Source organism: Schistocerca americana, chromosome X, assembly GCF_021461395.2.
Source record: "Schistocerca americana isolate TAMUIC-IGC-003095 chromosome X, iqSchAmer2.1, whole genome shotgun sequence".
Lineage (NCBI taxonomy): Eukaryota > Metazoa > Arthropoda > Insecta > Orthoptera > Acrididae > Schistocerca > Schistocerca americana.
The window spans coordinates 8,942,481-9,076,493 of NC_060130.1; the positions used below are offsets into that span (position 1 = coordinate 8,942,481).

Here is a 134,013-nt window from a genome sequence, read left to right on the forward strand (position 1 = left end):
ACCAGTATTAGATTCCGATGCACCAGTGCAGGTTTACAGTATCCCTTCGACCTTCACATTGACCATGAATCACAGAAATTGCATCGAGATTGAATACAAACGGGACAATGCCGACTTAAGTACAAGACGAGTGAATTTTCTAAGAGTTTATGGGTTGAGCAGCTCCTGGGAGACCAGTATTAGAATCCGATGCACTAGTGCAGGTTTACTGAATCCCTTGGACCTTCATTTTGACCATGAAACACAGAAATTGCATCATGATTTAATACATAAGGGACAATACCGCCTGAAGTACAAGAAGAGTGAATCTTTCAGGATGTTTGAGCTTTTTGCGGCTCCTCAGAGACCAGTGTTCGATTCCGATGCACCAGTGCAGGTTTACTGTATCCCTTGGACCTTCACATTGACCATGAAACACAGAAATTGCATCGGGATTGAATACAAAAGGGACTGCCGACTTAAGTACAAGAAGAGTTAATCATCTAAGAGATTGTGTTTTGAGTGGCCCCTGGGAGACCAGTATTAGATTCTGATGCACCAATGCAGGTTTACTGTATCCCTTCGACAGCCACATTTACCATGAAATTCAAAAATCGAATCGGGATAGAACACAAAGGGAACAATGCCGTCTTAAGTACAAGAATAGTGAATCTTGTAGGAGTTTGTGCTTTGAGCGGCTCCTGGGTGACTAGTATTAAATTCCGATGCACCAGTGCAGGTTTACTGTATCCCTCGGACCTTCACATTGACCATGAAACAAAGAAATTGCATCGGGATTGAATACAAAAGGGACTGCCGACTTAAGTACAAGAAGAGTTAATCATCTAAGAGATTGTGTTTTGAGTGGCCCCTGGGAGACCAGTATTAGATTCCGATGCACCAGTGCAGGTTTTCTGCATCCCTTGGCCCTTCACATTGACCATGAAACGCAGAAATTGCATTGGGATTAAATACAAAATGCACAATGCCGATTTAAGTACCAGAAGAGCGAATCTTCTAAGAGTTTGTGCTTTAAGCGGCTCCAGGAAGACCAGTATTAGATTCCGATGCAGCAGTGCAGGTTTGCTGTATCCCTTCGACCTTCACATTGACCATGAGCCACAGAAATTGCATCGAGATTGAATACAAACGGGCAATGCCGACTTAAGTACAAGACGAGTGAATTTTCCAAGAGTTTATGGGTTGAGCAGCTCCTGGGAGACCAGTATTAGATTCCGCTGCAGTAGTGCAGGTTTACTGAATCCCTTGGACCTTCAATTTGACCATGAAACACAGTAATTGCATCGGAATTGAATACAAAATACACTATGCGAACTTAAGTACAAGAAGAGTGAATTTTCTAAAAGTTTGTGCTTTGAGCGGCTCCTCAGAGACCAGTGTTCGATTCCGATGCACCAGTGCAGGTTTACTGTATCCCTTGGGCCTTCACATTCACCATTAAACACAGAAATTGCATCATGTTTAGTACATAAGGGACAATACCGTCTGAAGTACAAGAAGAGTGAATCTTTCAGGATGTTTGAGCTTTGAGCGGCTCCTGGGTGTCCAGTATTAGATTCCGATGCACCTGTGCAGGAGTTACTGTATCCCTTGGACTTTCACGTTGACCAAGAAACACAGAAATTGCTCGCGATTGAATTCAAGAGGGACAATGCCGACGTAAGTACAAGAAGAGTGAATTTTCTTAGGGTTTGTGGGTTGAGCAGCTCCTGGGTGTCAGTATTAGATTCCGATGCACCTGTGCAGGTTTACTGTATCCCTTAGACCTTCACATTGACCATGAAACACAGAAATTGCATCGGGATTGAATACAAAATGGACAATGCCGACATAAGTACAAGATGAGAGAATTTTTTAAAAGTTTGTGGATTGAGCTGCTCCTGTGAGACCAGTATCAGATTCCGATGAACCAGTGCAGGTTTATTGTATCCCTTGGCCTTTCCCATTGACCATGAAACACAGAAATCGCATCGTGATTGAATACTAAAGGCACAATGCCGACTTGAGTACAAGAATAGTGAATCTTCTAAGGGTTTGTGTTTTGAGCGGCTCCAGGGGGACAAGTATTAGATTCCGATGCACCAGTGCAGGTTTACTGTATCCCTTTGACCTGCACATTGACCATAAAACACAGAAATTTCATCGGGATTGAATACAAAATGGAGAATGCTGACATTAGTACAAGATGAGGGATTTTTCGATGGGTTTGTGGTTTGAGCTGCTCCTAAGAGACCAGTATTACATCCTGATGAACCAGTGCAGGTTTATTGTATCACTTGGACCTTCACATTGACCATGAAACACAGATATCGCATCGGGATTGAATAAAAACGCACTATGCCGGCTTGAGTATAGAAAGAGAGAATGTTCTAAAAGTTTGTGCTTTGAGCGGCACCTGGGAGACCAGTATTAGATTCCGATGCACCAGTACAGGTTCACTGTACCCCTTAGATCTTCTTATTGACCATGAAACACAGAAATTGCATGGGGACCAATACAAAAGATACAATGCCGACTTAAGTACAAGAAGAGTGAATCTTATAAGAGTTTGTGCTTTGAGCGGCTCCTGGGAGACCAGTATTGGATTCCGATGCACCAGTGTAGGTTTACTGTATCCGTTCGACGTTCACATTGACCGTGAAACACAGAAATTGCATCGAGATTGAATACAAACGAGACAATGCCGACTTTATTACAAGAAAAGTGCATTTTCTGAGAAGTTGTTTGTTGAGGAGCTCCAGGGAGACCAGTATTAGATTCCTATGCACCAGTGCTAGTATACTATATCCCTTGGAGCTTCACATTGCCCATGAAACACAGAAATTGCATCGGGATTGAATACAAGAGGGACAATGCCGACTTAAGTACCAGAAGAGCGAATGTTCTAAGAGTTTGTGCTTTGAGCGGCTCTTCGGAGACCAGTGTTCGATTTCGATGCACCAGTGCGGGTTTACTGTATCCCTTGGACCTTCACATTGACCATGAAACACAGAAATTGCTCGGGATTGAATACAAGAGGGACAACGCCGACTTAAGAACAAGAAGAGTGAATCTTCGAATGGTTTGTGCTTTCAGCGGCTCCTGGGAGACCAGTATTGGATTCCGATGCACCAGTGCAGGTTTACTGTATCCCTTGGACCTTCACATTGACCATGGAACACAAAAATTGCATCGGTATTCAATACAAAAGGGACTGCCGTCTTAAGTACAAGAAGAGGTAATCATCTAAGAGATTGTGCTTTGAGCGCCTCCTCGCAGACCAGTATTAGATTCCGATGCACCAGTGCAGGTTTACTGTATCCCTTCGACCTTCACATTGACCATGAAACACATAATTTGCATCCGGATTGAATACAAAAGGGATAATGCCGACTTATGTACAAGAAGAGTGAATCTTCTAAGAGTTTGAGCTTTGAGCGGCTCCTGGGTGTCCAGTATTAGTTTCCGATGCACCTGTGCTGGTTTACTGTATCCCTTGGACCTTCACATTGACCATGAAACACAGAAATTGCATCGGGAGTGAATACAAAAGTGTCAATAACAACATACGTACAAGAAGAGTGAATTTTCTAGGGGTTTGTGCTTTGAGCGGCTCCTGGGAGACCAGTATTAGTTTCCGAAATACCAGTGCATGTTTACTGTATCCCCTGGACCTTCAATTTGACCGTGAAACACAGAAATTGCATCGGGATTGAATACAAAATATACAATGCAACTTAAGTACAGGAAGAGTGAATTTTCTAAGAGTTTGTGCTTTGAGCGGCTCCTCAGAGACCAGTGTTCGATTCCGATGCACCAGTGCGGGTTTACTGTATCCCCTGGACCTTCAATTTGACCATGAAACACAGAAATTGCATCGGAATTGAATACAAAATACACTATGCGAACTTAAGTACAAGAAGAGTGAATTTTCTAAAAGTTTGTGCTTTGAGCGGCTCCTCAGAGACCAGTGTTCGATTCCGATGCACCAGTGCAGGTTTACTGTATCCCTTGGACCTTCACATTCACCATGAAACACAGAAATTGCATCATGATTTAATACATAAGGAACAATACCGTCTGAAGTACAAGAAGAGTGAATCTTTCAGGATGTTTGAGCTTTGAGCGGCTCCTGGGTGTCCAGTATTAGATTCCGATGCACCTGTGCAGGAGTTACTGTATCCCTTGGACTTTCACGTTGACCAAGAAACACAGTAATTGCTCGCGATTGAATTCAAGAGGGACAATGCCGACGTAAGTACAAGAAGAGTGAATTTTCTTAGGGTTTGTGGGTTGAGCAGCTCCTGGGTGTCAGTATTAAATTCCGATGCACCTGTGCAGGTTTACTGTATCCCTTAGACCTTCACATTGACCATGAAACACAGAAATTGCTCGGGATTGAATACAAGACGGACAATGCTGACTTAAGTACAAGAAGAGTGAATCTTCGACGGGTTTGTGCTTTGAGCGGTTCCTGGTAGACCACTTTAAGATTCCGATGCACCAGTGCTGGTTTACTGTATCCCTTGGACCTTCCCATTGACCATGAAAATCAGAAATTGCATCGTGATTGAATACAAGAGGGACTGCCGACTTTAGTAAAAGAGGAGTGATTCTTCTAAGAGTTTGTGCTTTGAGCGGCTCCTGGGAGACCAGTGTTAGATTCCAATGCACCAGTACAGGTTTACTGTATCCCTTGGACCTTCTCATTGACAATGAATGACAGAAATTGCATGGGGACCAATACGAAAGATACAATGTCGACTTAAGTACAAGAAGAGTGAATCTTCCCTGAGTTAGTGTTTTGAGTGGCTCCTGGGAGACCAGTATTAAATTCTGATGCACCAGTGCAGGTTTACTGTAGCCATTGTATCTTCACATTGATCATGAAACACAGAAATTGCATTGGGACTGAATACGAAAGGGACAATGCCGATGTAGGTACAGGAAAAGTGAATCTTCTAAGAGTTTGTGCTTTTAGCGGCTCCTGGGAGACCAGTAATAGACTCCCATGCACCAGTGCAGGTTTACAGTACCCCTTGGACCTTCACATTGACCATGAAACACAGAAATTGCATCGGGATTCAATACAAAATGGACAATGCCGACATAAGTACAAGATGAGAGAATTTTTTAAAAGTTTGTGGATTGAGCTGCTACTGCGAGACCAGTATCAGATTCCGATGAACCAGTGCAGGTTTATTGTATCCCTTGGACTTTCCCATTGACCATGAAACACAGAAATCGCATCGTCATTGAATACTAAAGGCACAATGCCGACTTGAGTACAAGAGTAGTGAATCTTCTAAGGGTTTGTGTTTTGAGCGGCTCCTGGGGGACAAGTATTAGATTCCGTAACACCAGTGCAGGTTTACGGTATCCCTTGGATCAGCACATTGACCATGAAACACAGTAATTTCATCGGGATTGAATACAAAATGGAGAATGCCGACATAAGTACAAGATGAGAGAATTTTTTAAGGGTGTGTGGTTTGAGCTGCTCCTGGGAGACCAGTATTAGATTCCGATGAACCAGTGCAGGTTTATTGTATCTCTTGGACATTCACAATGACCATGAAACACAGAAATCGCATCGGGATTGAATACTAAAGGCACAATGCCGACTTGAGTGCAAGAAGAGTGAATCATCTACAAGTTTGTGTTTGAGTGGTTCCTGGGAAACCGGTATTAGATTCCGATGCACTAGTGCAGGTTTACTGTATCTTTTGGACCTTCACATTGACCATGAAACACAGAAATTGCTTCGGGATAGAATACAAGAGGGACAATGCCGATTTAAGTACCAGAAGAGTGAATCTTCTAAGAGTTTGTGCTTTGAGCGGCTCCAGGAAGACCAGTATTAGATTCCGATGCACCAGTGCAGGTTTACAGTATCCCTTCGACCTTCACATTGACCATGAATCACAGAAATTGCATCGAGATTGAATACAAACAGGACAATGCCGACTTAAGTACAAGACGAGTGAATTCTCTAAGAGTTTATGGGTTGAGCAGCTCCTGGGAGACCAGTATTAGAATCCGATGCACTAGTGCAGGTTTACTGAATCCCTTGGACCTTCAATTTGACCATGAAACACAGAAATTGCATCGGAATTAAATACAAAATACACTATGCCAACTTAAGTACAAGAAGAGTGAATTTTCTAAGAGTTTGTGCTTTGAGCGGCTCCTCAGAGACCTGTGTTCGATGCCGATGCACCAGTGCAGGTTCACTGTATCCCTTGGACCTTCACACTCACCATGAAACACAGAAATTGCATCATGATTTAATACATAAGGGACAATACCGTCTGAAGTACAAGAAGAGTGAATCTTTCAGGATCTTTGAGCTTTGAGCGGCTCCTGGGAGACCAGTATTAGATTCCGATGCCCCAGTGGAGGTTTACTGTATCCCTTGGACCTTCACATTGACCATGAAACACTGAAATTGTATCGGGATTGAATATAAAAGGCACAATGCCAAACTAAGTACAAGAAGAGTGAATCTTATAGAGTTTCTGGTTTGAGCGGCTCCTGGGAGACCAGTATTACATTCCGATGCACCAGTGCAAGTTAACTGTATCCCTTGGACATTCACATTGACCATGAAACACAGATATTGCATGGGGACCAATACAAAAGATACAATGTCGACTTAAGTACAAGAAGAGTGAATCTTCTAATAGTTTGTGATCTGAGCGGCTCCTCGGAGACCAGTATTAAATTCCAATGCACCAGTGCAGGTTTACTGTATCCCTTGGACCGCCACATTCATAATGAAATTCAGAAATCGAATCGGGATAGAACACAAAGGGAGCAATGCCGTCTTAAGTACAAGAATAGTGAATCTTCTAAGAGTTTGTGCTTTGAGCGGCTCCTGGGAGACCAGTATTAGATTCCAATGCTCCAGTGCAGGTTTACTGTATCCCTCGGACCTTCACATTGACCATGAAACAAAAAAATTGCATCGGGATTGAATACAAAAGGGACTGCCGACTTAAGTACAAGAAGAGTTAATCATCTAAGAGATTGTGTTTTGAGTGGCCCCTGGGAGACCAGTATTAGTTTCCGATGCACCAGTGAAGGTTTACTGCATCCCTTGGCCCTTCACATTGACCATGAAACGGAGAAATTGCATTGGGATTAAATACAAAATGCACAATGCCGATTTATGTACCAGAAGAGCGAATCTTCTAAGAGTTTGTGCTTTGAGCTGCTCCAGGAAGACCTGTATTAGATTCCGATGCAGCAGTGCAGGTTTACTGTATCCCTTCGACCTTCACATTGACCATGAATCACAGAAATTGCATCGAGATTGAATACAAACGGGCAATGCCGACTTAAGTACAAGACGAGTGAATTTTCTAAGAGTTTATGGGTTGAGCAGCTCCTGGGAGACCAGTATTAGATTCCGATGCACTAGTGCAGGTTTTCTGAATCCCTTGGACCTTCAATTTGACCATGAAACACAGAAATTGCATCGGAATTGAATACAAAATACACTATGCCAACTTAAGTACAAGAAGAGTGAATTTTCTAAACGTTTGTGCTTTGAGCGGCTCCTCAGAGACCTGTGTTCGATTCCGATGCATCAGTGCAGGTTTACTGTATCCCTTGGACCTTCACATTCACCACGAAACACAGAAATTGCATCATGATTTAATACATAAGGGACAATACCGTCTGAAGTACAAGAAGAGTGAATCTTTCAGGACGTTTGAGCTTTGAGCGGCTCCTGGTTGTCCAGTATTAGATTCCGATGCACCTGTGCAGGAGTTACTGTATCCCTTGGACTTTCACGTTGACCATGAAACACAGTAATTGCTCGCGATTGAATTCAAGAGGGACAATGCCGACGTAAGAACAAGAAGAGTGTATTTTCTAAGGGTTTGTGGGTTGAGCAGCTCCTGGGAGACCAGTATTAGATTCCGATGCACCAGTGCAGGTTTACTGAATCCCTTGGACCTTCAATTTGACCATGAGACACAGAAATTCCATCGGGATATAATACAAACTACACAATGCCCACTTAAGTACAAAAAAAGTGAATTTTCTAAGAATTTGTGCTTTGAGCGGCTCCACGTAGACCTGTGTTCGATTCTGATGCACCAGTGCAGGTTTACTGTATCCCTTGGACCTTCACATTGTCCAGGAAACACAGAAATTGCATCGGGATGAAATACATAAGGGACAATGCCGACTGAAGCACAAGAAGAGTGAATCTTTCAAGAGTTTGAGCATTGAGCGGCTCCTGGGAGTCCAGTATTAGATTCCGATGCACCTGTGCAGGTTCACTGTATCCCTTGGACCTTCACATTGACCATGAAACACAGAAATTGCTCAGGATTGAATACAAGACGGACAATGCTGACTTAAGTACAAGAAGAGTGAATCTTCGACGGGTTTGTGCTTTGAGCGGTTCCTGGGAGACCAGTTTAAGATTCCGATGCACCAGTGCAGGTTTACTGAATCCCTATGACCTTCTCATTGACCATGAGAATCAGAAATTGCATCGGGATTGAATACGAAAGGGACTGCCGACTTTAGAACAAGAGGAGTGAATCTTCTAAGAGTTTGTGCTCTGAGCGGCTCCTGGGAGACCAGTATTAGATTCCGATGCACCAGTACAGGTTTACTGTATCCCTTGGACCTTCACATTGACAATGAAACACAGAAATTGCATGGGGACCAATACGAAAGTTACAATGTCGACTTAAGTACAAGAATAGTGAATCTTCCCTGAGATAGTGTTTTGAGCTTCTCCTGGGAGACCAGTATTAAATTCTGATGCACCAGTGCAGGTTTACTGTAGCCATTGTATTTTCACATTGATCATGAAACACAGAAATTGCATTGGGATTGAATACGAAAGGGACAATGCCGACATAAGTACAAGAAAAGTGAATCTTCTGAGAGTTTGTGCTTTTAGCGGCTACTGGGAGACCAGTAATAGACTCCGATGCACCAGTGCGGGTTTACAGTATCTATTGGACCTTCACATTGACCATGAAACACAGAAATTGCATCGGGTTTGAATACAAAATGGACAATGCCGACACAAGTACAAGATGAGACAATTTTTTAAAAGTTTGTGGATTGAGCTGCTCCTGCGAGACCAGTATCAGATTCCGATGAACCAGTGCAGGTTTATTGTATCCCTTGGACTTTCTCATTGACCATGAAACACAGAAATCGCATCGTGATTGAATACTAAAGGCACAATGCCGACTTGAGTGCAAGAGTAGTGAATCTTCTAAGGGTTTGTGATTTGAGCGGCTCCTGGGGGACAAGTATTAGATTCCGATGCACCAGTGCAGGTTTACTGTATCCCTTGGACCTGCACATTGACCATGAAACACAGAAATTTCATCGGGATTGAATACAAATTGGAGAATGCTGACATTAGTACAAGATGAGGGAATTTTCGAAGGGTTTGTGGTTTGAGCTGCTCCTAAGAGACCAGTATTACATTCCGATGAACCAGTGCAGGTTTATTGTATCACTTGGACCTTCACATTGACCATGAAACACAGATATCGCATCGGGATTGAATAAAAACGCACAATGCCGGCTTGAGTATAAGAAGAGAGAATGTTCTAAAAGTTTGTGCTTTGAGTGGCACCTGGGAGACCAGTATTAGATTCCGATTCACCAGTACAGGTTCACTGTACCCCTTAGATCTTCTTATAGACCATGAAACACAGAAATTGCATGGGGACCAATACAAAAGATACAATGTCGACTTAAGTACAAGAAGAGTGAATCTTATAAGAGTTTGTGCTTTGAGCGGCTCCTGGGAGACCAGTATTAGATTCCGATGCACCAGTGCTAGTTTACTATATCCCTTGGAGCTTCACATTGATCATGAAACACAGAAATTGCATCGGGATTAAATACAAGAGGGACAATGCCGACTTAAAGACCAGAAGAGCGAATCTTCTAAGAGTTTGTGCTTTAAGCGGCTCTTCGGAGACCAGTGTTCGATTCCGATGCACCAGTGCGGGTTTACTGTATCCCTTGGACCTTCACATTGACCATGAAACACAGAAATTGCTCGGGATTGAATACAAGAGGGACAACGCCGACTTAAGAAGAAGAAGAGTGAATCTTCGAATGGCCTGTGCTTTCAGCAGCTCCTGGGAGACCAGTATTGGATTCCGATGCACCAGTGCAGGTTTACTGTATCCCTTGGACCTTCACATTGACCATGAAACACGGAAATTGCATCGGTATTCAATACAAAAGGGACTGCCGTCTTAAGTACAAGAAGAGGTAATCATCTAAGAGATTATGCTTTGAGCGCCTCCTCGCAGACCAGTATTAGATTCCGATGCACCAGTGCAGGTTTACTGTATCCCATCTACCTTCACATTGACCATGAAACACATAATTTGCATCCGGATTGAATACAAAAGGGATAATGCCGACCTATGTACAATAATAGTGAATCTTCTAAGAGTTTGAGCTTTGATCGGCTACTGGGTGTCCAGTATTAACTTCCGATGCACCTGTGCTGGTTTACTGTATCCCTTGGACCTTCACATTGACCATGAAACACAGAAATTGCATTGGGACTGAATACAAAAGTGTCAATAACGACATAGGTACAAGAAGAGTCAAATTTCTAAGGGTTTGTGCTTTGAGCGGCTCCTGGGAGACCAGTATTAGATTCCGATGTACCAGTGCAGGTTTACTGTATCCCCTGGACCTTCAATTTGACCATGAAACACAGAAATTGCATCGGGATTGAATACAAAATATACAATGCAACTTAAGTACAGGAAGAGTGAATTTTCTAAGAATTTGTGCTTTGAGCGGCTCCTCAGAGACCAGTGTTCGATTCCGATGCACCAGTGCGGGTTTACTGTATCCCCTCGACCTTCAATTTGACCATGAATCACAGTAATTGCATCGGAATTGAATACAAAATACACTATGCCAACTTAAGTACAAGATGAGTGAATTTTCTAAGAGTTTGTGCTTTGAGTGGCTCCTCAGAGACCTGTGTTCGTTTCCGATGCACCAGTGCAGGTTTACTGTATCCCTTGGACCTTCACATTCACCATGAAACACAGAAATTGCATCATGATTTAATACATAAGGGACAATCCCGTCTGAAATACAAGAAGAGTGAATCTTTCAGGATGTTTGAGCTTTGAGCGGCTCCTGGGTGTCCAGTATTAGATTCCGATGCACCTGTGCAGGAGTTACTATATCCCTTGGACTTTCACGTTGACCATGAAACACAGTAATTGCTCGCGATTGAATTCAAGAGGGACAATGCCGACGTAAGTACAAGAAGAGTGAATCTTCGACAGGGTTGTGCTTTGAGCGGCTCCTGGGAGACCAGTATTAGATTCCGATGCCCCAGTGCAGGTTTACTGTATCCCTTGGACCTTCACATTGACCATGAAACACAGAAATTGCATCAGGATGAATACAATAGTGACTGCCGACTTAAGTACAAGAAGAGTGAATTTTCTAAGGGTTTGTGAGTCGAGCAGCTCCTGGGAACCAGTATTAGATTCCGGTGCACCAGTGCAGGTTTACTGAATCCCTTGGCCTTCAATTTGACCATGAGACACAGAAATTCCATCGGGATATAATACAAATTACACAATGCCCACTTAAGTACAAAAAAAGTGAATTTTCTAAGAGTTTGTACTTTGAGCGGCTCCTCGTAGACCTGTGTTCGATTCCGATGCACCAGTGCAGGTTTACTGTATCCCTTGGACCTTCACATTGACCATGAAACACAGAAATTGCTCGGGATTGAATACAAGACGGACAATGCTGACTTAAGTACAAGAAGAGTGAATCTTCGACGGGTTTGTGCTTTGAGCGGTTCCTGGTAGACCACTTTCAGATTCCGATGCACCAGTGCAGGTTTACTGTATCCCTTGGACCTTCACATTGACAATGAAACACAGAAATTGCATGGGGACCAATACGAAAGATACAATGTCCACTTAAATACAAGAAGAGTGAATCTTCCCTGAGTTAGTGTTTTGTGCGGCTCCTGGGAGACCAGTATTAAATTCTGATGTACCAGTGCAGGTTTACTGTTCCCATTGTATCTTCACATTGATCATGAAACACAGAAATTGCATTGGGATTGAATACGAAAGGGACAATGCCGACGTAAGTACAAGAAAAGTGAATCTTATAAGATTTTGTGCTTTTAGCGGCTCCTGGGAGACCAGTAATAGACGCCGATGCACCAGTGCAGGTTTACAGTATCCCTTGGACCTTCAGATTGACCATGAAACACAGAAATTGCATCGGGATTCAATACAAAATGGACAATGCCGACATAAGTACAAGATGAGGGAATTTTTTTAAGTTTGTATATTGAGCTGCTCCTGCGAGACCAGTATCAGATTCCGATGAACCAGTGCAGGTTTATTGTATCCCTTGGACTTTCCCATTGACCATGAAACACAGAAATCGCATCGTGATTGAATACTAAAGGCACAATGCCGACTTGAGTACGAGAATAGTGAATCTTCTAAGGGATTGTGTTTTGAGCGGCTCCTGGGGGACAAGTATTAGATTCCGATGCACCAGTGCAGGTTTACTGTATCCCATGGACCTGCACATTGACCATGAAACACAGAAATTTCATCGGGATTGAATACAAAATGGAGAATGCTGACATTAGTACAAGATGAGGGAATTTTCGAAGGGTTTGTGGTTTGAGCTGCTCCTAAGAGACCAGTATTACATTCCGATGAACCAGTGCAGGTTTATTGTATCACTTGGACCTTCACATTGACCATGAAGCACAGATATCGCATTGGGATTGAATAAAAACGCACAATGAGGGCTTGAGTACAAGAAGAGAGAATGTGCTAAAAGTTTGTGCCTTGAGCGGCACCTGGGAGACCAGTATTAGATTCCGATGCACCAGTACAGGTTTACTGTACCCCTTAGATCTTCTTATTGACCATGAAACACAGAAATTGCATGGGGACCAATACAAAAGATACAATGTCGACTTAAGTACAAGAAGAGTGAATCTTAAAAGAGTTTGTGCTTTGAGCGGCTCCTGGGAGACCAGTATTAGATTCCGATGCACCAGCGTAGGTTTACTGTATCAGTTCGACGTTCACATTGACCGTGAAACACAGAAATTGCATCGAGATTGAACACAAACGGGACAATGCCGACTTCAGTACAAGAAGAGTGATTTTTCTGAGAAGTTGTTTGTTGAGGAACTCCAGGGAGACCAGTATTAGATTCCGATGCACCAGTGCTAGTTTACTATATCCCTTGGAGCTTCACATTGCCCATGAAACTCAGAAATTGCATCGGGATTGAATACAAGAGGGACAATGCCGACTTAAGTACCAGAAGAGCGAATCTTCTAAGAGTTTGTGCTTTGAGCGGCTCTTCGGAGACCAGTGTTCGATTCCGATGCACCAGTGCGGGTTTACTGTATCCCTTGGACCTTCACATTGACCATGAAACACAGAAATTGCTCGGGATTGAATACAAGAGGGACAACGCCGACTTAAGAACAAGAAGAGTGAATCTTCGAGTGGTTTGTGCTTTCAGCGGCTCCTGGGAGACCAGTATTGGATTCCGATGCACCAGTGCAGATTTACTGCATCCCTTGGACCTTCATATTGACCATGAAACACGGAAATTGCATCGGTATTCAATACAAAAGGGACTGCCGTCTTCAGTACAAGAAGAGGTAATCATCTAATAGATTGTGCTTAGAGCGCCTCCTCGCAGACCAGTATTAGATTCTGACGCACCAGTGCAGGTTTACTGTATTCCTTCGACCTTCACATTGACCATGAAACACATAATTTGCATCCGGATTGAATACAAAAGGAATAATGCCGACTTATGTACAAGAAGAGTGAATCTTCTAAGAGTTTGAGCTTTGAGCGGCTCCTGGGTGTCCAGTATTAGTTTCCGATGCACCTGTGCTGGTTTACTGTATCCCTTGGACCTTCACATTGACCATGAAACACAGAAATTTCATCGGGAGTGAATACAAAAGTGTCAATAACGACATACGTACAAGAAGAGTGAATTTTCTAAGGGTTTGTGCTTTGAGCGGCTCCTGGGAGACCAGTATTAGATTCCGATGCACCAGTGCAGGTTTACTGTATCCCCTGGACCTTCAATTTGACCATGAAACACAGAAATTGCATCGGGATTGAATACAAAATATACAATGCCAACTTAAGTACAGGAAGAGTGAATTTTCTAAGAGTTTGTGCTTTGAGCGGCTCCTCAGATACCAGTGTTCGATCCCGATGCACCAGTGCAGGTTTACTGCATCCCTTGGACCTTCACATTGACCATGAAACACAGAAATTGCATCGGGATGGAATACATAAGGGACAATGCCGACTGAAGTACAGAAAGAGTGTATCATTCAAGAGTTTGAGCTTTGAGCGGCTGCTGGGTGTCCAGTAACAGATTCCGATGCACCTGCGCAGGTTTACTGTATCCCTTGGACCTTACCATTGACCATGAAACACAGAAATTGCACGGGATTGAATACAAGAGGGACAATGACGACTTAAGTAGAAGAAGAGTGAATCTTCGACGGGTTTGTGTTTGAGCGGCTCCTGGGAGACCAGTATTAGATTTCGATGCACCAGTGCAGTTTTACTGTATCCCTTGGATCTTCACATTGACCATGAAACTCAGAAATTGCATTGGGATTGAAGACAAAAGGGACTGCCGACTTAAGTACAAGAAGAGTTAATCTTTCAAGAGTTTGTGCTTTGAGCAGCTCCTGGGAGATTAGTATTAGATTCCGATGAACCAGTACAGGTTTAATGTATCCCTTCGACCTTTACATTGACCATGAAACACAGATATTGCATCGGGATTGAATACAAAAGGGAAAATCCCGACTAAAGTACAAGAAGAGTTAATCTTCTAAGGGTTTGTGCTTTGAGCGGCTCCTTGGATACCAGTATTAGATTCTGATGCACCAGTGCAGGTTTACTGTAGCCATTGGACCTTCACGTTGATAATGAAACACAGAAATTGCATCGGGATTGAATACAAAAAGCACAATGCCGACGTAACTACAAGAAGAGTGAATCTTCTAAGAGTTTGTGCTTTTAGCGTCTCCTGGGAGACCAGTATTAGATTCCGATGCACCAGTGCAGGTTTACTGTATCCCTTGGACCATCACATTGACGATGAAACACAGAAAATTCGTCGGGATTAAATACAAAATGGAGAATGCCGACATAAGTACAAGATGAGTCTGTGCTTTGGGCTGCTCCTGGGAGACCAGTATTTGAGTCCGCTGAACCAGTGCAGGTTTATTGTATCTCTTGGACATTCACAATGACCATGAAACACAGAAATCGCATCGGGATTGAATACAAAAGGCACAATGCCGACTTGAATACAAGAAGACCGAATCTTCTAAGGGTTTGTGCTTTGAGCGGCTCCTGGGAGACCAGTATTAGATTCCGCTGCACCAGTACAGGTTTACTGTATCCCTTGGCCCTTCAATTTGACCATGATAAAAAGAAATTGCATCAGGATTGGATACAAAACTCACAATGCCAACATAAGTACAAGGTGAGTGAATCTTCGAATAGTTTGTGATTTGAGCGTCTCGTGGAAGACCTGTATTAGATTCCGATGTACCAGTGCACATTTACTGTATCTCTTTGACCTTCACATTGACAATGAAACACAGAAATTGCATCAGGATTGAATACCAAAGGGACAATGCCGACTTAAGTACAAGAAGTTGAATTTTCTAAGAGTTTGTGGTGGGTGGCTGCTGGGAGACCAGTATTAGATTCCGATGCACCAGTGCAGGTTTACTGTATCCCTTGGACCATCACATTGACCTTGAAACACAGATATCGCATCGGGATTGAATACAAGAGGCACAATACAATCTTAAGTACAAGAAGAGTGAATCTTCTAAGAGTTTGTGGTTTGAGCGGCTCATGGGAGGCCAGTATTCGATTCCGATGAACCAGTGCAGGTTTTCTGTATCCCTTGGACATTCTCATTGACCATGCAACATAGAATTTGCTTCGGGGTTGATTACAAAATGCACAATACCGAGTTAAGTACAAGAAGAGTGAATCTTTTAAGAGTTTGTGCTTTGAACTGCTCCTGGGAGACCAGTATTAGGTTCCGATGCTCCAGTACAGGTTTACTGTATCCCGTGGTCCTTCACATTGGCCATGAAACACAGATATTGCGTCGAGATTGAATACAAAAGGGACAATGCCAACTTAAGTACAAGAAGAGTGACTCTCTGCAGAGTTTGTGTTTTGAGCGGCTCCTGGGATATCAGTATCGGATTCCGATGCACCTGTGCAGGTTTACTGTATCCCTTGGACCTTCACAATGACCTTGAAACACATAAATTGCATCGGAATAAAATGCAAATGCACAATGCCGTCTTTAGTACAAGAAGAGTGAATCTTCTTAGATATTGTGCTTTGAGAGGCTCCTGGGAGACCTCTATTAGATTCCGATGCACCTGTGCTGGTTTACTGTATCCCTTGGACCTTCACATGGACCATCAAACACAGATATTGCATCGGGATTGAAAACATACTGCACAATGCCCACTTAAGTATAAGAAGAGTGATTCTTGTAAGAGTTTGTGCTTTGAGTGGGTCCTGAGAGACCAGTATTAGATTCCGAAGCACCAGTGCAGGTTTACTGTATCCCTTGGATCTTCACATTGACCATGAAACACATAAATTGCATCGGGATTGAATACTAATGGGGGTGCCGACTTAAGTACAAGAAGAGTTAATCTTCTAAGAGTTTGTGCTTTGTGTGGCTCCTGGGAAACCAGTATTAGATTCCGATGCTCCAGTGCAGGTGTACCGTATCCCTTGGACCCTCCCATTGACCATGAAACGCAGAATTTGCATCGCGATTGAATACAAAATGCACAATGCCGACGTACGTACAAGAAGAGTAAATCTGCTAAGAGTTTGTGCTTTGAGCGGCTCATGGGAGACCAGTATTACATTCCGATGCACCAGTGATGGTTTACTGTATCCCTTCAACCTTCACATTGATCATGAAACACAGAAATTGCATCGGGATTAAATACAAATGGGACAAAGCCGACTTAAGTACAAGAAGTGTGAATCTTACAAGAGTTTGAGCTTTAAGTGGCTCCTGGGTGTCCAGCATTAAATTTCGATGCACCTGTGCAGATTTACTGTATCCCTTGGACCTTCACATTGACCATGAAACACAGAAATTTCATCGGGATTGAATACAAAAGGGACAATGCCGACTTAAGTACAAGAAGGGTGAATCTTCTAACAGTTTGTGCTTTGAGCGGCTCCTGGAAGACCAGTATTACATTCCGATACACCAGTGCAGGTTTACTGTATCCCTTGGACTTTCACATTGACCATGATATACAGAAATTGCATCGGGATTGAATACAAGAGGGTCAATGCCGACCTAAGTACAGTGAAGAGTAATCATCTAAGAGTTTGTGCTTTGAGCGGCTCCTGGGAGACCTGTATTAGATTCCGATGCTCCAGTGCAATTTTACTGTATCCCTTGGCCCTTCACATTCACCATGAAACTACAGAAATTGCATCGGGATTGAATACAAATGGGATTGCCGAGTTAAGTACAAGAAGAGTTAATCATGTAAGAGTTCGTGTTTTGAGTGGCCCCTGAGAGACCAGTATTACATTCCGATGCTCCAGTGCGGGTTTACTGTATCCCTTGCACCTTCACATTGACCGCGAAACGCAGAAATTGCAACGGGATTGAATACAAAATGCACAATGCCGACCTACGTACAAGAAGAGTAAAACTTCTAAGAGTTTGAGCTTTGAGCGGCTCATGGGAGACCAGTATTAGATTCCGATGCACCAGTGCAGGTTTACTGTATCCCTTGGTCCTCCACATTGTCCATGAAACACAGATATTGCATCGGGATTAAATTCAAAAAGAACAATGCCGACTTAAGTACAAGAATAGTGAATCACTTCAGAGTTTGTGCTGTGAGGGGCTCCTGGGATACCAGTATTAGATTCCGATGCACCTGTGCAGGTTTACTGTATCCCTAGGACCTTCACAATGACCATGAATCACAGAAATTGCATCGGGATTGAATACAAAAGGCACAATGCCGTCTTAAGTACAAGAAGAGTGAATCTTCTTCGTGATTGTGCTTTGAGCGGTTACTGGGAGACCAGCATTAGATACCGATGCACCAGTGCAGGTTTACTCTATACCTTGGACCCTCAAATTGACCATGAAACACAGAAACCGCATTGGGATTGAATACAAAAGGACAATGCCGACTTAAGTAACAGAAGAGTGAATCTTCTAAGAGTTTGTGCTTTAAGCGTCTCCTGGGAGACCAGTATTAGATTCTGATGCACCAGTGCAGGTTTACTGTATCCCTTGGACCTTCTCATTGACCATGAAACACAGAAATTGCATCGGGATTGAATACAAAAGGGACTACCGACTTAAGTAGAAGAAGAGTTAATCATCTAAGAGTTTGTGCTTTGAGCGGCTCCTGAGAGACCAGTATTAGATTCCGATGCTCCAGTGCTATTTTACTGTATCCCTTGGGCCTTCACATTGACAATGAAACACAGAAATTGAATTGTGATTGAATACAAAAGGGACTGCTGACTTACGTACAAGTAAAGTAATTCTTCTAAGGGTTTGTGCTTTGAGCGGCTCATGGGAGACCAGTATTAGATCCCGACGCACCAGTGCACGTTTACTGTATCCCTTGGAACTTCACATTGACCATGTAACACAGATATTGCATTGGGATTGAATACAAAAGGGACAATGCCGACTTAAGTACAAGAAGTTGAATTTTCTAAGAGTTTGTGGTTTGCGCGGGTGCTGGGAGACCAGTATTAGATTCCGATGCACCAATGCAGGTTTACTATATCCCTTGGACCATCACATTGACCATGAAACACAGAAATCGCATCGGGATTCAATACAAGAGGCACAATGCCGACTTAAGTACAAGAAGAGTGAATCTTATAAGAGTTTGTGGTTTGAGCAGATCAAGACAGGCCAGTATTCGATTCCGATGAACCAGTGCAGGTTTTCTGTATCCCTTGGACATTCTCATTGACCATGCAACATAGAGTTTGCTTCGGGATTGATTACGAAACGCACAATACCGACTTAAGTTCAAGAAGAGTGAATCTTCTAAGAATTTGTGCTTTGAGCGGCTCCTGGGAGACCAGTATTAGATTCCGATGCACCAGTGCTGATTGACTGTATCATCTGGACCTTCACATTGACCACGAAACACAGAAACTGCATAGGGATTGAATACAAAAGGGACAATGCCGTCATAAGTACAAGAAGAGTTGATCTTCTAACAGTTTGTGCTTTGAGCGGCGCCTGGGAGACCAGTATTAGATTCCGATGCTCCAGTGCACGTTTACTGTATCCCTTGGACCTTCACATTGACAATGAAACACAGAAATTGCATCGGGATTGAATTCAAAAGGGACTGCTGACTTAAGTACAAGAAGAAATAATCATCTAAGCGGTTGTGTTTTGAGTGGCCCCTGGGAGACCAGTATTAGATTCCGATGCTCCAGTGCAGATTTACTGTATCCCTTGGGCCTTCACATTGACAATGATTCACAGAAATTGCATTGGGATTGAATACAAAAGGGACTGCTGACTTAAGTACAAGAAGAGTTAATAATCTAAGAGTTTGTGCTTTGAGTGGCCCCTGAGAGACCAGTATTATATTCCGATGCTTTAGTGGAGGCTTACTGTATCCCTTGGACCTTCACATTGACCATGAAACGCAGAAATTGCAACGGGATTGAATACAAAACGCACAATGCCGACTTACGTACAAGTAGAGTAATTCTTCTAAGAGTTTGTGCTTTGAGCGGCTCATGGGAGACCTGTATTAGATCCCGATGCACCAGTGCAGGTTAACTGTATCCCTTGGAACTTCACATTGACCATGTAACACAGATATTGCATTGGGATTGAATACAAAAGGCACAATGCCGACGTAAGTACAAGAACAGTGAATCTTCTAAGAGTTTGTGCTTTGAGCGTCTCCTGGGAGACCAGTATTAGATTCCGATGCACCACTGCATGTCTACTGTATCCCTTGGACCTTCACATTGACCATGAATCACAGAAATTTCATCGGGATTGAATACAAAATTGACAATGCCAACATAAGTACAAGTAGAGAGAGTTTTCTAAGAGTTTGTGGTTTGAGCTGCTCCTGGGACACCAGTATTAGATTCCGATGAACCAGTGCAGGTTTATTGTATCCCTTGGACCTTCGCATTGACCATGAAACACAGAAATCGCATCGGGATTGAATACAAAAGGCACAATGCCGACTTGAGTACAAGAAGACCGAATCTTCTAAGGGTTTGTGCTTTGAGCGGCTCCTGGGAGACCAGTTTTAGATTCCGATGCACCAGTACAGTTTTACTGTATCCCTTGGACATTCACATTGACCATGAAACACAGATATTGCATGGGGACCAATACAAAAGAAACATTGTCGACTTAAGTCTAGAAGAGTGAATCTTCCAATAGTTTGCGATTTGAGCGGCTCCTGGGAGACCAGTATTAAATTCCGATGCACCAGTGCAGGTTTACTGTATCCCTTGGACCTTCAATTTGCCTATGATAAACAGAAATTGCATCGGGATTGGATACAAAACACACAATGCCAACTTAAGTACAAGATGAGTGCATCTTCGAAGAGTTTGTGCTTTGAGCGTCTCTTGGGGGACCTGTATTAGATTCCGAAGCACCAGTGCACGATTACTATATCCCTTTGACCTTCACATTGACAATGAAACACAGAAATTGCATCAGGATTGAATACAAAAGGGACAATGCCGACTTAAGTACAAGTAGTTGAATTTTCTAAGAGTTTGTGGTTTGCGCGGCTGCTGGGAGACTAGTATTAGATTCCGAAGCACCAATGCAGGTTTTCTGTATCCCTTGGACCATCACATTGGCCATGAAACACAGAAATCGCATCGGGATTGAATACAAGAGGCACAATGCCGACTTAAGTACAAGAAGAGTGAATCTTATAAGAGTTTGTGGTTTGAGCAGCTCAAGACAGGCCAGTATTCGATTCCGATGAACCAGTGCAGGTTTTCTGTATCCCTTGGACATTCTCATTGACCATGCAAAATAGAGTTTGCTTCGGGATTGATTACAAAACGCACAATACCGACTTAAGTTCAAGAAGAGTGAATCTTCTAAGAATTTGTGCTTTGAGCGGCTCCTGGGAGACCAGTATTAGATTCCGATGCTCCAGTGCACGTTTACTGTATCCCTTGGACCTTCACATTGACCATGAAACACAGATATTGCATCGGGATTGAATACAAAAGGGACTGCCGACGTAAGTACGAGAACAGTTAATCATCTAAGAGTTTGTATTTTGAGTGGCCCCTGGGAGACCAGTATTGGATTCCGATGCACCAGTGCAGGTTTACTGCATACCTTGGCCGTTCACATTGACCATGAAACGCAGAAATTGCATCGGGATTGAATACAAAATGCACAATGCCGACTTACAAACAAGAAGAGTAAATCTTGTAAGAGTTTGTGCTTTGAGCGGCTCATGGGAGACCAGTATTTGATTCCGATGCACCAGAGCAGGTTTACTGCATCCCTTCAACCTTCACATTGACCATAAAACACAGAAATTGCATCGGGATTGATTCAAAAGGGACAATGCCAACTTAAGTACAACAAGAGTAAATCTTACAAGAGTTTGAGCTTTGAGCGGCTCCTGGGTGTCCAGTATTAGATTTCGATGCACCTGTGCAGGTTTAGTGTATCCCTTGGACCTTCACATTGACCATGAAACACAGAAATTGCATCGGGATTGAATACAAAAGGGACAATAACTACATAAGTACAAGAAGAGTGAATCTTCTAAGGGTTTGTGCATTGAGCGGCTCCTGGGAGACCAGTATTACTTTCCGATGTACCAGTGTATCGGTACTGTATCCCTTGGACCTTCACATTGACCATGAAACACTGAAATTGCATCAGGATTGAATACAAAATGCACAATGCCAACTTAAGTGCAAAAAGAGTGAATTTTCTAAAAGTTTGTGATTTGAGAGGCTCCTCGGAGACCAGTAATAGATTCCGATGCACCAGTGCAGGTTTACCGTATCCCTTGGACCTTCACAATGACCATGAAACACAGGAATTGTATCGGCATTGAATGCAAAAGGGACTACCGACTTAAGTACAAGAAGAGTTAATCATCTAAGAGTTTGTGCTCTGAGCGGCTCCTGAGAGACCAGTACTTGACTCCGAAGCAACAGTGCAGGTCTACTCTATCCCTTGGACCTTCACATTGACCATGAAACACAGAAACTGCGTTGGGGGATGAATACAAAAGGGACAATGCCGACCTAAGTACAATAAGAGTTTTTTTTCTAAGAGATTGTGGTTTGAGCGTCTCGTGGTGGGCCAGTGGTAGATTCCACGGCACCAGTGCAGGTTTACTGTATACCTTGGACCTTTACATTGACCATGAAACACAGAAATTGCATCGGGATTGAATACAAAAGGGACAATGCCGACTTAAGTACAAGATGGTTGATTCTTATAAGAGATTGTGCTTTGAGCGGCTCCTGGGAGACCAGTATAAAATTCCGATGCACAAGTACTAGTTAACTGTATTCCTTGGACCTCCACATTGACCATGAAACACAGAAATTGCATCAGGATTGAATACAAAAGAGACAATGCCGACTTAAGTACAAGAAGCCTGAATCTTCTAACAGTTTGTGCTTTGAGCGGCTCCTGTGAGACCAGTATTAGGTTCCGATGCACGAGTGAGGTTTTACCGTATCCCTTGGTCCTTCACATTGACGATGAAACACAGATATTGCATCGGGATTGAATACAAAAGGGACAATGCCGACTTAAGTTCAAGAAGGGTGAATCACTTCAGAGTTTGTGCTTTGAGCGGCCCCTGGGATACCAGTATTAGATTCCGATGCACCAGTGCAGGTTTACTGTATCCCTTGGAACTTCACATTGACCATGAAACACAGAAATTGCATCGGGATTTAATACAAAAGGGACTGCCGACTTAAGTACAAGAAGAGTTATTCATCTAAGAGTTTGTACTTTGAGCGGCTCTTGGGAGACCTGTATTAGATTCCGATGCACCAGTGCAGGTTTACTGCATCCCTTGGCCCTCAACATTGACCATGTAACACAGAAATTGCATCGGGATTGAATACAAAATGCACAATGTCGATAAGTACAAGAAGAGTGAATCTTCTAATAGTTTGTGATTTGGGCGGCTCCTGGGAGACTAGTATTAAATTCCAATCCACCAGTGAAGGTTTACTGTATCCCTTGGACCGCACATTCACCATGAAATTCAGAATTCGATTCAGGAATGAATACAAGGGGAACAATGCCGTTTTAAGTACTAGAAGAGTGAATCTTCTAAGAGTTTGTGATTTCAGCGGCGCCTGGGAGACCAGTATTAGATTCCGATGCTCCAGTGTAGGTTTACTGTATCCCTTAAGCCTTCACATAGACCATGAAACACAGAAATTGCATCGGGATTAAATACAATAGGCACAATGCCGTCTTTAGTTCAAGATAAGTGAATCTTCTAAGATATTGTGCTTTGAGCGGCTCCTAGGAGACCTGTATTAGATTCCGATGCACCTGTGCTGATTTGTTGTATCCCTTGGACCCTCACATGGACCATCAAACACAGATATTGCATCGGGATTGAAAACAAAATGCACAATGCCCACTTAAGTATAAGAAGAGTGAATCTTGTAAGAGTTTGTGCTTTGAGCGGGTCCTGGGATACCAGTATTAGACTCCGAAACACCAGTGCAGGTCTACTGTATCCCTTGAACCTTCACATTGACCATGAAACACAGAAATTGCATCGGGATTGAATACAAAAGGGACTGCCGACTTAAGTACAAGAAAAGTTAATCATCTAAGAGTTTTTGCTTTGAGCGGCTCCTGGGAGACCAGTATTAGATTCCGATGCTCCAGTGCAGGTGTACCGTATCCCTTGGACCTTCACATTGACCATGAAACGCAGAAATTGCATCGGGATTGAATACAAAATGCACAATGCCGACTTACGTACAAGAAGAGTAAATCATCTAAGAGTTTGTGCTTTGAGCGGCTCATGGGAGACCAGTATTAGATTCCGATGAACCAGTGCAGGTTTACTGTATCCCTTCGACATTCACATTGACCATGAAACACAGATATTGCAACGGGATTGAATTCAAATGGGACAATGCCGACTTAAGTACAAGTGGAGTGAATCTTACAAGAGTTTAAGATTTGAGTGGCTCCTGGGTGTCCAGTATTAGATTTCGATGCACCTGTGCAGATTTACTGTATCCCTTAGACCTTCACATTGACCATGAAACACAGCAATTGCATTGGGATTGAATACAAAGGGAACAATAACTACATAAGTACAAGAAGAGTGAATCTTGTAAGGGTTTGTGCTTTGAGCGGCTCCTGGGAGACCAGTATTACATTCCGATGTACCAGTGCAGGTTTACTGCATCCCTTGGACCTTCACATTGACCATGAAACACAGAAATTGCATCGGGATTGATTACAAAATGCACAATGCCGATTACGTACAAGAAGAGTAAATCTTCTAAGAGTTTGGGATTTGAGCGGCTCATGGGAGACCTGTATTAGATTCCGATGCACTAGTGCAGGTTTACCGTATCCTTTGGACCTTCACATTGACAATGAAACACCGAAATCGCTTCGGGAGGGAATCCATAAGGGACAATGCCAACTCAAGTAGAAGAAGAGAGAATTTTTAAGAGTTAGTGCTTTGAGCGGCTCCTGGGAGACCAGTATTAAATTTCGATGAATCAGTGCAGGTTTACTGTATCCCTTGGACCTTCACATTGACCAAGAAACACAGAAATCGCATCGGCATTCAATACAAAATGGACAATTCCGACTTAAGAACAAGAAGAGTGACACTTCTATGAGTTTGTGCTTTGAGCGTCTCATGGGAGACCAGTATTAGATCATGATGCACCAGTGCAGGTTTACTTTATCAATTGGCCCCCAACATTGACCATGAAACACAGAAATTGCATCGGGATTAATACAAAAGGCACAATGACGACTTAAGTACAAGAAGAGTGAATCTTCTAAGAGTTTCTGCTCTGAGCGGCTCCTGGGAGACCAGTATTAGATTCCGTTGCACCAGTGCAGGTTTGCTCTATCGCTTGGACCTTCACATTGACCATGAAACACAGAAATTGCATCGGGATTGAATACAAAAGGGACAATGCCGACTTAAGTACAAGAAGAGTTAATCATCTAATAGTTTGTGCTTTGAGCGGCTCCTGAGAGATCAGTATTAGATCCGATGCTCCAGTGCAGGTGTACTGTATCCCTTGGACCTTCACATTGACCATGAAATGCAGAAATCGCATCGGGATTAAATACAAAATGCACAATGCCAACTTACGTACAAGAAGAGAAAATCTTCTAAGAGTCTGTGCTTTGAGCGGCTCATGGGAGACCAGTATTAGATTCCTATGCACCAGTGCAAGTTTACTGTATCCCTTGGAATTTCACATTGATCATGAAACACAGAAATTGCATCGGGATTGAATACAAAAGGCACAATACCTACGTAAGTACAAGAAGAGTGAATCTTTTAAGAGTTTGTGATTTGAGCGGCTCCTGGGAGACCAGTAGTAGATTCCCATGCACCAGTGCAGGTTTTCTTTATCCCTTGGCCCCCAACATTGACCATGCAACACAGAAATTGCATCGGGATTAATACATAAGGCACAATGCCGACTTAAGTTCAAGAAGAGTGAATCTTCTAAGAGTTTCTGCTCTGAGCGGCTCCTGGGAGACCAGTATTAGATTCCGTTGCACCAGTGCAGGTTTGCTCTATCGCTTGGACCTTCACATTGACCATGAAACACAGAAATTGCACCGGGATTGAATACAAAAGGGACAATGCCGACTTAAGTACAATAAGAGTGAATTTTCTAAGAGTTTGTGGTTTGAGCGGCTCGTGGGAGACCAGTATTAGGTTCCGATGCACCAGTGCAGGTTTACTGTACCCCTTGGTCCTTCACATTGACCATAACACAGATATTGCATCGGGATTGAATACAAAAAGGACAATGCCGACTTAAGTACAAGAATAGTGAATCACTTCAGAGTTTGTGCATTGAGCGGCTCCTGGGATACCAGTATTAGATTCCTATGCACCAGTGCAGGTTTACTGTATCCCTTGGAATCTCACATTGATCATGATACACAGAAATTGCATCGGGATTGAATACAAAAGGCACAATGCCTACGTAAATACAAGAAGAGTGAATCTTTTAAGAGTTTGTGATTTGAGCGGCTCCTGGAAGACCAGTGTTAGATTCCGATGCACCAGCGCAGGTTTACTGTTTCCCTTGGACCTTCACATTGTCCATGAAACACAGAAATTTCATCGGGATTGAGTACAAAATGGACAATGCCGACATAAGTACAGGATGAGAGAATTTTCCAAGCGTTTGTGGTTTGAGCTGCTCCTGGGAGACCAGTAGTAGATTCCGTTGAACCAGTGCAGGTTTATTGTATCCCTTGACCTTCACATTGACCATGAAACACAGAAATCACATCGGGATTGAATAAAAAACGCACAATGCCGACTTGAGTACAAGAAGAGTGAATCTTCTAAGAGTTGTGCTTTCAGCGGCTCCTGGGAGACCAGTATTAGATTCGGATGCACCTGTACAGGTTTACTGTATCCCTTGGACCTTCACATTGACCATGAAACACACAAATTGCATTCGGACCAATACAAAAGATACAATGTCGACTTAAGTACAAGAAGAGTGAATCTTCTAGTAATTTGTGAATTGAGCGGCTCCTGGGAGACCAGAATTGAAGTCCGATGCACCAGTGCAGGTTTACTGTATCCCTTGGACATCCACATTGACCATGAAACACAGAAATCGAATCGGGATTGAATACAAAGGGAACAATGCTGACTTAAGTACAAGAAGACCGAATCTTCTAAGAATTTGTGCTTTGAGTGGCTCCTGGGAGACCAGTATTAGATTCCGATGCACCAGTGCTGGTTTACTGTATCCCTTGGACCTTTACATTGCCCATGAAACACAGAAATTTCATCGGGATTGAATACAAAAGGGACAATGTCGACTTAAGTACAAGAAGAGTGAATCTTCTAGTAATTTGTGAATTGAGTGGCTCCTGGGAGACCAGTATTGAGGTCTGATGCACCAGTGCAGGTTTACTGTATCCCTTGGACATCCACATTGACCATGAAACACAGAAATTGAATCGGGATTGAATACAAAGCGAACAATGCTGACTTAAGTACAAGAAGAGTGAATCTTCTAAGAGTTTGTGCCTTGAGCGTCTCCTGGGTGACCTGTATGAGATTCCGATGCACCAGCGCACGTTTACTGTATGCATTTGACCTTCACATTGACCATGAAACACAGCAATTGCATCGGGATTGAATACAAAATGGACAATGCCAAATTAAGTACAAGAAGAATGAATCTTCTAGGAATTTGTGCTTTCAGCGGCTCCCGGGAGAATAGTATTAGATTCCGATGCACCAGTGCAAGTTTACTGTATCCCTTGGATCTTAACATTGACCATGAAACACAGAAATTACATCGGGATTGTGTGCAAAAGGCACAATGCTAACTTAAGTACAAGGAGAGTGAATCTTCTAAGAGTTTGTGGTTTGAGCGGCTCCTGGGAGACCAGTATTAGATTCTGATGCACCAGTGCACGTTAAATGTATCCCTTTGACCATCACATTGACCATGAAACACAGAAATTGCATCGGGATTGAATACAAAAGGAACAACGCCGACTTAAGTACAAGAAGAGTGAATTTTCTAAGAGTTTGTGGTTTGAGCGGCTCCTGGGAGACCAGTATTAGTTTCCGATGCACCAATGCAGGTTTACTGTATCCCTTGGACCATCACATTGACCTTGATACACAGATATCGCATCGGGATTGAATACAAGAGGCACAATACAATCTTAAGTACAAGAAGAGTGAATCTTCTAAGAGTTTGTGGTTTGAGCGGCTCATGGGAGGCCAGTATTCGATTCCGATGAACCAGTGCAGATTTTCTGTATCCCTTGGACATTCTCATTGACCATGCAACATAGAATTTGCTTCGGGGTTGATTACAAAATGCACAATACCGAGTTAAGTACAAGAAGAGTGAATCTTTTAAGAGTTTGTGCTTTGAACTGCTCCTGGGAGACCAGTATTAGGTTCCGATGCACCAGTACAGGTTTACTGTATCCCGTGGTCCTTCACATTGGCCATGAAACACAGATATTGCGTCGAGATTGAATACAAAAGGGACAATGCCAACTTAAGTACAAGAAGAGTGACTCTCTGCAGAGTTTGTGTTTTGAGCGGCTCCTGGGATATCAGTATCGGATTCCGATGCACCTGTGCAGGTTTACTGTATCCCTTGGACCTTCACAATGACCTTGAAACACATAAATTGCATCGGAATAAAATGCAAATGCACAATGCCGTCTTTAGTACAAGAAGAGTGAATCTTCTTAGATATTGTGCTTTGAGAGGCTTCTGGGAGACCTCTATTAGATTCCGATGCACCTGTGCTGGTTTACTGTATCCCTTGGACCTTCACATGGACCATCAAACACAGATATTGCATCGGGATTGAAAACAAACTGCACAATGCCCACTTAAGTATAAGAAGAGTGATTCTTGTAAGAGTTTGTGCTTTGAGTGGGTCCTGGGAGACCAGTATTAGATTCCGAAGCACCAGTGCAGGTTTACTGTATCCCTTGGATCTTCACAATGACCATGAAACACAGAAATTGCATCGGGATTGAATACTAATGGGGGTGCCGACTTAAGTACAAGAAGAGTTAATCTTCTAAGAGTTTGTGCTTTGTGTGGCTCCTGGGAAACCAGTATTAGATTCCGATGCTCCAGTGCAGGTGTACCGTATCCCTTGGACCCTCCCATTGACCATGAAACGCAGAATTTGCATCGCGATTTAATACAAAATGCACAATGCCGACGTACGTACAAGAAGAGTAAATCTGCTAAGAGTTTGTGCTTTGAGCGGCTCATGGGAGACCAGTATTACATTCCGATGCACCAGTGATGGTTTACTGTATCCCTTCAACCTTCACATTGATCATGAAACACAGAAATTGCATCGGGATTAAATACAAATGGGACAAAGCCGACTTAAGTACAAGAAGTGTGAATCTTACAAGAGTTTGAGCTTTAAGTGGCTCCTGGGTGTCCAGCATTAAATTTCGATGCACCTGTGCAGATTTACTGTATCCCTTGGACCTTCACATTGACCATGAAACACAGAAATTTCATCGGGATTGAATACAAAAGGGACAATGCCGACTTAAGTACAAGAAGGGTGAATCTTCTAACAGTTTGTGCTTTGAGCGGCTCCTGGAAGACCAGTATTACATTCCGATACACCAGTGCAGGTTTACTGTATCCCTTGGACTTTCACATTGACCATGAAATACAGAAATTGCATCGGGATTGAATACAAGAGGGTCAATGCCGACCTAAGTACAGTGAAGAGTAATCATCTAAGAGTTTGTGCTTTGAGCGGCTCCTGGGAGACCTGTATTAGATTCCGATGCTCCAGTGCAATTTTACTGTATCCCTTGGCCCCTCACATTCACCATGAAACTACAGAAATTGCATCGGGATTGAATACAAATGGGATTGCCGAGTTAAGTACAAGAAGAGTTAATCATCTAAGAGTTCGTGTTTTGAGTGGCCCCTGAGAGACCAGTATTACATTCCGATGCTCCAGTGCGGGTTTACTGTATCCCTTGCACCTTCACATTGACCGCGAAACGCAGAAATTGCAACGGGATTGAATACAAAATGCACAATGCCGACCTACGTACAAGAAGAGTAAAACTTCTAAGAGTTTGAGCTTTGAGCGGCTCATGGGAGACCAGTATTAGATTCCGATGCACCAGTGCAGGTTTACTGTATCCCTTGGTCCTTCACATTGTCCATGAAACACAGATATTGCATCGGGATTAAATTCAAAAAGAACAATGCCGACTTAAGTACAAGAATAGTGAATCACTTCAGAGTTTGTGCTGTGAGGGGCTCCTGGGATACCAGTATTAGATTCCGATGCACCTGTGCAGGTTTACTGTATCCCTTGGACCTTCACAATGACCATGAATCACAGAAATTGCATCGGGATTGAATACAAAAGGCACAATGCCGTCTTAAGTACAAGAAGAGTGAATCTTCTTCGTGATTGTGCTTTGAGCGGTTACTGGGAGACCAGCATTAGATACCGATGCACCAGTGCAGGTTTACTCTATACCTTGGACCCTCAAATTGACCATGAAACACAGAAACCGCATCGGGATTGAATACAAAAGGACAATGCCGACTTAAGTAACAGAAGAGTGAATCTTCTAAGAGTTTGTGCTTTAAGCGTCTCCTGGGAGACCAGTATTAGATTCTGATGCACCAGTGCAGGTTTACTGTATCCCTTGGACCTTCTCATTGACCATGAAACACAGAAATTGCATCGGGATTGAATACAAAAGGGACTACCGACTTAAGTAGAAGAAGAGTTAATCATCTAAGAGTTTGTGCTTTGAGCGGCTCCTGAGAGACCAGTATTAGATTCCGATGCTCCAGTGCAATTTTACTGTATCCCTTGGGCCTTCACATTGACAATGAAACACAGAAATTGAATTGTGATTGAATACAAAAGGGACTGCTGACTTACGTACAAGTAAAGTAATTCTTCTAAGGGTTTGTGCTTTGAGCGGCTCATGGGAGACCAGTATTAGATCCCGACGCACCAGTGCAGGTTTACTGTATCCCTTGGAACTTCACATTGACCATGTAACACAGATATTGCATTGGGATTGAATACAAAAGGGACAATGCCGACTTAAGTACAAGAAGTTGAATTTTCTAAAAGTTTGTGGTTTGCGCGGGTGCTGGGAGACCAGTATTAGATTCCGATGCACCAATGCAGGTTTACTATATCCCTTGGACCATCACATTGACCATGAAACACAGAAATCGCATCGGGATTCAATACAAGAGGCACAATGCCGACTTAAGTACAAGAAGAGTGAATCTTATAAGAGTTTGGGGTTTGAGCAGATCAAGACAGGCCAGTATTCGATTCCGATGAACCAGTGCAGGTTTTCTGTATCCCTTGGACATTCTCATTGACCATGCAACATAGAGTTTGCTTCGGGATTGATTACGAAACGCACAATACCGACTTAAGTTCAAGAAGAGTGAATCTTCTAAGAATTTGTGCTTTGAGCGGCTCCTGGGAGACCAGTATTAGATTCCGATGCACCAGTGCTGATTGACTGTATCATCTGGACCTTCACATTGACCACGAAACACAGAAACTGCATAGGGATTGAATACAAAAGGGACAATGCCGTCATAAGTACAAGAAGAGTTGATCTTCTAACAGTTTGTGCTTTGAGCGGCGCCTGGGAGACCAGTATTAGATTCCGATGCTCCAGTGCACGTTTACTGTATCCCTTGGACCTTCACATTGACAATGAAACACAGAAATTGCATCGGGATTGAATTCAAAAGGGACTGCTGACTTAAGTACAAGAAGAAATAATCATCTAAGCGGTTGTGTTTTGAGTGGCCCCTGGGAGACCAGTAATAGATTCCGATGCTCCAGTGCAGATTTACTGTATCCCTTGGGCCTTCACATTGACAATGATTCACAGAAATTGCATTGGGATTGAATACAAAAGGGACTGCTGACTTAAGTACAAGAAGAGTTAATAATCTAAGAGTTTGTGCTTTGAGTGGCCCCTGAGAGACCAGTATTATATTCCGATGCTTTAGTGGAGGCTTACTGTATCCCTTGGACCTTCACATTGACCATGAAACGCAGAAATTGCAACGGGATTGAATACAAAACGCACAATGCCGACTTACGTACAAGTAGAGTAACTCTTCTAAGAGTTTGTGCTTTGAGCGGCTCATGGGAGACCTGTATTAGATCCCGATGCACCAGTGCTGGTTAACTGTATCCCTTGGAACTTCACATTGACCATGTAACACAGATATTGCATTGGGATTGAATACAAAAGGCTCAATGCCGACGTAAGTACAAGAACAGTGAATCTTCTAAGAGTTTGTGCTTTGAGCGTCTCCTGGGAGACCAGTATTAGATTCCGATGCACCACTGCATGTCTACTGTATCCCTTGGACCTTCACATTGACCATGAGTCACAGAAATTTCATCGGGATTGAATACAAAATTGACAATGCCAACATAAGTACAAGTAGAGAGAGTTTTCTAAGAGTTTGTGGTTTGAGCTGCTCCTGGGACACCAGTATTAGATTCCGATGAACCAGTGCAGGTTTATTGCATCCCTTGGACCTTCGCATTGACCATGAAACACAGAAATCGCATCGGGATTGAATACAAAAGGCACAATGCCGACTTGAGTACAAGAAGACCGAATCTTCTAAGGGTTTGTGCTTTGAGCGGCTCCTGGGAGACCAGTTTTAGATTCCGATGCACCAGTACAGTTTTACTGTATCCCTTGGACATTCACATTGACCATGAAACACAGATATTGCATGGGGACCAATACAAAAGAAACATTGTCGACTTAAGTCTAGAAGAGTGAATCTTCCAATAGTTTGAGATTTGAGCGGCTCCTGGGAGACCAGTATTAAATTCCGATGCACCAGTGCAGGTTTACTGTATCCCTTGGACCTTCAATTTGCCTATGATAAACAGAAATTGCATCGGGATTGGATACAAAACACACAATGCCAACTTAAGTACAAGATGAGTGCATCTTCGAAGAGTTTGTGCTTTGAGCGTCTCTTGGGAGACCTGTATTAGATTCCGAAGCACCAGTGCACGATTACTATATCCCTTTGACCTTCACATTGACAATGAAACACAGAAATTGCATCAGGATTGAATACAAAAGGGACAATGCCGACTTAAGTACAAGTAGTTGAATTTTCTAAGAGTTTGTGGTTTGCGCGGCTGCTGGGGGACTAGTATTAGATTCCGATGCACCAATGCAGGTTTTCTGTATCCCTTGGACCATCACATTGGCCATGAAACACAGAAATCGCATCGGGATTGAATACAAGAGGCACAATTCCGACTTAAGTACAAGAAGAGTGAATCTTATAAGAGTTTGTGGTTTGAGCAGCTCAAGACAGGCCAGTATTCGATTCCGATGAACCAGTTCAGGTTTTCTGTATCCCTTGGACATTCTCATTGACCATGCAAAATAGAGTTTGCTTCGGGATTGATTACAAAACGCACAATACCGACTTAAGTTCAAGAAGAGTGAATCTTCTAAGAATTTGTGCTTTGAGCGGCTCCTGGGAGACCAGTATTAGATTCCGATGCACCAGTGCTGGTTGACTGTATCATTTGGACCTTCACATTGACCACGAAACACAGAAATTTCATCGGGATTGAATACAAAAGGGACAATGCTGACTTAAGTACAAGAAAAATGATTCTTCTAGGAGTTTGTGCTTTCAGCGGCTCCTGGGAGACCAGTATTAGATTCCGATGCACCAGTGCAGGTTTACTGTATCCCTTGGACATTAACATTGACCATGAAACACAGATATTGCACTGGGACCAATACAAAAGATACAATGTCGACTTAAGTACAAGAAGAGTGAATCTTCTAATAGTTTGTGCTTTAAGCGTCTCCTGGGAGACCAGTATTAGATTCTGATGCACCAGTGCAGGTTTACTGTATCCCTTGGACCTTCTCATTGACCATGAAACACAGAAATTGCATCGGGATTGAATACAAAAGGGACTACCGACTTAAGTAGAAGAAGAGTTAATCATCTAAGAGTTTGTGCTTTGAGCGGCTCCTGAGAGACCAGTATTAGATTCCGATGCTCCAGTGCAATTTTACTGTATCCCTTGGGCCTTCACATTGACAATGAAACACAGAAATTGAATTGTGATTGAATACAAAAGGGACTGCTGACTTACGTACAAGTAAAGTAATTCTTCTAAGGGTTTGTGCTTTGAGCGGCTCATGGGAGACCAGTATTAGATCCCGACGCACCAGTGCAGGTTTACTGTATCCCTTGGAACTTCACATTGACCATGTAACACAGATATTGCATTGGGATTGAATACAAAAGGGACAATGCCGACTTAAGTACAAGAAGTTGAATTTTCTAAAAGTTTGTGGTTTGCGCGGGTGCTGGGAGACCAGTATTAGATTCCGATGCACCAATGCAGGTTTACTATATCCCTTGGACCATCACATTGACCATGAAACACAGAAATCGCATCGGGATTCAATACAAGAGGCACAATGCCGACTTAAGTACAAGAAGAGTGAATCTTATAAGAGTTTGGGGTTTGAGCAGATCAAGACAGGCCAGTATTCGATTCCGATGAACCAGTGCAGGTTTTCTGTATCCCTTGGACATTCTCATTGACCATGCAACATAGAGTTTGCTTCGGGATTGATTACGAAACGCACAACACCGACTTAAGTTCAAGAAGAGTGAATCTTCTAAGAATTTGTGCTTTGAGCGGCTCCTGGGAGACCAGTATTAGATTCCGATGCACCAGTGCTGATTGACTGTATCATCTGGACCTTCACATTGACCACGAAACACAGAAACTGCATAGGGATTGAATACAAAAGGGACAATGCCGTCATAAGTACAAGAAGAGTTGATCTTCTAACAGTTTGTGCTTTGAGCGGCGCCTGGGAGACCAGTATTAGATTCCGATGCTCCAATGCACGTTTACTGTATCCCTTGGACCTTCACATTGACAATGAAACACAGAAATTGCATCGGGATTGAATTCAAAAGGGACTGCTGACTTAAGTACAAGAAGAAATAATCATCTAAGCGGTTGTGTTTTGAGTGGCCCCTGGGAGACCAGTAATAGATTCCGATGCTCCAGTGCAGATTTACTGTATCCCTTGGGCCTTCACATTGACAATGATTCACAGAAATTGCATTGGGATTGAATACAAAAGGGACTGCTGACTTAAGTACAAGAAGAGTTAATAATCTAAGAGTTTGTGCTTTGAGTGGCCCCTGAGAGACCAGTATTATATTCCGATGCTTTAGTGGAGGCTTACTGTATCCCTTGGACCTTCACATTGACCATGAAACGCAGAAATTGCAACGGGATTGAATACAAAACGCACAATGCCGACTTACGTACAAGTAGAGTAACTCTTCTAAGAGTTTGTGCTTTGAGCGGCTCATGGGAGACCTGTATTAGATCCCGATGCACCAGTGCTGGTTAACTGTATCCCTTGGAACTTCACATTGACCATGTAACACAGATATTGCATTGGGATTGAATACAAAAGGCTCAATGCCGACGTAAGTACAAGAACAGTGAATCTTCTAAGAGTTTGTGCTTTGAGCGTCTCCTGGGAGACCAGTATTAGATTCCGATGCACCACTGCATGTCTACTGTATCCCTTGGACCTTCACATTGACCATGAGTCACAGAAATTTCATCGGGATTGAATACAAAATTGACAATGCCAACATAAGTACAAGTAGAGAGAGTTTTCTAAGAGTTTGTGGTTTGAGCTGCTCCTGGGACACCAGTATTAGATTCCGATGAACCAGTGCAGGTTTATTGCATCCCTTGGACCTTCGCATTGACCATGAAACACAGAAATCGCATCGGGATTGAATACAAAAGGCACAATGCCGACTTGAGTACAAGAAGACCGAATCTTCTAAGGGTTTGTGCTTTGAGCGGCTCCTGGGAGACCAGTTTTAGATTCCGATGCACCAGTACAGTTTTACTGTATCCCTTGGACATTCACATTGACCATGAAACACAGATATTGCATGGGGACCAATACAAAAGAAACATTGTCGACTTAAGTCTAGAAGAGTGAATCTTCCAATAGTTTGAGATTTGAGCGGCTCCTGGGAGACCAGTATTAAATTCCGATGCACCAGTGCAGGTTTACTGTATCCCTTGGACCTTCAATTTGCCTATGATAAACAGAAATTGCATCGGGATTGGATACAAAACACACAATGCCAACTTAAGTACAAGATGAGTGCATCTTCGAAGAGTTTGTGCTTTGAGCGTCTCTTGGGAGACCTGTATTAGATTCCGAAGCACCAGTGCACGATTACTATATCCCTTTGACCTTCACATTGACAATGAAACACAGAAATTGCATCAGGATTGAATACAAAAGGGACAATGCCGACTTAAGTACAAGTAGTTGAATTTTCTAAGAGTTTGTGGTTTGCGCGGCTGCTGGGGGACTAGTATTAGATTCCGATGCACCAATGCAGGTTTTCTGTATCCCTTGGACCATCACATTGGCCATGAAACACAGAAATCGCATCGGGATTGAATACAAGAGGCACAATTCCGACTTAAGTACAAGAAGAGTGAATCTTATAAGAGTTTGTGGTTTGAGCAGCTCAAGACAGGCCAGTATTCGATTCCGATGAACCAGTTCAGGTTTTCTGTATCCCTTGGACATTCTCATTGACCATGCAAAATAGAGTTTGCTTCGGGATTGATTACAAAACGCACAATACCGACTTAAGTTCAAGAAGAGTGAATCTTCTAAGAATTTGTGCTTTGAGCGGCTCCTGGGAGACCAGTATTAGATTCCGATGCACCAGTGCTGGTTGACTGTATCATTTGGACCTTCACATTGACCACGAAACACAGAAATTTCATCGGGATTGAATACAAAAGGGACAATGCTGACTTAAGTACAAGAAAAATGATTCTTCTAGGAGTTTGTGCTTTCAGCGGCTCCTGGGAGACCAGTATTAGATTCCGATGCACCAGTGCAGGTTTACTGTATCCCTTGGACATTAACATTGACCATGAAACACAGATATTGCACTGGGACCAATACAAAAGATACAATGTCGACTTAAGTACAAGAAGAGTGAATCTTCTAATAGTTTGTGATTTGAGCGGCTCCTGGGAGACCAGTATAGAATTCCAATGCACCATTGCAAGTTTACTGTATCCCATCGACCGCCACATTCACAATGAAATTCAGAAATCGAATCGGGATTGAATACAAAGGGAACAATGCCGTCTTAAGTACAAGAATAGTGAATCTTCTAAGACTTTGTGCTTTGAGCGGCTCCTGGAAGACCAGTATTAGATTCTGATGCACCAGTGCAGGTTTACTGTAACCCTCGGACCTTCACACTGACCATGAAACACAGATATTGCATCGGGATTGAATACAAAGTGCACAATGCCGTCATAAGTACAAGAAGAGTTAATCTTCTAACAATTTGTGATTTGAGCGGCGCCTGGGAGACCAGTATTAGATTCCGATGCTCCAGTGCACGTTTACTGTATCCCTTGGACCTTCACATTGACCATGAAACACAGATATTGCATCGGGATTGAATACAAAAGGGACTGCCAACGTAAGTACGAGAACAGTTAATCATCTAAGAGTTTGTATTTTGAGTGGCCCCTGGGAGACCAGTATTGGATTCCGATGCACCAGTGCAGGTTTACTGCATACCTTGGCCGTTCACATTGACCATGAAACGCAGAAATTGCATCGGGATTGATTCAAAAGGGACAATGCCAACTTAAGTACAACAAGAGTAAATCTTACAAGAGTTTGAGCTTTGAGCGGCTCCTGGGTGTCCAGTATTAGATTTCGATGCACCTGTGCAGGTTTAGTGTATCCCTTGGACCTTCACATTGACCATGAAACACAGAAATTGCATCGGGATTGAATACAAAAGGGACAATAACTACATAAGTACAAGAAGAGTGAATCTTCTAAGGGTTTGTGCATTGAGCGGCTCCTGGGAGACCAGTATTACTTTCCGATGTACCAGTGTATCGGTACTGTATCCCTTGGACCTTCACATTGACCATGAAACACTGAAATTGCATCGGGATTGAATACAAAATGCACAATGCCAACTTAAGTGCAAAAAGAGTGAATTTTCTAAAAGTTTGTGATTTGAGAGGCTCCTCGGAGACCAGTAATAGATTCCGATGCACCAGTGCAGGTTTACCGTATCCCTTGGACCTTCACAATGACCATGAAACACAGGAATTGCATCGGCATTGAATGCAAAAGGGACTACCGACTTAAGTACAAGAAGAGTTAATCATCTAAGAGTTTGTGCTCTGAGCGGCTCCTGAGAGACCAGTACTTGATTCCGAAGCAACAGTGCAGGTCTACTCTATCCCTTGGACCTTCACATTGACCATGAAACACAGAAACTGCGTTGGGGGATGAATACAAAAGGGACAATGCCGACCTAAGTACAATAAAGTAGATTCCACGGCACCAGTGCAGCTTTACTGTATACCTTGGACCTTTACATTGACCATGAAACACAGAAATTGCATCGGGATTGAATACAAAAGGGACAATGCCGACTTAAGTACAAGATGGGTGATTCTTATAAGAGATTGTGCTTTGAGCGGCTCCTGGGAGACCAGTATAAAATTCCGATGCACAAGTACTAGTTAACTGTATTCCTTGGACCTCCACATTGACCATGAAACACAGAAATTGCATCAGGATTGAATACAAAAGAGACAATGCCGACTTAAGTACAAGAAGCCTGAATCTTCTAACAGTTTGTGCTTTGAGCGGCTCCTGTGAGACCAGTATTAGGTTCCGATGCACCAGTGAGGTTTTACCGTATCCCTTGGTCCTTCACATTGACGATGAAACACAGATATTGCATCGGGATTGAATACAAAAGGGACAATGCCGACTTAAGTTCAAGAAGGGTGAATCACTTCAGAGTTTGTGCTTTGAGCGGCCCCTGGGATACCAGTATTAGATTCCGATGCACCAGTGCAGGTTTACTGTATCCCTTGGAACTTCACATTGACCATGAAACACAGAAATTGCATCGGGATTTAATTCAAAAGGGACTGCCGACTTAAGTACAAGAAGAGTTATTCATCTAAGAGTTTGTACTTTGAGCGGCTCTTGGGAGACCAGTATTAGATTCCGATGCACCAGTGCAGGTTTACTGCATCCCTTGGCCCTCAACATTGACCATGTAACACAGAAATTGCATCGGGATTGAATACAAAATGCACAATGTCGATAAGTACAAGAAGAGTGAATCTTCTAATAGTTTGTGATTTGGGCGGCTCCTGGGAGACTAGTATTAAATTCCAATCCACCAGTGAAGGTTTACTGTATCCCTTGGACCGCACATTCACCATGAAATTCAGAATTCGATTCAGGAATGAATACAAGGGGAACAATGCCGTTTTAAGTACTAGAAGAGTGAATCTTCTAAGAGTTTGTGATTTCAGCGGCGCCTGGGAGACCAGTATTAGATTCCGATGCTCCAGTGTAGGTTTACTGTATCCCTTAAGCCTTCACATAGACCATGAAACACAGAAATTGCATCGGGATTAAATACAATAGGCACAATGCCGTCTTTAGTTCAAGAAGAGTGAATCTTCTAAGATATTGTGCTTTGAGCGGCTCCTAGGAGACCTGTATTAGATTCCGATGCACCTGTGCTGATTTGTTGTATCCCTTGGACCCTCACATGGACCATCAAACACAGATATTGCATGGGGATTGAAAACAAAATGCACAATGCCCACTTAAGTATAAGAAGAGTGAATCTTGTAAGAGTTTGTGCTTTGAGCGGGTCCTGGGAGACCAGTATTAGACTCCGAAACACCAGTGCAGGTCTACTGTATCCCTTGAACCTTCACATTGACCATGAAACACAGAAATTGCATCGGGATTGAATACAAAAGGGACTGCCGACTTAAGTACAAGAAAAGTTAATCATCTAAGAGTTTTTGCTTTGAGCGGCTCCTGGGAGACCAGTATTAGATTCCGATGCTCCAGTGCAGGTGTACCGTATCCCTTGGACCTTCACATTGACCATGAAACGCAGAAATTGCATCGGGATTGAATACAAAATGCACAATGCCGACTTACGTACAAGAAGAGTAAATCATCTAAGAGTTTGTGCTTTGAGCGGCTCATGGGAGACCAGTATTAGATTCCGATGAACCAGTGCAGGTTTACTGTATCCCTTCGACATTCACATTGACCATGAAACACAGATATTGCAACGGGATTGAATTCAAATGGGACAATGCCGACTTAAGTACAAGTGGAGTGAATCTTACAAGAGTTTAAGATTTGAGTGGCTCCTGGGTGTCCAGTATTAGATTTCGATGCACCTGTGCAGATTTACTGTATCCCTTAGACCTTCACATTGACCATGAAACACAGCAATTGCATTGGGATTGAATACAAAGGGAACAATAACTACATAAGTACAAGAAGAGTGAATCTTGTAAGGGTTTGTGCTTTGAGCGGCTCCTGGGAGACCAGTATTACATTCCGATGTACCAGTGCAGGTTTACTGCATCCCTTGGACCTTCACATTGACCATGAAACACAGAAATTGCATCGGGATTGATTACAAAATGCACAATGCCGATTACGTACAAGAAGAGTAAATCTTCTAAGAGTTTGGGATTTGAGCGGCTCATGGGAGACCTGTATTAGATTCCGATGCACTAGTGCAGGTTTACCGTATCCTTTGGACCTTCACATTGACAATGAAACACCGAAATCGCTTCGGGAGGGAATCCATAAGGGACAATGCCAACTCAAGTAGAAGAAGAGTGAATTTTTAAGAGTTAGTGCTTTGAGCGGCTCCTGGGAGACCAGTATTAAATTTCGATGAATCAGTGCAGGTTTACTGTATCCCTTGGACCTTCACATTGACCAAGAAACACAGAAATCGCATCGGCATTCAATACAAAATGGACAATTCCGACTTAAGAACAAGAAGAGTGACACTTCTATGAGTTTGTGCTTTGAGCGTCTCATGGGAGACCAGTATTAGATCCTGATGCACCAGTGCAGGTTTACTTTATCAATTGGCCCCCAACATTGACCATTAAACACAGAAATTGCATCGGGATTAATACAAAAGGCACAATGACGACTTAAGTACAAGAAGAGTGAATCTTCTAAGAGTTTCTGCTCTGAGCGGCTCCTGGGAGACCAGTATTAGATTCCATTGCACCAGTGCAGGTTTGCTCTATCGCTTGGACCTTCACATTGACCATGAAACACAGAAATTGCATCGGGATTGAATACAAAAGGGACAATGCCGACTTAAGTACAAGAAGAGTTAATCATCTAATAGTTTGTGCTTTGAGCGGCTCCTGAGAGATCAGTATTAGATCCGATGCTCCAGTGCAGGTGTACTGTATCCCTTGGACCTTCACATTGACCATGAAATGCAGAAATTTCATCGGGATTGAGTACAAAATGGACAATGCCGACATAAGTACAGGATGAGAGAATTTTCCAAGCGTTTGTGGTTTGAGCTGCTCCTGGGAGACCAGTAGTAGATTCCGTTGAACCAGTGCAGGTTTATTGTATCCCTTGACCTTCATATTGACTATGAAACACAGAAATCGCATCGGGATTGAATAAAAAACGCACAATGCCGACTTGAGTACAAGAAGAGTGAATCTTCTAAGAGTTGTGCTTTCAGCGGCTCCTGGGAGACCAGTATTAGATTCGGATGCACCAGTACAGGTTTAATGTATCCCTTGGACCTTCACATTGACCATGAAACACACAAATTGCATTCGGACTAATACAAAAGATACAATGTCGACTTAAGTACAAGAAGAGTGAATCTTCTCGTAATTTGTGAATTGAGCGGCTCCTGGGAGACCAGTATTGAAGTCCGATGCACCAGTGCAGGTTTACTGTATCCCTTGGACATCCACATTGACCATGAAACACAGAAATCGAATCGGGATTGATTACAAAGGGAACAATGCTGACTTAAGTACAAGAAGAGTGAATATTCTAAGAAATTGTGGTTTTGAGTGGCTCCTGGGAGACCAGTATTAGATTCCGATGCACCAGTGCAGGTTTACTGTATCCCTTGGACCTTTATATTGCCCATGAAACACAGAAATTTCATCGGGATTGAATACAAAAGGGACAATGCCGACTTAAGTACAAGATGAGTGAATCTTCTAACAGTTTGTGCTTTGAGCGGCTCCTGGGAGCCCAGTATTAGATTCCGATACACCAGTGCAGGTTTACTGTATCCCTTGGACTTTCATATTGACCATGAAATACAGAAATTGCATCGGGATTGAATACAAGAGGGTCATTCCCGACTTAAGTACAAGAAGAGTGAAGCTTCTAAGAGTTAGTGCTTTGAGCGGCTCCTGGGAGACCAGTTTTAGATTCCAATGCAGCAGCGTGGGTTTAATCTATCCCTTGGACTTTCACATTGACCATGAAACACTGAAATTGTACCAGGATGAATGCAAAAGGGACTGCCGACTAAAGTACAAGAGGAGTTAATCATCTAAGAGTTTGTAATTTGAGTGGCTCCTGGGAGACCAGTATTAGATTCCAATGCAGCAGCGTAGGTTTACTGTATCCCTTGGACCTTCACATTGACCATGAAACACAGAAATTGCATCGGGATTGAATACTAAAGGGACTGCCGACTTAAGTGCAAGAAGAGTTAATCATCTAAGAGTTTGTGCTTTGAGCGGCTCCTGGGAGACCAGTATTCGATTCCGATGCTCCAGTGCAGAGTTTACTGTATCCCTTGGACCTTCACATTGACCATGAAACACAGAAATTGCATCGGGATTGAATACAAAAGGCACAATGCCTACGTAAGTACAAGGAGAGTGATTCTTCTAAGATTTTGTGCTTTGAGTGGCTCATGGGAGACCAGTATTAGATTCCGATGCACCAGTGCAGGTTTACTGTATCCCTTCGACATTCACATTGACCATGAAACACAGAAATTGCAACGGGATTGAATTCAAATGGGACAATGCCGACTTAAGTACAAGAAGAGTGAATCTTACAAGTATATAAGATTTGAGTGGCTCCTGGGTGTCCAGTATTAGATTTCGATGCACCTGTGCAGATTTACTGTATCCCTTAGACCTTCACATTGACCATGAAACCCAGAAATTGCATTGGGATTGAATACAAAGGGAACAATAACTACATAAGTACAAGAAGAGTGAATCTTGTAAGGGTTTGTGCTTCGAGCGGCTCCTGGGAGACCAGTATTACATTCCAATGTACCAGTGCAGGTTTACTGTATCCCTTGGACCTTCACATTGACCATGAAACACAGAAATTGCATCGGGATTGATTACAAAATGCACAATGCCGATTACGTACAAGAAGAGTGAATCTTCTAAGAGTTTGTGCTTTAGCGGCTCATGGGAGACCTGTATTAGATTCCGATGCACTAGTGCAGGTTTACTGTATCCTTTGGACCTTCACATTGACCATGAAACACCGAAATTGCTTCGGGAGGGAATACATAAGGGACAATGCCAACTCAAGTAGAAGAAAAGTGAATTTTTAAGAGTTTGTGCTTTGAGCGGCTCCTAGGAGACCAGTATTAAATTTCGATGTACCAGTGCACGTTTGCTGTATCCCTTGGACCTTCACATTGACCAAGAAACACAGAAATCGCATCGGCATTCAATACAAAATGGACAATGCCGACTTAAGAACAAGAAGAGTGACACCTCTATGAGTTTGTGCTTTGAGCGTCTCATGGGAGACCAGTATTAGATTCCCATGCACCAGTGCAGGTTTTCTTTATCCCTTGGCCCCCAACATTGACCATGCAACACAGAAATTGCATCGGGATTAATACATATGGCACAATGCCGACTTAAGTTCAAGAAGAGTGAATCTTCTAAGAGTTTCTGCTCTGAGCGGCTCCTGGGAGACCAGTATTAGATTCCATTGCACCAGTGCAGGTTTGCTCTATCGCTTGGACCTTCACATTGACCATGAAACACAGAAATTGCACCGGGATTGAATACAAAAGGGACAATGCCGACTTAAGTACAATAAGAGTGAATTTTCTAAGAGTTTGTGGTTTGAGCGGCTCGTGGAAGACCAGTATTAGGTTCCGATGCACCAGTGCAGGTTTACTGTACCCCTTGGTCCTTCACATTGACCATAACACAGATATTGCATCGGGATTGAATACAAAAAGGACAATGCCGACTTAAGTACAAGAATAGTGAATCACTTCAGAGTTTGTGCATTGAGCGGCTCCTGGGATACCAGTATTAGATTCCTATGCACCAGTGCAGGTTTACTGTATCCCTTGGAATCTCACATTGATCATGATACACAGAAATTGCATCGGGATTGAATACAAAAGGCACAATGCCTACGTAAATACAAGAAGAGTGAATCTTTTAAGAGTTTGTGATTTGAGCGGCTCCTGGAAGACCAGTGTTAGATTCCGATGCACCAGCGCAGGTTTACTGTTTCCCTTGGACCTTCACATTGTCCATGAAACACAGAAATTTCATCGGGATTGAGTACAAAATGGACAATGCCGACATAAGTACAGGATGAGAGAATTTTCCAAGCGTTTGTGGTTTGAGCTGCTCCTGGGAGACCAGTAGTAGATTCCGTTGAACCAGTGCAGGTTTATTGTATCCCTTGACCTTCACATTGACCATGAAACACAGAAATCACATCGGGATTGAATAAAAAACGCACAATGCCGACTTGAGTACAAGAAGAGTGAATCTTCTAAGAGTTGTGCTTTCAGCGGCTCCTGGGAGACCAGTATTAGATTCGGATGCACCTGTACAGGTTTACTGTATCCCTTGGACCTTCACATTGACCATGAAACACACAAATTGCATTCGGACCAATACAAAAGGTACAATGTCGACTTAAGTACAAGAAGAGTGAATCTTCTAGTAATTTGTGAATTGAGCGGCTCCTGGGAGACCAGAATTGAAGTCCGATGCACCAGTGCAGGTTTACTGTATCCCTTGGACATCCACATTGACCATGAAACACAGAAATCGAATCGGGATTGAATACAAAGGGAACAATGCTGACTTAAGTACAAGAAGACCGAATCTTCTAAGAATTTGTGCTTTGAGTGGCTCCTGGGAGACCAGTATTAGATTCCGATGCACCAGTGCTGGTTTACTGTATCCCTTGGACCTTTACATTGCCCATGAAACACAGAAATTTCATCGGGATTGAATACAAAAGGGACAATGTCGACTTAAGTACAAGAAGAGTGAATCTTCTAAGAGTTTGTGCCTTGAGCGTCTCCTGGGAGACCTGTATGAGATTCCGATGCACCAGTGCACGTTTACTGTATGCATTTGACCTTCACATTGACCATGAAACACAGCAATTGCATCGGGATTGAATACAAAATGGACAATGCCAATTTAAGTACAAGAAGAATGAATCTTCTAGGAATTTGTGCTTTCAGCGGCTCCCGGGAGAATAGTATTAGATTCCGATGCACCAGTGCAAGTTTACTGTATCCCTTGGATCTTCACATTGACCATGAAACACAGAAATTACATCGGGATTGTGTGCAAAAGGCACAATGCTAACTTAAGTACAAGGAGAGTGAATCTTCTAAGAGTTTGTGGTTTGAGCGGCTCCTGGGAGACCAGTATTAGATTCTGATGCACCAGTGCACGTTAAATGTATCCCTTTGACCATCACATTGACCATGAAACACAGAAATTGCATCGGGATTGAATACAAAAGGAACAACGCCGACTTAAGTACAAGAAGAGTGAATTTTCTAAGAGTTTGTGGTTTGAGCGGCTCCTGGGAGACCAGTATTAGTTTCCGATGCACCAGTGCAGGTTTACTGTATCCCTTGGTCCTTCACATTGACCATGAAACATAGAAATTGCATCGGGATTGAATACAAAAGGCACAATGCCAATTAAGTAAAAGAAGAGTGAATCTTCTAAGCGTTTGTGGTTTGAGCGGCTCCTGGGAGACCAGTATTAGATTCCGATGCACCAGTGAACGTTAAATGTATCCCTTTGACCTTCACATTGACCATGAAACACAGAAATCGCATCGGGATTGAATACTTAATGCACAATTCTGACTTACGTACAAGAAGATTGAATCTTCTAAGAGTTTGTGCTTTCAGCGGCTCCTGGGAGACCAGTATTAGATTCCAATGCACTAGTGCTGGTTTACTGTATTACTTGGACCTTCACATTGACCATGAAACACAGTAATTGCATCGGGATTGAATACTTAATGCACAATTCTCACTTACGTACAAGAAGATTGAATCTTCTAAGAGTTTGTGCTTTCAGCGGCTCCTGGGAGACCAGTATTAGATTCCAATGCACTAGTGCTGGTTTACTGTATTACTTGGACCTTCACATTGACCATGATACACAGTAATTGCATCGGGATTGAATACAAATGAGACAATGCCGCCTTAAGTACAAGAAGAGTGAATCTTCTTATAGTTTGTGCTTTCAGTGGCTCCTGGGAGACTAGTATTGGATTCTGATGCACCAGTGCAGGTTTTCTGTATCCCTTGGACCTTCACATTGACTATGAAACACAGAAATTGCATTGGGATTGAATACAAAAGTGACAATGCTGACTTAAGTACAAGAAGAGTGAATCTTCTAAGAGTTTGTGGTTTGAGAGGCTCCTGGGAGCTAACTCGTTACAATACATCCAGGAAGTGGAGAGGAACCCGCACTGGACACCTCAAAAGGCTGAACATTGGGAATAATTGTAGATGTAGCTAAATGGAATATCTGAAGGGAAGTAACAAAATAATGTGTACTAGGATATGACAAACCTGCCCAAGTCCTCTACAAAGGATACCAAGGGTCTAAATAATTTTTTGATAACATTGTGTATTTAAAAATATTTGTGTGTATAAATTGTTCATGTTGATGTAAATTTGATAATTTAAGAAATGGTCATGCTTAGGAACAATATAAGAAATAGGCGTTATGTAAAAGCCAGTGTGCTTTTGTTTGAAACGAAAATGGCTATGGAGAGTGGAAAAGGTTCGAAAGGCGAATTGGCGTGCTAACTTGAGCAAGTGCGGGAAGTAAGTCACACAGTCTGTAGGCAGCAGTGATTGAGGTAACTCCTTTGTGGAGCAGAAGCTTTGCCTGCAAATTTTCATAAAAATGCCTCGGTTGAAGACTGCAAACAGCTTGCAGCATAGCTGCGAGTTGTTGAGCTACTGTATGTAAAACTGAATGAAGCCAAGTAGAGAAATTGAGCCCATACAGCAAGAAACTTGCAGGCTGTAGTGTGGGTAGTTTAGCCGTCATAACTGTTCGCCACACCCAAGCCTACAGCCCACAGATAAGATTTTTTTCTATTTTTACCTTTGTAGGGCATGAACCATTAATTTAAACTGTGTTTTAATAATCATTCTAGAACTTTACGGAAACTGGTTCACCCTGTTATTTCATCCTAATCATACATCTGTATAGGGTTCCTTCCTGGTGTTTGATTAATCTGAGTGTCCTGTTTTACAGACTTATGAAGTTCCAAGTTAATATAAAGAGGCACCATTTAAATAGCTTTAGTGTAAATAATAAAAATGTTTTCTTAACTATTGCAAAGTGTTGTAGTCTGGTTACATAAAATTCAATCAGAGTGAAGCCAAGTTACTAAAACCTGTTAGATGGCTATACATAATTAGTTCAAAGAATAATAGCTTTTGAAAGTTAATTCCACCAAGAAAGAGGTTTTCTTTAAGTGAAATGTTCAGTTAAAAAGTGTGTGCTTTAGTGTCTAAGTATTTAAGTTTCTTGATTATGGAAAGTGCTTTTCTAAAGGTTTTCCCCCCCACCCCGGCTAATTTTTTTTACCTTCCTCGAAGTTATCTACTGGGCTTTTTCTTTTTTAAAAACATAATGCATAAAGATGTAGCCCAAAATTGTTTAAGTGGGGTAATTTATATGAAGAGCCAAACTAAACAGTAGCAAGAAAGTAGGCAAAATTCACATTTCTGCTTCTCCAATACTTCACTATTTCATTGCCAGGATAGGATGGTGACCATTAAGTACATGTTTCATACCACTAAATGAACTTGGAAATGAGTTGTCCTAGCTTCAGTATATTATTATTCATACTGTGTTTCTATCTAGCCACTGGGTAAGATCTTAGGAAAAGAAGTGAATAGTCAAATTTTCTTATCCATTAGATGCAACACACGGTAAATCCTGTAAGAAGGATAACTCTATTGATTATCTTTTCCTATAAACAGGACTATCCTTCCATAGTGTATTTTATTTGGAAACTAAATTAAATTTTAGTAAGAGGGTTATACGTGGCAACATAGAGACAGGGTTTCTATTATTTACGTAAAAGCATACTAATATCATAATGGTAGTGTTATAAGGTCCTATTAATGTGTGGTCATGACATTTGTTAAATGTCTCACCACATTCCTATTGAAACTATTTACTCTTCTTGTAAATAACACCTATGACAATTTTATACAAATGTCCACTAAGACTTTGCTCGTCAACTTTCATTTAGGTAACAGCGATCTTTAGAAGTATTTAAATCAGTACTGTTAAGAAATACTGACTAGCTTTATTTTCAAGAATCTCAAGTTTAAGTTATACATACTGTTATCCTCCAATAAGAATCATTGGCCCATTCTTCATCTTTGACAGGTTTAGCATGCCTGAAATGCAAAACATTATCTTTTGTATTAACAGATGAAATCCAACTTTTTAAATTTAATAAATGCTTATACAAACATAAAGTTTCTTCAAAAAATGTATTTCTGACAACTTCCTGTCACAGATAATTTTCACTGAATGTTGCAACCCAGTTATATTGCTGATGAGAAGCAAATGTTGATCTTTTCCCTCTCTTCCTTCACCATCTCCTGTTTTCAGAATGAGATTTTCACTCTGCAGCGGAAACGAGGTACTGGCAGAAGTAAAGCTGTGAGTACCGGACGTGAGTCGTGCTTTGGTAGAGCACTTGCCTGCGAAAGGCAAAGGTCCCGAGTTCGAGTCTCGGTCGGGCAAACAGTTTTAATCTTCCAGGAAGTTTCATCTCCTGTTTTGTTCACCTTGACATATTTCTACCAAAAAGACTACCCCAATGGATCCACTGCTTATATTTAACACACAGTAAATTCAGTTCAAATATTTCCTTAACAGAGGATGTGCATTGACGAGCTTGAATTAATCAGAAAAATATAAACAGCTACTAACCATTCCACAGCTCTTACAAAATACTTGCATTAAGTAATCATCAAAGCTACTTTTTGTACAGCAAGAGGACTAACAGTCAAAATGGTGCTATATGCTACAGGCAGTGCAATACAATTTATTTTACTCATTGCTACAGCAATAAATGTACTTATAAAAATATTCAGACTTAGACTATAATCAAATACAGAGAGAGAAAATATTCTAACTAAAGAGATATAGCAGCCATAGGCAGAAACAAATAAAAAAACTGATACTAATCTTAGCTTTGAGGACCAAAAGTTTCTTCATCTGGAAAATGTAAAAAGAGAAATGAGACTGTTCAAGAATTAAGGATGAAAATTCAGGATCTTGAGTCAAGGAAGATGGATGGTTAAATGAATGAAAAAACTAGACTGGACATGATGAAATTGAGTTCAAAAGAGCAGCAGATGATGTAATTTTAAATGCTGAGAAATAAGATCTCTTCAAGAGGAGCCACCAAAAGGTCAAATAAGTGAAAAACAAGCTGAAAATACCGGTAAATGGGCTAAAATGGCGGCAAATAGATAAACGAAACAGAAAGATAGTGCTGAAGAACAGGCAACCAAACAACCACAACAACAACAACAATAATAATAACAGCACATTGTAGCAATATATAATAGCAGTCCCACAACATCTGGAGGAAGATTTTCCACTAACAGAACAATAAATTCATGAAGCCATCAAATCATTCCAACACTTCAAAGCAACAAATGAAGACTCCACTACAGAAAAATTATTGAAATAGTCAGAACACACAAATGATCTACAACTGCTGTTTGAGAACATTTGGAAAGCTGAAGAGATTATGGAAAGCATTAATCCACAGCTATGAAAAAAAGGGGAAACACAAAATGTCAACAGTTGCAGAGATGCCTCACTTCTGCCAGTGGTATACAAAATATTATCAAAAATTCTCTGGACAGAGTTGTAGAAACTTTAGACAAATAACTGGGAGAATCTCAAGGAGCTCTAGAAAGGGAATACCCTGCACAGAACAGATGTTTATTAGAAAATCGATAATTCTCCACATACTGTTAATCACCAAACCTATAATAGTATCATGTATTGGTTTCAAGAAAACATTTGATTTGGTAGGCAGAGAAATTATAGGTAAAATCATCAAAGAATTTTGTGTTAAAGCAAACATAATCCTCAAAACACTAGCAAATAGGATGGCAGAAGCTAAATTTATGGGAGAAGTATCTCAACCATTTGAAATAAAAACTGATGTTAGACAAGGGGACAGTTTATCACCTTTACTGTACACTGCATTCTAGAAAAAATAGAAAGTATCTGGAATTTGGAGAAAAAAAATCACAAAATTGAACCAATAATTTTAGGATGAAAAACAAATGGAATTAAGGTAAACTGTCTGGCTTCTGCAGATGATTCTGATATACTTTCAAAAAATCTGGCAGACAGTTATTGAAAGATATCTTTTGGAAGAAATAGCAAAGGGAGCTGGTCCCAAAATTTCAGCCGAAAAAACAACATTGATGACAATTTCAAACAATGCATCAACACTCTTAGAAAAACAAAAATGTAAAATAGCATTAGGAAGTAAATTTAAATATATTGGACAAACTGTACAACAAAATGGACTAGAAGAATTAACAGTAGATGCAAGAGTCAGCAAACTGGAGAGAGCAAATCGTTTGACAAAGGATATTTACAACAAGAAATGTACAACTAAAAAAACAAAACTAAGACACTATCCCACAGTGGTATGACCAGGATGTTTATATGGTTGAGGATGCCTAATGATGAACTATAAGCTGGACAGAACAGAGGTTCCTCAAAGGAGCATTATTAGAAAATAATGGTTGCAATACAAGCTACAGATGGCTGGAAAATGAGAAGTAATGAGGAGATCTACAAAAATTTTGAGAAAATATCAGAAGTAATGGCTAAAAGAAGATTAATCTTTTTTAGAGACCTCTACTGAATGAGTAGTTCTGGAAGAAGGAATCAATGATAGCATGGATTACAGAAATAAGAAAGAAACAACATCAAACAATCAGAAATAATAGAAAGAAACCTTTTTACAGATAAAATACTGAATTTAAAAGGATCATCACCTCTCCAAGATCAAAATTAATTTCATCCCTCTCAATAAGACCGTGAAAACTGGAAATAAAATTCATAAATATGATATTGCGAAGCTCAAAATCAATCAAAACATATTGGAACAATGCCACCAGTAACTGACAGTTGAATCCCATAAATGGGCAGACATTGACTCCATGATCCAACAAGCAGCTAATACTAAAATCCTGACAGCTAAAAAGAGGAATCATACATGGTGGAATGAGGTTTGTGGTGAGGTGGTGGGCCAAACAGCAAGTGCATGGAAAAAGTGGAACTCTACCAGGAGACCTGATGATTTTGATGTATTCCATGAAGTTCGAAAATATGCAGCCAGAACTCTACAAAGGGCTAAGCAGTTGCATGAGAAACAGCAGTTATAACAGATCGATCAGCGTTTCCAGATAAACAATGTCAGAGACTTCTATCAGACGTTCAAATCGAATTTGAAAGGATACCAAGCCCCTAGTTTTTGTTTTAGAGACGAAAATGGAAAGCTCAGTGTTGTGTACATAGTTCCGCGTATTCAGCGCGTACACAAATTTCCCACTAGAGTGAGCCCCGCTAAGCACAACAGCGCAGGCGCAGCACTCGTCCATCTCCGCACTACGAGATGGCGCTGCCACAGAGACGGACCAAATTCTGCTTCCGCTGATTCGCGTATTAATATGTAACACAGCCAATGAGATTGCTGCTAAGATAGAACACTTTCTCCTCGCGCATCACACTTGCGCAGTGATACATGAACGTGCGAGGTATTATAACGAGTGTAAAGACCTTCGACCAGTCAGTCTGCATTTGTCTGCACCAGTCTGCATTAGTCTGTACCAGTCTGCATAGTCTGTACCAGTCTGTACGAGTTCTACAATTGTCTGTACCAGTCCATAGTCAAGATTCAGTCTGCGCCTAATAAGATTACCATATTCCTGTACATTGCCATGAAGATAAATGTATAGACACTTTCGTCAAGTACCCGAGATATATGTGAGAATAAGATTAATGTATCAATACCAAAGGAACTTCAGATTGTCAATTGTAAATAGCATCCAGAACCAAGTTAAGTAATTTTTATATTTGTTATTATTTCAATAAATGTATGTGAAAATTAATCAAGTTCTGTTTAAAGTTGGTCACCGTCAATATGCTACTCTCAGCGTGCAAGTGGCATTTCTATCGTCTGACCTAATGGCAGAAGATAAATACGCCATGATAAGACCACGAGACATATTGCTGACACTCGCTTACTTTGTTAGAGCAACAAGTCAAATAATCTGATGGTGTGTGCACTGAAGGTCTTACAGTATGCACACCACACTCGGCCTGACCAACAAAAAAACTGCAAGATAATGTCTCGTTACTTTGAAAACCTACTTAATTGTGATGAACTGAAAGAAAGATTCCCTGTATGTGCCCCAATCCACAAACTACCCCTCATCTCCATCTAGTAAAGAGGAGACCAAAGAGATCATCAACAACTTTAAGAATAATAAGGCAGCTGGAGAGGATTCAATAGTGGTGGAACTACTGAAGCTGGCAAATAATGAAACTCTAGATATACTAGTCCAACTTTTTGAGGAGATCTGGAGAGCTAGGATGATACCAACTGAATGGCAGTCAGCTTTAATCCATCGTCTACACAAAAAAGGTGATAAATAGAATGTCAATAACTATAGGGGTACCTCATTAGTATCTGTTCCATATAAGATTCTCTCGAAAGTGATACAGAATAGAATAGAAGATCATTGTAACCAACTGATTGGGGACTATCAAGCTGGTTTCCAAAAGGGTGATTCTTGCGCAGAACAGATCTTTAACCTGAAGAACATCATGAGGTACAAAAAAAAATTGGAAGAAATAACTATGTGGTCATGTTTGTTGATTTTCAGAAAGTATATGACTCCATCGACTGACATGCATTAATGAATATTTTGGAAAAGTTTGGGGTGGATAATACATCAAGAAAGCTGATCAAACAAACTCTTGCTAACACAGTGTCGAAAATTAAACTTATGGGTGAGGTATCTGAACCCTTTACAATCAGAACGGACATAAGACGAGGAGATGGACTATCCCTCTCCTTTTCAAATGTGTCTTGGAAAAGGTCATTCGAGAGTGGAGAAAGTTATTAGCCCAAGAAGAAACAAATGAAGAGTGGTTCAGACTTGGTCCTAAGAACAAAGGGGTGTGCATTGACTGCTTAGATTTTGCGGCTGACCTGGCCATTTTTGCTAACAACATAGAGTCAGCAATCAACAAGATAAATAGGCTGTCAGAAATTGATGAAAAAAGCTAGACTCCAGATCTCTATTCAAAAGACAAAATATATGACGAACATCTGTGATGGACCTGAATGGAAGATAACCAACCTGGGAAAAAATCGGATGAGTTAAGAATTTCAGGTATCTCGGTGAAGTCATCCACCTGGAGAATGGATTAAAAGAAGATGCAATTGTCGGGATGAGGAAGTTAGACCAAGCATACCAACTGACAAAGAATACTTATGACAAAAAGTCTATGAGTATATGGGCCAAGTTCCAACATTATAATACAGTTGTACAACCTGAGGGCTTATAAGCATCCAAAACTTTGACCACGAATAGACAAGGTCAAGCTGAGTGGCTGGAAAAGCGTGAGTGTAGGATATTAAGGAAAATCCTAAGGTAATAGATGGGTCGATGGACAATGACGAATGAGAGCAAATGAGGACACGTGCAGTGAGACAGAACCTATCACAGCATCCATTACAAAGAAATGATTGTTATTTTATGGTCATCTCATGAAAATGGACGGTGATTGACTAACAAAAAGAATACGGAGTTTCATCCTATCTAAGAAAACGAGGCCGAGATGGTTCAAAGAATGTGAAAAAGATCTTAAGCAGATTGGTATCTCAGAGAGAAATTCCTGAAAGGAACAAATTTAGAAGATTGGTGACCAACTACCAAGGTTTTAACATGGCATCAACATCTGAAAGACAGTGAGGACCATTATCTGAAGAGCATAAAAAGGCACTTCTTGGAGGGGCTCAGAAGATACTGGCAGGAAGTCAAAGCTGGAGCAAGAACAAGACCTGGACACTAGAGTGAAGTCGGTTGTTACCACGCAGTCCATAGAGACTCACCTCAATAAAAAAAATAAGTAAATAAAAATAAAAGGCTTTCAATGCAGAAGAAATAGGGGATTGAAAACAACACGAATAGAATAAAGGGGGAAAAACATGAGGAGGAGATGGGCGAGTACTGGAAAAACAGGAGACGACAAGGGAAGAAGAAGAAGTGAAGTTATTACATGACGAGAGATGGTGATTGGATTTGATTTGATTCAGTTTTTGTTACATACACCGAACAAATGAGATGATTCTCGAGGGTGTGGAACATGTCAGAATGTATAACACAAAACATTTTAATATAATGAATACTTCCCTGATCATTTGTCACGAGATTGTCAAAATAGGTGAATACAATACCATAAACTGGAAAAGCTAATATTTACAGAATTAATACGCTGTCAGAATGAAACATTGTTATGCACTATTAATAAATTTATCATACACAAAATACTTAATATTGACTGTTGCAACCAAGTGCTGTCAAAACTTAAATCTAACATATTTTTACTTAAGCTGGCCTTTCAGTCTCTGTTAGGATATTCATCTATAAAGTAGAAGGCATTGCCTATCAAAAAGTCATTCAAACTCTGTTTAAACTGTGCTTTATCTGAAACCAAGTTTTTAATGGGTGCTGGTAATTTATTGAAAATGTGTGTTCCTGAATATTGGACCCCCTTTTGGACCAACATAAGTGATTTTAGGTCTTTATGTAGATTGTTCTTATTCCTAGTATTGATAATATGTATTGAGCTATTTGTTGGAAATATAGATATGTAACTTGCAACAAATTTCATTAAGGAGTAAGTATACTGAGAAGCAATGGTTGGAATTCAAAGTTCCTCGAATAGGTTCTACACAATGTTCTTCAAAGACTGGTCCCAGATACTCCATTGCACCATTCACCGAACCTGATAACCCCGAGCCGTCAGTAACAAAAATTAAGTCTTGCTTAAGAGATTTACAACACTACATGCACTTGTTACCAAAGCCTCATTTACTTTTAGAGCTATCTGTTCCACTTCCTTTTCGGCCCCACTTCTCTCTGTCTTCACTATATCCCATACAGTTCTTATTTTGTTGATACAATTATCTTTTTCTCTTAATAAAGCTACTTCAATTTCTGGATTACTTGATTCAATATTTTGCAGTATTCTTTGTAATGCATTACAATGCTAATATCAGAAATGTTCCTAGATAGTAGATACAGTCTCCTTTTTCCCCACATGATATCTTTATTCCTTGTGTAATCCATGGTTTATCTTTTGACTTCTGTGTGATTTGAGTTACCTTTAGGGGAAAACAATTTTCAAAAGAGGAGGTAACTTTATTAATAAATGCTTTGTATTTTCCATTTGAGTCAGGTAAACATCTCTCCAGTTCATGTCTTTGAGCAATTTCCTGAATTCCTCAATTTCTGGCTTATTTATTATCCTCCTGTACTCAGATTTAATATTTTTTTTATCCTGACAAGTTTCAACATTTAACACAGGATGCTGCACGTTGTGATCAGATAGTCCATTTACTATTGGTTTTGTGATATGACTTTTTTCCCCTAGATTTGTTCATAAAGATATTATCAATAGCAGTCTCAGAGGATTTACATATCCTAGCTGCAAAGTTCACAATAGGAACTAAATTAAATGATAGTGTTAAAAACACCAGCAACCACTATTTCCTCTTCTTTTTTTTTACACAAGCTATTCCTTTCGCTTTGTGAAATGAAGCACTGCCTAGTTCCAAAACACAGGACTACTATGACAAGGTGAAATGTTCTCAGAGTGCTACATGTATGATAGTAAATGTAATCAGCACTATAGTTGTTTTCTGAGTAGTTATGCTGTGTGTGTTTCATTCAATCAGATGAAATGGAATAAAATCATCTATTTATTTATTTGGGCTCTTTATCACCAAGATACATTCAATGTTGGTTGAGGTTTATCTTTTGAATTCACTCCAGTGTAGATTGTCAAAATTTTATCAGTTGTCAAAGTACTTGTAACACAGTTTTCGAATTTACTGCCATCCAGGAAAGTCTCGCACTCAAATTATTCTCAGAGACTGAGAGCTGGCTGAAACCCAGAGTAGAAAGCTCTGACATATTTAGTGATTAATGGAATATATATCGGAAAGGCAGGTTAGACACTGTACGAGAGGGAGTGTCCATTGTCTCTATTGAGGTCAAAGCTGATTGTGACAGTGAAGTTATCTGGTTGCATATAACAAGTCTACGTGAAATCAAGTTAATTAATGAATGTTTTAATCAGCCACCCGGTTCTGCTATGACAGTTTTGGAGCCATTCACAGAAAGTCTACAGACAGTAGCACGTCAATACCTAGATCATGCAATACTAGTTGGAGGTTAATTTAGCCTACTGAGTATAGATGGTAGCCTATGGCTTCATTGCAGGGGGTGCAGTCAATCTTGTGAAGCACTTTTGAATGTGGTTTTCAAAAATTGTCTTGAGCACCTAGTTTGGCATGCCACATGCAATGGAAATATCTTAGACCTTGTAGTTACAAACAGGCCAGATATCATCAATGACTTCAGCATAGAGATGGGGATTAATAATCATGATAACATCATAATAACTAAGGTTACAAAAATTAATAAATCAGTCAAGAAGGCTAGGAAAACGTTCATGCCAGAAAGAGCAGATAAGCAGATGTTAGCATCTCACTTAGACAGAACTGACATCACTTAGTTCCATTAAGATGGACGTAGAGAGATTATGGTCAAAGCTTAAACAGATCGTGAATTGCACTCTCAACAAGTCTGTACCTAGCAAACGAATTAAGGATGCAAAAGAGCCACTGTGGTTTAACAATGAAATTTGGAAAATACTGAGGAAGGAAAAGCTACTGCACTCTTGGTTCAAAAGAGAATGCCAAATGGCAACAAGGAAAGGTTACTACCACTGTCATACCTCAGCAAAAGATCTGGCTGAGAAGCAGGGGAAATTATTGTCCTGTGTAAAATCACTAAGTGAGTCAAAGGTTTCCATCATGTCACTTGACCAGTCTGGTGTGGCAGTAGGAGATAAATGTTTTAAATTTTACATTTAAGAAATAATTCATGCAAGAGAATCATATAAACATACCGTCATTTGACAATAGCACAAAGACACCTAACAACAATCACCTGTAAACATGTGCCATGTCAGTGCTCTTGGAAGAGAGCTGTGGGAGTGACACGGCTCTGTTGTTGTTCCTGTGTAGTGATCTGCAAAGACGGGGGGGGGGGGGGGGGGGGGGGGGGGGGGGGGTAGAGATTCAAGCAGTGATGAAGTACTTCATAAAGATAGGTATGAAAGGACATTCATGCCGATTTCCAGAATACACCAGGGGCTCTGCTCCTTTGTCTTCAACTGTTGCCAAGTGGATAAATGAATTTAAATTTGGTCAGGAGAGCTTAGATGATGATCATCCATGAATAGGTCAGCCAAGATGTGTCACTACTCTAGAAATCATTGCAAAAGTGCGCATAATGATCAAGGAGGATCACCAATTTAGAGTGCATGAAATTGCTCACGCTTGCCAGATGTCATCTGAAAGGTATTCACAAGATGGGTGCCGCGACTCTTGATGCTGGGTCAAAAACACATGAGAATGGACATATCACAACAATGTTTGGCCTGTTTTAGGAGAAACAAACAAGAACTTTTGTGCTGGTTTGTGACCACGAGGAAACTTTGGTTTACTACTATACTCCAGAGACAAAGCAACAATCAAAGCATTGGAAACATGCTGAATCTCCGCCGCCAAACTCCTTCAGCGGGGAAGGACATGGCGTCAGTGTTCTGGGATGCGCCACCAAATTCCTTCAGCGGGGAAGATCATGGCATCAGTGTTCTGGGATGAGAAGGGGATTCTGTTTGTACTTTATCTCCCCACTGGGCAAACAATTACTGGAGAATACTATGCTAACCTTCTGGACAAATTGCAACAAAAGATATGAGAAAAAGGCCAGGTTTAATAAGGAAGAAAGTCATCTAGCATCAAGCCAATGCACGCTCGCACGCATGTGCCATCGCCATGGTAAAATTACACAAACTAAGGTATGAATTGTTGCCACACGTGCCTCTTCCCTAAACTGAAAATTTTTCTTTGTGGATGAAGATTCACTTAAATTAAGAATTGATAGCCTGAGTTGACAACTATTTTGTAGGCCTGGAGGAAAATCATTGTCGAGATGGGATCAAGGTATTGGAACACTGTTGGACCAAGTGAATTAATCTACAAGCAGGGTACATTGAAAAACAAAAAAGTTTCAGTGACATAAGTACTTTTTTTCTATTCTGTTTCAAGAACTTTTCAAACCACCCTCGTAAGCATCCCTGACACCTGAAATAACTAAAAACAAATAAGTCACCAGTTGCAGATGGAATCTCAATTTGGTTTTACAAAGAGTGCTATATGGCACTGGACCCTTACTTAGCTTGTATTTATTGTGAATCTCTCACCCAGCAGAAAGACCTAAGCAACTGGGGAAAAAATACAGAGGCGTCTCCTGTATATACGAAGGGCGAAAGAACAGACCCGCGAAATTACAGACCAATACCCGTAACATCACTTTGCTGCAGAATTCTTGAACATATTCTGGGTTTGAATCTAATCAGTTTCATAGAGACCAATAAGTTTATGTCCACAAATCAGTACAAAGCACCACTCATGGGCAACTCAGCATGCCCTTTTGTCATACAATGTCTGTTCAAAAAATTCCAGAACTTTGTCCACAAAATTTTCTATGCTTATCTTTTAGTTACTATGGATTGTCTCCTTCAAAATACTCTACTCCAAAATTGATACACTGCTCCCAATATCATTTCCACTTCCAGGAGCAGTCTTGACACACATCTTGCTGGGTCGCATAAAGTGCCATCTGCGAATTTTCTTCTATCTCATCTACCATTGCAAAACTTCATCCTTTTCACCTTTGGAAATAAAAAGAAGTCTGCAGAGGTCATACTATTCTCACAAGGAACATCTCAGTCTCATTTGTAAGATCCAAAAAGTTTTTTTGGTCTTGACTCATGAGCGTGGAATGAACTTGCAACACAATGCATTCCAAGATGCTGTGTCATTTCATAACATGATCCAATTGAAATGTTACATTCTTCTACAATCTCTCGGACAGTGAATCTTCAACTGGCACACACAATTTCGTTGACGTTCCTGACACAAGCATCATCAGTGGACATCTAAGAGCGTCCTGAACAAGGATCATGTTTGACTTTTGTAAAGCCATTTTTAAAACGTGTGAATAATATGTAACACCGAGTATGGCTTAAGTACTCATCGCTATAGGCTCCCAGCATCATTTGGTGTGTCTCTGTAAAGGTTTTCTTGAGTTTCACACAAAATTTTATGCAGATGCATTGCTCCTCTAACTTTGCCATCACAAAATTCACAAACCTAGATTCCATATTTCTTGATTTCCGAGAAGCATTTGACATAATGACTCAATGCAGACTTTTAACAAAGGTACAAGCACATGGAATACATTCCCAGACATGTGAGTGGCTCAAAGACTTCTGAAGTAATAGAACCCACTACATTATCCCGACGGTGAGTGTCCATCAGTGACTGGGGTATCATTAGGATCGTTCCAGGGATGTGTGATAGGAGCGCTATTACTCATATTTTCTATGTGCATAACTGATTTGATGGACAAAGTGGACAGTAATCTGTGGTTGTTTGCTGATGATGTTGTGGTGTATGGAAGGTGTCATCGTTGAGTGATTTAGGAGGATAAAAGATGACCTGGACAAAGTTCCCAGTTGGTGTGATAAATGACAGCTAACCCTAAATGTAGAAAAATATAAGTTACTGCAGATGAGTTGGAAAAACAAATCCATAATGCCAGAATCCAGCATTAGTAGTGTCATGAATGAAGAAGTCACATTGTTTCAATATCTGGACGTAACATTGCAATGTGATATGAAATGGAACAAACGGGTGAGGGTCATGGTAGGGAAGGCAAATAATCATCTTTTGTTTGTTGGGTGGATTTTACTACAGTGTGGCTCAGCTGTGATGGACATCACATATAGGATGCTAGTGTGATCTCTTCTTGAGTACAGTTTGAGTGTCTGGTATCCACAAGGGGTCGAATTAAAGCAGACATTGAGGTAATTCAGAGGCAGGATACTAGATTTGTTAACAGTAGGTTGAAACAACAACATACAAGTATTATGGAGATGTTTCTGGAACTCAAATGGGAATCCCTGGAGGGATTTTGAGGAACACTGTGCTGACTGCAGAACAATTCTGCTTGCACCAACATACATTATGCGTAAGGACCACAAAGATAAGAGACAACAAATTAGGACTCATAGAGAGGCATATAGACATTCACTTTTTCCTCACTCAATTGGCAGATGGAACGGGAAAGGAACTGACTACAGTTGAAATAAAATTACTTGATAGTTGGCACTTCAAACGCCAATAAGAGTAGTCAGCGTCACACTTGAACTGTCTGCTGTTGCCAAACTCCACCAAAATTGGCCAGTCACTTCCAATTCCTGGTTCAGCATTCTTTCTTGATGTATTTGTATCCCGAATTACGAGCCCGACACTTTTATTATGTATTTCATGACACGCGATAGCTACACCAAAAACAACACACATTAACAATGCTAATGAAAGACACACATTTCATTCATAGCACTAACCAAACACTACTGAATAACTCAGCACAAGGTGTGATTCAGTATCATACATATAGTTATCATATTCACAGAGATCATCTTACATTAGATAAGCTTTTCACTACACTGCATGAAACTGAAATTTTTAAGGTTGCAATTCATAGTTGGAACTGGGTCACTACATTCACATATATAAATACTTCATGCAGTGCTGTGGCATAGCACAATGGTTGGCAGATTAATCTAATATGTAGCATGTTGTAGATTTGAATCTCATCAATGTAGCAAAATTTTTATTTTTAAATCTAACCAAAAGAGTGTGATTATTATTTTCATTCAATTAATTGGTTTAAATATATTTTTATTTTATTTTTAATAATTTGCTGCATCATTTTTCATCATTGTTTTGACTGTTCTATTTGGTCTTATTTTTCTTCCTGTCATTATTTCTTCATTTGGAATCTGCCTCAGTCATCTATAATCCACGACCAAGTGCCCACATGGACTGTTCACTGGTTTCTAACATGGCAGCATGTGCAGCTAGTGTAAGGATAGTTACAGGTAACAAATGACATGGAGAAATTTCAATTTGCTTTCAGCCCTGAAATTGAGTTTTTGTTGTCGTGAGTTTACCCTTAAGGGTTAGCTTTAATTGCCATGAACAAAGCGATCATGATATTAGTACTGCTGCAGACTGTTGATCACAATTTTCTCAGCTGGGTTAGGACACAAGTTTACAGTCAGGGATACAAAATGGGTCGTCTGCCCCAGTTCAGTCACTGGTCACTTTAAATCAATAGTCGACAGAGTATCCAACATTTCTGACATACCTTGCACCAGCCACTAGAAAAATTGCTCTGTGTTAAACATTTAACATAATTTGTGAAGTGAACTGCTTGTTTGTTGTCACCTGTAACCAAACGGTAGCTGGTAGCCAATGTGGCAACATTATTGCAGCAAGTGATTGATGTCAACTATCAAGTAATTTTATTCAGACTATTGTAGTGAGACAGGGTACCTTCTGCCATGCACCATATGGTGGCTAGTGGAGTATGTATGTAGATGTGGAATCACATCCCATCTGGAAAGTCAGCCCTTGATCTGCAGTTCTGGGTAACTTTCTCAAAATCTACCCTTTTTCCTAGACCTATCCTTCACCCCTCTTCCTTCCACTTCAACCCTTCTGCCTGAAGAATGAGCTACTGGCTCTGAAGCTCGCCTAATTATAATCTTCTTTTATGTGTGTGTTCTGCTGCCACTTAGCAAGTAGGTTGTTTATCTATCCAATTCAATTATCATGTAATCAAAAGCTGCATTTAACACACCAAGTCTCTTTTACCAATCACTTTTAATATGTCCTACAGAATGTACTGTCTATCCTGTCCTTTTTTGAGATTACTGTTTTGTTGTACTTTTCTACAGGCATCATCTTACTTATTAGGAGTCAGTTCCTTCATGTTGTTGTTGTTGTTGTGGTCTTCAGTCCTGAGACTGGTTTAATGCAGCTCTCCATGCTACTCTATCCTGTGCAAGCTTCTTCATCTCCCAGTACCTACTGCAACCTACATCCTTCTGAATCTGCTTAGTGTATTCATCTCTTGGTCTCCCTCTACGATTTTTACCCTCCACGCTGCCCTCCAATGCTAAATTTGTGATCCCTTGATGCCTCAAAACATGTCCTACCAACCGATCTCTTCTTCTAGTCAAGTTGAAGAGCTGCATGTCCTCGGGAAAAATTATGGCTGTAGTTTCCCCTTGCTTTCAGCCGTTCGCAGTACCAGCACAGCAAGGCCATTTTGGTTAATCTTACAAAGCCAGATCAGTCAATCATCCAGACTGTTGCCCCTGCAACTACTGAAAAGGCTGCTGCCCCTCTTCAGGAACCACATGTTTATCTGGCCTCTCAACAGAAACCCCTCCGTTGTGGTTGCACCTACGGTACGGCCATCTGTATCGCTGAGGCACGCAAGCCTCCCCACCAACGGTAAGGTCCATGGTTCATGGGGGGAGTTCCTTCATAGTCAACAGTTAAGGAATGGGTGGCTGAATTCATATGTGGCATATGTCTCTGTAAGATGACTCATGAACTACTTCCTAGAATTACAATCAAATATGAAAATGCTGAGAAAGAACACAGTGTGATATTGCAAGATCAGTAATTAAAAAGATGTGCAAAACAGTTGATGCCGTGGCCATACCAGAAAGTGAGTGGCATGTCTGTTGAAGCCTGACTACAACCTAATGTGAAAAACAATTTGGGACAATCTGACACACAACTGATTCTATGCACCAATCTGTTCCCGTGGATGAAATGAAACAGCAGTTGCACAAAAATAGCCAAGGTGACTTAATCGGAGAGAAAGAGTGGTCATTGTTTTCTAGGATGCAAAAGGGATTGTATTTTAGATTAGCTTGCAAGACTGAAACAATACCTCACAAATACTATGCAAGTATTCTGACTCAACCGGATGAAAAAATATGGAGCCAAGACCCAGGGGGAAAAAAAAGTTTATCATCAGTGAAATGCATATGGTCACAAAGGCACTTTCACAATAGGAAAACTGGGAGTTTCAAGTGTGAAGTCTTCAAATATCTATTCCATTCTCCAATTTTTTCACATTCTGACTTTAGCTTCCTCTTCTTTTCTTTTTGTATGAATGATTCACTTAAGACTACATGCGTCACAGCTCAAAACCGTTTTGTGAGTCAACAACTGGATATGTTTTCACTTCTCTGTCTCTTGTAACTCCGTTGGACATGGAGGTAGCAAATGAGGATGTAGGATGCCCATGACATACTGCTGTGCTGTCAGAGTGACCTGAAGTCATATCCGATGCTGCCCCAAACGCCCTCTCCCTATGTCGTTGTCATACTCACTGACAACTGTCATCGCGGGTCTTGTAGAATGTGACTCACTGCTGATCACATGACAGGTGCAGGTGTGAAAGGGTTACAATGTGCTCGGCGTACTTGCAGCAATTCTCCCATGGGCTCGTCAGACACGGTCAACCGGAAGCTTGCTGACAAGCAAGCCGCCCTTACGTACCCAAGCAGTCCAACATGGGGACACTACCACATCTGAATGTCTCACAAATCTGCATACTGCATAATTCAATCAGCCTGGCAAATGGAGACACACAATTAGGCCCCTTCAAATTTTGTTACGTGCTGATAATGCTGACTCACAGAAGTACAGGGCATCTGTGTCCTTCACAGGGATCACTCAACATCTTACGCTCTTCACATCTCTTATAGCTCCTACCATTCACGGTAACAATCCGAGACACAAACAAAGCTAATGCAATCTGGTGACCTTTTTATCCATTTCAGAGAGTTGCGACTCTCATAATTTACCACTGGTATGCACACTCGTGAAACTACGTTGCTTCAGGGAGCTTCCCTTTTTTTTCTTCAAGCAGTTTAGTTCTTTGAATCCATTTTTCTTGTAGCTCAGAATAATTATTTTATTGTGTAGCAAACTTACAGGCTAGCATTTTGGCCTGAGCTGTCTGAGTTGGTGGTCATGTGTGTGTGTGGTGTGCTTGCTTGTGTGAATGAATGGTGTGTATTTCTATTTCTTTTTCTGATGAAGGTTGTGGCCAAAAGCTTATGTGTAAGTGTCTTAACTGTGCCTGTCTGCATTTTAACGTGCCATCTTTATGGTAATTAGCACTCTATCTTTTCCTACACTGCTGATATTCCAACCTGTAGTTTCCATTGTTTGAACTTACGGTCTACTGTTTTATGTTGCAGTGCACTTCTACAAGTGTAATACACAAATGTTGCCTTAGGAAAGTGTCACAATAACATCCATGTCTACCGTTTGCTATTTTTTATGAAATAGCACATCACACTCGAAATTTAACTTAGCCAATGAAATAAGTTTGAAGATTTATTGTGTGTAAGAGACACGAGGGCCCACTGTGTGGGAAATGTGGGAAGTTCTGTGCAGAGACGGAGTTATCCACAGACGCAGTAAGTCTTGGGAGCTATACGGGTGTTTAAACATCGCCACCTGCTGGGATGAGGGGCCACTTACTCTGAGGTGGCGCTGTGCCAGCAACGAGCTCGACCCATTGATTAGCACCACAGATGACAATGAGCAACCAGCTGCTTCTCTGTGCAGAGATATAAAATTTATCGATTTTGGACATCGGGTGACAATCTGTCACATGGAGAACAATGATTACTCTGGCAATTTTAACACTAATCTAGTGTTCTGCAACATATTAATGTGAAATGTTGTCTATGATGTTGAAGAGTTTAAGTTAAACTGATATCTGAGAATTTGTTGTTTTTGTGGCACTATCCGGAAAATGGCCTCTCTTGCAGCTCCAAGCATAAATGTACAGTGAAGAAGAATAATTAGCACAGCACACTGGAACTGAGTAGGGATCCGGTTTACTGCTCGGCCACTAAATTAGCATATTGTGAGTACACCAGAAGAGACGCTGTACACACTTGCATATACTACATACACAAGTACAAGCATCGATCAAGCTACTGTGAAACTGCACTCTGTGTGACTCATCACTACATCAGAATACTGTAAATGTGGTGATTCCAATTTCGTAAGGTCTCTTCCTGTTTGTTTTCATCAGTTGGATCTTATTTTTCAAGTATGTGGGAATCCAATGAGCTGCCTGTTTGGATACATTCTTTCTGTATGTCCCACAAGTTGGATTCTTTGGAGACACATTGTAACAAGAGTTTTTAGGAATTTGCCTGGAGATTTCACACTGGGTTCTGTGTGATGTATTCCATCTTTTATTCTTGGACCTAAGATTTTTACTACAATTTTACATTCTTCTAATTCAGTTTGCTGTTTTCATGTCTTGTGTTGGACAAAGAGTCTCTCTCATGCATAAAGAAATTCTAATTTGATCACTGTTGTGCAATGTTAGATTTTAGAGTTCCAGGAAAAATACTTTTTGTTAACTGAGAGACAGTTTGTATTTTCTGAAGTCTGGATTCTATGCCTTCTTTTCATTATGATGTTCAGTGGTCTTTTTCACCTAATTATTTAAACTCTTTATCACCGAATACTATGTTGTTGCCTATATAAGTTCACCCAGTGCCATTTTGGCATCGTCCATTAATTTTTTATCCAGGTGAAATTATTAGTCCAATTTTCCTAGATTGCTCCCTTAATATTTCAAATTGCTTTAGCACATCAGTGATGTTTTTGTCAATTAGTATTACATCATCGGTATAGGTTACACAATATAATTCTATCTTTAAGTTTACATTCTAGTCAGTGTAATAGTGCACCTGCTCTTCTCCATTATCTTACAATTTTCTTAGGGGCATAGTTGAATAGCAATGTGTTATGCCATCCCATTTTCATATACTTATGTCTGTCTTAAATTACACTGCTTGAAAAAAAGTGAGACACTCAGAAGGTGGGGAGAAAACAAATTGAAACACAGCTAATTTAGAGGGTATGCGATGTTATTTCAGTGATAACAAAACAGAGTCAAATTTACACAGAACTTATCAGTTTGAGCCCACTTATCAACACAGCAATGCACCCTGTCTGGCCTGGACAGTGTGGGAGGATGTCGTAAAGCTGCTGCATACCCTCCTGAGAAAGGTGATCCACAACTGTTGTAACTGGACATTGCAATCATGGATACAGGCAGTGGGATGGAGTTGACGTCCATGTTGGTCCCATAATGTTCTATCGGGGACAGATATGGGGATTTTGCTGGCCACAGGAGTATATCAACATCACGCAGACAACTTAAAGAGACACACACTACATGTGGACAAGCACTGGCCTGTTGAAAAATAGCACCACAATACTATTACACACTGCTGTACCATCAGAGTTCCCTCGGCCATTACAAGCCGTGACCTGAAGTCATACCCAATGGCTCCCCACACCATGGGACTGCTTTGTGACCCCCCCCCCCCCAAAATGTGGAAGAATGGGACCTCTCCCCATCTCCCCGGGTCACTGTCGAACTTCTCCACGATAGTCATTTGGAGCAGTGCAGGACTGGGACTCATTAGTGAACATAATGTGACACCATTCATTAGCAGTCCGTACTTCTCGATCATGGCACCACTTCACATGCAGTCATTTGCTTGGGTGTTAATGGCAGCCTATGTGCAGGACGGCAATTCCATAGTCTGGCTGCTCCTAGCTGTATGACACAGCATGTTGCAAGGAGTCTATTACAGTGAACTCCTGTTTATCCTAAATGATCGGGACGGTGGCCGGTTCCGATAACAAAAATTTCAGATAAATCAAAGTCCCCCTGTTTTCACATGTGAACACTCCAAATTGCATCAATATTGCGAAATACGATCGTATAACGTGCGTAGGGTATGTAAAACGTTACTGATATGGTTGCAAATAACCCTGCACTTTTTTACTGAAAAAATTGTGTTGACATGTTAAAAAGGCACCAAACTATGATTGAAAACTCAAAGTTTTTAAGTGCTGTATAACAAAGCTCGTTTATTTTGCATTCTTACAGAAAAAATCTCTCTTATTTGGCAGCAGGAAATAACAGGAGTTTTAATTTTATTACCTACTCTTTTGAGTAAAAAATAAACTACTGAACAAAATTATGAAACAAATCTAGAGATTACTCAAAGGAACAAAAAGTCTGTCTAGAGGAACTTTCAAGAAAATTAAAAAAAAAAAACTTTTTAAGTTATGGACATAGAAGTTCTAGGATGCTTCATTAGAGTTTATTTTTTGGTAACGAAGTCACAAACGTCTTTTTTTTTTTTTGTTTTTTTGCTTGAGAAACTATTGCTGCAACAATACATCTCCAACGTTGAAATCAAACTATTTCAAGATAAATCGTCTCCGCCTGTTGGCTGATGTACTCCAGGGCAGTTTGGATCACTTCGTAACAGAATGTGTGAGGAATATTTTTCTCCGATTCATCATCAGAAACATAGTCTTCTGACACTTTATGATCGGTCACAATTTGGACGATTTCATCCTCAGTCACATGAAAAAATGCCATTTTCTATCCACTCTTCAATGTCTTCGAAGTGTGTGTCTTTACAACCAGCTTCTCCAGTAAATTCACCAAAATTATGTCAGCTTGAGTTTCGGTGTTGCCTCCTCCTTCCCACCACTTAGGTTGCCTTACGATCTAAGAGTTTTTTCCAAGACCTAACAAGAGGAACTGGAGGAATTAGATTCCAAGCTTCAGCAATCAATGAATGACACTTAAAACATCGATTTTCTTAAGAGCTTCCACAAAATCATCTGCAGCATCAATCACACCTATTAATTATTCCAGCATCTTGCGTCTGTAATGTTTTTCCATCGCCTCAAGAATACCTTGGTCCATCGGTTTACATAGAGATGTGACATTTTGTGGGAGAAATACAACTTTGATATCCCCATCTTGCAGATCACCTGGGTGAGAAGGAGCATTGTCCACAAGAAGTAGCACTTTTCAAGGAAGTCCTTTTCCTTCCATGTAATTTACTACAGCTGGAACAAACTCTGCCTGGAACCACTCTCTGAAGATGGCACTGTTCATACATGCCTTAAGACTGACTCGTGTACCTCAGTGGCAAACTGGTTGGTTGGTGTCTAAATGCTCTTGGTGTTTTGGATTTGCCAATTAAAGTAAGACACAGTTTATGATTGCCAGTGGCATTACTGCAAGCAAGGACAGTAAATCTTTCTTGGATTTTTTTGTACCTGAAGCCATTTCTTCTTCTTTAGAGGCAAGGGTTTTCATTGGCAGCATTTTGTAATTCAACCCAGTTTCATCACATTTGTAAAGTTGATTGCCAGTATAACCTCCTTTGTCAATGATTGTGTGCAGTTTCTTCTTAAAATCAGTGTAGCAGCTTCATCCCCAGATAATGATTTGGCAATGATGGCAATTTCATGAATGCCATGCTGCTTCTTGAAACGATCCTGCTGGCCATTACTTCCGAGCAATTCTTGCTTCTTTCCTTCAATCAGCTCATCAGCTCATTTTGACAAAGTAGAGGACCTGAAACTGACACACCTTTGGCTCTTATTTATTCGTGCCACAAAAATAATGCCTCTTCTAACTGAGGATGTGCACCTTTTCTCATTGCTTTTCAAGATTTCACTGCGCTGCCCAATGCTTGGATGGAACAAAATTTTTAAATTCCTGATCAATTTTTCTTCCGATCAGTAATTGTACTCCTACTCTGCAGCAACTTTTGTGGGTGGCTCACCAGCATCAATTCTCTGCAAAGTGTGAAGCTCTTTTTCCAACAAGATCACATTCATTTTATGTTTCATGCCTGTAGTCACGTTCAGTGTTCTTTCTACAGACACTCGACTGAGTCCTTTACGGTTTTTGGCCCCTTTTATCTCTGGACACTTTAAGGCACATAGTGGGAGCACGAAACCTCAAATCAGAAACACACAGATGCACAACTTGACAACACTCGAGATGCACTAGACAAACTTTTGACTTTTGAAACCAGGCTGTGGCAGCCATCAAATGAAAGCATTCGATACATCTATGCCATTTCCTCTGTTCTACCCAAGCCCACGTGGCAACACAACATGGTGTTGTACATTCACTGTTACACACTCAGCTTTGATGTACCGACAACAAGTGGAAAGTGTTAGGCGGTGCACTCTAATTGTCGGTTTTGACAGGGCTACGTTGCGCTGCATAGAACAATACTGTATGTACTGTACTACCAAGGAGTTCCAATAGATGGCAGTGGCATGAAACCATGCAATACGAATAAGAAACACACTAGAGCTTCAACCAACACACGCACGAATTGACGATACTTGGACTTTTGACACACACCAGTGCACTGATTAGCAGTAGATTGCCAAAAAACACCAGCAAATGCTTGGCTCCAGGTGCACGCAAACTGAAACTTGTCAAGTGTCAATCTAGCTAGCCAAAAGTGTAGCTGCACGAGAGTTTACTGTACTTGTTCTCAGATGGCAGTCACAGATGTGAACAGGTTACAATGTACTCAGTACACTACACAGTGATGCTCCCTTGTAGTGGTCTCATGTAGTCAACTGGAACATTGATGATGAGTATGCCCTTACTTTCCAACATCAGGCCACTGTCAGATCCAAATACTCCAAAAATACAGATGTTGCAAGGTTTAACCAGGCGACCAAATGGACATCCACAATGAGGTTTCTTTCAAACTCTCATCAGATAATGCTGTCTCACACCAATATGCAGCACCTTCATATCCTCCAGAGTGATGATTCATCTGACGCTATTCGCATCCCTTATATACCACATGATGCTTGCTAAACAGCAATAAAAACAAAGAACACTAATGAATAATGAAGGAAAAGACAGACTGTTACTTACCATAAAGAAGATACCTTAGGCTGCAGATGGGCAGAATTAAAAGACACTTACATAAAGCTTTCAGCCACAGCCTTCACCAGTAATTAGTAGTCTGCCTTTTCCAATATTGTTGATATTCCTACTGGAGTTTCCATTGTTTCAAGGACACTGATGCTTTTCTGTGAGTGTTTGCTTTATGATGTTTTCTGCATTTTAGCTTTTTTTTAAAAAAAGAAAAAAAAAAAAAAGAAAGAAAGAAAAAAGATTTGTTGCTGGAAAACTTCTGAAGTCCAATAAAGGAGTTACAACAGCCATATATGGTTATCTGGTGGACCTTGCAGAACCAAATTCTAGGGCTGAAATATCTTGTTGACCAATGGGCATTAATCAGAATGAATACTAAATAAAAATTAAATCCAAGTTTACACAAAAAACACAGGTTCTATCACTGTTGTTTTTCATTCTATTTTGCTCTTATGTTTGCTATGACTTGTTAAACAGAAATTTTCTTTCTATCTATAGAGTTACATTTGCTGTAATGTATCTTACCTCGATGTTGTTTCTTCCTTCATCTCACTGCTGCCCCAATCATGGCAAGCAAGTCATCCTCACTGCATTTGCTTCGTATTGCATCTCTGAAACAACTGTTAAAACACCCGTTAAACAGTACCAGGCAATTACCACACAGTGAAATGTTGGTACACTAAAAAGGAAGAAAAACTTTGCAGAAATCTTCAACAGTAATCTTGTAGTCTGCAGTAGGCAACAGCAGGATAACAAACCCACTGGACAAGAATGGGAAAGTCATGATAGAAGATACTTTTATTTTTATAAATAAACAGGTATCTTACACAAATGCTCAAGAGTGTACATAGGATCTTGGGCTGAAGAGGTGGAGCAGAAACTGACATTAGTTTTGTTGAAGAGGGAGTACTGGAACACAGCACAATTTCTTGCAAAATGAAGCCAAATTTATTGATAAACTCTTAATTAATTGCCAAGCTCACTAATGTGATCATTTTACGACAGGTACTTACTGCTTGGAGTATATGTGACTTTTCAGGCTTGCCTGATAGATCTGTTGCAAAAACACTTTGGGTTCCCCACCAGATAACATTATGCAAGTCCCTCCCTCAATATTTAAGTGACACAACGTTTTGGCATCTACAGGTGGTGGTGATTTCCACCATCACTGCTGCAAGATGCAACTGGCAATTTCCACATGACAGCTTTGAAATTTATCATGTGGATGACTATGACCATCATATTTAGAATTCAGAGGATTTCATAGAATACCTGAAGATGCTTAAACTAGAACTTTCAGATCTTTTAGTTAGCTCAAATGTTATATCATTACTTACAAAAGTGCCCCTGCAGCCCTCATTAGAGGTTATTAACAGCAAGTTTGAGAAAGAAATTGTGGTGCTGTTTAAACATGTGCATACCTCATCCTATTTCTTATGTAACACCAACTACTTTAATCAAGTGGACAGTGTTCCCATGGGAGATCCTCTATTTCCCTTAGTAAATATCCAACATTCCTCCTTCTGGCAGAATGCTGAAGAGACATTTGTGGTGTGGCCCACATAATACAGACACTACCTATGTCCCTGCAGCATTTGCACTCGCTCCATCTGAATATTCAGTTCACTGTGGAAGTACAAAAAGATAGCAGCTTACCATTCCTGGATGTCACGGTTAGAAGAAAAGCTGACAGAACACTGGGGCATAGTCTCTACTGCAAACTGATACACGCAGAGTTATATTTGCGGTCCAAAAGTTGCCATCACCCTGCACAATGTGGTAGCGTCTTACACTCCCTGGCACATAGAGCACACGTGATCTCAGATACCAACAGTCTGCCTGGTGAACTGTAAAACCTAATAACAGTGTTGCAGCAGAACGTTTATTCTTGTAAACAGATTTGCAATGTGCTCTGAGCAAAGCAAGTTCAGTGTAGGGATGTAAATGAAGATACTTAGACAAGCACTGCAAATGGCTTTCTTGCCATATTTCAGTGGCATGTTTTCAAAAATAGAAAGAATCGCTAGGAGAAACAGAATCAAGTGTGTTTTTCGTCTACAGCGAAACTAAGGAAGTGTTTGTGTTAAGTTAAAGACAATCTTGACCCTAGAAAACATAGATCATATATAAGATCTGATGCCATTATGGGAAATCTTATATAGGGCAGACACCTCACATTGTGCAAGAACACTGTGTTCAACAGCACTGACAAAAATGCCACCCAGTAAATTAGTGGTAGCAGAGCACTACCTGAATACAGGGCACCACACGTTTCCCAAGAGGCCATACGGTGGGCAATCATACCAACAGGAATATGGAATTTTGACTAAGCACTGCCCAGAATCCAGCACTGACTGCCATGAAATTAAAACAGTAGAAACCAGATCCTCCGATGTATGACCTGATGCAGCACCTTGCAGAGAGTTAATTCAGCTTTTAACCACACGAGTGTCCAGAAGTGCAGTCATTGCCCACAACACATAAGCAGAAGGCTACTATGAATGGCATTTCCATCCAACTGGGAGTGCCTGTACACACATTCGTACTCCTGCTTCTAGCCTGACAAATTTCAATTCTGCTGTGCGAATATCACCAGTCACATCTTGCAGCAGTGATGACAGGACCCACCACTACCTGAAGATGATGAACAGTTGTGTTGGTGAAATATTGCGAGGCTTGCACAAAGTTATTCAGTGGCCAATCTGAGAAGATTTGTATACATTATTTTTCTGTGACACAGGTATTGTGCAGCAAAATGTGATAACTTTCTGCATTTGCCTTTTTGTAAATTTCAAAATACCCCAAAAATTGGTGAGAAACACTGAACATATGACGTAACCAGATGACATACCCCACAGCATGTGCAGCAGTCGGGGTTGAGTGTAAAGGAACGATTGAGCAGTGCAATACTTTCATTTGAGAAAACAGAGCAAATTTCAAAACATTTTGTAAATATGATCTGTTGTAAATGTAGATGTTACAAAATTACTGTCCCTGCTGTAATCAAGCAAAAGCAGTTTTGATTTTGTGTTTTTTGCTTCTGTCACTTCTCTTTTTGTTTACAGACATTAGTTAGTAAAGAAAACAAAGGTCATTTAATGGCGATGATGCTATTCTGAAGTTTACACTCATCTACTTGTTATGCAATATGGTAGGTTTTCATTGTACTGTACTTTGCAAGAAATCAAGGAAACTGCAAGACCGGTAAATAAAATAATAAACTTCAATATAAATACATAATTGTTTAACACAATGAAAAAATACTGCCTGCCAGATGCAAGACGCAAATCCTGAACGCCATCACTAAAGTCGCACACATGTATCCGTAGCCACAACGATATGAATACTTGACTTGGGTTGGGATGGTCAAGTGTGACAGACCAAGAGGCTCAACCACTGCAAGCATGGCAAGGTACATCATCTGGTGACATTTGTCATTCGTTTTAAGGGAGAGGGTAAGGAGTCATTCCAACCCTGGGAGTGGAAAGACTTACCTTAGGGGGGAAAAAGGACAGGTATACACTCGCACACACACACACACACACACACACACATATATCCATCCGCACATATACAGACACAAGCAGGGTATATGTGCGGATGGATATGTGTGTGTGTGTGTGTGTGTGTGTGTGTGTGTGTGTGTGTGCGAGTGTGTGTGTGTGTGTGTGTGTGTGTGTGTGTGTGTGTGTGTGGCATACTGGTCTGAACTATGCAGCCTTCAAATGGAAGTTTTTTGATCACTCCTTATTTTGCACCCTGCCACCTTGGCAATATGTACCGCAAATCATCAGACAGACGACCTTCCTGCATGCTTCGAGCATCCCCTGGTGCTGTTCCAAACCAATGCTAATCTTTGTAACTGTGATGAGCAGTGTGCAGATTGCATCTTTGTATCCCACAAAGAGGTGACAGTTCCCAGTGGCATGAATGGTTACTGTTTATTGACTGTCACTGAGTTGGTGAGTCATTTGCTACATTGTGGCCCACCTGTTCGCTGCTAAAGCCATGCTAGTCAGTGGTAACCCCTGTCAATGATATCCTCTTGCCCATAGCAGTTCACTCTGCTGATTGTGGTAGTATTTTCCTTGAATAAATCTGCTCACAGTACACCTTTGACACTGTGGTACAAGAAAGCCCAATGACTACACACCCTTATAGAATAAGTGTCTCGAGCCATGGTTACCCACGATATGGCAGTGATAAAATCACCCTGTGATCAACTGTCACACTGCAGCTGTAAGCTGCACCTCCGTTTTCAGAATACTCAGGTTTATTAATTTGAAGTAAATCAGATCTTTTGCAGGAAGATTTAACAAAAAGAGCACATCCACGAAAGGATGAAACCATGTCTAATTAACTAGAACACAAAATTAATAATTAGTGGTGACAAAGATCCTCTGCAATAAAAAATAATGTCCACTTACTTCATGTATTAGTCTTCAAGTGACAGAATATATGTAACTGTGTCCTTCTTATTTAAACTGATTAAACAATGGAAATTCCAGGTAGGAATATCAACAGTGCAGGGAAAGATAGATCACTATTTACCGTAAAGAAAACAAAGTTGCACACAGGCACAACACACAAGCAAGCACTTCACGCGTGCACGCACGCACACACACACAGAGAAAAAAAACTGCCAAGTCCAGCAGCTAGGGGCAAGCTACTGGAGTTGTCAGTCATATGTGTGTGACATGTGCTTGCCTGTGTGTATGAACGTGTGTGTTTCTCTGTATCTCTTTTGCTGATGAAGGCTGTGACCGAAAGCTTTGTGTAAGTGCCTTTTTAATTGTGCCTGTCTACAATGTAACATGTCTCCTTTACAGTAAGCAGCAATCTATGTTTTCCTATATTTTTCATTTACACAGATGTAATTAACAAATCAGAGTCTATTTATTCCAGAGAAGTGACAGTTTGTTCATGACAGTTCAGCACAAATCTGATTTTTTATATACAGCAAGGCTACCTATAAATTATTCTGTGTGCCAGTGTTCATGCTGACTATAGGGATTCACACGGATCATGTGTAATTTGACATCTGGTCCTGTAAACTTACTTCTGCTCAACGTGAAAAATTCTCCAATCCACATTTTATAATTAACCTTAACATATCAAATAATGCACCCTTCGATATAACTGCTTATTGTCCACTTCCCATCACTCTATTCCCAATGTCAACCCAGTTGACCTCTTCTTCTAATCCAAAAACCATGGTTGACTCAATGTTTGCTATTGCAAGCTATTGCTATTGCAGCACAAAAGTGCCAGAGGCACCAGTAATTATATATAATTAAAAATACTAGAAAGTAAGGCTCACTGGTCCGTACATGCTAAGACAAACACTACAAGTGTCTAAGACACCGCGCTCTCACACAACAAGTACAAGGTCTGAATACATTCCATTTACGATACACTAAACTGTTTCATTCACGGTGCAATATACATACTCTCTCCCCAATAAACAGAATAGTTATAACTCAATTGTTCACAAGTGTATATTATGACTCTTGCCACAGCTATGCAGTCAGTATGCCACAGGGGTGCCATAGAAAGGAAGCAGGTTCAATTCCTTGTAGAGCCGGGAAATTCTGCTCGGTGGACGGACTGGAATAGGGTACACTCTGCTTGTAGTTCCAGCTGAGGAGCTACTCAAGTGAGAAGCAGTGTCTTCAACTTCTGGAAGTTGATAACAGCCTGGAGAGTTGTATACTGACCCCCTAACTCTCCATATATATATAGTAGAGGACATCTCTCGAAGGGCATTGCGTGGTCTTCTGGGCCCAATGCAGAGTTCCTTTATCAATGTATATTGTATATCACCACTTGTACACACTCATCAGCACAGTACCATATTGTCTCTTCGCGTGGCAAATTTTTATTCCCTTGTTTCCAGATCAAGATTTTTCCACTTCCTCTTCTTCTTCTTCTTCTTCTTCTTCTTCTTCTTCTTCTTTTTTTTTTACTTGTACCACACATATTCCACACGGTTTATGCTCACTCCTTCAATGATACTTCCTATCCTCCTCTAGTGTCCGAGTTGTCCCTGCTTTCCTGCGTGTTTGTTGGTTTAAACACCCTTGTTTCAAAAGAGAGTGACAGCTTCGATACAGTCTTGTCAACATTTTGTATTTTTATTTAGCAATTATTGTTTGAGCCTTATAGGCGAATGTCACAAGATATTGTCAACCACTGCATTCACTAGATTGGAATGGGGTTCATGGTAACTTATCAATTCAGTTTTTAAGTTGCTGCTATCTTTTTCATCCTATCTTGGACTAGCTTTTCCATACTCCCACTCTATTTTATGTAGTCAAACAGTTATCTGCCCTTGCAAACTTGCTCCTTTACTACCAAGTTAACTAATACTGGGCAGCCTAACAGAAGTTCCAATGTCCAGTCTTTCACCACAATTCACCTACACACACTTTTCACTCACTGATTTTCTTTTTTCAATGTCATAAATATTTTGCTTTCACAGACTGCTGTGCTATGAACATAAAATTGTAGGAACATCTGCCTCACAGGTCATTTTTATTTTTTTATTAAAGAATATGTTCCTTGCTTATTCCTATTTGCTTCTGATACATTTCTATTCTCACTTTTATTTTGTTTTGATCCATTTCTTTTTTCTTTGATAGACAAGTCAAACAACAATGGCAATATGTTGCAGCCCCTTGTGTTTCACCCTACTTACTACGAACTTACTTTTCTTAGCTTCCAATTTTATTAGTCACTTGGTTTTTAAGATACTTAAATTAATTGTTTGACCCTGTATTTTTATATCTTATTTTACCTTCGGTTGATAAAGGATTTCTGGTATGCTCACAAAGAGAGAGCTGATTCTTCCCACCCCTCACCCCCCTTACCTTGTCCTGAAGCAAACTTATCGCCAAGTATCTTGCAGTTTTTTTCCTATTATTAATCTCTTAGTCTAGTCATCAATTTAAAAGTGTCAGTTGTTGGTCCCATTGTCTAATAATTTGTACATTTATACACATTAAGTTCCAATTTTTATTTGGAACATATAGACTCTGATAATCATGAATCACAGTTCAAATGGCTCTGGGCACTATAGGACTTAACATCTGAGCCAAGGCAGGATTCAAACCTGCGACCGTAGCAGTCGCGCAGTTCTGCACTGAAGCGCCTAGAACCGCTCGGCAACAGTGGCTGACGAATCATAGTTACCATCACATGGACAGAAATATTGTGTTAACTTTATTACAACATAGGGACATAACTAAAAATGTCTTTACATAATTTCCAGTTCTGATTACTTTCCTTTAATTTAATCTCACAAATAGGTTAGTGTAACATGATGTTGACAGAGGCAAATTATATATACTCACAAATTATTTAGCTAGAGGTATCTGGTTTGTATGTCTGGGAGGGAGGAGGGTGCAAGTTGAAAACTTCAAGAAAAGATTACTCATTTCATACCCGCTGGATTTAACTGCAGTTTATCTCTTCCATATACCAACCACATACCTAATGTGCATGGCAAACAGTTTGAAAGTATTATTCTATACTCAGCATTTGGAACTATCAGTTCCTTAATGAGAGAGGAAAGAGGGATAAGTTTCTGAAGGTCTCAAAGGTCACTCGGACTCCATGACTAATGTGAGGACAAGAGGAACAAATGTGTCTATAAGAAGTTTTGGAATTTCACCTCCTGGAGGTAAAATACTGATCAGTCTGTCAGTCTTCTATTAATTTTATGGTTTCCTCACATGAATTTTCACTTGGACACGATTATTCTATGTTTCATCACTCACCTGAGAGATATCTCTGAATTCCCAAAGAGGCACACCTTCAAATTGCCATCAGCTGTTATCCGTAAACGGTTGCACGTGCCACAGAAGTGTTCACTCATTGAGGTAATAAATCCCACATGTCCCTTGAAGCCCGGCACATGGTATGCCTGCAAAAAGAAATTGTAAGAAAATAGCTACTGCTGTTGTGAAAATACTATAAATGTGTTGCTCACCAAGTGGAGGAAGGAGAAAATGTGCATTAAGGGGAGTTTGAACGCCATATCCTGACAATGTTAAATTTAGTGACTTAACTTCCCCGTATTTCAGGAACAACTGTAGCCATTGACAAGAAACTTTTACAGGACATTAAACTATATGTTCTGAGTGTTACAATAATTGCATTTCAGCCACTGCTTTTGGAAATACAATTTTTTAATTACACAGTTAAAATTTTGTGTACTTTTTTGTATGTTATTCTAAATAATTTTATTTATACATAACATTATGTTCTTCTTTTAGTTCAGAAGGCTCAGGATACATACTGAAAATTTGAATTCGCTATTCGAATTAGTTACTGAGATTTAGGGAAAAATGCAAGACAAAATGTAAATTTTCAGGAAGAATTTTTAAAGTTTTAATAGACTGTAACTCAATATATGCTTAACATTTTATTTTTAGTCACTCAGAAGCACCCTGCACCATACTGTATATCATCCTCTTGATCTTTTTTAAGTTTTTTCTTGTTTTCTTCTTTCTGGACTCCGTAGTGGCCAACTGTGCTGCGTACTCTGCTTTACCAGTGCAAACCTTGTCCATCCATTCAAATTCTCTGATGCAGTTTGCTCCAGAATTAATTCCCATATGTTGTAGCACTTTCACGCTACCAATGTTGCCATCATTAAAAGCAATAACAGCATGACTGACCCCCACTTTAGTGTCTTCGTTACAAGAAAAACATTTTTTGGTCTACATCTACATCTACATCCATACTCCTCAAGCCACCTGATGGTGTAGGGTACCTTGAGTACCTCTATTGGTTCTCCCTTCTATTCCAGTCTCGTATTGTTCGTGGAAAGAAGCATTGTCGGTATGCCTATGTGCGGGCTCTAATCTCTCTCATTTTATCCTCATGGTCTCTTTGCGAGATATACGTAGGAGGGAGCAATATACTGCTTGACTCCTCGGTAAAAGTATGTTCTTGAAACTTCAACAAAAGCCCATACCGAGCTACTGAGCGTCCCCCCTGCAGAGTCTTCCACTGGAGTTCATCTAACATCTCTGTAACTCTTTCGCGATTACTAAATGATCCTATAACGAAGCATGCTGCTCTCTGTTGGATCTTCTCTATCTCTTCTATCAACCCTATCTGGTACGGATCCCACACTGCTGAGCAGTATTCAAACAGTGGGCGAACAAGTGTACTGTAACCTAATTCCTTTGTTTTCGGATTGCATTTCCTTAGGATTCTTCCAATGAATCTCAGTCTGGCATCTGATTTACCCATGATCAACTTTATATGATCATTCCATTTTAAATCACTCCTAATGCATACTCCCAGATAATTTATGGAATTAACTGCTTCCAATTGCTGACCTGCTATATTGTAGCTAAATGATATGGGATCTTTCTTTCTATGTATTTGCAGCACATTACACTTGTCTACATTGAGATTCAATTGCCATTCCCTAAACCATGCATCAATTCGCTGCAGATCATCCTGCATTTCAGTACCATTTTCCATTGTTGCAACCTCTCGATATACCACAGCATCATCCGCAAAAAGCCTCAGTGAACTTCCAATGTCATTCACAAGGTCATTTATGTATATTGTGAATAGCAACGGTCCTACGACACTCCCCTGCAGCACACCTGAAATCACTCTTACTTCGGAAGACTTCTCTCCATTGAGAATGACATGCTACTTTCTGTTATCTAGCAACTCTTCAATCCAATCACATAATTGGTCTGATAGTCCATATGCTCTTATTTTGTTCATTAAACGATTGCGGAGAACTGTATCGAACGCCTTGTGGAAGTCAAGAAACACAGCATCTGCCTGGGAACCCGTGTCCATGGCCCTCTGATTCTCGTGGACGAATAGCGCGAGCTGGGTTTCACACGATCGTCTTTTTCGAAACCCATGCTGATTCCTACAGAGTAGATTTCTAGTTTACAGAAAAGTCATAATATTCAAACATAATACATGTTCTAAAATTCTACAACTGATCGATGTTAGAGATATAGGTCTACAGTTCTGCACATCTGTTCGACGTCCCTTCTTGAAAACGGGGATGACCTGTGCCCTTTTCCAATTCTTTGGAACGCTACACTCTTGTAGAGACCTACGGCACATTACTGCAAGAAGGGGGGCAAGTTCCTTCACATACTCTGTGTAAAACTGAACTGGTATCCCATCAGGTCCAGCGGCCTTTCCTCTTTTGAGTGATTTTAATTGTTTCTCTATCCCTCTATTTCAATATCTACCATTTTGTCATCTGTGCGACAATCTAGAGAAGGAACTACAGTGCAGTCTTCCTCTGTGAAACAGCTTTGGAAAAAGACATTTAGTATTTCGGCTTTAGTCCATCATCCTCTGTTTCAGTACCTTTTTGGTCACAGAGTGTCTGGACATTTTGTTTTGATCCACCTACCGCTTTGACATAAGAGCAAAATTTCTTAGGATTTTCTGCCAAGTCAGTACATAGAACTTTACTTTCGAATTCATTTAACGCCTCTCGCATGGCCCTCCTCACATTACATTTCGCTTCGTGTAATTTTTGTTTGTCTGCAAGGTGTTGGCTATGTTTATGTTTGCTGTGAAGTTCCCTTTGCTTCCTCAGCAGTTTTCTAACTCGGTTGTTGTACCACGCTGGCTCTTTTCCATCTCTTATGATCTTGATTGGCACATACTCATCTAACGCATATTGTACGATGGTTTTGAACTTTGTCCACTGATCCTCAACACTATCTGTACTTAAAACAAAACTTTTGTGTTGAGCCATCAGGTACTCTGAAATCAGATTTTTGTCACTTTTACTAACCAGAAAGATTTTCGTACCTTTTTTAATATTTCTATTTATGGCTGAAATCATCGATGCAGTAACCGCTTTATGATCACTGATTCCCTGTTCTGCGTTAACCGTTTCAAATAGTTCGGGTCTGTTTGTCACTAATATGTTATCGCCATGAGTCAGTTCTCTGTTTAACTGCTCAAGGTAGTTTTCAGATAAAGCTCTTAAAAAATTTCACTGGATTCTTTGTCCCTGCCACCCATTATGAAAGTTTGAGTCTCCCAGTCCATATCGGGCAAATTAAAATCTCCACCCAGAACTATAACATGTTGGGCAAATCTAATCGAAATATTTTCCAAATTATCCTTCAGGTGCTCAGCCACAACAGCTGCTGAGCCAGGGGGCCTATAGAGACATCCAATTACTATGTCTGAGCCTGGTTTAACCGTGACCTTCACCTAAATTATTTCACATTTCGGATCTCCGTCAATTTCCTTCGATACTATTGCACTTCTTATCACTTTAAACATGCCTCCCCCTTCACTTTCCAGCATGTCTCTGCGGTATACATTCCAATCTGAGTTTAGAATTTATTACTGTTTACATCGGGTTTCAGCCAACTTTCTGTCCCTAGTACTATGTGGGCATTGTGACCGTTTATTAATGAGAGCAGTTCTGGGACCTTTCTATAGACGCTCCTGCAGTTTACTATTAGCACATTAATATTGTTATTCCCTGTTGCATTTTGTCTACTCCTACCTTGCCGCATCTCAGGAGGTGTCTTGTCGGGCCTAGGGAGGGAATTCTCTAACCTAAAAAACCCACATGTGCACTCCACACATACTCCGCTACACTTGTAGCCACTTCCTGCATGTAGTGCACGCGTGACCTATTCATGGGGACCCTACATTTCTCCACCCGATAGCGGATGTCGAGAAATTTGCACCCCAGATCTCCGCAGAATCGTCTGAGCCCCTGGTTTAAGCCTTCTACTCGGCTCCAAACCAGAGGACCACTATCGGTTCTCGGAACGATACTACAAATAGCTAGCTCAGATTCCACCCCGCGAGGCTTTCCGCCTTCACCAACTCCACTAACCGCCTGTATGAACTGAGGATGACCTCTGAACCCATACGGCAGGAGTCATTGGTGCCGACATGAGCAACAATTTGCAGTCGGGTGCACCCAGTGCTCTCTATCACTGCCGGCACGGCCTCCTCCACATCTCGGATGAGACCCCCGGCAAGCAGACAGAGTGAACACTGTCCTTCTTCCCCGACCTTTCCGCTATTTCCCTAAGGTGCTCCATCACCCGCCTAACGTTGGAGCTCCCAATAACTAATAAACCCCTCTCCCCATGTGCCTGCTCAGACCTTGCTGAAGGAGTGGCCACATGTCCACTCACAGGCAGAACGGGCGATGCCACACAGCCAGCCTCCACACTGACCCTCCGCCTCGTGCGCCGCGAATGCTGCTGAACCCGCCACTCCCCTTGGGAAGAGGGTGGCCCAACCGCGCCCGTTACCCGCAAAGATGTGTCGACAGAAGGGTCAGTGGGTGAAGCATGTATCACCTGGGGTGTACCATGCAAAGCACCAGACTCCCCACTGCCGCTACACTCCAAGGCAGCAGCCTGAAGACGGGTAACCGCGGCCATCAACACGTTCAGCTGTTCGTGAACAGTGGCCAGCTCCACCTGTGTCCATACACAGCAGTCACACATCCTATCCATCCTAAGAAATCAATTTACTGTAGAGAGTTAATCAACTTATAACTAGACTGCTAATTCACTAAAGGTGGCTGATAGTTGACTAAACTGTGGTTACTAGACACTTCCTGTAGAAAACAATGAAAATAGCCCTACCTGTCTCTGGACTGTATTGAAAACAAACACTAGCACTACTGGCACTATGGCTTACTAAACGGACTCTCTCTGACTGTATTCAAAACAAACACAAAATCTATGGAACACTATTACTAGCACTCGACAATAAAAAGCTTCCTAAAAGCAAAAACACATGGAAGAAGAAGTGACAAGTAAGAAAAATAGAGTTAATACTTAAATTAGCGTAGCTCGCTGCACAGCAGACATGACGCAGACGGCAGTTACGACAACACTGACACTATAAGTTTATTGAACGACTCATTGGGATTTTGAGTCTGACAATGCAGACACTTCTTCAATAATTCCAGATTGCCAGGTCTCTGTAAACAGGTTTTATGATATCCACAACTGCTGCTGGGATAGAATGTTTATGGCTGTATGACCTGTTTGAGTACTGGGCATTGCAGTAATTGCACCATGAACCAGATCCAGGAGGGCAAAGATGGTGTACTGGTTTATCATCAGCTGACAGTCTCTGGAAGAAGGTAGCCCGTACTGCCTGCTTCAATTTCAACAAATCCTCAGTATTATTTCTAATGGCAATCTCATAATACTGTTGTAGTTGATCAATCATTTTGTCTGTCAGCCTGCTTCTTATGGTCTTACCACCTGAAAGTTTCTTGTCTCTCAAACTTTGTTTCAACTTCCTCAATCTGGTACCCATCCTCTTCTGGACATGACCAACACATTCCAGTTCTGTGATAAGCTTCTCACCATAAGGCTGAGTGGCTACTACACTGTTATATGCATTTGAGTCTGCATAACCTAAGAACTTAGTGTAACACACTCGCCTTTAGTTTACAGATCGATTATAAATTTCAACAGCTTCACAGGCCTCCGTACGACTAGTTGTCCTTCATAATTTCTGTCACAGATATGCCCTTCTTCATGCCCTGATTTATACTTATAACAATGTTTGGTTAAAATCTGGAAATCTATTAGCTTTCCAGTATCCACACTGGTCACTGTAGCAACAGAATTCTTAGAAATGCAGCTGCGCTTCTACCAAGTGCCCCAAAAGCTACGGATATGTCAATCATACCATCGTTTATTTCAGCAGCTTCATTTGCAGCACACTTAATTGACTCACATGCAGCAGATTTCACAGCAGCTCCAATAAATCCTGCATACTTGTCCATTTTACAAAGTGGGCGTGGCATATACATCATGACACACATTGTTTCTGCTGCAGTGTAACCTTTGCCAATAGCTCTCAATCCATAAAACCACCTAACATTTATTTCAAAATAATTATCTTTACACTTATCAGAATTCCAAAATGAATGAGTATATTTACAACTGGCAGAATTAATGATACGTTTCCTGGCTAGTCCATTTGATACCTCAATGTCTTCATGTAAACTAACTGGCCCTCCACATACATACAGCACACACATTCACATAACACCCCTGTTAGGTTGTGTAAATGTATCAGAATATAACCTAACCTACCGTTTACTTGAGTTTTGTTTTGAGATAACTGTGTTATCACTATGTTTCATTTTAATCTTCGAAGCACTAATGGGTGTTTCGCTAGATACTCATGAGTTTGCCAGTATTTCGTTGTCTGTAACTTCACACACCACATGCTGAACGCAAAGTTTCTCTTTATACAAAAATTTATTACCATGAAACCCACATTTCTTAAAAACACTTCATTTTGGAGTCATACTTTTCGAGAGATTTACCAGTCTATTCGTCACTTTTCCTCGGAAGAACGTTAGCACTTCGATATACAAAGCATGTTTATACTATGAAAAGATACGATACTATTTTTGACAGTGCTACCATTACAAACACATAATTTAACATTTGTAACACAGTAATCCACAGCTTTCTACAGGGTGGTCCATTGATAGTGACCGGGCCAAATATCTCACGAAATAAGCATCAAATGAAAAAACTACAAAGAATGAAATTCGTCTAGCTTGAAGGGAGAAACCAGATGGCGCTATGGTTGGCCTGCTAGATGGCACTGCCATAGGTCAAACTCATATCAACTGCATTTTTTTAAAATAGGAACCCCCATTTTTTATTACATATTCATGTAGTACGTAAAGAAATATGAATGTTTTAGCTGGACCACTTTTTTCGCTTTGTGATAGATGGGGCTGTAATAGTCAAAAATGGTTCAAATGGCTCTGAGCACTATGGGACTTAACTTCTGAGGTCATCAGTCCCCTAGAACTTAGAACTACTTAAACCTAACTAACCTAAGGACATCACACACATCCATGCCCGAGGCAGGATTCGAACCTGCGAACGTAGCGGTCGCACGTTTCCAGACTGTAGCGCCTAGCACCGCTCGGCAACTCCGGCCAGCTGCTGTAATAGTCACAAACATATAAGTATGTGGTATCACATAACATTCCGCCAGTGCGGACGGTATTTGCTTCATGATACATTACCCGTTTTAAAATGGACCGTTTACCAATTGCGGAAAAGGTCGATATCATGTTGATGTATGGCTATTGTGATCAAAATGCCCAAGGGGTGTGTGCTATGTATGCTGCTCGGTATCCTGGACGACATCATCGAAGTGTCCGAACCATTCGCCGGATAGTTACATTATTTAAGGAAACAGGAAGTGTCCAGCCACATGTGGAACACCAACCACAACCTGCAACAAATGATGATGCCCTAGTAGATGTCTTAGCTGCTGGGGCAGCTAATCCTCACATCAGTAGCAGACAAATTGCGCGAGAATTGGTAATCTCAAAAACGTCGGTGTTGAGAATGCTACATCAACATCGATTGCACCCGTACCATATTTCTATGCACTATGAATTGCATGATGATGACTTTGAACGTCATGTACAGTTCTGCCACAGGGCACAAGAGAAATTACGGGACAATGAAAGATTTTTTGCATGCATTCTATTTAGCGATGAAGCATCATTCACCAACAGCGGTAACCTAAACCGCCATAATATGCACTATTGGGCAACGGAAAATCTACGATGGCAGTGACAAGTGGAACAGCAGCGACCTTGGCAGGTTAATGTATGGTGTGGCATTAAGAGAGGAAGGATAATTGGCCCCCATTTTATCGATGGCAATCTAAATGGTGCAATGTATGCTGATTTTCTGCGTAATGTTCTACCAATGTTACTACAAGATGTTTCACTGCATGACAGAATGGCGATGTACTTCCAACATGATGGATGTCCGGCACATAGTTTGCGTGCAGTTGAAGCAGTATTGAATAGCATATTTCATGAAAGGTGGATTGGTCGTCAAAGCACCATACCATGGCCCGCACGTTCACTGGATCTGACATCCCCAGATTTCTTTCTGTGGGGAAAGTTGAAGGATATTTGATATCGTGATCCACGGACAATGCCTGACAACATGCGTCAGTGCATTGTCAATGCATGTGCGAACATTACGGAAGGCGAGCTACTCACTGTTGAGAGGAATGTCATTACACGTATTGCCAAAGGCATTGAGGTTGACAGAAATCATTTTGAGCATTTATTGCATTAATGTGGTATTCACAGGTAATCACGCCATAACAGCATGCGTTCTCAGAAATGATAAGTTCACAAAGGTACATGTATCACATTGGAACAACCGAAATAAAATGTTCAAATGTACCTACATTCTGTATTTTAATTTAAAAAACCTACCTGTTACCAACTGTTTGTCTAAAATTATGAAACATATGTTTGTGACTATTACAGCAACATCTATCACAAAGCGAAGAAAGTGGTCCAACTAAAACATTCATATTTCTTTACGTATTACACGAATATGTAATAAAAAATGGGGTTCCTATTTTAAAAAAACACAGATGATATCAGTTTGAGCTATGGCAGTGCCTTATAGCAGGCCAACCATTGCGCCAGCTGGTTTCCCCCTTAGAGCTAGACAAATTTCTTTCTTTGTAGTTTTTTCGTTTGACACTTATTTCGTGAGATATTTGGCCCGGTCACAATCAATGGACTACCCTGTATATAAGAAATTACCGATTTTATTAGGTCTTGACGTAATGCATGTAAAAATTTTAACATTTTCAACTGGTGTAGATTATATTTTAGAAAATAAAATAAAATACTTCCCACACAAGTTTATAAGTAATATACATATCATTTTAGTTGGAGAATTGCAAATTTTATAATCAGATAAAAACCCAAAAAAGTGAAAAAGAATGTTTTCCCCTTCTAACTCCCCTTAAAGTTATGGAAATGTGCAAGCTTTTGGAGTCAGTGGCTTCTTCTTCTGGCAGAAACAATGAAGGGGAAGGAAAAGGGAAGAAATAAAAGGATTGTCAAGGTTTAGGAAATGGGGAGAGTTGCAGAGAAGCTGCAGAGAAACCCAGGCCAGGACAGACTTACTGAATGGGATGAGAAATATGTAACTAAACCAGTCCATCTCTCATACCACCAGCAGATGTGAAGTATTCTTGTGATCGGTAGTAAGTCATAAACATTAAATTATTTTCAATGTATGTTCATATGTAATACTGCACGTACCTTTGAGGTATCATTGGGCCCATTGGGAAGGGGATCAAAATCAGGCCACTGCTTTCTAATTATTTGGAGCATTTCACTAAAGGAGACCATCTTCCCATCATTCCATTTGTTGCCGCTGAAAGGCATGTACTCGATAAATCTTACATCAACATTTTTCTCTTTTGTTAACTCCACAAAACTGCACACTTCATCTTCATTAAAACCTCGCATTACAACACAAATTATCTGTGGAAGAAAGACACCATTAAAAACTTGGTATCAGATAAAGCATGGTTTAAACAGAGTTTGAAAGACTTTTTGATAGGCAACTCATCCTACTCTATACATGAATATCTTAACAGTGGCTGTTAGGCCAGCTTAAATAAGAATGTCTGTTAGATTTCAGTTCTGAGAGCACTTTGTCATAACAGTCAAGATTATGTACTTTTTGTTTGATAAATTTATGAATAGTGCATAACAATGTTTCGGTCTGACAGCGTATCAATTCTGAAAATATTAGCTGTTACAGTTTGTATTGTATTCGCCTAGTTTGACAATCTCCTGACAAATGATCAGGGTATTCAAATGTTTTATATTTTTTATGTTATACTTTCTGGCATGTTACTCACCCATGAGAATCATCTCATGTTTTGGGTCTTGGAACAAAAGCTTAATCTAATCTAATCTAACCTATAAAATAATGGTTCTACAAGTCTGTTGTTATATTTGTATACCTCACTGATTCTGTTAAATTAATCTTTTTCTCTCTTTTTAGAGAATGTGGGAATTTATCTTAGCATGCCAAACTGTTAACCTTCTTAACAATTTAAGAAAATTAAACTACATACATCTCCAATCCTTTTTCCCACTCCAACGCACACATCTTTTGCTGAAGGTATTATTTTAACTATTACATTAAATTATGAAGCTTTCTTGAAACTGTGCTGCCATTTGTGAAACAAAGTTAAAAGTGTTCTCAAGATAAAAGGTCTTCACAAAAGGAGCATTTAGTATCTGTGCAGGTAGTAACACTGACAGCCTTCATATAAACAAGCCCATATGGTAGAACATCCTGCTTTACACATACACGCAATGGCAGAAAAAAGGAAAAGAGCACACCTTTCATTCAAGCATTGAATATATAAACTGATGAGACAAAACACTATGACCTCCTGTTTGATAATGTGTTTGTCCACTGTTGGAACACAATACAGCAGTGATTTTGTGTGGGACAAGTTCAATAAATTTCAGGTATGTTCCCAACATTATGTGAGGTATGTTCCCAGCATTATGCAGCACCGCATGTCTAAGCACAGGTCATGTAATTCCCATAAATTGGAGATCAGTGGTTTCTGGGTGCAGAACTGGTATCTGATATCATCGCAGATGTATTCCATCAGATTCAGAAGGGGTGAATTTGATTCTGGCCTCGTGACACTGAAAGTCATATTGTTGAAACATGTCACCTTCATTAGGGACAGAGTGCGGACAGTGCACAATAATGTTCACACAGAACAAAGCTGTTATGGAGCCTTCAGTTACTACCACAGGACCCATAGAAGACCAGGTGAATGTCCTCCATAGCATAATATTGCTCCCACTGACCTAAGTATGTAGCAAAGTGCACCTTTCAAGCACCAATTCACTCTGTTGACAGTGTATGTGCACAAAACCGTCAAGCAGGTGTAATGCGAAACACGAATGATTCAACCAGATGACACATTTCTATTGATTCACTGCCCAATCTCAATGCTCCTGAGCCACAGAAATTGTAATTCAACAGTGTTGTCAACATGGGAACATACAGGGGTTGTCTACAGCAGAGCCCTATGTTTAACAATGTGCAATGATTGGTGTGCTCTGAAATACTCGTGCTTCCACCAGCACTGTGTCGTCAGACCTGCCACAGAAATTAGCTTCCTCAACCGAATGTCATCTTTTTCAAAGGAACCATCCCAGCATTTGCCTTAAATCAATTAGGGAAATCAAGGGAAACCCAAATTTTGGTGGCCCGATGGGTCTCGGGTCCGTTGTTCTCTCGAAGGCAAGTCCACTGTCTGACCACTGTGGTGGCATGACCTAGTCTTAATTAAGCCAGAAAATCCTGGGAAATGCTGACATACTTATTGATTTAAGATATAACAATTTAAAACAATCCTTTCATGAATTTCACTACAATTTTCTGCTCTTTTGAAAAAAAATTTCTTTTGACTGTTTTGATGTTGTTTAGTATGTTTAAATAATGATGGCAGTCTCTATAAAAGGGCAGTTTGACTTTTAAGTTTAGTTATACTGTTTTAAACTACATCCTTCATCTATTTGTCCACCCAGAAGTGCTATAGGATATAACTTGAAGACTATGGTGAGGTGGTGGGGGACAGTCATGTGTTGAGAAGGAGGTGCTGCCAGTAACGAAGTGTGTGAGGTGACGTTATTGACACTGCATACAGGGAGAATAAAAATACTCTATTCCATATTCATTTACAATCTACGTCTGGCCCCCCATATGGTTTTACTTTTCTCCAATAAGAAAAAAAGAAATTGTCAGTAACTGTCTTTATAAGGTCTTAAAAGGAAACAAACAATAGAAAATCTAGGCTGGAGTAATGACCATATTATAAAAAAGATACATTGCTATTCACTGTATACAGGAAATGTTAGGTCACAGACAAGCACAACAAAAAGACTACTAAACAAGTAAGCTTTCGATCAGAAAGTCTTCTTCCAAAGTGGACAAAACACGCACACACACACACACACACACACACACACTCACACATACACCCATGAGCGTTGTTTCTCCCATTATGCGCAGTTGCTCCCAGTCTGGCCCTAGCAGCCAGAGACAGTGGTCATGTATGTGTGATCTGCATTTGCGCGCGTGTGTGTGTGTGTGTGTGTGTGTGTGTGTGTGTGTGTGTGTGTGTGAATGGGGGTGGGGGGGGGGGGGGGTGTTTGCACCAAAAGCTTACGTGTTTAATAGGTGGTGTTTCCCCCCCCCCCCCTCCCCCCTGCCAGCAACACAACATCTACACTATACAGTGAGCGCCAATCTATCCTTTTCATAATACTGTCGTTACCACCTTGCCAAGAGGCATATTGTGGAGTAATCCGAAGGGCTCTACTAATTTGTACAAGAGGAAGGAGAGCACAATCTCAATGTAAGTTTTTAGAAAACTGGTATGTGCATTACTTCTCCAAACCTTTCAGAAAAGACACGGTATGCTCTTCATTCAGCAAGATGCGTAATAAACAATATTAGCAATACTGCATCAAACTTGTTCACTTTCATCTTTGGATTAAACATTCGATTTCAGAGAGTACAGAATTTGGCAGAATCAAATTTTGGGGATATGTGGAACTGGGACAATGGCATATTTTTTAAACATTCAACAAACTAAGCACTGCTGATTGCTACTTTTATTGTGTCTGCTGCTGCAATGCATATATGAAACTGTAAGTGCAGCATCTATGATGGAATAAAATGTTATACAAATGAAATAAACAGGCACAGTGAAATAGAGTAGTATGGCTCATCATTTCGGTCTCACAGATTAGCAGGTGTTGACTTGAAAGATAATACTTAAGAAGTATTTACTCAAATCCAAGCCGCACTTTTTTTCCGGTTTTTGTAATCCAAAAAACCGCCTGCGGCTTAGAATCGAGTGCAAAGCAAGTGGAAGTTCTGAAAAATGTCAGTAGGTGCTGAAACAACTAACTTCTGCCGTCGAATATATGTAGCGCTACACAGGCATGCTTCATAGGCACAAAGATAAATACTGGCGCCAAAACCTCTGCGTCAGTAAATAAATTAAAAAAAAAAAGGTGGAAGACAATTTTCATACATTATCCAAAGAAGTAAATACAAATTCCGTATTGTTCATCTTCGAATGTAGCAGAACTTCAATGTATTACGAAAATCCGACTGGCAAGACTGTTTGGGATGTTTGTCAATATGGCCAACTCTACGTTCTGAATGTTTTCCTACCTGTGAGAAGAGATGGTTGCTAATAGGAACCTGATGAAATGTGAATCACATGCAGTATTCTCTTCATCATAAGAGTAATACGAATATAAACATTTTGCCATGTATTCTTTCGTGTTTGCTGCTATCTTATTTAAATCCTGTCTGCCTAATAAACTACGAAACTAGAGTGAGACAACAGCAAATGCGGAAGAATATACGTATCGTGTCATGTTTATATTCGTATTATTCTTATGCCTAATAGTGATACAGTCAGAAATGAAGCATGTCAACTGACTAGATTTTTATATCTAAGATGACTCTAATTTCTGTGCAGAATTTGATGTACTAAAGAAGCGGCCGCAAAGATTTTCAAATGGAGAAAAATTTTCGCCTAACTCTCGTTCAGAACATGTTCTATCATACGCAGTCTATTATTTGGTTCTTGTTGATCATTATCAAAGAAAGCAGCAGTGCGACAAACAATGCATGACACAGTACAGTAATGCATTTTCAGCTTAGAGTGACATAAACGCCTATAACAAGGAAAATGGCACTTATCAGATCAAAGCAAAATAAGCAATCGATTCAAACCAGATGAAGCACGTGAAAAAGGAAGGGTACCAGTATAAATACGGACGGAGCGCCTGACGCATAGCAATGGCTACCTGGTAAAGCTTAAGTGCTACGCTTACGACTCGAACCAAACTACTGTAGCTGTATCGTCATTCACTCGAACTAAATTGTGTCTCATATTACAATGGACTGACTTTGTTTCGATTTGGAGGTGCGGCCTAAAACTTTTCTCTCCCCTTGAACTTCGAGTCTCAAATTTCAGGTGCGGCTTAGATTCGGGATTTTTTTTTTTTTTCCTTCCTTTATTTCGAGTCTCATTTTTCAGGTTTGAGTGTGGCTTAGATTTGAGTAAATACGATAGGTGGTATTTCAACTAATTCTGACTATGAAATAAAACAAAGTACAGCAGGGAGCTCTGACGAATCAAAGAGCAGCAATGAAGATTCTGATGAATAGTAAAGTATGAGTTAAGAAATAAGATGCTACTGAGATCATAAATTTTTCTTGTGTTGATGAATCTGTTAACAAACATATTCAAAAATGCACTGAAACATTGGCACATGTAGTGTTGGGAGGTGATAAACTGTCATTACTGTTAGAGGAGCTACGTATTTCTTGCTGTTCTACTCCTACATGACACTGTATCTGAAGGTATAGAATGAATCTTCACTGGCTAGAGAAATGGGTAACACAATTTTACAAGTCTCTGCTGTCATGTAATCTCTTCAGGGAAATCATGACTGTACTACGATTCGGTTTGTGGTTGACAAGGTCAGAGTCATTAAGAAATGCAAGGCAGCTACCATGTCAGTCCTAGAAGAAAGAGACGTAGCAAACTGTCAAAGCATGTACATCCCCGGTCCTTATGTTTGTGGTGATGTACTAACCAAGTAATACTGAAGTGTGATCCAAGTCGCACAAATATGGCTTTAATAATAAACTCCGAACAATATGCCTCTAAGGACTCAACAAGACACAGAACGCTGATATGCACATTACAAACTAGAATCACACAGAGAGTCAGTCAGCACTGTTCCACACTTACATATGTGCAAGTCGCCAGCAGATGGCATGGCAGGGAATGCACGGCACGCTTGGCTCCCAGAGACGGCCTCCAGCAGCCAGCCTGCAATGATCAGTCGGTGACCAATTTAAAGACGCAAGTACGGCAACACCACTCTCGGTGCACTCACACAGACACGTACTAGCAGCACGATACAGCAGTGATGAGCAGTAGTACCCCTCCTGTCTTGCGCGCCTTTTATCTGGCCCTACAATTTACTTTCCTAGACCCACACAAATGCCTGATCCTCCTAATTCAATTTGCTCTGCAGACTATTTAAAATTCATAAAGAAAAAGGAGCCACAATTGCACTTTGTGTGCCAGTTACTTTCCAATACATTGGCACCAGCTGATCTTATTTAAGAATACTCAACTTTCGTAGCCATACTTACAGCACATCCTTTGCTTCCTGGTCTAAATCCAAGTCAACTCCCAGCCCCCTCCCCCCCCCCCCCCCACACACACACGCCCCTCCCCCCCCTCTCCACCCCCCCTCGCAATCAGCTAGTTGTGTGCTGTTATCTCACGTCACACCCTAGTCTATGAGCACCCAGCTGTCTGTCACCTGACCCCTCTACCTGCACCCCTAGCTAGCCCACAGATGGCTCCCCACTCTCCCACGAGCCACTAAATGCTTCCCTCCAAACCCCTCCCATCTCTCTCCATCCCTCACATTGCCTCAACCCACCCCATCCTACCCCACTCTAAAGACCCACCTCACTCCAGAACACTCACCGTGGGCCAGTAAAGAGCTGGCAGTTGAGCGACCACAAAATAAGGAGACGTGCATGCGCATGTGAGTGTGTGTGTGTGTGAGTGTGTGTGTGTGTGTGTGTGTGTGTGTGTGTGTGTGCTCGTGCGCATGTTTTCCCTACAGCTAGAAAAAGAAAGTGCATTCTGGAAGCTCGCCAAGCAACGTACCTTTTAGTTTGGAATGTAGAAGACGAGGTACTGGTGGAACTAAAGCTGCGAGTACGGGTTGTGAGTCGTGCATGGATAGCTCAGATGGTAGAGCACTTGCCCATGAAAGGCAAAGGTCCCAAGTTCGACTCTTGGTCCGGCACACAGTTTTAATCTGCCAGGAAATTTTCATACCAGTGCACACTCCACCGCACAGTGAAAAATCTCATTCTACATACCTTTAGTTCATGTGCCTATCGATGAGACAGTGCTTCTGCCTTTTGGTGAGCCATCTCCTTTATTCCTAAATAATTCGTAATTTTCAACAGAAACTTTCCGTACGTTATTATTGCATCCTACATTACAATATGCAATTTCCACAATATGTGGTCCTCTGTGAATATAATGGGGGTAACAACTGTAGGAGACCAAAAACTGACTGCAGTAAGCAAGTTCAAGTTATTGTACGCTGCAGTAGTTATGCAGAGGTGAAGAGGGTCACACAGGATAGGCTAGCATGGTCACCTCCATGAAACCAATCTTCAGATGGAAGATCACAACAATAAAAACATTTGATTCAGCATACACCAGACTCCAAACAGCGTACACAACCTGTATGCTCAGAAACACAGAAAATCATATTGGTTCCATCAGCAGGAAACTTCAGCCCGTAATTGTTATGGAACACTGTGGCGATTTTGTTCATTAATAAAATCCAAAACTGGGGAGTAATAAGAGAGTATTGTTGTAACTTCTTATCAACCTGGTTACCAAAATACATATTAAGAACACTGGTAAAGTGTTATTTTAAAGGGGTCACTCCAAAGCGCCACGAAAGTATTTGAGCAATGTATAAAATTAGAGAATCAGTGCACAATATTGAAAGCCTATCTACATAATCTATATCGGCATGACTAGTCTGTAATTCACAATTAAATGCTGGCAGAGGGTTCAGAGAACCACCCTCAACCTCTTTATCTACCATTCCACTCCCCTACAGCATTTGAGGAAAAACAAACACTTCAATATTTCCGTACAAGCTCTGATTTCTCTATTTTATTACAATGATCATTTCTCCCTATGTAAGAGGGCTCTAACAAAATATTTTCACATTCGGAGGAGAAAGTTGATGATTGATATTTTAAGAACCTGCTCCAGCAAATTGCTTTTGCTTTAATGACTGCTACCCCAATTCACATGCGATATCTGTGGCATGCACTTTCCTGTTTGCCAATAATACAAAATGAGCTGCCCTTCTTTGAACTTTTAAATGATGTCCTCTGTCAGTCCTATCTGGTAAGGATCCCACACCATGCAGAATACTCCAAAAGAGGACAGACAAGTATAGTTGTAGATAGTCTCTTTAGTAATCCTAATCTTCTAAATGTTTTACTATTAAATCACAGTCTTTTGTTTGCTTTCCCACCGCATTATCTATGTGAGCATTCCAATTTAAGTTATTTGTAAATGTAATTCCTAAGTATTCAGTAGACTTCACAGCCTTTAGATCTGCGTGAATTATCATGTAACCAAAATTTAGTAGATGCCTTTTACTACTCATGCGGATGACATAACAATTTTTATTATTTAAGGTCAGTTACCACTTTTTGCATCATATGGATACGTAGCCTAAATCATTTTGCAGTTCGTTTTGATCATCTGATCACTTTACAAGACAGTAAATGATTTGCAAGACTGTAAATGATAGCATCATCTAAGAGGACTGCTCAGATTCTCTCTTAAATTGTTAATGTAGATCGGCAACAGCAGGTGGTCTATAACACTTCCTTGAGGAATTTCAGATATCACTTCTGTTTTACTTGATGATTTTCCATCAATTACTATGAACTGTGACCTTTCTGACAGGAAACCACACATCCAGTTGCACAACTGAGACAATACACCATAGGCACACAATATGATTAGAAAATGCTTGTGAGGAACTGTTTCAAAAAGTCTTCTGGAAATCTACAAATATGGAATAAATTTGAGATCCCAGTCGACAGCACTTATTACTTTGTGTGACTAAAGAGCTAGCTGTGTTTTAAAAGGTCGATATTTCTGAATCTATCTTGGCTATTTATCAATGAATCATTATCTTTGAGATAATTCATAATATTCAAACACAATATATGTTCCAAAATCCTAATGCAAATCAACATTAGTGATATGAGTCTGTTATTTAATAGATTACTCCTCTTTTCTTTCTTGAGCATTGGTGTGACCTGTGCAACTTTTCAGTCTCTAGGTATGGATCTTTATCAAATGAGCGGCTATATATGATTTCTAAAGGAGCTATTGTATCAGCATTCTCTGAAAGAAACATAACTGCTTTATTACACTGAGGAGAGCTACTACTAAGTTACTCACAGTTGCAGTTGTTCTTGATTTGAATACTGCAATATTTACTTTGTTGTCTTTGGTGAAGAAATTTCAGAAATCCGTGTTTAGTAACCCTGCTTTAGTAGCACTGTCATCGGTAACATTACCACAGCTATTGAGCAGTGAAGGTATTGGTTGTGTCTTGCCATTGGTGTACTACACATGCAACCAGAACCTCTTTGGATTTTCTTCTAGATTTCAAAATGAAGTTTCACTATGGGAACTATTAAACACGTCTTGCACTGAAACCCACCCTAAGTTTCGAGCTTCAGTAAAACATCGCTAATCTTGGAGATTTTGCATTCTTTTAAATTTTGACATGCTTTTTTTCATTGCTTCTGCAGCTGAGTTTTGACATATTTTGTGCACCACCCTTTTAATTTATTTGGTATCCTTTCAATTGCACAAACAGAATGTGCAAAGTAAGTGGAAATTACTCGTCTCTTCCCTGATTACAGTGCAATAGAAGATACTACAAGATGTTGACAGATTGCCATATCTCGGTAGCTTTATATGTAATAATGAGGTCACAGATGCAGAAATCACCAGCAGAACTGGAAAATCAGTCCATATGGTAATTAGGTCTGTAATATGTCAACAAAGCTTTGACTGTACTCCTATATCATTTATATGTGTGAGACTTGGAAAATATCAGTAAAATCAGCACACAGTCTCCATATTTTTCACCAACAATGCTAGAGATGAATTCTGAAGATGTTAACCCAATCAAGTTACAAACGATGAAGTGCTGAGAATACGAGGTCTACACAGCCTGCACGTAATTATTGTTGAAAGAAGACTGAAGATTGCAGGTTATGTTCTACGCATGTAAGGTGGAAGAATCCCAAAATCAACACTGTTGTGGAAATCAATGGACAGATACAGATGTACAGGAAGACCTTTTAACACCTGGAACTTTTGCAATGAATCTTCAATGCATGGACACAAACTTGGAGGAAGGTGAGAACTTGGCAGCTGATCGAGTGAACTCTGTGAAACCAGTTCCTTGTATGGTACACAGCAAATCTGAGTAAGTTAGTAAGTAAGTAAGTAAGTAAGTAAAGTAAGTACAACTGGGGATTTTGCAAAACTGCTGGATGATCGATATTATTGTCTAGATTTGACACTGTTGGACTTCTACCTTTTCCTTGATGTGTATTCTTCAAATTGTGAGTTTTATGAGAAAGCTGATAGGTACTTACCAATCAACCTTCCCTCACATGAACTGACATTGTCTCTTTATAAATTCTACTGTGCTAACAATTATCTACTGAGAATCCTCGACTAGGTCTCCGCAGCTCAAATGAGCCAGTTTCTTTTAAATTTCTGTCTTTGGCTATAATTGTCTTCCAAGTATGGTGACACAACATCCTGTCATGAAACTTTTGCCTTTACACTTGTTTTTTTTTCTGGACACTGCCTTTTTCTGCACTGTGCACTAAATACACTATGTGAGTAACGCCCAATCTCCAACAACCAATCGTGAACTGTAAACAGTTGTGAACTCTACCAGGGCACATAACAAACAATTAACATTTGCGTTTTAGTGTTCTAAGCTGTGAAGTCATCAGCGGACAAATAATTTAGTACCTATTCCTGGACAGCCGGAGTGGCCGTGTGGTTCTAGGCGCTACAGTCTGGAACTGAGTGACCGCTACGTTCGCAGGTTCGAATCCTGCCTCGGGCATGGATGTGTGTGATGTCCTTAGGTTAGTTAGGTTTAATTAGTTCTAAGTTCTAGGTGACTGATGACCTCAGAAGTTAAGTCGCATAGTGCTCAGAGCCATTTGAACCTATTCCTGACGTGCTGTTGTTTGGAACAACAACTGACATGATCCAAAATATTACTTTTTTTTATTATAGCTTCACTTTTATTTTGTCTAATGATTGCTAATTTCAGTATCAAATTCCATCATCAAGCCACTATATGATTGGAAAGCAAAGTGTATCGTTAAAATATTGTTTATTAAACAGATTACCATTATATCATCATTCCTTAAAGTAATGTCCAAAGTGGAAGGACAGATGATTAATTTTGAGTATATACAAAAGTCAGAGTACTGAACCGGATATGAAAGAAGGAAAACCAGAAGGGCAGTGAGAGACGGGTGCCTTCTATCACCTTACTTCCTTAATATTTTCATCAAGGAAGTAATAACAACAACAAAGAAAAGATGACAAGAATCAAAAGGTAATTTCTGGAATGCTCCAAGGAAATGTGATAGGACCATTACATTTACAATGAATATAAATGATCCAGTAGAAAGTGTCAGAGGCTCCTTAATATTGTTCACAGGTACTCTCACTTGTCCATCAGAAAGTAGCAACAACAGAAGGCAGTATCAATTTGCACAATGACCTGCAGAGGATTGGTGAATGATGCAGGCTCTGGCAGTTGACCCTGCACATAAATAAATGTAACATATCACTCACACACACACACACACACACACACACACAGGAAAAGAAATCCAATACTGTACAACTACACTATTAATGACAAATTTCTGGAAACAGAATCTACCATAAAATATCTAGAAGTAACTATCCAGAGCAACCTTAAAGTGGAATGACCACATAAAACTGCAATAGAAAAGCAGATGCCAGACTAACATCCACAGGAAGAATCTTAAGTGAATGTAAATTACCCCTGTGTCCTTACCCAGTAGGACTGACAGAAGAGAGAAAGAAGATCCAACGAAGTGCGGAGTGTTTTGTCACAGGATCATTTAGTCACTGTGAGATCATTACAGAGATGCTCAGCAACTCTAGTGGTAGATGCCATAAGAGAGCAGTTGTGCATCACGGAAAGATTTACTACCCAAATTTCGAGAGAGTAGTTTCCGAGAAGAGTCTGACAACATAATAGTTTCTCTCATATACAATTCACGAAATGATCACGAGAAGAAAATTTGAGAAGTTAGAGATAATACAGAAGTGTACTGACAGTCATTCTTCTCAAGCACTGTTCACAAGTGGAACAAGGCAGAGGGGATCAGTTGGTGGCATGAGACGTACCCCCTGCCACACACAGTTAGGTGGTTTTTGGAGCATGATGTCGATATGGAAACTTAATTGCATGCATATACACTGCAGATTGATGACATCACAATAGTAAATCAAAGTAGGAACTAAATAAAATGTTTCAGGCCTTAAATCTAGAAATGGTAAAACTAAAGCTAAAAATGAATACAAAGAAGACAAAAGTTATGGCTACAGACAAGAAAGGAGGTGGAGGTAGGACTGACACAAGAACAGGCAATGAGCAACTCAAGAAAGCAACTGAAATTCAATATCTCAGTAGCTTTTTGCAAGAAAACAATCAATATTTCAAGGCATTCAAGAAAAGAATAGCACAGGTGAAGAATTCCTTCCAAAATAAGAAGAAGCTGCAACTGAATAAACATATCAGCTTCCACATTAACAAAATATTTGTAAAGACCTTTGTGTGGAGTGTTCTGACACACAGATGCAAAATCTGTACATTAGAAAAGCCAAAGGAAGCTCGCCTCAAACCTGCTGAAATGTGGTTCTGGAGGAGAAGTACAAGAACTAGCTGCATTGACAGAAAAATTAAAGGAAATAGGAGAGAAGAAAAAAACCACTGAAAGTTATAGGCCAGGGCAAAGCAAAATACACTGGACACTTAACTGGAGACGATAATCTTTTAAAAAACATTTCTGAAGGCAAGATCGTAGGTAAGAAAACAAGGGGATGACTGAAAGTTATAGGCCAGGGCAAAGCAAAATACACTGGACACTTAACTGGAGACGATAATCTTTTAAAAAACATTTCTGAAGGCAAGATCGTAGGTAAGAAAACAAGGGGATGACAATGTGATCAATGAATGGGATTTTCTTCACACATGGAGATGAAGACAACTGCTGAAGAGAGGAAGCTGTGGCTGCAGAGACAAGGTTTAACCTTTTGGAAGAGTAAGGACAAACAAATACGAAAAAAGTGAGTCTACATGGTAGCTACATATGGAATAAATGACAACTTCTTGTGTGCAGTCATCAAGTCACTTACCCCAGTAGGTGTCTTATCTACGAAAAGTAAAGGTCACTGTTGTGCTTTCAATAGATGTGAACTGCACCCTGAAAATGGTATGTCTAGTTTGCAGTTGTACAGAAGCTTTTTATTTTGCAAAATGGTTCAAATGGCTCTAAGCACTATGGGACTTAACATCTGAGGTCATCAGTCCCCCAAACTTAGAACTACTTAAACCTAACTAACCTAAGGACATCCCTGCCTGAGGCAGGATTCGAACCTGCGACCGTAGCAGCAGCACGGTTCCGGACTGAAGTGCCTAGAACCGCTTGGCCACAGTGGTCAGCTTTTATTTTGCAAAGAAATTTTTGATAATAAGATGAACTGATGCTGGTACTTGCTACTGAAACCAGTAGTACTTATATACAACAAAAGTGTGACTATAGAATTAAGAATAATTTTTCCAAACAATCGAGTATTTTTTTCAAAATGGCACCACAATAGAGGATACTTATTTTAAACTAAAGACACAAAAGAAAAAAAGAGAAACTGTAAAGATCTTGAGTTTCATAATGCTCTCTTGGGAGGAAAATATAAGATACCAATTACAAATTATTTGTTTCAGTTCCTTTAGAATATTTTCCTGTTTCACAGGTGCCTTGAAGAAAATAAAAGATCTCAAAAGTGTCTTAATGACAACCGATGGCCTCATGTTGACAATAATTGGTAAACTTGCAAGCCATACTTTTTTATGTTGTATAAACTACGAAACTGTTAGCATCGTCAGCTAAAATTTACTTCTTCTGTCTTAATATACCTTCCTTCACTTACAGCTGCAGTGTGGAGACAGCGGTGAGGGTGGGAGCGGGGATGGGGGTGAGGGTGAGGGCGTACTGCTTTAAAATGGTGATTCTTGTATTGATATTCTTAACAACAGATTTATATCTTTTGTTTATGAAAGTCTGCATGCGATGACAGCTGCACTAGTAATACCTTCACAGGTTCGTATTCAAGTTGCAAGGCTAGATCTATGCCAGCCATGACACGCTCCCAGCCTTTCCTCCTCATGATCTGGTTGTAGCGTTGGGACTGCAGGGTGTCTAAGCTGATGTTCAGACCGTCAAGCCCTGCCCTCTGCAAGGCAACCAGCTGTCTTGTCAACATGAGGCCATCGGTTGTCATTAAGACACTTTCGAGATCTTTTATTTTCTTCAAGGCACCTGTGAAACAGCAAATTATTCTAAAGAAACTGAAACAAATAATTTGTAACATTGTTGCTGCATATGAAACAAAACTCCAGTTGATAAATTGAAAATACAAATTCCTTAAAAGTTAACTGTACATTTGCCCTAATACAAAGAGATAAGAAGGGTTAATAAACTGAATTGGAGAATGCAAGTTAAGATAGCAATGAAAAAATAATTAGAGGCATAAGATCACCTACTGCAACAGGGAAATGGGAATCAATATGAACCATTACCCAGCTACTGTCAACTGATTCCATGTCTCCATGCACACTGTATAAACCACTGTGGGTTTGTCCGACAAAGTACATTGTTGTACCACACATTATGGTTTATCCCCATTCAATGCTCATGTGGAGTGTGGGAAGAATGATTCTTTAAATGGTTCTGTGCATGCTGTAATTAATCTTGCCTTCATGGTCCCTATAGGAGTGATACATATGTAGTTATTGTATAATCCCTAAATACCTCGCTTAATACAGGTTCCTGAAATTTCATAAGTTGGGTTTTGTCATATATTTGGCGTCTATCTTCACTTGTCTGGCATTTCCAATTTTTAGTAGCTTCTTGATGCTCTCCCATGCATCAAATAAATCTATGATCAATCATGCTACACTATTTTGTATACAATCAATGTCTGCCATTAGCCTTATTTGTTATGGGTCGTACTTAAGCAATATTCTAGAATGGGCCACACAAGTATTTTGTAAGCAATGTCCTCTATAGACTGATTGCATTTTCCAGTATCTTACCAATGAATTGAAGTCTGCATTCTGCTTTGCCTACAAGTGAGTCTATGTCACCATTTCATTTCATCCAGATATTTGTATGAGTTGAACAATTAAAACTGTGATTATTTGATAATGTAGTCATACAATACTGTCTTTTATTTGTTTTGTGATGTGCTCCAATTTACATTTCTGAAAACTTAAACTCAGTTGCCTATCTTTGGAGCAATTTGAAATGTTATGATCTGACTCAAATTTGTGCAGATTTTTTTCAGGCAATAATTCATTATAGACAACTCTATCATCCAGGAAAAGTATGAGGTTCCTTATAATATCATCTTCCAGAACATTAAGGTACAACATTAATGTAATAGTATAAATTACTATAACTGTATAAATAAGTTTATAAGTGTGTAAAATACATTGAACTATTTGTTACAACAAAACATTGTACTGGTATACTCAGCAAGATGTTAAATCAGCAGATAGCTACATTTTATGTTCAACATTTTGTGTACAGCATATATGCTGGAAAGGATTTATACCCAAATTAAATAAATCTGAAGAAATGGCAGTGTGTCTCTGGAAAAATAATCCATAAAAACTCATACAGTCCAATTTGCTATTATGTCACTGTTGCTGAAATATAATACAAAGTAACTGAATTCGATGAACATTCTCAGAGTGCAATATGCCTCAGAGTGAAATGCACAGTAATGTCAACATTATTTTTCAAGGCTATGTTTGTGAAAATGGATGAAAGCAAACCACACATTTTGTTCTCAATCTGCGGAAGCATTATGCACTGTGAAACACTGTACTGCTGTTCTACACAAAAGCTGTCTCATTGTCAACATCTTTCCCCTGCTGGCTGTTCTACACTTCTCATCACTGATTCAACACATTGTAAGATATTTTATGCTGTATGACACCACAGTCCAGTCTGGTTAGGACAGCATAAAAATAATATATGAATTTCAGTATTGAAACTGGAACAGCAGAACAGCTCTCATCACACTGGATATCAAATCGAGGTTGGATTACAGCCGTGGGTACATCATTTCATGCTACTCAACTGTATGTCATATGTCAGAGTTCTTCAACTGTAGTGGCTGGTGACTGGTGGCTGGCGACTGCTGGCATACCCATCTCTTGGCATCCTGTGAACAGACGTTCTCCACAGGTGACAGATTTGAAGAAAATGCTGGATACGGCAACAGTGGAACACTCTCTGTATCGAGGTAGCTCAGTACAGATCAGGTGATGTGTAGTCTTGCATTATCCTGTTAAAAGATAACATCACGGAGCCCTTGAAAATAGGGTACAGCGATAGGCCTTAACAAAACACAAATGCAATGGCTGCTGTCCAAATTACTGGCTATGTGAACCAGAGGTTGTGACATGTATCCAGTTGCACCCCATACCATCACATCACATGCTGGACCTGCATGTGAATGACAGGTACAATCTGGCCAGGTCTGTTGGCATCAGAGCCTCCACACACAAGTACATCAATTGTGACGATGTTGCAGAACCGAGACTCATCTGATACAATGACACAGTGCCATTCCTGTGTCTGGCTTGTTGTCAGTTGCACCGCTGTCAGTTCAACTCTCTCTAGAGCTGCATTAATGGCTTGACAGTCTGTGCTGCTCCAGATGCCATCACATTGTATGTGTGGATACTTGTCTCACTGTATACAAGCCCACTTCCTGACTAAATGTACACAACTTCACTGCAGGATCATGTACGCATGAGCGAACACTTGTCTGCCCTCTCAGGTGCTAGTTGGATGGCACTACGGAGGCCCTGCAAGGCATTTAGCATGGCCCTCCTGAACCTACCAATTCTATGTTCGCACAAAATGAGATTCTGAGCAATGCAAGCAGCAATATAGTGAAACAATAAACCAGAGTCTCACCAGACCATGAGCCTGCCACTGCCAAATCTGGAATGCTGATAAACATTTCTCCTTCTTCCATTATGCTTAACACGGTCATCGTGTAAACAACCAACACTGAAATAGAAGTTCTGAATGAGAAACCTGCTCCATAAGCTTTTCTTGCATACAGAATATGCATGGGAGTGCTGAAAAGTAATGCCTCTGAATTTTTTATTCTGTTCTCAATATCGGTCGAGGTATGACACATCACGCATATTACTTGGTCAACTTTCCCACTTCACTGACTTGTGGCACACCTCCCTCCCGCAAACAGATGGTGTCGCAATAGGCAGCCCACTCTGACCAGAGATTGTGAATATGTTTACGGTGCGCTTCGAAGAAGAGGCCCTGATGTCATCCAAATGGAAATCCACCTTCTTCTTCTTCTTCTGTTATGTGGATAACACACTTGTCATCTGGCCTCATGGAAGAGACAAACTTCTTGACTTCTTTGTACATCTGAACTCCACACGCCACAAAATCAAATTCACAATGGAGACCAAAGAAGAAGGAAGACGACCATTCCTGGACATCATAGTCAGGAGAATAACGGACAGCACCCTGTGCCACAGTGTGTATGTGACTCTATAAAACACATAAACTCAGTTCTCCCTATGGCACTGTGAATAATTTCAATAACAAAAACTGAGATGAATGTTGCAGCGTACATTTAATTTCCACTTTGGCTTTGCAATCAAGATCAGTCTTACCTGAGAGTGCAACATTACATCTTTGTTTAATTTAATTATATGTTCATTAGATTTTGGTTATAAGGCACGTTTTGCTTCCTAATGTTTCATCTCCAAATGCTGGAAACAATCCATGGAGGAAGAGGAGTATGTAAGACATTGGTGGACCAGGTTGGAAGTATCTGTGAATTTCAATACTCTGTAGAAGAGCTCAATCATTTGAAAATAACTTTCAGACCTTGTGGCTATTCTAACAGATATACATAGGGCACTACATTCTAAAATATTTGCATCTTTCAGTGACAAAACAAGCAACTAGAGGAAAAGTTCTCTTGCCACTTGTAAAAACAGTCGCAGATCGCGACCTCTGAGTGCTATAAAGAGAAGGTATTGATGCAGTGCTTAAACCAAACAGAAGACCACAACTGCAGCCATACTCAAGCAAATTGCTATGCAGTAGTTTCAGTGAATTTGACAATGATGTGGCTGCTTTCATAGTGGCCCAGTCATATTGTGGGGTACGGAATGCCAGTGACAGGGCTGGAATTGTAGGTGACAGATGGGTTTTTGGCAAAGCCTTGTATCAATACCTCCTTAATTATTGAGCTGAAAAACTGTAAAAAACATCATGCAGTAAAATCACACAAAAAAAATTCCTATTTCTGCAGGTATTGTGCCTTCTGTTTCTTTTTCATTACAAAAACATATTGATTCAAGTTTATAAAGTCACAACTATGTCACTGTGATTTGTGTAACACACATTCTGGAACATGTTCCAGGAATGCCATGAAACAGACAGCTTTAAATACTTACTCTAGCTCATCTTTCAAGACTTGCATGCCAACAACAACACCATCTATCCAATCTGTTTTTATTTCACTTTCATGTTAAGATTTCTCCACAAAGGATATCATCTGCCATGTAGGCAGTGCAAGAGGAAATTCCACACTCACATTTGGGTAACCAAGTGGATTCTGTGTCTTGTCAGAACCAAGTACAATCAACCCAATTTCATCTTTACCACTGGTAAATATCTGGAAACATATTAAATGGTAAAAATAAGTTTTGTTTATAACAAGTTGTATACCAATAAAAACATCACACACAGGTACTCTTTATAAAATCATTTAATTCGATAGATAAAAAATCTACTCACCAATCAATGGCAGAACACACACATAAAACACTGTTGTGATAGGCAAGCGTTTGGAGCCAGTGACTCCTTCTTCAGGCTGAATGGTTGCAGGGGAAGCAAGGAGGGTGAAGGAAAAGGACTGGAGAGGTCTAAAAAAAGGGGTAGATTTTGGTAAAGTTACCCAGAAACATGGGTCATGGGTGACTTACCGTACAGGATGAGAAGGAGAGACTAATTGTTGGGGAGTGCATCGGGCAAGATTTGGAAACCTGAGAGCTTAAAGGTGGAAGACAGGGTAATATGCAAGACAGAGATTACTACTAAAACTGTACATGAGTTAATAAGAGTGAGAAGCTAAGTGTATTGTATGCAACAGCTGTGGGAGGGGGCAGTGAAAACAGACGGGAAACACAATGAAAGATGTAGAAAGCTAAAACGGAGTGAAGCAAAGAGTAATTACAGTGAAGAAAAGTTGAGACAGGAGAAATTAACGTAAATTAAGGCGAGTTGGGTGGTGAGAACCAAGGACATGTTTTAGTGCTAGTTCCCACCTGCGGAGTTCTGAGAAACTGGTGTCTGGCGGAAGAATCCAGGTGGCATGTGTGGTGAAACAAGTGCCGAGGTCACGTATGCCACGTTGAAGAGCATGCTCTGCAACAGGATATTGCGAGTTCCCAGTATATACACTATGCCTATGCCCATTTATCCTAACTGATAATTTGGTGGTAGTCATGCAGATGTAGAAAGCTGAACAGTGTTTACATAATAGCTGGTATATGACATGTGTCGTTTCTCTTTCTCACCTGATCCGCAGTTCTGTGTGACTTTCCCAAAATCTACACCTTTTCATGGAACTCTCCAGGCCTTTTCCTTTACCCTTCTTCCTTCCCCTTCAACGCTTCTGTCTGGAAGAGCCACTGTCTTTTATGTGTATGTTCTGCTGCCGCTAGGTGAGTAGATTTTTTATCTATTCAATTAAATAAATTTATCAATAATTTATTGTTTTTGTTGTTATAGTTACTCTTTATAACCTACTTAAAATACATCACGTACCCTCCTCTCCACAATTCTTCGAACACATAGTTTTGCCTTTTGTAAAAAATCACTGCGTTTCTGTATAACATACTTGGAGTCAAAGTGTCCAACATCTATTACAATTATAAACAGATGAAAGAAAGTCATTGTATTTATTGGCAGTATTACGCAATCAAATATTTTGAAAGAGTTCCAGTGGTATAAATTTACAATATCTTACAAATAAATATATACGTTTATTCTTTAAATCAATTCTTAGCAATAACATAATAGTATAAATTGCAGAATCAATATAGCCAATTTTAATGTAATGACTGCAATACCAATACAAAATAACAGCGGTAAGTTATTACAAATGAGAGGGAGAGAGAGAGAGAGAGAGAGAGAGAGAGAGAGAGAGAGAGAGAGAGAGAGAGAGAGAGAGAGAGAGAGAGGCATTTAGACAATGTTTCATTACAGTGCGAAACTTATTAGAATTAAAATGAAGCCATAGTGAATTATTACATTCCAAAAATAATAATTATTGTGTTCTTTCACATCAAAATAATACATTCATTAGGCAATGTATACTTTTAATTTCAGAAATTTTTATAACAGCTCTGAACTTCACTGTTTCGATGAATTTATTACATGTGTCAATGAATGAGGGTTGATAACATTGCTTTAGTCATTCAATTGTTCATCATGTGATATGCACAATGTTCTTAATAACTTCTTATGTAAAGTTCTATCATCAAAAAGATAATCTACGTAAGTTTTAAAAGTCGCAAATCTTTAAACAACAACTTGAAAATGGGTATATCAGAATTTTGTATACATTCTAGCATTGCTAGATTTACTTTTAAATTTTAAAGTATATGAGCAGATTGAGCGACTTTCCATCCAGAAAATTTGCTGTTGGCAAGACCTCACTACAAAGAAAAATGGTCTTTCCGGAGTCAAATGCTAAAAAATTCATAAATACCAGCATTGTAAGTTATACAAACAGGTATTAAGCAATGGGCATAAATATCGTTCTGCTTGATTTGAAAAAAAGTAGGTAGATGAAAGAGTAAATTGGGTGCAAGGATTGAACATAAACTCACCCAAATTGCAAAGGTTTAAACAAAAAAAAAAAAAAAAAATGGACCAAGAGGGTCACTGCTCAAGAATTGAGAACAGCCCCCCCCCCCCTTCCCTTTCTTTTACAGGCTTGCTTTCACTTTTCAGATGAGACCATGTCCCCCATATGTGAAGAAAATAGCCGATACGTAAAGAGACTTACAGATAAAGCTTTTTCTAGAATGAGAGTTTCACTCTGCAGCATAGTGTGCACTGATATGAAACTTCCTGGCAGATTAAAACTGTGTGCTGGACCAAGACTCTAACTTGGTGATCTTAACCCCAGATCTGTGTTGCCGATTTGGGAGGTAGATCTCGTATCTGGAAAGAGGAGATGACAGTTAGGGTACTATGGGTGAGCAGCTGCCATCAATTTTTGATGGTGCAGAACCCACAATAGTGGAACTGCTGCCTAGTCCAAAGGCACCTGTTACCAGTCTTACCCCACAATAGTGTATCGAATCCAGACGTAATGTCGAAGCTGATGAAAAGTCATATGAGAGATTCCTGTAATCTAGGTGTGACTTCACCAATGCTGCATGCAGCCATATCAAAGTAGAGTGGACCACACCGTGGTCAGTGTCGCTGAGGCATAGAAGAGCATTCAGGTGCGACCTACATGTCTGCTTTAGTTGACAAAGACGGGGAACCCATGTCAACTAGGCATCTAAGACCGGTCCTAAAAAACACAATGACAGAAATGCATAACATAGGTCATGGCAGGCAAAAAATGGATGCTATGAGTGAAAGCCCAGGATTGTGCTTGGTGTATTGCTCCCTGCATTCTGCCTCCAGCAATAGCCGTCGTGGATGAACAGGAAAGATGGGGACACCATATGCCATGCAGCTGCCGCCAGATCATTGCTAGCCACAAAAAGGAGAGTGGCAGTCAAAACAGAACCTTGTGCAAGCCCCTTCTCCTGCAGGGGGGGATGCTACAGGAGGCACCAACCTGTACCCAAAAAGTGTGACATGGAAGAAAGTTCTGGATAAAAATCAGGAGTGAGCCATGGAGGCCCCACTCCTTTAAGGTGGCAAGGACGTTATGGCACCATGTGGTATCATAAGATATACACGCAGATCAATGAAAACTGCAACAAGGAACTGATGCTGAGCAAAAGCTGTTCAGATAGCACACTTCAAGTGGACTAAATTATCTTCAGTAGAGCGCCCTTGGCGAAAAGCACCCTGGATCGAAGCCAAAAGATCCGGGGATTCAAGGACACAATACAGCCTTTGACTAACCATATGTTCAAGTAACTTGCAGGACACTGAGTAAACAATCTGGACGACAGCTGTCCGTTTGAAGAGGCAATTTATCTGATTTAAAAACTGGAAAAACGGCATTTTCTCGCTACTGGGAAGAGAATTCTGCATTGCACCAGGGATGGTTAAAGAAAGGCCAGGTACACTGACGGAAAAATTTGCAACACCCAAAAATAATTAATGTAGAGTAATGAAATACCAGGAATATATTTGTTGAGACAATGTATGTAAAGTGATTAACGTTGCAGGATCAGAGATCAATGTGAGTGTGAGATAAGCCACTGCAAATGTAAATGTAAATGCTGGTACGCTGTTGTACATGTGTCATGTGTGTGTGTTTGTGGGATGTAGTTCCATGCCTGTTGCACTTGGTTGGCCAATATAAGGACAGTTAATGATGTTTGTGGATGGGTTGAAGCTGTCATCAGATGACGTCCAATATGTGCTCGATTGGAGGTAGAGCTGGTTATCGAGCAAGCCAAGGCAATATGTTGACACACTATAGCATGTTGGCTTACAACAGCAGTATGTGAGCAAGTGTTATCCTGTAGGAAAACACCTCCTGGAATGCTGTTTGTGAATGGCAGCACAACAGGTCAAATAACCAGACGGACATACAAATTTGCAGTCAGCGTTCGTGGGATTCATACAGACAGTTTTGTCAGTGGAAAAGTAAAGCCATTGTTGATGCTCCAGGAGTAAAGACAATCGAGACATTGCTGAAGATGCCACTAAGTGAGACAGCTTCATAGAGAACTGCAATAGAGGGCAAAATCGTCAAAAAAAAGGGAGCCGGAGATGCCCAGTGGGAGACATGCCATTATAGGGTTAATGGTGATAGCAAAGAGAATGACACTCAGAATGGAACCCTGAGACACACCATTTTCCTGGATAAAGGTGTCCGACAAGGCAGACCTTTCATGAACCTCGAAAACTCGGTCTTTTAAAAATGTCTGAAGGAAACAGGGTAGGTGGCCATGGAAGCCCCACATGTGAAGAGTATGGAGGGTACTAGCTCTCTAGCAGGTGTCATAGGCCTTCTCACAAATCGAAAAACACAGCGACAATATGGGATTTCTACAGAAAACCATTCATGACATGGATGGGCAAAATAATGAGACGGTCCACTGCAGAATGCCGTGTTGAAAGCCACACTGTGCATTCATCAAAAATTGTGAGACTCGAGCCACCATATCATCCGGGCATGAATCATATGTCCCATCACCTTGCGAACACACTGGTAAGAGAGATGGAGTGGTAGCTAGAAGGAAGAGTGTGTGTGTGTGTGTGTGTGTGTGTGTGTGTGTCAGAGAGAGAGCGAGAGAGAGAGAGAGAGTGAGAGAGAGAGACAGAGACCTAATTTCGGCAAGAGCTGGATTTCAATCAATAAACTGAGTTGAAGTCTGCTGTTGTGGTCTTCATCCAGCTACTGGTTTGGTGCATCTCACCAGCCTATTCCAGCCTTTGTAAGCCTCTTCATCTGCATAGTATTTCAACCTAAATCCACTTAGAATGGTGAACCACCATTCAGAGAATAACTTTTTAACAACACAGTTCGACTTCTCTAAAGGCTTCTATACTGAGAATCCAACATAATATCTCACAAATTCAATTCCAGTAGAATTAAATAGTGGAAATTAACCCCTCTGTCATCTTGCCAAAGCCTTTGACTGTTTAGATTAAAAAATTCTGTGAGGGGAAGCTAAAATAGTATGGCATTAAAAGTCTTCCCCTTGCATGGATTGAGTTGTACTTTAACTACAGAAAATGTAAGGTCACATTAACAAATGATAAGACAGGAAGTGGGCGCCATGTGTAGAGAGTACAAACGATACTAGTCCCCAACAAATGTCGTAGGCTTTCTCCAAATTGAAAAACACAGCCAGTCTGGGATTTCCACAGAAAACCATTCATGACATGGGTAAACAAAGTGGGTGATAGCCAGAAGGAAGTTGTTTGTCCTTACCGGGCTTAGGTGTGGGTATAACAGTGGCTTCACAACAGTGGCTTAATAACATGCCCTCTGCCCAGGTCCGGTTGTACGTATTAAGCAAAAAGTGCTTGCCCACAAGAGAAAGGTGCTGCAACATTTGAAAATTAACAGTGTCTGGTCCAGGGCAGAGGATTGAGATGAAGTGAGAACGTGAGCTAGCTTCCTCATAGTAAAGGCAGCACAGTAACACACACGATTCTGAGAAGAGAAGGGTATTGCCTGAGTCTTCTCTGCCCATTTCCAATAGAGGTAGGCAGGATGATAGTGGGAGGAGCTCAAAATTTCTGCAAAATGGCGACCCAAGGTGTTGGAGATAGCAATATGGTACACGATGATACTGTCTGCTACTGTCAGGATGAAAATTGGGGAATGGATCTTGCTCCCAGAGAACCATCGGAAGTTGGTGCACACGATGGAAGAGGGGGGTGAAACTGTTAAAAGAACTAGTGAATGAAGTTCAGCTACCTTTTTGGTTATCCTGAAGAATGCGAATTCCATCGCAGCAGGCTTCAGTCCACCAAAAGATTGGGACACAGCATGGTAAAGAGGAAGTGTGAGGAATGGAATGTTCTGCGACGGTAAGGATAATGTTTGTAAGAAATTCCACCTGTGACAACTGTGGAAGTCATGTTCGTTGAAGGTCGCCAGGGCGGGGTAAAGTCTCCAGTCAGCCTTAGTGTGCTGCCATTTCGATGTGCACGGAGGTGGGGTAGGAGTCAGCAAATGGATAGCACACAGGAAATGGTCGCTCGAGTAGGTGTCAGAAAGAACGGACCGTTCAAGATGATGTGCAGGACGGGCAGTGAAGAAGGAAAGGTCCAAATGGGAATAGGAGTGCGATGAGTCTGAAAGCAACATGGGTGCTTCTGTGTTAAAGATGAAAAGGTTAAGTTGATTAAGAATGGCAGCAAAGAGGGCACCTCTCGGATAGGTTCTGGAAGAGCCCCAAATGGGATGGTGTGCATTAAAGTCCCCAAGCAGCAGAAATTGGCGAGGAAGCTGTCCAATAAGCTGGAGGAAGTCAAACCTGGTGACATCAAATGATTGAGGGATGTAAATGGTAGAAAGGGAAAAGTTCAAGTGAGGAAGGAAAAGACAGACTGCAACAGCTTGATGACAGGTAGTCAGGGAGATGGATGGGTTGACTATGAATGTCATCCCATATGAGCAGCATGACTCCTTCATGAGACAGAATGCCAACCTCGAGCGGAAGGTCAAAACAGACCAGGAAGAAATACAAAAGCTCAAAGCAGTCGTGAGGATGCAATTTTGTTTCCTGAAGGCAGAGTACAAGTAGAAGCTGCGATTCTAAAAGCAGTCATAAATCCTCTTTGTTGGATCAAAGTCTGCAAAAGTTCCATTGGAGGACAGTCACGATGAGGACAATAGGAAGGGGTGTCACCTCGGCAGCTGCCAAGTGTCAGTCTGCGAAAACTCACTGCTACAGGGCACAGAGGCAAGAGGATCCTGCTCCATGAGGTCCTACAGAAGTGTCGGCTTTCTTCTGCTGTCGACATGAGGAATCCAGGGCATGTTGTCTGTAGTTCAACAATGCCTAGATGATCCTTACTGCAGTTCGATTGCATCTGCATTATTACACTTTGCCAAGAAGGGCTCTCAGCAAGGGTAGCGTCCAGACATCGTGGAGTGAACCGTGGCAATGTTGTTCGGACATGGAAGAGATAGAGAGGGACAGGAACTATCAGTGACATACCTTGCTCAGGCCACCCGAGGGCTACTACTGCAGTGGGTGCCTGCTACCAACGGATTATGGCTCTGAGGAAGCCTGACAGCAATGCCAATGTGTCGAATAATGCTTTTCGTGCAGCCACCGGACGTCTTAGGCCTGTTGCTCTTCCATTCATTGAAACTACAAAATTCCTGATGCTCCTGCTTTATACAAAACTATCTTCATCCTCTGACTTCATGCTCCCTGCAGCTTTTTCGATGGGTGTGAACCCTTCACCATCTTGGCTTCTTGCGGCAGCCCATCTTCACCTTGACCTTCAGGCTCGCCTTCAGTTTCACGACCTATGCATGGATTTTTGCAACAGTATCTTTGTGTACACTGATGGCTCTTGGACTGACCATGGTGTCAGGTGTGCCTTCAACGTCAACCAACATTTTTTGGTACTGACTTCCGGCACATTGCTCAGTATTTACAGCAGAGCTCTTCACCCTGTATCAGATCATGGAGTACATCTGGTGACATACTCTTTTCAACTGTGTCACTGCTCAGACTCTCTCAGCACCCTTCAAAGCCTCTGTGCACTGTAGACTGTCCATCCCTTAGTGCACCGGTTCCAGGAAAGCTTCCACTTGCTCACTTTTTATGGAGCCACTGTGATGTTTACGTCGGTTCCAGGTCATATCGGTCCAAGAGGTTGCTGACACTGCTGCCAAAGCTGCATTCCTCGTACTTCAGCCCAATAATTCTTGCATTCCCTCTGATGATCTCTTGTTGCTTTCTGTCAGGAGGTGGTGTCACTTTGGCATCGCCACTGGTCCTCCATTCATAGGAATAAGCTCTGGGTTATTAAGCCTCTTCCAGTGGCTTGGACAACCTCCTCTCAGTCGTCCTGCGGCGAGGAGGTCATTTTAACTAGGTTGCATATTGGGCACTGCCTTTTTAGCCACCACCATTTGTTAAGTGGTGCTCCCCCACTACTTTGTGTACATTGCACCCAACTTTTAACTGTCTGCTGTTTCCTGAGAGGGTGCCCTTTTTTTTTACCGTTTACGTTCCCGTTTGGGTTTGCCATCTGAGTTATTGGCCGTTTTAGTGAACAATGCGTGGGCTGTCAACCGTGTTTTACTTCTTATCAGTTGTAGCAATATGGTGAAGGCCATTTAACTTTTAGTTCTGGGCCTCCATTTACCTATTGCGTACTTCATAGACCTTTCTCCACATCCCTGATTGTAGCTGTCCTCTCTCCCGTCATTAAACGTTGACATGTAATCATTTTTAACTCCTCTCCTCACCTTTGTGTTTCACAGTTTTGGCATGGACACATATGACCCTAGTTGTTTTTGCGCCCTAAAACAAAATGGGGGAGAAATACAAAGCCCTTACATTCTTTTGTCGACTCATGTCTTTACCTCCCCTTGAGACCTCAAAATTTGTCGGGGAAAAATTCTAAAATGTGTCTGTGGAATCAGAGATATCAGGGAATTTCACTTGGAGAAACTTGTGGCAACCCTGATTTTAGGTTTTTATATATGGAAATTATTTTTGCTTCTAGTATTGCAGTTCTGAATTGCTGAGTTCATCCTAAACTCACACGTGAGTGGTATCTGCATACCCAGGAACTTAGAACACGGGAGCCTAATTGCCCATTTATCCCTACTTTTGATATTCGTATCTGTAAGTCACTTTTATTTCTTTAGAACTGCACAATACAAGTTTTTAGGCACTAAGCTGGTACCTGTGGATCAGTACACGCATGTTCTGTTATTCTCCTGGATGTTTCTGGTATGGATGAGTTTAGATCTTGCATCAATAAGTTTGTGGCACTGCAAAACATTAGAGTTTTTCCTAAGCCCTCCAGTGCCAGAAGTAAATCATTTTTGTGGACTTGGCAGCAAACACTGTGTGCCACACCATATTTTATGTTCTCCCTTTTCGAGTTTAATCTTATTCCTGTCTTATCATTTGTTAATGTGACCTTCCATTTTCTGTAGTTAAAGTACAACTCAATCCATGCAAGGGGAAGACTTTTAATGCCATACTATTTTAGCTTCCCCTCACAGAATTTTTTAATCTAAACAGTCAAAGGCTTTGGCAAGATTACAGAGGGGATAATTTCCACTATTTAATTCTACTGGAATTGAATTTGTGAGATATTATGTTTGATTCTCAGTATAGAAGCCTTTACAGAAGTCAAACTGTGTCGTTAAAAAGTTATTCTCTGAATGGTGGTTCACCATTCTAAGTGGATTTAGGTTGAAATACTATGCAGAGATGAAGAGGCTTACAAAGGCTGGAATAGGCTGGTGAGATGCACCAAACCAGTAGTTGGATGAAGACCACAACAGCAGACTTCAACTCAATTTATTGATGGAAATCCAGCTCTTGCCGAAATTAGCTTCTAGCTACCACTCCATCTCTCTTACCAGTGTGTTCGCAAGGTGATGGGACATATGATTCATGCCCGGATGATATGGTGGCTCGAGTCTCACAATTTTTGATGAATGCACAGTGTGGCTTTCAACACGGCATTCTGCAGTGGACCGTCTCATTATTTTGCCCACCAAAGTCATGAATGGATTTCTGCAGAAATCCCAGATTGTCGCCGTGTTTTTCGATTTGGAGAAGGCCTATGACACCTGCTAGAGAGCTAGTACCCTCCATACTCTTCACATGTGGGGCTTCCATGGCCACCTACCCTGTTTCCTTCAGACATTTTTAAAAGACCGAGTTTTCGAGGTTCATGAAGGGTCTGCCTTGTCGGACACCTTTATCCAGGAAAATGGTGTGTCTCAGGGTTCCATTCTGAGTGTCATTCTCTTTGCTATCGCCATTAACCCTATAATGGCCTGTCTCCCACTGGGCATCTACGGCTCCCTTTTTTTTTTGACGATTTTGCCTTCTATTGCAGTTCTCTATGAACCTGTCTCACTTAGTGGCACCTTCAGCAATGTCTTGATTGTCTTTACTCCTGGAGCATCAACAATGGCTTTCGCTTTTCCACTGACAAAACTGTCTGTATGAATCCCACGAACGCTGACAGCATTCCAGGAGGTGTTTTCCTATAGGATAACACTTGCTCACATACTGCTGTTGTAAGCCAACATGCTATAGTGTGTCAACATATTGCCTTGGCTTGCTCGATAACCAGCTCTACCTCCAATCGAGCACATATTGGACATCATCTGATGACAGCTTCAACCCATCCACAAACATCATTAACTGTCCTTATATTGGCCAACCAAGTGCAACAGGCATGGAACTCCATCCCACAAACTGACACATGACAAGTGTACAACAGGGTACCAGCATTTGCATTTACATTTGCAGTGGCTTATCTCACACTCACATTGATCTCTGATCCTGCAACGTTAATCACTTTACATATGTTGACTCAACAAATATATTCTGTTGTGTGTAGACAAGACAGCCTAGACACAATGAGATGAAGCCGAAAGGCATGCGCTACGCTCACGCAGATGGGCGTGAGGTCTGAAACAGGATACGTAATGAATGCTATACAGAAAAGTACGTAGCTTCTGTAATACTTAACTTTAATCCATCCTTTTGGTACATCTGGGGAATGTGGTGATACAAGTGAGACTCTTTAGATACATGCAATGTTACTAATGGCGCCTTGCTAGGTCGTAGCCATTGACTTAGCTGAAGGCTATTCTAACTATCGGCTCGACAAAGGAGCGAGGCTTCGTCAGTATAGTCGCTAGCTATGTCGTCCGTACAACTGGGGCGAGTGCTAGTCCGTATCTCGATACCTGCCTTGTGGTGGTGCTCGGTCTGCAATCCCTGACAGTGGCGACACGCGGGTCCGACATGTACTAATGGACCGCGGCCGATTTAAAGCTACCACCTAGCAAGTGTGGTGTCTGGCGGTGACACCACATTCCTCCCCCACAAATCGGCGAACGGTCGTGTTATAAGGCTTCCGCCCGCCGTGGGGAGGACCCCATGTTGACGTATGCGATGAGGTGGGGAAACTAACAACAGGCGAGGCTGTGCCACCCGCACCCAGCCATTCGGTGCGAGGGGATCTAGGAAACGCCTGAAAACCTAGTCCAGGGTGCACGTCAACATGTGGTGTATGTGCTCGTAAAGAGACAGGAGGGGCCGAAGGGTCGACCGCGAAGACGCCATGTGGTCCGGAGCGGGCAAGAGTTCCATGGTGGAGGACAGCTGGTCACGGGAAGCGATCGGCGGCGCGTGACCCAGGGAGGCGCTTGGCGGCTGCAGCGAAGCGTCCACTGTGGGCGGCGCCGGCTGGAGGACAGGCGGCGGCGGCGGAGGCGGCAGCGGCGCATCGCCATGGGGCAAAATGGAATTCATCGTCGGTAACACCTGGGGATGAGGCGAGCCAGTAGATGGGTCCCCAGGGCGCTGACCGGACGGCGCCGTCGCTGAAAGCAGACGGGGAGCGGCAGAACCCGTGCGACGACAGAGGCGCAGCTGATTGAGATGCCGACGCACCTCACCAGAGGCCCCCAAAACCAAATACATCGCGTGGCCGAGGCAGCGAAGAATGCGCCCTGCGAGCCAACGCCGTGAACCTCGATAGTTGCGATAAAATACAACGTCGCCTGGAGCAAAAGCAGAAGTCTGCCGCTGCACAGGAACCTGATGCGGCGGGTGCAGCAAAGACATCAAGGTTCGATGAGGACGACCGTGGAGCAACTCAGCCGGCGAGCGACCATCTCGGGGCTGAGAGCAATACGAAGACAAAAAGAGCAACAACGCGTCCTCCCGAGAATGCGACTCTTTCATCTTCAACATCTGTGACTTGAAAGTCCGGACCAATCGTTCAGCGTCACCGTTTGACTGAGGCAAAAACGGCGCGGATGTCAGATGTTGAATACCATTGGCCTGGCAGAATGACTGAAATTCTGCGGACATGAATTGTGGGCCATTGTCAGAAACAATAGTCTGCGGAAGACCTTCAATGCAAAAGATAGCAGACAACGCTTGGATGGTGGCAGTTGACGTCGTGGAAGACATCCGGACAACAAAAGGAAAATTACTGAAGGCATCTACCAGAATAAACCACCGAGCATTCCAGAATGGACCAGCAAAATCAATGTGCAAGCGTTGCCAAGGGGAAGTGGCTTTTGGCCATGCAAATATTTTCCGCGGCGGTGCTGATTGTTGTTCGGCACACGCCATGCAAGAAGAACACATATTCGTAATCGCAGCATCGATGCCGAACCAAGTACAGTGCTGACGAGCAAGTTGTTTCGTTCGCACTATACCCCAATGTCCTTGGTGAAGAAGCCGTAAAACAGAGGACTGTAACGAACGTGGGACCACAACTCTGGACTGATCATTATCAGAACGCAACAACAAAACAGCACGTCGAACAAAAAGTCTCTCCTTGTGAGCAAAAAATCGGCGAACCAACGGATCCTCGATCCGAGACTTTGACAAAGGCCATTGCGTAGCAACAAAACGCAAAACAGTAGCAAGGACCGGGTCAGCAGCTGTGGCTGTAGCTACACGACGAAAATCAATCGGAAACGATTTGACCACGTCATCGGTTTCCGAATCAATGAGCATACAAGCAAGTTCGGAAGAGTCGAATGCTCTATCCTCAGCAACAGGCAAACGGGACAACGCATCGGCGTTTCCGTGCTTAGCAGTGGACCGATAAAAGATATCGTAGCGGTAATGCGAGAGGAAAATAGACCAGCGAATGAATTTCTGCGCTGTACACGGAGGTACAGGCTGGTTCACTGATAGGTCCTGATTTACTATAGACATGTTAAACAACTGAAATAAATCTAAACCAAACAAGTTCACTGCAGTAGAAGAACGAAGAACGTAAAATGACACAAGTTTTGTTTGTCCCTTGTATGTTGCAAGAAGGGTGCACTGTCCTAACACAGGGATATTCTGACCTGAAGAACTATTTAACTTAACATTTGCGGCACGCAACAGAGGTTTGCCCAGTTGTTTGTGCGTGTCATGTTTGAGCAATGAAACTGCAGCTCCGGTATCAAGCTGGAATGGTATGACCTTGCCATTTAAGTCCAAATCTACAAAAAGTTTATTGTCCTGGTGACGACAAGAGCGACTGTCTCATGCAATTTGAACTGACACTGGTACAGAAGCACTTGCGACTTGACGCGAGTTCCGGCAACGTCGACGCACAGCATTTGTGGGACGAACACAGTCACTGTTAGAGACAGTGGCACTGGACGAAGTGGAATTAACTACATGAATGTCCATGGGCGAAGGTGCACGAGCCTGAGTATTCTTGGTTCGATTCCGGCGCGAAGCAAAGGGCTTGGAATGATTAAGAGTGTCTGATCTGAGCTTTTTCTGGCAAACACTTTGAACATGTCCTTTCTTATTACACTAAAAACAAATAGCTTGGCGTGACGGGCAATTTTCACGCAAATGTCTAGTAGCACACCGCAGGCATGATTTCACTGCAGTTGTATGCTGTCACGGCACACCTGGTTTAGAGCGAGGCGGCAGCTGCGCGGACGCGTGCGAGGGCAGTTTACTGGGCCGTGCAGTGCGCCCGGCGGACGGGGTAAATACTTTTCGAAGTTGGACCTAGCAGATGCGTACTTGCAAATCCCAGTGGACGCCGAATCCCAGCGCGTCTTGGTGGTTAACACGCATCTTGGCTTGTACCGATTCAAAAGACTGCCATTCGGGTGTGCATCCGCCCCTGCATTGTTTCAGCAATATTTACAAACTGTTTGTGCGTCGGTGATGATGGTAAAGTGACGACCATACAAGAAATCATGGAACTTAGTAACACCAAACACGAGAGCCAAAGCTTCTTAATGTGGTATCACCGCCAGACACCACACTTGCTAGTCCCTAGCTACATCGTCCGTACAACTGGGGCGAGTGCTAGTCCGCATCTCGAGACCTGCCTTGTGGTGGTGCTCGGTCTGCGATCCCTGACAGTGGCAACACGCGGGTCTGACATGTACTAATGGACCACGGCCGATTTAAAGCTACCACCTAGCAAGTGTGGTGTCTGGCGGTGACACCACATATTCCTGGTATTTCATTACTCTACATAAATTATTATTTGGTGTTGCAAATTTTCCCATCAGTGTACCTGGCCTTTCTTTAACCATCCCTGGTGCAATGCAGAATTCTCTTCCCAGTAGCGAGAAAATGCCGATATTCCAATTTTGAAATCAGATAAATTGCCTCTTCAAATGGACAGCTGTCGTCCAGATTGTTTACTCAGTGTCCTGCAAGTTACTTGAACATATGGTTAGTCGAAGGCTGTATTGTGTCCTTGAATCCCCGGATCTTTTGGCTTCGATCCAGGGTGCTTTTCGCCAAGGGCGCTCTAATGAAGATAATTTAGTCCACTTGAAGTGTGCTATCTGAACAGCTTTTGCTCAGCATCAGTTCCTTGTTGCAGTTTTCATTGATCTGCATATATATCTTATGATACAACATGGTGCCATAACATCCTTGCCACCTTAAAGGAGTGGGGCCTCCATGGCCCACTCCTGATTTTTATCCAGAACTTTCTTCCATGTCACACTTTTTGGGTACAGGTTGGTGCCTCCTGTAGCATCCCCCCCCCCCCCCCCCTGCAGGAGAAGGGGCTTTCACAAGGTTCTGTTTTGAGTGTCACTCTCCTTTTTGTGGCTATCAATGATCTGGCGGCAGCTGCATGACATATGGTGTCCCCATCTTTTCTGTTCTTCCGCGACGGCTATTGCTGGAGGCAGAATGCAGCTAGCAATACACCAAGCACAATCCTGGGCTTTCACTCATAGCATCCATTTCTTGGCTGCCATGACCTACGTTATGCATTTCTGTCATTGTGTTTTTTAGGACCGGTCTTTGATGCCTAGTTGACATGGCTTCCCCGTCTTTGTCAACTAAAGCAGACATGTATGTCACACCTGAATGCTCTTCTATGCCTCAGCGACACCGACCACGGTGTGGTCCACTCTACTTTGATATGGCTGTATGCAGCACTGGTGCAGTCACACCTAGATTACAGGAATCTCTCATATGACTTTTTATCAGCTTCGACATTACATCTGGATTCGATACACTATTGTGGGGTAAGACTGGTAACAGGTGACTTTGGACTAGGCAGCAGTTCCACTATTGTGGGTTCTGCACCATCAAAAATTGATGGCAGCTTGTCACCCATAGTACCCTAACTGTCATCTCCTCTTTCCAGATACGAGATCTACCTCCCAAAATGGCAGCACAGGTCTGTGTTTACGATCACCATGTTTGAGTCTTGGTCCAGCACACAGTTTTAATCTGCCAGGAAGTTTCAAATCAGTGCACACTATGCTGCAGAGTGAAAATCTCATTCTAGAAAACGCTTTATCTGTAATTCTCTTTACATATCGGCTATTTTCTTCACATATGGGGGACATGGTCTCATCTGAAAAGTGAAAGCAAACCTGTAAAAGAAAAGGGGGGGGGGGGCAGTTCTCAATTCTTGAGCAGTGACCCTCTTGTTTTTTTTTTTTTTTTTTTTTTAACCTTTGCAATTTGGGTGAGTTTATGTTCAATCCTTGCACCCAATTTACTCTTTCATCTACCTACTTTTTTTCTCGCCAAGCAGAACGATATTTATGCCCATTGCTTAATACCTGATTGTATCACTTACAATGCTGGTATTTATGAATTTTTTAGCATTTGACTCCGGAAAGACCATTTTTCTTTGTAGTGAGGTCTTGCCAGCAGCAAATTTTCTGGATGGAAAGTCGCTCAATCTGCTCATATACTTTAAAATTTAAAAGTAAATCTAGCAATGCTAGAATGTATACAAAATTCTGATATACCCATTTTCAAGTTGTTGTTATTTTGTATTTGTATTGCAGTCATTACATTAAAATTGGCTATATTGATTCTGCAATTTATACTATTATATTATTGCTAAGAATTGATATAAAGAATAAACGTATATATTTAATTGTAAGATATTGTAAATTTATACCACTGGAACTCTTTCAAAATATTTGATTGCGTAATACTGCCAATAAATACAATGACTTTCTTTCATCTGTTTATAATTGTAATAGATGTTGGACACTTTGACTCCAAGTATGTTATACAGAAACGCAGTGATTTTTTACAAAAGGCAAAACTATGTGTTCGAAGAATTGTGGAGAGGAGGGTACGTGATGTATTTTAAGTAGGTTATAAAGAGTAACTATAACAACAAAAACAATAAATTATTGATAAATTTATTTAATTGAATAGATAAAAAATCTACTCACCAAGCGGCAGCAGAACATACACATAAAAGACAGTGGCTCTTCCAGACAGAAGCGTTGAAGGGGAAGGAAGAAGGGTAAAGGAAAAGGCCTGGAGAGTTCCATGAAAAGGTGTAGATTTTGGGAAAGTCACACAGAACTGCGGATCAGGCGAGAAATAGAAACGACACATGTCATATACCAGCTATTATGTAAACACTGTTCAGCTTTCTACATCTGCATGACTACCACCAAATTATCAGTTAGGATAAATTGGCGTAGTCATAGTGTATATACTGGAAACTCACAATATCCTGTTGCAGAGCATGCTCTACAACATGGCATACATGACTTCGGCACTTGTTTCACCACACATGCCACCTGGATTCTTCCGCCAGACACCAGTTTCTCAGAACTCCGCAGGTGGGAACTAGCACTACAATGTGTCCTTGGTTCTCACCACCCACCTCGCCTCAATTTACGTTAATTTCTCCTGTATCAGCTTTTCTTCACTGTAATTACTCTTTGCTTCACTCCGTTTTAGCTTTCTACATCTTTCATTGTCTTTTCCGTCTATTTTCACTGCCCCCTCCCACAGCTGTTGCATACAATACACTTAGCTTCTCACTCTTATTAACTCATGTACAGTTTTAGTAGTAATCTCTGTCTTGCATATTACCCTGTCTTCCACCTTTAAGCTCTCAGGTTTCCGAATCTTGCCCGATGCAGTCTCCAACAATTAGTCTTTCCTTCTCATCCTGTACGGTAAGTCACCCATGAGCCATGGTTCTGGGTAACTTTCCCAAAATCTAACCCTCTTCTTAGACCTCTCCAGTCCTTTTCCTTCACCCTTCTTGCTTCCCCTGCAACCATTCAGCCTGAAGAAGGAGTCACTGGTTCCAAACGCTTGCCTATCACAACAGTCTTTTATGTGTGTGTTCTGCCACTGCTTGGTGAGTAGATTTTTTATCTATCCAATTAAATAATTTTATAAAGAGTATCTGTGTGTGATGTTTCTATTGGTATACAACTTGTTATAAACAAAACTTATTTTTACCATTTAATATGTTTCCAGATATTTACCAGTGGTAAAGATGATATTGGGTTGATTGTACTTGGTTCTGACAAGACACAGAATCCACTTGATTACCCAAATGTGAGTGTGGAATTTCCTCTTGCACTGCCTACATGGCAGATGATATCCTTTGTGGAGAAATCTTAACATGAAAGTGAAATAAAAACAGATTGGATAGATGGTGTTGTTGTTGGCATGCAAGTCTTGAAAGATGAGCTAGAGTAAGTATTTAAAGCTGTCTGTTTCATGACATTCCTGGAACATGTTCCAGAATGTGTGTTACACAAATCACAGTGACATAGTTGTGACTCTATAAACTTGAATCAATATGTTTTTGTAATGAAAAAGAAACAGAAGGCACAATACCTGCGGAAATAGGATATTTTTTTGTGCGATTTTACTGTATGAATGTTTTTTACAGTTTTTCAGCTCAATAATTAAGGAGGTATTGATACAAGGCTTTGCCAAAAATCCATCTGTCACCTACAAATCCAGCCCAGTCACTGGCATTCCCTACCCCACAATATGACTGGGCCACAATGAAAGCAGCCACATCATTGTCAAATTCACTGAAACTACTGCATAGCAATTTGCTTGAGTATGGCTGCTGTTGTGGTCTTCAGTTTGGTTTAAGCACTGCGTCAATACCTTCTCTTCATAGCACACGGAGGTCGTTACCTGCGACAGTTTTTACAAATGGCAACAGAACTTTTCCTCTAGTTGTTTGTTTCTCACTGAAAGATGCAAATATTTTAGAATGTAGTGCCCTATGTATATCTGTTAGAATAGCCACAAGGTCTGAAAGTTATTTTCAAATGATTGAGCTCTTCTACAGAGTATTGAAATTCACAGATTCTTCCAACCTGGTCCACCAAAGTCTTACATACTCCTCTTCCTCCATGGATTGTTTCCAGTATTTGGAGATGAAACATTAGGCAGCAAAACGTGCCTTATAACCAAAATCTGATGAACATATAATTAAATTAACCAAAGATGTAATGTTGCACTCTAAGGTAAGACTGATCTTGAATGCAAAGCCAAAGTGGAAATTAAATGTACGCTGCAACATTCATCTCACTTTTTGTTATTGAAATTAATCACAGTGACATAGGGAGAACTGCGTTTATGTGTTTTATAGAGTCAGATACAAGCTGTGGCACAAGGTGCTATCCATTATTCTCCTGACTATGATGTCCAGGAATGGTAGTCTTCCCTCTTCTTTGGTCTCCATTGTGAATTTGATTTTGTGGCGTGTGGAGTTCAGATGTACAAAGAAGTCAAGAAGTTTGTCTCTTCCATGAGGCCAGATGACAAGTGTGTTATCCACATAACAGAAGAAGAAGAAGAAGGTGGATTTCCATTTGGATGACATCAGGGCCTCTTCTTCGAAGCGCACCGTAAACATATTCACAATCTCTGGTCAGAGTGGGCTGCCTATTGCGACACCATCTGTTTGCGGGAGGGAGGTGTGCCACAAGTCAGTGAAGTGGGAAAGTTGACCAAGTAATATGCGTGATGTGTCATACCTCGACCGATATTGAGAACAGAATAAAAAATTCAGAGGCATTACTTTTCAGCACTCCCATGCATATTCTGTATGCAAGAAAAGCTTATGGAGCAGGTTTCTCATTCAGAACTTCTATTTCAGTGTTGGTTGTTTACACGATGACCGTGTTAAGCATAATGGAAGAAGGAGAAATGTTTATCAGCATTCCAGATTTGGCAGTTGCAGGCTCATGGTCTGCTGAGACTCTGGTTTATTGTTTCACTATATTGCTGCTTGCATTGCTCAGAATCTCAATTTGTGTGAACATAGAATTGGTAGGTTCAGGAGGGCCATGCTAAATGCCTTGCAGGGCCTCCGTAGTGCCATCCAACTAGCACCTGAGAGGGCAGACAAGTGTTCGCTCATGCGTACATGATCCTGCAGTGAAGTTGTGTACATTTAGTCAGGAAGTGGGCTTGTATACAGTGAGACAAGTATCCACACATACAATGTGATGGCATCTGGAGCAGCACAGACTGTCAAGCCATTAATGCAGCTCTAGAGAGAGTTGAACTGACAGCGGTGCAACTGACAACAATGCCAGACACAGGAATGGCACTGTGTCATTGTATCAGATGAGTCTCGGTTCTGCAACATCGTCACAATTGATGTACTTGTGTGTGGAGGCTCTGATGCCAACAGACCTGGCCAGATTGTACCTGTCATTCTCATGCGGGTCCAGCATGTGATGTGATGGTATGGGGTGCAACTGGATACATGTCACAACCTCTGGTTCACATAGCCAGTAATTTGGACAGCAGCCACTGCATTTGTGTTTTGTTAAGGCCTACCGCTGTGCCCTATTTTCAAGGGCTCCGTGATGTTATCTTTTAACAAGATAATGCAAGACTACACATCACCTGAGCTGTACTGAGCTACCTCGATACAGAGAGTGTTCCACTGTTGCCGCATCCAGCATTTTCTTCAAATCTGTCACCTGTGGAGAACGTCTGTTCACAGAATGCCAAGAGATGGGTATGCCACCAGTCGCCAGCCACCAGTCGCCAGCCACTACAGTTGAAGAACTCTGACATATGACATACAGTTGAGTAGCATGAAATGATGTACCCATGGCTGTAATCCAACCTCGATTTGATATCCAGTGTGATGAGAACTGTTCTGCTGTTCCAGTTTCAATACTGAAATTCATATATTATTTTTATGCTGTCCTAACCAGACTGGACTGTGGTGTCATACAGCATAAAATATCTTACAACGTGTTGAATCAATGATGAGAAGTGTAGAACAGCCAGCAGGGGAAAGATGTTGGCAATGAGACAGCTTTTATGTAGAACAGCAGTACAGTGTTTCACAGTGCATAATGCTTCCGCAGATTGAGAACAAAATGTGTGGTTTGCTTTCATCCATTTTCACAAACATAGCCTTGAAAAATAATGTTGACATTACTGTGCATTTCACTCTGAGGCATATTGCACTCTGAGAATGTTCATCAAATTCAGTTACTTTGTATTATATTTCAGTAACAGTGACATAATAGCAAATTGGACTGTATGAGTTTTTACGGATTTTTTTTCCAGACACACACTACCATTTCTTCAGATTTATTTAATTTGGGTATAAATCCTTTCCAGCATATATGTTGTACACAAAATGTTGAACATAAAATGTAGCTATCTGCTGATTTAACATCTTGCTGAGTATACCGGTACAATATTTTGTTGTAACAAATAGTTCAATGTATTTTACACACTTATAAACTTATTTATACAGTTATAGTAATTTATACCATTACATTTATGTTGTACCTTAATGTTCTGGAAGACGATATTATAAGGAACCTCATACTTTTCCTGGATGATAGAGTTGTCTATAATGAATTATTGCCTGAAAAAAATCTGCACAAATTTGAGTCAGATCATAACATTTCAATTTGGTCCAAAGATAGGCAAACTGAGTTTAAGTTTTCAGAAATGTAAATTGGAGCACATCACAAAACAAATAAAAGACAGTATTGTATGACTACATTATCAAATAATCACAGTTTTAATTGGTCAACTAATCCAAATATCTGGATGAAATGAAATGGTGACATAGACTCACTTGTAGGCAAAGCAGAATGCAGACTTCAATTCATTGGTAAGATACTGGAAAATGCAATCAATCTGTAGAGGACATTGCTTACAAAATACTTGTGTGGCCCATTCTAGAATATTGCTTAAGTACGACCCATAACAAATAAGGCTAATGGCAGACATTGAATGTATACAAAATAGTGTAGCATGATTGATCATAGATTTATTTGATGCATGGGAGAGCATCAAGAAGCTACTAAAAATTGGAAATGCCAGACAAGTGAAGATAGATGCCAAATATATGACAAAACCTAACTTATGAAATTTCAGGAACCTGTATTAAGTGAGGTATTTAGGGATTATACAATAACTGCATATGTATCACTCCTATAGGGACCATGAAGGCAAGATTAATTACAGCATGCACAGAACCATTTAAAGAATCATTCTTCCCACACTCCACATGAGCATTGAATGGGGAAAAACCGTAATGTGTGGTACAACAATGTACTTTGTCGTACAACCCACAGTGGTTTATACATTGTGCATGGAGACATGGAATGAGTTGACAGTAGATGGGTAATGGTTCATATTGATTCCCATTTCCCTGTTGCAGTAGGTGATCTTATGCCTCTAATTATTTTTTCATTGCTATCTTAACTTGCATTCTTCACTTCAGTTTATTTACCCTTCATATCTCTTGGTATTAGGGCAAATGTACAGTTAACTTTTAAGGAATTTGTATTTTCAATTTATCAACTGGAGTTTTGTTTCATATGCAGCAGCAATGTTACAAAATATTTGTTTCAGTTTCTTTAGAATAATTTGCTGTTTCACGGGTGCCTTGAAGGAAATGAAAGATCTCAAAAGTGTCTTAATGACAACCGATGGCCTCATGTTGACAAGACAGCTGGTTGCCTTGCAGAGTTCAGGGTTTGACGGTCTGAACATCAGCTTAGACACCCTGCAGACCCGACGCTACAACCAGATCATGAGGAGGAAAGGCTGGGAGCGTGTCATGGCTGGCATAGATCTAGCCTTGCAACTTGAATACGACCCTGTGAAGGTATTACTAGTGCAGCTGTCATCGCATGCAGACTTTCATAAGCAAAAGATATAAATCTGTTGTTAAGAATATCAATACAATAATCACCATTTTAAAGCAGTACGCCCTCACCCTCACCCCCATCCCTGCTCCCACCCTCACCCCTGTCTCCACACTGCAGCTGTAAGTGAAGGAAGGTATATTAAGACAGAAGAAGTAAATTTTAGCTGACGATGCTAACAGTTTCATAGTTTATACAACATAAAAAAGTATGCCTTGCAAGTTTACCAATTAAATATCTTATATTTTCCTCCCAGGAGAGTCTTATGAGACTCAAGATCTTTACAGTTTCTCTTTTTTTCTTTTGTGTCTTTAGTTTAAAATAAGTTTCCTCTATTGTGGTGTTGATTTGAAAAAAATACTCCATAGTTTGGAAAAATTATTCTTAATTCTGTAGTCACATTTTTGTTGTGTCTAAGTACTACTGGTTTCAGTAGCGAGTACCAGCATCAGTTCATCTTATTATCAAAAATTTCTTTGCAAAATAAAAGCTGACCACTGTGGCCGAGCGGTTCTAGGCACTTCAGTCCGGAACCGTGCTGCTGCTACGGTCGCGGGTTCGAATCCTAACTCAGGCAGGGATGTCCTTAGGTTAGTTAGGTTTAAGTAGTTCTACGTCTGGGGGACTGATGACCTCAGATGTTAAGTCCCATAGTGCTTAGAGCGATTTGAACCATTTTGCAAAATAAAAAGCTTCTGTACAACTGCAAACTAGACATATCATTTTCAGGGTGCAGTTCACATCTATTGAAAGCACAACAGTGACCTTTACTTTTAGTAGATAAGACACCTACTGGGGTAAGAGACTAGATGACTGCACACAAGAAGTTGTCATTTATTCCATATGTAGCTACCATGCAGACTCATATTTTGTATTAGTTTGTCCTTACTCTTCCAAAAGGTTAAACCTTGCCTCTGCAGCCACAGCTTCCTCTCTCCAGCAGTTGTCTTCATCTCCATGCGTGATGAAAATACCATTCATTGATCATATTGTTTAAGTAGGATGTTCTCAGTCATCCCCTTGTTTTCTTACCTACGATCTTGCCTTCAGAAATGTTTTTTAAAAGATTATCATCTCCAGTTAAGTGTCCAGTGTATTTTGCTTTGCCCTGGATTATAACTTTCAGTGGTTCTTTCTTCTCTCCTATTTCCTTTGATTTTTCTGTCAATGCAGCTAGTTCTTGTATTTCTCCTCCAGAACCACATTTCAGCAGGTTTGAGGCGAGCTTCCTTTGGCTTTTCTAATGTACAGATTTTGCATCTGTGTGTCAGAACACTCCACACAAAGGTCTTTACAAATATTTTCTTAATGTGGAAGCTGATATGTTTATTCAGTTGCAGCTTCTTCTTATTTTGGAAGAAACTCTTCACCTGTGCTATTCTTTTCTTGAATGTTTTGAAATATTGATTGTTTTCTTGCAAAATGCTACTGAGATACTGAATTTCAGTTCCTTTCTTGAGTTGCTCATTGCCTGTTCTTGTGTCAGTTCTACCTCCACCTCCTTTCTTGTCCGTAGCCATAACTTTTGTCTTCTTTGTATTCATTTTTAGCTTTAGTTTTACCACTTCTTGATTTAAGGCCTGAAACATTTTATTTAGTTCCTACTTTGATTTACTATTGTGATGTCATCAATCTGCAGTGTATATGCATGCAATTAAATTTCCATATCGACATCATGCTCCAAAAACCACCTAACTGTGTGTGGCAGGGGGTACGTCTCATGCCACCAACTGATCCCCTCTGCCTTGTTCCACTTGTGAACAGTGCTTGAGAAGAATGACTGTCAGTACGCTTCTGTATTATCTCTAACTTCTCAAATTTTCTTCTCGTGATCATTTCGTGAATTGTATATGAGAGAAACTATTATGTTGTCAGACTCTTCTCGGAAACTACTCTCTCAAAATTTGGGTAGTAAATCTTTCCGTGATGCACAACTGCTCTCTTATGGCATCTACCACTGGAGTTGCTGAGCATCTCTGTAATGATCTCACAGTGACTAAATGATCCTGTGACAAAACACTCCGCACTTCATTGGATCTTCTTTCTCTCTTCTGTCAGTCCTACTGGGTAAGGACACGGGGGTAATTTACATTCACTTAAGATTCTTCCTGAGAATCTTAGTCTGGCATCTGCTTTTCTATTGCTGTTTTATGTCATCATTCCACTTTAAGGTTGCTCTGGATAGTTACTTCTAGATATTTTATGGTAGATTCTGTTTCCAGCAATTTGTCATTAATAGTGTAGTTGTACAGTATTGGATTTCTTTTCCTGTGTGTGTGTGTGTGTGTGTGTGTGTGTGATATGTTACATTTATTTATGTGCAGGGTCAACTGCCAGAGCCTGCATCATTCACCAATCCTCTGCAGGTCATTGTGCAAATTGATACTGCCATCTGTTGTTGCTACTTTCTGATGGACAAGTGTAGTACCTGTGAACAATATTAAGGAGCCTCTGACACTTTCTACTGGATCATTTATATACATTGTAAATGTAATGATCCTATCACATTTCCTTGGCGTATTCCAGAAATTACCTTTTGATTCTGGTCATCTTTTCTTTGTTGTTGTTATTACTTCCTTTATGAACATATTAAGGAAGTAAGGTGATAGAAGGCACCCGTCTCTCACTGCCCTTCTGGTTTTCCTTCTTTCATATCCAGTTCAGTACTCTGACTTTTGTATATACTCAAAATTAATCATCTGTCCTTCCACTTTGGACATTATTTTAAGGAATGATGATATAATGGTAATCTGTTTATTAAACAATATTTTAATGATACACTATGCTTTCTGATCATATAGTGGCTTGATGATGGAATTTGATACTGAAATTAGTAATCATTAGACAAAATAAAAGTGAAGCTATAATAAAAGAAAGTAATATTTTGGATCATGTCAGTTGTTGTTCCAAACAACAGCACGTCAGGAATAGGTTCGAACGGCTCTGAGCACTATGCGACTTCTGAGGTAATCAGTCGCCTAGAACTTAGAACTAATTAAACCTAACTAACCTAAGGACATCACACACATCCATGCCCGAGGCAGGATTCAAACCTGCGAACGTAGTGGTCACTCGGTTCCAGACTGTAGCGCCTAGAACCGCACGGCCACTCTGGCTGTCCAGGAATAAGTACTAAATTATTTGTCCACTGATGACCTCACAGCTTAGAACACTAAAACACAAATGTTAATTGTTTGTTATGTGCCCTGGTAGAGTTTACAACTGTTTACAGTTCACGATTGGTTGTTGGAGATTGGGCGTTACTCACATAGTGTATTTAGTGCACAGTGCAGAAAAAGGCAGTGTCCAGAAAAGTAAAAAAGTGTAAAGGCAAAAGTTTCATGACAGGATGTTGTGTCACCATACTTGGAAGACAATTATAGCCAAAGACAGAAATTTAAAAGAAACTGGCTCATTTGAGCTGCGGAGACCTAGTCGAGGATTCTCAGTGGATGATTGTTAGCACAGTAGAATTTATAAAGAGACAATGTCAGTTCATGTGAGGGAAGGTTGGTTGGTAAGTACCTATCAGCTTTCTCATAAAACTCACAATTTGAAGAATACACATCAAGGAAAAGGTAGAAGTCCAACAGTGTCAAATCTAGACAATAATATCGATCATCCAACAGTTTTGCAAAATCCCCAGTTGTACTTACTTTACTTACTTACTTACTTACTTACTAACTTACTCAGATTTACTGTGTACCATACAAGGAACTGGTTTCACAGAGTTCACTTGATCAGCTGCCAAGTTCTCACCTTCCTCCAAGTTTGTGTCCATGCATTGAAGATTCATTGCAAAAGTTCCAGGTGTTAACAGGTCTTCCTGTACATCTGTATCTGTCCATTGATTTCCACAACAGTGTTGATTTTGGGATTCTTCCACCTTACATGCGTAGAACATAACCTGCAATCTTCAGTCTTCTTTCAACATTAAGTTTGTGCAGGCTGTGTAGACCTCGTATTCTCAGCACTTCATCGTTTATAACTTGGTTGGGTTAACATCTTCAGAATTCATCTATAGCATTGTTGGTGAAAAATATGGAGACTGTGTGCTGATTTTACTGACATTTTCCAAGTCTCACACATATAAACGATAAAGGAGTACAGTCAAAGCTTTGTTGACATATTACGGACCTAATTGCCATATGGACCGATTTTCCAGTTCTGCTGGTGATTTCTGCATCTGTGACCTCATTATTACATATAAAGCTACCGAGATATGGCAATCTGTCAACATCTTGTAATATCTTCTATTGCACTGTAATCGGGGAAGAGACGAGTAATTTCCACTTACTTTGCACATTCTGTTTGCCTTATCTCTATTAATTTCCAGCCCTACACAATAAGGCATTTAATGAGAAAGCAGATAAAAATTAACTTGATGCCTTCCAAGAAGACGGTCTCTACTAAGTCTCTACTCCTTCAAGTCTGACTATGTAAGTGTAGACCAGAGATGGTTTAAATTCAGAGAAATAGTATCGACATCAATTAAGAGATATATACCAAATAAATTGAAAGGATACCAAATAAATTAAAAGGGTGGTGCACAAAATATGTCAAAACTCAGCTGCAGAAGCAATGAAAAAAAGCATGTCAAAATTTAAAAGAATGCAAAATCTCCAAGATTAGCAATGTTTTACTGAAGCTCGAAACTTAGGGTGGGTTTCAGTGCAAGATGTGTTTAATAGTTCCCATAGTGAAACTTCGTTTTGAAATCTGGAAGAAAATCCAAAGAGGTTCAGGTTGAATGTGTAGTACACCAATGTCAAGACACAACCAATACCATCACTGTGCAATAGCTGTGGTAATGTTACTGATGACAGTGCTACTAAAGCAGGGTTACTAAACATGGATTTCTGAAATTTCTTCACCAAAGACAACAAAGTAAATATTGCAGTATTCAAATCAAGAACAACTGCAACTGTGAGTAACTTAGTAGTAGCTCTCCTCAGTGTCATAAAGCAATTATGTTTCTTTCAGAGAATGCTGATACAATAGCTCCATTAGAAATCATATATAGCCGCTCATTTGATAAAGATCCATACCTAGAGACTGAAAAGTTGCTCAGGTCACACCAATGCTCAAGAAAGAAAAGAGGAGTAATCTACTAAATAACAGACTCATATCACTAATGTTGATTTGCATTAGGATTTTGGAACATATATTGTGTTTGAATATTATGAATTATCTCAAAGATAATGATTCATTGATAAATAGCCAAGATAGATTCGGAAATATCGACCTTTTAAAGCACAGCTACCTCTTTAGTCACACAAAGTAATAAGTGCTGTCGACTGGGGATCTCAAATTGATTCCATATTTGTAGATTTCCAGAAGACTTTTTGAAACAGTTCCTCACAAGCATTTTCTAATCATATTGTGTGCCTATGGTGTATTGTCTCAGTTGTGCAACTGGATGTGTGGTTTCCTGTCAGAAAGGTCACAGTTCATATTAATTGATGGAAAATCGTCAAGTAAAACAGAAGTGATATCTGACATTCCTCAAGGAAGTGTTATAGACCACCTGCTGTTGCTGATATTCATTAACAATTTAAGAGAGAATCTGAGCAGTCCTCTTAGATGATGCTATCATTTACAGTCTTGCAAATCATTTACTGTCTTGTAAAGCGATCAGATGATCAAAATGAACTGCAAAATGATTTAGGCTACCTATCCATATGATGCAAAAAGTGGTAACTGACCTTAAATAATAAAAATTGTTATGTCATCCGCATGAGTAGTAAAAGGCATCTACTAAATTTTGGTTACACGATAATTCACGCAGATCTAAAGGCTGTGAAGTCTACTGAATACTTAGGAATTACATTTACAAATAACTTAAATAGGAATGCTCACATAGATAATGCGGTGGGAAAGCAAATAAAAGACTGTGATTTAATAGTAAAACATTTAGAAGATTAGGATTACTAAAGAGACTA

The 134,013-nt window shown here is 41.1% G+C and overlaps 1 pseudogene; it reads right to left on the reverse strand.

The window, feature by feature from the left end:
- Positions 1 to 48,518: 48,518 nt before the first annotated feature.
- On the reverse strand, positions 48,519 to 120,205 carry LOC124554866 (annotated as a pseudogene).
- Between the last annotated feature and the right edge of the window lie 13,808 nt (positions 120,206 to 134,013).